Genomic DNA, 133,520 nt, shown 5'->3' with positions numbered 1-133,520 from the left:
CCAGATCTTGTTACATCGACGCCAGTTGCCACGCTGATCTTCCATTCACCCGGTTATCGTAGCGCAGATGCTTTGCAGATGCTTGATGCATTATACGCATTGTGCGTACAATGTCGTCATCGCCCGCACCAATCATGTTTATCACACACCACTGCATGTCCATCCAGGTGACAAAATCGACGCACGAGAGAACGGTCAACACCCGCGCAAAGCTAGCTTAGCTCTTCCCATTTCCGGACCAGGCTGCAAAGTTTGCAACGCAAAAAGCACGCTCCGGCAGGAAGAACATCAGAAGCGCCAGCCAACTTCTGGTCCTGGCTCATGTCCAGTAAGCATGAAATGGCCCTCGGAAACGTGAATGGTTGGTTTCTGAAAGAACGCATGGAAGACCTTTGTCGAACAGGGAATCGGCTTTCAATTCGTATTTGAAGTGTGCCTAACGATTTAAAGTCAATCGGCTACCTAGTCAATCGGCTAATCGGCTACCCCGCGCGTATTCAAAACTTCAAATATGCAAATTAGTTCCGACTTTATCGTGCAAAAGAAGAGAATGTGAATGTCAGGCTTTTTAAATATATCACTTATGTGATTTGTATGCTTGGAAAGTTCGAATAACGAACCTCAGGCCAAGTATTAAATTCTGAATGTTGGATCACATAATGAATGTTGAACATATTGTGAAGTTCCTGTGTCGACAAAATATGATACCTGAAACGCGAACGATATCGGAAAGGCCACCAAATGAACGGCGGACCACGTCAAACAAAATCAAATACCACGTTATTTGTATGATAAGTATCCTAACGATAACCGTGTTGAAATGCATTTTTCAGGTGAGGTCTTTTCCTCGCCGGAAAATACAACATATCATGACAACTAACCAACAAGTGTGCTTTTATACATTTTCCACTACCACCCACTGTAAAACAAATAAACCAAAACACTCTGCGTTTTGTTTGCACCAAAGTATAGCGTTTTGTTTGACTTGCTTCACAATGGCTTATGGCAGAAAATTTCCATCAATATCTTTTTTGGGGCATTTATAGCAACATTCTTAAGTTGTACACGAAAAAACGTCAAAAAAGGACGCAATATTCCATGCGCTTTTCTAACACCAATCAAACATTAAACAAAAAGTGACTTCCAGAAATGTCTCAAAGAAGGTCTGCAATGTATTCAGGAGGCAACAGGTTCGAGCGAGTGGGTACCAATCGCGTCTCATTCGTATTCATCGCACTCACGCGGACGCCAGTCTTATTGCCAGAAGCAGCGACCGCTCACAAAGCCACCACTGTGGCGCCGATTCACCGGTCGTTCTCCACGAGCGCAACCGGCGCAACCTGCGCATAATGCGCGCGTCATCGGCTGCCCATTGGCGGCCGATGGGCCGCCGATGACGTGCGCCCGGCGCGCGGCAGCAGTGACAACAGCTAGTAAACAGCGCGTCCGCTGAGGCAGTGCACTGGCCGCAGCCCCAGCGGACGGCCGGGAAGAGACGGCACCTGCAGCGGTGCAGCGGTGCAGGAGCACAGGAGCGCTGCCGACCGGGAGGAGACGGCACCTGCAGCGGTGCAGCGGTGCAGCGGTGCAGAGGTGCTGCCGACCGGGAGGGGACGGCACCTGCAGCGGTGCAAGGGTGCAGGGGCGCAGGGGTGCTGCCGACCGGGAGGAGACGGCACCTGCGGCGGTACAGGGGTGCAGGGGTGCTGCCGGCCGGGAGGAGACGGCACCTGCGGCGGTGAAGGGGTGCAGGGGTGCGGGGGTGCTGCCGACCGGGAGGAGACGGCACCTGCGGCGGTGCAGGGGTGCAGGGGTGCTGCCGACCGGGAGGAGACGGTACCTGCAGCGGTGCAGGGGTGCAGGGGTGCAGGGGTGCAGGGGCGCAGGGGTGCAGCGGTGCAGCGGTGCAGGGTGCAGGAGCGCTGCCGACCGGGAGGAGACGGCACCTGCAGCGGTGCAAGGGTGCAGGGGTGCAGGGGTGCTGCCGACCGGGACGAGACGGCACCTGCGGCGGCACAGGGGTGCAGGGGTGCAGGGGTGCTGCCGACCGGGAGGAGACGGCACCTGCAGCGTGGAGCGCTGCCGGCCCGGAAGCGGTACGCTGACTGACAGTGGCTCCAAACGCAGCTATACACGCGATCGGACATCAATTACGCCTTACGAAACCGAAAGCAGTGCAGCACCACGTGCCACGCGTCTTGGACTCCAGAAGCCGGCGAGTGGCATGATGCAACTGAGGTAAGAGTTGTTATCCCACCGACAGACCAAAACAAATGGATTTGGTATGTTATGGGTCTATTCGCGACACGCTCTGTCGTTCTCAGAAAAATGTTCTTAGCAAATGTTACAAAAAGCGTGGCGCTTTCGGGCGTGGGAATGTTTAATAGATCGGTGCGCACCATATATAGCATTCACGACGCGATTATTTGTACCATAGTCTTAAAAAGAACGCAGACGACCATCCTTTTAATCATCATTATTTCCCTGCACCAACACACGCTTGTCAAACATTCGCCGAAAATGGGCAGGTCCCGGCCGACCCAGCCCTCTCCTCGCTGCCGTGTCCCTACGTGCCTCCACGTCGATGGTGGCTAGACTCTGGGGCGTCAGGTCCGGGCCATCCAGAACTGAATGGCCTATCCCATTTATGGCGCGCAGTGTCATGTGGGGCTGACTCGTTCGCAGCCCGCCACGCCTGGCGCTAACCCATGACTGTCCCGTTGAATGTCTGCAGGATGGCTGTTCTGGCTGTACATATACTGCAAGATGAAAAGCCGCGCACATGGCGCACTGATTGGAAAACTTTGGCCATAGTCACGAGGCGAATCATATGACGTCACGGCGCTGCGAAGTAAATGCAGTTTGAAGTGGTGTGCCAAAGATCGAGCTACCGCTGATGAAATGAAGCTGGGAGACAAAGTTTAGAAATTGGCAACTAAGTCGCTTCGAATCCCGACTTTTGAATCCAGCTTCGCGCGTGTCTCGCAAGCCGCTGCTGAAATCTATGCAAAGGAATTCAACGGCCGCTCGAGCGGCACGAAAAGAAGGGCGGGGCGCCCATGCCCGCCACTCGAGATCGGACTCCTAGAACACGCCTGAAACTGGTCACAACGTAACCGGCCTAACACGCTTCGCGTGTGCCCTCTACTAAAAAGCAAGTCAATGCAACGGGGTGTGGCCGTGCTACCTCCCAACCGCCTTGAGACGTCACCGTCCCTCGGCCGGGTGCCGGGCGCCGCCGGTGCGCTGCTGGCCAGGACTCGGCGCGCGCGCGGTGACGGGCCGGCGCCCCTCGTTACAGGCCATCCCCGGCGAGCCTTCCGGCAAGCACGGCGGCGGTGGCGGCGGCGCATGAATACTGCACGCCAACTGCGGCCGGCTCGTCCGTCAGCGGCGACGGCGCGCCGACCCCGGACGCGCCGACGGATCGCCGCCGGCGGCGCTCGTCAGGCGCGCGCGCAGGGGCGCGTCCAGCGACGGCGCGCCGACCCCGGACGCGCCGACAGATCGCTGCCGGCGGCGTTCGTCAAGCGCGCGCAGGGGCGCGCCCAGCGACGGCGTCGGAGGGCGCGCGCGCGAGACTCCACTCCGTCTCTAGTCGGATGTCGTGAGGAAGCGAACGGGGCGGCAGGAGCGGTGATAGGGTGCAAGTGAATGGGCTCTCTCTGCTCTCGTAGGAGGTGATACAAGGAGAACGTGGCCCTGGCTGTGGCAAATGAACAATGAGGGCCGACGGGCGCTGTATCGCACACCCAACTCAATCTGTGAAAGACCAGCCACACGGAAGAGCTGAAAACGTGCCACAGACCTCACCCAAGAGCACTAAAGTTGCCCATTCAACACACCCCACAGAACCACGTTCCCTTTCAGTGCCGCAGCTGTGACCAAGAGCTGCGTTACAGCGCAGCATACAAGCGCGGCCGACAGCGGCGGCACTCAGCAGGATGGACGCTCTCCTCCTGCCTCTCCCACGTCACCGCGCAGGACGGCAGACCCCGCCGGCGCACCAGCTGGCCGGCGGTTGCGCAGCGAGCGGCCGGGGGTGAGGGGGTAAGGGGGAGGGGGTTCGCTTCGGCTCGGAGTTTCGCCGAACATCAGGCGGAAGTCAATCGCCTGTGGGTACTTGATCAGGACTGGGCGTGCGCCATGCTAATTGGGTCGGCATAGATGGGTTCGGCACCTGGTTTGGCCGGTGGCCAGTGCCGCCGATGGGCCGCCAGGAAGAGCGACCACCTGATCAGGCTGACAAAGGACCGGCAGCGGCCGCAGTTCTGCTAACACTGTTCGCGTTTTAATTGAATATGCGATTAACGTCATATTGGAGCACATCATTCTCACAATATATGAGTATCTCAGCTCTAAAATATCCGCGTATATCAGTTGAATTGATTTTAATTGCACCATCTCAGCCGTGTTTTAATTCATGGCTTATCCATCTGATTACAACCCGACTAAGAGCTACATAAGACTTGAACAGCTTGTTACCATAATATTACAAGACCTTGTGTATGTGAACATAACAGAGCAGAAATTGTCGGCTTCAAGATAGGCTCGTCGCCCGCATACAGCGTCTGTCAGCTTTTCTGGGCAGCTTACAGCTTTTGCCTGAGCGAGGAGTTTGAAAGACAAGCATGATGCGCTGGTGCGCTGAACAGCTCCTTCAGCAATAAGGAAAACTCATGCGAAGTGACGTGAATGGGGAGCTTCTGGCGCAACATACAGTAAGAATCCTCCGAATGAGCTGACCACGCCGAAAAAGTTTTGAATTACACACCCAGGGTAGCTTCTGGCAGCAGGTCGTCACTTAATTCTGCCAGAGGATGGCTTTAACAGGGCCCTGCTGACGACGAGTACAGCGTGCTGCAGCACGGAACAGGACGGCGTTTTAGCTGAGTACCGAAATGGCAAGGCCAGCTGAACCGGAGAGCTTGAAATACGATATGGCCCTTATTTAGTCTATTTGGATCGAATACTTTTTCACGCGCTGTCAGGCAGATGTATTTACGAGCAAGAAAGTGATCCCCTTTTTGCCTCCAAGTCGTCGAAAGGTATCCAGCCCCCATGTCTTTCCCCTCTAATAGTTGCGAATCGGATAGAGACAGCAACGCTTCACACAAAAATTGGTTTATAAAGAAACAGGATAGCTTTTAGATGCTCGTGTTCAGCTATGATCAGTATAACCTTGAAACTTTTTGAACTTTGACCTTTGTAACAACAGCGAGGCGCAGGGGGTCTACTTCACTGCCACTGAGGTGGGCACCAGCAACGTCACGCGCCGTAGCCCATCACTTGATATTCCACCACTCCCTGGCGCCCGGCACTCCACCACTCCCTGGCGTCCGGCACTCCACCACTCCCTGGCGCCCGGCAGAAGGTCCGTGCCGAGGGCAGCCCTCTCCAGTCCCTGCCGCGGTGTTCGGGGAGAGGCCCAGGCCGGCGGGTGACGAGAGCGGGCAGCCCTCTCCAGTCCCTCCCGCGGTGTTCGGGGAGAGGCCCAGGTCGGCGGGTGGCGAGAGCGGGCCACTGCCGCCGCTACCGCCGCTATTTATACGGCCGCTCCGGTGTCGCCCTGCCCCGCGCCTATTTTTAACGGCCGCCTTGGCGCCGCGGCCGAACAATGTCAGCCGGCAGGCCGGCGGCGCGACGCGGCCCGACGCCGGCAGCGACACCGGCCTGCCAGTCGGACTGGTGAGTCGCCGGACGCTGCCGTGACCGGGGGGGGGGGGGGGAGGGGGGCAGGCGCCGCCGGTCCGGGTCCGCGTCGGGCCGGGCCGGGCCGGCGCCGACACGCAGCGGCGGCGCCGGCGGCGGCGGCGCGCGCGGCCGCCGACGCCGCCGCTGCGTCGGTTTGGGCCGCCGACCGGAGACGCCGCCCGGAGTGACATCGCCTCGATCTGGGCAGGCTGCCGTCGGTAGGGTCGCTGCGGCCGCGTCGGGATGGGCCGGCTTCGAGCCACCCAGACGCGCCGGACAGGTAGGGGTGCTGTGGTCGGTCCGCTCTGGTGCGCTCAGGGGCCGAGGCACGGCTCACTCGGCTCTGATGCACGCGCCAGGCAGGGGATTGTGTTCAGTCAGGTCGTCCTAGCGTCAGTCAGTGCCAACTTCGCAGAGTCAATTGGTGTGTGCACTTCCGCCTACAGGCAGCATAAAGAGAAATCGATGCACACTAGTCGGCCAGCAATCAGGAGGTCGCGTGCGTTTAGGAGATGACAGATCTGACTTACGAGCCACTAATTGGGCCACATTATGTCGTCCGGCGACAGGGCAGCTGCCACGCGTGCCGGGAATTCGCTTTCAAAAGTTCGGACGCCCGTCGCCTGCCAAGCGAGGCAATAGTTCACGGAGGGATGGGGACGCTCCACGCCCGACCAATAAGATGCCCTGGCAAATGTGGCGTCATCTGGAGCCCCAAACCTCATTCAACAATTTGCAGAAAAATGTTTCCCAGTGTGTGGCGTGGCATGATTGAGTGCCAACACGATTAAGGACAGATGGCGTGCCTCAGCGCATGCCAAAATTGCGGGCGCTTCAACAGAAGGCGCACCAAGAGCGCCACTATGAACCAAAGACACAGCTCACCCCGTCAGCCAAAATCAGATCCCTCCAAAATTCGCGCGACTGCGAGCGTTTCCCGCCACTTTCTACTCCACGCTTTATTCGAGGGGAACTGACCGCCTGGCCCGCCGATGACATGATTTCGCCCCATTGAGCGAGCGACGGCTCTCGGAGCCAGCGAAGGGCGCCGCGGCCCGCCGCTCGAGGCGACACGGAAAACTACGGCCACTCCATCGTCAACACCTGATTGCGTTGTCGGGACGGTCGCGAGGCTCCAGCGACAAAAACGCCAGCCTGGAGGAGCGTCGGGAGGTCGCGGTCGGCGGCGCACGCACGCCTGCGCCAGCCGTAGCAGATGCGCCACAAATGGAAGCAATTTCCCCAATCCGGTCCACTGCACGGACGATCAGCTCCTATAATTCCACCGACAAATAATCTCGGAACGGGACTCTGTGGAGGTCGCCACGTGGCAGAAATATACAGGGCAGACTCTGGCCAGTGCCCGAGCCCTACCCGTCGTCCGTCGACCACGACGCGGCCCGGTCGTCGGCCATCCGAGCGAGGCCAACGCCGCCTGGCCGGACGCAGACGTCATCCCTGCCGACGGCTCGGCCGGCGGCCAAGCACGTGTTCTGGCCGGCCCGATGCCAGCCGGGAGGGGGAGGGGAGGGGGGACCGTCCCTGCTTCACGCATCCGACTCGCCGGCAAATGTTTGCAAAAACAGTGCGCCGAGTCCAAACAGCGCGGAGCGCGCCGCATGCCGGCCCATTACCTGCCCGTAAATGTGTTTTGGTTCGGTTGCAGGCGATCTGCGAGCGGCCACTTGTAACGGCGCCGAATTTGTAAACTGCGCCGCGACTGGCGCGAGTACACAAACAGCTGGCGGGGACAGTGGCGGCGCACAGCGCCGCTCCGACGCCGGCGGCACGCACAAACAGCAGCGCGCCGTTTCTGGCCGAAGCCGCACAGCGGTCCTCTGTGTGGCCGCCAGCGCGCGCGCCCCGGCGGCGGAGCGTTGACATTCGCCCGCCAGGGTCACCGGCCGGGCGGCGGCGCCCCGTCAGCAGCGGCCAATCGGGCGGCCGGAGGAGGTCAGCTGATGCACCGGCCGCGGGATCGCCGATCGCTCATTGGTTGTTGATGTAGGGGCGGAAGGTCCAGGCCGTTGGCTTGGTTAGAGTTTGAATGCGTGTTGTGCGTTTAGGTTCGTTGTTTAGCACAGGAAAGTGTATGTGGGCGGACCCGCGGATATATGATCCGGGTAGTTCACATCATCGGGTCCAAGGCATACCAGACTCAGCAAAATAATTCAAAACTAATGTGAATATACGCATGAACATTTTTGTTGGCGTCACAAACATTTTGACACTACTTGTCCGGAACTAAGTTTGACCATACTGGTGCTCCTTGGTACCAAACGAGAAGTCTTCTGCGGCAATCGCGATGTATGGAGCGCAATTTGTCTTCTTGTTTTGAAGGCCAGCTCCATGAAGCACTCATACATGTGGGATTTGTTTGGATTTTGTTTGATTGGTGCCAGGACAAGACTTGCTAGGCAGGGGACGACTCATGACTGCCGCCAATAACATCACCTTCGGTAAATATCTGAGGCAAAACAATACATATGATGCAATGAATCGATGACAGATGGGTCAGAGGGCCCTTCCTGCAATCCGTTAAATCAGCCATATAATAAATAGTCGACCATGTGTTGCTAGGCCGACTACGTCAATGTGAGGTCCCACCCTTGGGCCACATTCCAGAAACATACTCTTGTGAAACTTCAGGACTAGTTATGTCTTATGGCACCGAATAGTGCCACTCCAGCACCGCCAAGACATAATAAGGATATCACTTTCAATTACTTTCGAGTAAAACTTACGCAGTCAATGCTTTTTAACAGCACTGCGCTTTTTCTCCGCAGTCGCCACCACCGTTATGACAACCACCGTGCGCGCCTCTACTGGTGCAAATAGAACAATGTTTGTGATTGGCCCAGCAGGCGCGGGCCCGTCACTGAGAAGTTCGTTGGCTGAAGGCTGAGCCAATGCGTCACATGCATCATGTGATACTCCAATTCCCAAAGCCGAAGTGCGCCTCGAATAGAGTCACTGGTAAACGCCATAGGGGAGAAATCGAAGCCGTAGTACAACGTTTCGCTGAATTCGCGGGAAAAAATTCATGTTCACACATCTAATTGTTTTAGCAAAGCATTTATAAGTAGCATTCGCGTCATTTATTACACAAACATTTTGACACCTTAGTTTGCTGCAAACATAACAGAGCACACACGACGGAAAAAACAAGACAAATTAACTCTTTTACTTTCAAAGTGATGAGCAGGGTCCGAAGGGGTCGGCTAATTCGAATCGAAATTCTAGCTGTCTAGAGCAATTTACGAGGATTTCGAGAAAACAGTCATCACTGATCAAATCGTACGCGTCCGATGTAACAATAAATTAAAGGTACAAAAAGGTGGGATACTTTAAAACAACAAAATAACTGATGGTTACAAAACGCCGGCAAATGCGAGGAAGAAATACAGCTGCAGTAAATGCGCAACTGTTTACCGTAACCAATGGCTAAATATATTCCGCGCCTCAGAGATCGAGCGTTTGGTATTTGCGCTTGGAAGTAAAAACAAACCTAGCAAAAAAACCCAAGCCTGAGATATCAATGAAATCAAATAACAGACGAACGTGAGCTGTCAACCCGCTCCGGCGAGCGGTTCAACAGAGGCGCAAACAGTGACGTCAGTCAGTCCCCGCGTGTTTACGCCCTCACACAAACACACGCAGTGCGCATGCGCGCCGCCCGAGCCCGGGGCAGCCCGGTGACATTTATGCCGTCACTGCGCCGGGAGTGTCGACACCGGTTTCAATATTTCCCGGCGCGCTGAGCGGCTCACGGCTGCCGTCATCGCGCCGACGCGTTTACAGCCGCCGGTTAAACAAAGACGGCCGCCGGGGGGCGTAGATGACATGCGCGCCTCGTCTCGGGGGCGCGATCGTGGCGCACTCTGACGTATGGGGCAGGCGGCCGCGAGTCGCGCCGCCGCGATCACCAGCGGACCTTGCGCCACATGTGCGCGCGGGCGTTGCGTTGATGTACCTGAATGTCACGGATCGTTTGGATTGTCACGGAAGGAGACGGGGTGGCGGGCGGACGGAGCGAAGCAGACGCATAGCCGAATCCCACACCGGATCTCGCGCCACCCGATTAAATGCATTTTCGCGGTTACGCTTGACATTGGAAAACACGAAGAATAATATCAGCAGCAACGATAAAATGGTTGCTTTCGTTGCGCTACACCCTAATTCAGACACTCCTTTATTAAAGCCCACCGCTTGAGCAGCAACTTGCATAAAGTATCTACGTAAGGACAGCAAACACCATGCTTATATAGAACCTGGATTTCTGTCTAGAGCCAGGGTTTTGACCTGCTGACTATTGTGACCCATTCGCTTTCTGTGAGGAACAGGCTAAAAAGTCCACTTCTAACTAAAGTGCCGCATTTTGTTAATAAATTCCATCCGAGCCCTTTGAATGGATGGATTTCTGGGATCAGCGCTCACGTTAAGCAGAAGCTCACGCTCACCAAGCAAGTGCGTGGTGTGTGAGCCCTGATCCTCACAATCCGATCGCGCAATTCCAGGCAACGGCAGAATTCGGCGGCGAAAGCTCAACGTGCCGCAATGTTCGGCACGGTCCGTCGCGCCCTCTGACGTCGACTGACCTTTAGCGCCACCGCTGCCGCCGGCCGCAGGCCATACCTGTCAAGGGCGAATAGCGAGCGCCCTAAAGCGACTCGAACCCACCCTGCCACGGGTGGGTGGATCGGAAGGCAGGCGCTCTAACCAACTGAGCCACCTGGACGGACATAAAACGACTTTTATTTCTTAGGACTGTATCCCATTTGTGCTCGTGTACAGTGTGAGGAACTAATGGTTTTCCTATGGTTCGTAATATCCAGCATTTATTCACTCATTGACAATACAAAATATCACTTAATCCAGACGATTTTAGAAGGCCTTTAACCAATAGTACACAAAAATCACGCCACTATTTACTGTGATAAGTCTTTTTGGATGAGGATTTGGATGAGGAGAGGCTTTGTTTACTGTCATGAGATACGGAAGTGAAATTTCTGCCACAGTTTGGTGAAAGGTCTCATTTGAATTGCACCCTCTTCCTTCTCATATATAACAAAAATTGGCACCACAGTGTTAAAATGCAAGGTGGTACTGTACACATTACATAGTCTGGGGTCCTAATACCGTCTAAGCCCCACCACTGGTATAATAAAGCAAACGATATTCCAATGAGATGACAGTCAAGCATGTTTGATGCACATTACAAGTAAACGTCTAAAATAAGAAGAAAAACGTTACAAAAAAATTGCATTTGACTCAACGCTTGCGGGTTAACGCCGGGTCGGCACGGTAGCACATCGGGCTTTTGTGGGCTATATCGCCAGCCGGCGAGGGCGGACTGCGGCCCGACCTCCGGGAAAAGTTGCGCCTCTCGTCCAGCCACGCTCCCCTCCGCTGGAACGGAACGTCGGACTGCGCCGACGAGATAGAACGGCGAGCGTAACCGGCCCGGCGCCGGCCGTAAAGTCGCGGCAGAACCGAGCGGGCTTTTATACCTGGCCGGCTGGTGTAGCGAAGTGGCGCGCCAACGGGCTCCGACAGCGACCCTCACGATTTCACCGGGTCGGTGGAGTGAGCGGAGTGGGAGTCTAGTGTGGATATGCCATGCGTCCGGCCTACCGAGGCAAATGGAGCCTTCAGTCTGGCACTTAATAGGACAGCCATGTGAACAGTGCTTGCCGTCCATGAACAGGAACTTAACGAGACAGCCATGTCAACGGCACTTGCCGCCCATGAACTGGAACTTAACGGGACAGCCCTGTGAACAGCACTTGCCGCCCATGAAATGGAACGCGAACATCCCAACACAAGGACACGAACCAAAAGCTTATTCTGACACGCGTTAAATAAGCAAACGCATGGCGACGTGCACAGTACAAACAAAGGGCAATCATGGGCGAGCTGACGGACGCCGGCATGTCACGCGCATTCCGTCCTCGCCTCGCGACGGCCGGGGCCGGCGGTCCGTGACGTCGGGCGTCGAGTTGGGCCCGCCGCCGGACACGCGAGCGCACCACCGCCGCCAGACGGCGGGGCAGCACGCTCCTGATGTCGGCCGGGCCAGACATCGGCGGCACGACCGGTGCCACGCCACGCGAGGCCCGCAGCGCCACGACAGCAGGCGGGGCTCGCTGCCGTGGCACGAGGACGCGCACGAGAAGCTGCGGAATCGCACGGGCTCAGGTCCGCATCCATCAAGCAGGACGGGAACAACTTCTGGCGGGCAGAAGTGGTGACAGAAAAGCCCTGGTGGCTACAGACGACCGACTGAGCGATGCAATTCAATAGTCAAAGGCGAGAGTGTCCCATAACGTCCTCCCTTCCTGCCCTCACTGCCAGTCAGATCCCCTCCACGCCAGTGGAGCGATTGCGCCATCCCCGAGGCGGCGCCAGTCGTGTCTCGCCCCTCTCTGCCGATGCGCCGCGATTGCAGCCGCCGGACCGGACCGGCGCGACACCTGAGCCGGCCGGCACCGGCGATATTTCGGGCGGCCGTTTTTGCGGCAGCGCTGACGCCGCTGGCCGCCGCCGGCCGGTCGGCTAAACAAGGCGGTGGCGCAGCGCGCGGCAGTGTCGCCGCGTGGTCGTCGCGCGGTCGGGCGTCGGCGCCGATGCCAAGCCGGGCTTTGCGTCGCCGCCGACGCCTGAGGAATCCCGGCGGCCGGAACGCGGCAAAATCGGCGAGGGGACGCGACCAAGTGGAGAGACAAAGTGTCAGTCTGCGTGCTGTAGGGAATGCGACATTGAAGTAACACCGAACCTAACTGCCCGGAGCGACAATGGAGCAAGCATGTTTTAAGGTGCGCCCAAATTTTGCCGAAGGATTCAGGTAATTCATACATGACAAACACAACACGGCATGCATTGTTTTCGCGAATGAGAGCATCCCAAACATCGGCCATCTTGCATACTCCCTGTGTGGGGTGGCGGAAAGGAGTGAACAAAATCCCTCTGAAATACTGTCTCCCTCCTCGACGCTGGAGGATTCACGCCCTTACGTTTATGGACGGGGTTCTAAAACACAAGGAATATATTTCACTTGTAGAAATGTGTTTTTCGTAACAAGAACAAATGCCATGCACTTTTTGCAAACGATCGGAATCAAAGCACCAAACATACTTCTTTGCAAGGAATAAGACAATGTTAATGTCGCCGTCTGTCGGGTGAGGCCTCGTCTGATTTTCTTTCCTCCTCCCTTCTTCGGACAGATCCGTTATTGCGCACGTATCCGCGCATCGACTCTACCCCGCGACGCTCAGCTCTCCCTTCTGCTGTACCCCGTGACGTTCAGCTCTCCCTTCTGCTCTGCCCCGCGATGTTTAGCTCTCCCTGCTGCTCCTCCCTCGCGCGGCGGGGCTGCAGCCAAATTTCTGTTATCCGCACAAGGGCGCCACTGGCCGGTCCGCTCGAACATGGACGGCCATCCCCAGCCGGCTCGATTAGGCAGGCGTGCCACGTCGCGGCTGCCGGCCAGCCGTCCGCCGGCCCGCAGTAAACTCGCGCGCAGCCCTGGCCTGTCCACCGCCGGCGCGTGCAAAGGGCAGCGCGGGTGAGCGCGACCTTTGACCCGCGACGTCTGGCCGCCGGCGGACATACGACACCTCGTGCCGGCGCACCTGCGCCCCGCCCCGCGGTCGGATCAGATGCGCGGCCGCGGCAGGTGCGGGCGATCTCGGGACGACGCGCCGGGAGCTAATTGGTACGCGCGGTGGCGGCGGTGGAGGGCGGCATTGCTACTTCCTCCCCCCCCCCCCCCCTCCCCCCCCGTCAGGCTGAGGGCGGGCTGGGGGCTGCTCCCTCGGGCGCGGCGAACGATGGCGCGATATGCGATGTGCGGCGTTGCCGGGAAAATGATCGGGGTTGCCGGAAAATGATCGGGGTTGCCGGGGAAATGATCGGGGTTGCCGGGGAAATGATCGGGGTTGCCGGGAAAATGATCGGGGCCGTCGGGAACGTCGCGGCGAACAGCCATCAAAGCGGCGAGCTCGCTCGCCCACAACAACAGGAAGGTGATCGGGTGAACGACGCGGCGAAATTCCCTCATAAAGCATCGATGGCAGCTGCTACTGCCAGGAATGCTCCAGCAACTGTCACGGGTCTACCTTGCGGCGAGCGCAGATGGCCACTGCGCCTGGATCCGGCGACTGCAGTCCAGTCGGCACTCACTACGAAGATTTCTCATTCGACCATTTCATGCGTAGTGTTCCGGGTACTGCCACAGAGCCGCGCGGCTGTCCCGAGGCAAAACCCAAGGCCAGCTTGCTGCCAGAGGACCAGTTCGTATCTGCAGACCGAGTCGTTTTGCGCAGGGACGACCCATCCCTGTAGCATCAGACCAGGGACGGCCCATCCCTGTGGGACCAGACCAGGAACGGCCCATCCCCGTAGGATCAGACGAGGGACGGCCCATCCCTGTGGGATCACACCAGGGACGACCCACCCCTGTGAGATCAGACCAGGGACGGCCCATCCCTGTAGAATCGGACCAGGGACGACCCATCCCTGTGGGATCAGACCAGGGACAGCCCATCCCTGTGGGATCAGACCAGGGACGGCCCATCCCTGTGGGATCAGACGATCCCCGTGATGTCAGCCCGAGCCCGCAATTCCAGCCCGCCCCTGAAGAGCGCCCGTGCTGTAATATCACCCGAGCTCTGTGGGATCAGTCCGTTCCTGTGCGACTACCCTTCCTGAACGATCCACCCGTCGCCGTAATACCAGCGCGTCCTTTGGGGCATCCGCCTTCGTGTAGAGCCCTCCCGGCTCTGAGGCCAGTTCCTCCCTCAGGTTTGCCGGGCCGCCTGCCCTTCGGCAACCGGCGGGGGAGGACGGAGGAGGACGCCGCCGGCACCCACCCAGCCCTGCCGCAGCCGTAACTGGAGACCTCACACTTGTCGGCCGGCTATTCCGGTCGCCGGCGGCTCGTTAGTGGCGCACTGACTCGGCGGTGGCCGACGCAGCGCGGCGCTGGTCGCCCAGCAGTCCGGCGCCGCGGCGCCGCGGCGCCGCGCCGCCGCACGGCGACGGCCACGGCGCATCGGCGAATCATCCAGGGTAAAGTAGCCCGCATCGGCGAGCGGCGACGCTGCGGCAATCATGGCGTGGCGGCCGTCCCCGAGGACCGCGACGCGGCGAATCTCGGCGCCGTGCGCGGCGGCGATGCCGGCGCGCCGGCGGCGCTCGGTTCGATACGGGGCTGCGGCCGGCACGCGGCGCGCCGGCCGAGGGCAAGCCGGGCCCTGATTTGATCGCGGCCCGGGAGTGACAGCGGCCACGGTGCTGGCAGTTGGGCGGGCCGCGGGCGCGCCGCTCGATTCGTGCAGTGAACTTTTGACCTATGCCGCCGCAAAGGCGCGTGCCAACGCTCGGGATGCCGCCGCGGGCGTCCGCGTACTGATCCCGGAGAATGCCGCCAGTAACTGAGTTCAATCTGAACAGCCGTCCGACCTACGCGGGGAAGTGTTATTTCGAAATAAGAGTAGAAATCAGTACAATTTTGATTCGCAAGGATCCATTTGGCCCACAGTAGTCATATTTCAGCTCACAAAAGTCAGCGTGAATTGCACTAGCTTCACGAATGAATTTAGGCAAGATATTAGTATTAAGACGCTAGAAGCAGACAGCCACGTAAATACGAACAGACTAGACGGGGACAATGCGTACAATTATTTCATCCGTGATGAAGTGCACTGTTTGACCAATAAAAGCACGTGCATAATCTCACGTCTTTTCAGCAACGTCAGCTTGGTGGAAAACTGCATAACATCACGCATTCCAAAAGCCGAACCACACGCCATCCACCGTGCCAACTCACCGTGCACGTGCATCGCCAGGCGGCAGTGCATTCACCGCGCTGAATACCAGGAGTGGCGTGAGCCTCCGTTGCGCGGCCACCGCCGAGGTGCCGCCGCGAACCCACAAGGTGACCGATTGGTGGGAACGCGCCACGGAAAAGTGAGCTATGCTGACAAGCAAACGCGAGTGATATCTTTAATTGGCCGTGGGCGGGGGCGCAGCTGGCTGGCCCAGGCTGGGGAGCGAAATCGGTGCGGACGTTTGGTAATGGGAATTACAGAATCGTCGGCGTCGCAAGCTACCCCGGGGCGGCGAGTTCTTGTTGTTGGCCTCAGAGGCGTGTGGTACTTGGCACACTGCTCGGCCAGGCACGGTATGATCTCGACCTACCCCACCACCCAGATAGCCGGCCCGATCTCGCCCCTGACACCCATCGTTGGAGACACGGCAGAGGCAGATGACCTAGAGACACGGCAGGGGCAGATGACCTAGAAACGCGGCAGAGGTCAGATGGCCTAGTTACGGAAGAGGTAGATGACCTGGAGGCCCTAGAGCAGGCACTTTTTGCGATCACCTTAGCTCATCAAAAGGTTTATTTACAAACGCAAGTCGTGCACGGAATATGAACAAACTAGGATGTTGTGAATTTTACAAGTAGCATATGGGTGCTGTAGACGACGTATGCTTTAAGAAATAATTCATTTCATTGTGTGTCACTGTGTCCGAACCACTTTGAGAAGCTTTCATTCAGCCTTTTACAATTTTGTTTTCCATGCGTCAATGCACGCCGAATAGTCTAAACAGTGTCAATGGCCGTTAAAGGGAGCATGCCACATTGTTGTACTATTCACCTGTTGTTTCATCACACGCCTACGATTTGATAAGTAATACCAGCTTTCTCGAAATCCTTTCTGAATGGCTCAGAATTTCTATTGAAAGTGGCCGCTCCTGCGTGAGAAATCTCATTGCACTCCTTGCTCACTACTATGAGAGCAACACCTTTGATTCGCTTTTTTAAGACAAAAAGACAAGCGAACGTAAAGCTATTATTCCACGAATTCAACGAAACATCATACTATGGCTTTGATTTCTCCCTTATGGTGTTTCCCATAGTGGCTCCTTTCGAGGCATACTTTGGCTTTGGGAATGGGAGCATCATATGGTTAATAATGACGCAATGATTCAAGCTTCAACCAATGCGCTTCTTGATAACCGGCCCCTGCCGCCCACTGGGCCAATCAGAAACGTGCTGTCATTCGCACCAATAAGGGCGCCACGGCGGTTGCCATAACGACGGTGGTCGTGATTGCAGGGAGGAAGCGTAGTGCTGTTACAAAGCGTGCGCAGTATAATTTCGACTCATAAATGATGAAATTAGCATCCTCGTTATGTCTTGACGGTGCTGCAGAAACACTACCCATTGTTATTATCATACGTAACTGGTGCTGGTGTTTCAGTAGTGTATGTTCTTGAAATATGCCCCATAGGTAGGGCAATCCCTTTAACTGGTGATTACAGCTGGTACAAGGGGCAGTCGCGCGTAACAAGTCTAATCTTAATCACCGCAGATCTCCGAGAGAGTCTGACAGGAGAAAGAGGGATTAAGAACAAACAAAACAAAGATCCGGGCGTCACCAACAAGTTCGAGACTGCGCATGCAAGGAGAAAAACATCCGACTTAAATGTGGCCGCCATCCCTTTTCAGTAAACCACCTTGTGCACTGTGCTGTGTTCGCTGCTACCAGCACTACTGCCACGCTTGGAACGCACCCTGAAAGTCCCGTGTTTTATCATGTCGACCACAACTACGGTTGGCTCTGGATCTTCTCCACTGTGTCAAAACAGCGACCCTGCAACTTGCACTTACCCTTGGTGGGGATGAAGAAGTCGAAAATAGCCAACTCCGACGAGTAGGATGAATGGAGAACCGCAATGATACTGGCCTGGCCCGTAACCTCGCTCATGCGCAGAACGCTGGGAGCAGGCTCGTTTCCATGTCGGAACAATTCGCACCCAGTGTTCTCCCGTGCGACAGCCAGGCCAGGAGCGCTACCACGAGTATCTTATCGTTGTTTTCAACATTCGTGGGGCTGCGTGCCGTGCACACGTCCTTTCTACCGATTCATATTTTGATTCTACAAAACCAATGTCAGTTCGATTGTTCTGAATGATGGCTAGAGGCGACTCGCCTTTGGCTCTCAACCGAAGTCTGTACACTGATCCGAATCAAGCCTGACCAGCCAAAGTTGGCAACATTCTTGCTCCGGTTCCGATCCTCGCTCAAAGCCCCGTTGGATATCAGCACAAGTTCCGTGATGTGGTCTCGGTGAACTGCAGCTGCCTCCTGACCCCATCGTCCGTCCTCGCCACGGGCCCGACGGCCGGCCCGCTCGTCACCTGACCCGACGTGTGACCTCCGCCAGCGGTCTGGTGCCGCCACCCAGCTGACCGCTGCCAGCAGCTCCTCACCACGGCCCGACGGCGCGCCGGGCTTGAAATATGGCCCAAGCTGATGGCGGTCGGGCCTAATCCGAAGTTATCGGCGTCGGACCGTCGGGCCGGATGGGCAGATGAAGAGCGCCCGAGGGGAGCGATCGGAAGCACGTGCCGAAGGCACGAGTGATCAGTCCCCAAAAACTCGAGCAACAGCTGATGCCGTGTATCATTTTGTTCAAAACACGGACGCAAACAAAGCAGTAGGAGAAAATGAAAAGCACGGATATAAATATACAATGGAGGCGGCAAGACGGGGCTACTTAGATAGCATGCAGTTATACATTATATTGAATGAATATCTTAAATTTGCACTCAAACTTGCAGGTTTCAGTGGCTCATTTGTGAAAGAAACTGATGTGAATTGTTTAATGGCAAGCTACGGGACAATTGGAAAATACAGATACTCAGTGAGCAATGATGGTTTTCATTCGCCACGGCTATGAAAGCACCAAACAGATCAAGGTTGGCACAAGGTTTTCAGTTTAAGGGTGGCCATCCGGTTACATTTGTGCTTCAGCTGATTACTCGCGTCATCAACGAACGGAATGAGCCAACCAGCGCCTCTTCCCCAGAGGGCACTAGCACCAAGGACAAAAGAACGTCAAGTCCAAGCAGAATGAAGATTAAAACCCGGGTCTCAAGAAAAGAGGAACGGATGAGTCTGGCGGAATTAAGAAAAACGGTCACGCTACTGAAATGAACAAAAGTAAAATCCCCAGCACAAAGCCAACGGGAATGAGACGATGGAATGGCAAATGAGATACAACTGGGAAAGAAAAGATGAGCAGAAGCTGATTATCTGTTGAAAGCATACAGCCACGCGGCCGAGAACTTCAAATAGAAGTGGAGCGTTCGTCTCCAGAAATCCACTAAGGGTGCGAGCGGGTATTTCTGACGCATTTCGACCGCTTTGAGCTTCTAGTCACGGGAGGCGGGTCGAAAGCTTTCTTGCGAACGGGCCGTCCTCGCCCATTTTAACCAGCCACATGTTCTCAGCACATCCCAAAGACGCCTGAATGCCTGACGAGAGCGCCGACATAACGAGAGTTGTCGTATACCGGAGCCATGCTCACGGATGCAGCGCAGTAGGCCTGGTCGCAACCAAAGGAGAGTGGGAAGGAAACACGGAATGGCCCTTCAGAGCTGTCGCACACTCGAGCCATTCTGACGGTTCCCGCACAACGAGCGCAGCTGCGGCCATAGGGTAGTGTCAGAAGAGCTGGCATATGTACTGCCATTAAGGTTGCGGCCGTTTTTGTTATCGTCAGAGGCGATCCATCTTTGAGTGTTCTAGAAAACAAATGTCGCAAGCCCCACGGAGCCAATAGCTCTATTGGACCATTACGCTGTTTTCCAGAACAACATGTCAGGATCTGTATTTACAATGACCTGGGAGAAAAATAAACTTTCCTGGAGACGTAAAATACAGCCCTTTGTCGCATCGGCCGATATCGTAAAGCCTAAATGTCTCACCAACCAAATGAAGTTTACATAAAAATATTCGCACCCTCCAATACGGCCGTTATCAGCACCAAACCTCATCCGATTTAGGCACTAATTGGCATTAACGTGCTTTGATTGACTATTAAATCACACCTTCGATCCTAGGAAACACGCTGACGAGCGGAACAAGCTATTTTTTAAAACAGGCGAAACCCGACGGGTGCAAAATAAGCGAAACAGTTCACCGAACTAGGACGGAATACTTAGCTCGATGAACTTTGGTCGTTTAATTATGTATTTGTCAGAAGGCGCGTCCCAACATTTCGGTGCCTGGTGCCTACGTAAGCCCATCGAGTGACGTTCTGTTCTGTTGAGTGATGTGGAGAGGCGGGGGAAAAGGAGTGATGTGGTCCGTTAATAATATGGCATACAATGTATGGTTTAGAGGCGGAATCGCACCTCCGGTAACAATACAAATTATTGTATTTCAATGAATGTTCGCAACTTCTGATGACCGTACATAATGCGGCAGCGGTGTACAAGAACACCTACAACTCTAAGATCGACAATAATGACGCAAAGAACCACATAACAACGATTTGTGCTGAAACTTAGGAACGCTGACCAAGCCTTAAACATGCCTGCCACCATTAGGGCGCTGGGACGATAGTCAATCACAGACAGGATGTTTGACAGGCCAGAGGCTATTCGCCGCGATGCGTTGCGGAGAAACTGGCGCTGCCGACGGGGTGGCATTTATATGATGAACCCAAAACCTAGCGAAAACCGCATCCGTTGAAATTGAAAAGTTTGAGCACCGTACTTTGATCTACATAATCTATCACCTCTCATACGATTCGTTACGAAAACAATTCCGTAGTATTTGACATAAAAAATTTCGCACGCGGTTGTCAAAAGCAACGCAAATATGAAAACAAAGACGAACAATGTAAATAAGTTGTATCTGATTGTGAGGAGCAGGCGGGTCAATGGAAATATTCTCCGGAAAAATTGCTTCATACAGAAATATCTTCTCTTGACGGCAAACTCAAGAATGTTGACTTTCTAGGCTAGGTTAGGCACACACACGCACACGGACACAGCACAATTTCAACCTACCAGATTGACACTCTATCTTAAAGGGTACGATGGATATCAGCGACGCGAAGTCTGTTGACATCGCATCGCTTTCATCCAGTATGAACTGGCGATAAATGACACTTGTCAGCAAGGATGGGGCACAGCGCATAGCTTGCTTCTGGGAATCAGCCAACGACTGACTGCAAAGTTCGCACGCGCACATGCATTTGCGGCGGACAAGCAGCCATCAAGCCGTAACCAGCGACCGGGCTGCGCAGAAACAGTTCACTGCAGAGACCTGGGCATGACCGAACGCCTCAGGGCAAAAGCCTGCCAGCTGCACTGGTCTTGCCAAGGAGCGGTGCGTGCGTGGTTGAAAACGCTCACTACCACGCAAGCAAACCGCATGTGAGGCTCTCCTCATATCCATAAAATTGGATGCACTGCCACGAGCCGCCACAAAGTTTAGTAAAAGTTTCGCTGCATAGAAAACACGCGTTTAATGCAGTTTGCTGTTTACGGTCCCCGTCCACCGGACCGCGAGCGCCACGCCCTCCCCGTCCACCGGACTCGGCTCCGGCCGGCGCGGCCGCCGGCGTGACCCCCACTGACCTTGTGCACCTGGGGCATCAGCTGGAGCGGCCGGCCGAGCTGGGCGGCCGGAGGCAGCGCCATCAGACGTAGCCCGATGGCAGCCGGGTGCAGCAGCGGCAGCGCACCCGCCAGCTGCGGGTAGCCGGGCGAGGCGGCGGCGGCCGCCGCCGGGCCCCAGCCGGCCGCCGGCAGCGGCGGCAGCCCCGCCACCGGCGCCTGCTGCAGACCCGGGAACGGCACGAACGGGAACACCCAGCCGTTCTGCATGGCGCGGTGCGACGCGGTACGGCGCGGACGGCGGCGGCGGCGGCGGACGACGCGCAGCACTCGCGGCGGACGACTGCTGGCGCCAGGACGGCGGCCCGGCCACTGGCCGCGCCGCGCCGCGCCGCCCTCGTCGGAGTCGACGGACACGTGAGCGGCGGCGACGCGCGCCGACAGCTGACCGCCGCCGCCGAGGGCCGGCACCGGCCGGGTCGACCGCGGGCGACGGGGCGCGGCCACCGCACCGGTAGCGGTGGCAATGTCTCGGTCGGCGATCATCCGGGAGGTAACGGCGCAGAGGACACAGGCCGCGGTCGCGCTGTCGGCGACGCCGAGGGGTGTCCACCCTCAGGCGACAGCAGGGGTGAATGGCATGACGACGAGGGTGGCAGCAACGGGTTTGGCCGTCACACCGCTCGAATTCGGATGGCCTTCTGGCGCCCTCGGAGGTCCCATCACACCCCCGCGGGGCAGAATCAGACTAACTGGGAGCGGGCGAACAGCCGATGAGGGGCGCAGCAGCTCTCTGACACAGGCGCGGCCTAACCGCTGAGGGGCGCGGCAGCCCTCTGACACAGGTGCGGCCTAACCGCTGAGGGGCGCGGCAGCCCTCTGACACAGGTGCGGCCTAACCGCTGAGGGGCGCGGCAGCCCTCTGACACAGGTGCGGCCTAACCGCTGAGGGGCACAGCAGCCCTCTGACACAGGTGCGGCCTAACCGCTGAGGGGCGCAGCAGCCCTCTGACGTGGGTGCGGCCTAACCGCTGAGGGGCGCAGCAGCCCTCTGACGTGGGTGCGGCCTAACCGCTGAGGGGCGCAGCAGCCCTCTGACACAGGTGCGGCCTAACCGCTGAGGGGCGCAGCAGCCCTCTGACGTGGGTGCGGCCTAACCGCTGAGGGGCGCAGCAGCCCTCTGACACAGGTGCGGCCTAACCGCTGAGGGGCGCGGCAGCCCTCTGACACAGGCGCGGCCTAACAGCTGAGGGGCGCAGCAGCCCTCTGACACAGGCGCGGCCTAACCGCTGAGGAGCGCAGCAGCCCTCTGACACAAGCGCGGCCTAACCGCTGAGGGGCGCAGCAGCCCTCTGACACAGGCGCGGCCCGCTGAGGGGCGCAGCAGCCCTCTGACACAGGCGCTGAGGGGCGCGGCGGCCCTCTGACACAGGCGCGGCCCGCTGAGGGGCGCGGCGGCCCTCTGAGGCGCGGGCTCACGCTGTCTCGAGTCTGTTGGCGCTTCAGTACAGATAGCGGGGCTAGCCAGTACGTTCGAGCGGCGAAAACGGCGCACTCTCCATCCAGGGCCACGGCTCTGCCATGCCGTACTCCGGGCACGCTTGCGTAGCGGGCACAAATAGACCAGCCCAAGCAGCCAGGTGGCAGGTACTCTGAAGCCGCCGAAGCACCGTGTTTGTGTCGGATTGGCAGCGTCTGTGTCAGGTCGGCAGCCGAAGTACTGTACCTGTGTCAGATCGGCAGCTGAAACACCGTGTCTGTCAGATTGGCGGCGTCCGTATGGTTGGTCAAAATAATTATACTCAAAGCCTCACGCTTTTTTCGGGGGCCACATCTTTCCAATGAATGCTCCGAAAAACTACTTGAGCGTGACGGTCACGAAACGAAATAGATTACATACTTCCCACAAAGTAACATGCCAGGGAAGCGGCAGCAGTGCACGTGTGTTTGTGCTTGGATTGGAATGTGCCTCACACGCACACGAGCGCTGCGAGCTTTCCAAACACAAAACACTTGTCCTCGAGAACAATCTGTGAACGGAGGCAGCTGGTACACAATGCGACAAGCTGAGTCCAAAAGGATGGTTCAGACACGAGTGTCGATTTGTATTCTTTTGTGAGGGCCCCACCCCTAACCCTCCCCCCCCCCCAACTCCCACCCCCCGTGAGGGTGTTTCGCACCACTCTCATAGCAAAAATCCATGGTTGCTCTCACCGCAACATATATATCGTAACAGCTGAGCGGATAAACGATGCAATAAACTTCACATACTTGGCGCCATAAGACACGCAATGGTTTGTGAGGTTAAAGTGAAAAGCTCTGGAATATGGGGATGGCCTAAGTCCTTCATGGCTAAACCCGTCCCCGTGCTCCAAAACCAAAACGCGTGCCGCCTCCCATGACCGCTAAAAAAGAGAGCCATCGGCGCCGTAAAGGTGGCCTCTAAAGGGGCGCCTTCACGTGCCGATCGGAAGAGACGCGTGCGTCCGGTGCCTGCTCCCTGGGTCCAGCCCTGCATGACTTCTATATTGCCTAAATTAAAGACTTTTATAAATTATACAAAGATTAAAAGCATACCTTGCGTTAAATCAAAATAAAGTAGGCTAATCCGGTGAGAAAAATCGGGGGGTAGGCTGTCGAGCCTTCGGTTCGGCCCCCCTCCCCCAATAATTTGCAAAAATTGACACCCCTGGGTTAATGTGTGATCCACGACCAGCCGAATCCAAAATGATGGTTCGGTTGCGATCCACGAGACGTTTTTCAGCTGAATTACGAAGGGCTGATGAGCAAGCGCGCAGCATACGTCCAGCAGCTGACCTGAAATGGATCACAGGACAGGAATGACGCACAGGACCGAACGGGTGGAGTTGGGATTTTGAGACTAAGGAGCGTCATTAACGGAACCACCTATTTTGAAAGCACCTGTATCTGAAGTATGGCGCCGCGCTCACTTCAGCTTCTAACAGGTCTCCAAGCTCTCGTCACCGCCCCAGAACGAAATGGTCGCCCCGCCGGCCTCATCCACCACCGAAACGTGCCTCACTGTGCTCGCGGCCGCTGGCTCTGATATACTTTCCCGAGGTGAAAAACGGCCTTCAGTCGCTTAGCAAAAACAGCATACCACACATCGTCTTAAAGCAGATTAACGGCCGCGCTTGAACGGCTGGAACGTGGTTCTAGAACACCAAAATAACATAACGAATGAAGGCGAACGACGAGGAACGTGGCCCCATACAAGCCCTATGAGGTCAACCAGCCCTCAACCATAGGCCGACCGGACCCGAGCATATGGCGACATGACACCCGCGCGTGACGCGTGATAGCGCTCCGGGCCGCCGATCCGTCGCCCGGCGGCCTCCGCCCCCGTCAGTTTCGGCCCACGCCGCCACGCCAACGTGGCGCCACCTGTCGGGCGGCGGCGCGCGCCCGCCGCCCAGCGGGCCGCGCGCTGTTCCCGCGCGGTTTATTCGGGCGCGCCGCCAACCGCGCCCGCCATATATTGTTCGCGGCGTGAGGTACGGCCGCGGCTGCCACGGCGCGGCGACCGCGTGCGGCCCGGCCGCGTCGGTCTGCTGCCAAACGCACGGCCGCCCTGTTTGTTTCGAGTGAGATACCCACGACGGAAAAGAGATCACGGGCCTGGCGAAAGGCAGTTGATCGCTTCAGTTCGCGCCCAGGGCGAGGAGGATGTTGTGTGATCACGACGTGGAGCAGATGGTGGCGGACACAAATATAGCTGTATAGCACGAGTTCCATCAAACTACCGAAGTCACCTCCATATTTTGACCTTAGTGCACCGCGAAGTCGACTAACATCATCCAAGCTAGGCCTCCATGAGCAGTGATTCCCTCCGAATGAGATCGCGTTGAGCTCTGCGCAGCCACAGATATGATTAAAGGCACCTACCGGATGCATATGCCCGTAAATACTCCATTTTACAGCCAAAACATTTGGCAACATTTTACAGAATAGTAGCATCATCAATGATGCTTGCCCCCACTCTCCGCCAAGTCGGGGGCGGGCGCCGTGCCTGCCATGACACGCCCGGCGGTCCAGCGCCCGCCACCCCGCTCCTGACCAGACTGGCACCGGCCGGGCCTGCGCACCACCTCACACGCCGGGCCGCGTCGCCGGCGCACGTGCTGCCGAGCGGGCTGCGGCGGAGCAGCCGGCGCGCCGAGCTCCGCAACGGCTAATCGGCGCCGCCGGCGGCGGCTGGCACGACAGGCCTGCCGTCGCGGCGACGGCGGCCTGGCACGGCGCGGTGCGCCTGAATCATTGACGGCCGCGGCGGCAAGGTGCCCGTCACCGCCGGCTCCTCTTCAGCGGCAAGGCGCGCGGGCGGCGAGGTGCCCGTCACCGCCGGCTCCTCTTCAGCGGAAGGCGGCGCGCGGGCGGCCAGCAGTGTCTCCGTCACGCGGCATGCGTGAGCGGCGTAGAGCTTCTTTTCAGGCGTTTCTTTCCATCCTATGCTGCGGGCCTAATGTTTCATCCCGTAAAAGTTTCCCCTGTCCCTCCCTCCTCTTGCCGCGGATCCCATAGCTGGGAGGCGGGGGCGAATGCAAGGCACGTGCGATACGGTCCTCCCCTCTGCAGAGTCCTACGGTATTCAAAATTGAAATGTGGCGTGTGCAAGCGATGGTCCAATGAACTGACCCGCTCAGATGCAGGTAGCGGCATCGGGGTCGCGGGTTCGAATCCATGAGATACTGAAACTTTTCATCGACGGACGCACACCACCAACACGCGCGATATTCATTGATATTTCATACCTACAATGGTGGGATGGTTTAAGGCGGCCCTTTAGCTCATTCACCCAGCGTAGCACAGATTAAAGGCTACAGATGCAGATGGAAATACAGATAAACAAAATGTAAATCAGGCACCCAGGAACGTGGACGCGACGTATCACATGTCCTGACAAACGCGGCGCCACACAGCATTCTCCCCCCCCCCCCCCCCACGCCCTCTCCGTGACTTCAGCGACTTCTGCGTACGCGGTCCGCCCGTGCCCCTCCCAGTGTGGCCGCAAGCGGGGCGGGGTGGTGCGGGGTGAAGGGGGATACGGGTGAGGCAGCCAGCGACCTCCATTAAATGGCCCCGTAAGTCATAGCCGGCCGTCGAACGGCTGTCGGGAGCCTATAAAGTAGCCAGCGCCGCTTCACAAACAAGCGTGCCTGCGCGCCGCTAAAGCCGGCTCTCGCGCCGCGGGCGCCTGCCAGCGGCGCGGCAGAGGGGTGGCGCGCAGCGTCGGCCAGTCACGCGGCCCGGACCACGCCGAGGGACGGCGACGAACGCTTGTCCGAAAGCTCCTGAGACCCGACGGGCACTTTTTTATCGGGCTAAGCGTATTATTTGCTGCACATTGCGGAGCAGCAAGGGTCTCTCGGCCGACCAAGGATCCCCAGGCGCCTCTGAAAACCTCATAAAAGCTGATTCGCCACTCTTGCGTTTCAATTTTTAAAGAGCAGTACCTAAACGCGTAAATTCACTTCGGGCGCATATAAGAGACTCACGTGGTCCCGCAACTACTCAAGGGAGGCGGTAACCGCACTTCTCGTCCCACTCCCCTCCCCCTTCCTCCCACACTCTTTGGCTACGACCTGGACGTGTACTGAACTCTCGGGAAGGGCAGTGGTTGGTGGGATGCACGCTCACAAATGGACATCCCATGTTGTCTTTAACGTGAAAATGCATTTTAAAGGGATTCTCTTGCTTGCGTTCCGCGCGATAGTGAACACAACACAACAGTTGCTGTCCATCCACAGCTTAATCGGACTGAACATAGCTCCGTGCTTCAACTGCGTTGGTTGCAGCGAGTGCTCCCCGTGCCCCTTCCCCCCCCCCCCCCCCCCCATTTACCATCATCGGTGTCTACCGTGCGTTACGGCGCGGCCCAAGGCCTCACATACACACACAAACACACACAAAAAACGAATTCGGTCGCGATTTCCAAGCGCCTTAGCCGATAAATCGGCCACGGGCCATCAGGTCAGTCCAGCGGGAGTGCACCGCTCAGCGGGGCTAATGGCCGGTCCAGCGAGAACGCACCGCTCAGTCGGCCACGGGCCATCAAGCCGGTCCAGCGAGAGCGCACCGCCCGCTCAGCGGGGCTAATGGGCCATCAGGCCATTTCAGCGAGGGCGCACCGCTCAGCGGGACTAATGGGCCATCAGGCCAGTCCAGTGAGAGCGCACCGCTCAGCGGGGCTAATGGGCCATCAGGCCAATCCAGCGAGAGCGCACCGCTCAGCGGGGCTAATGGGCCATCACGCCAGTTCAGCGAGAGCGCACCGCTCAGCGGAGCTAATGGGCCATCAGGCCAGTCCAGCGAGAGCGCACCGCTCAGCGGGGCTAATGGGCCATCACGCCAGCTCAGCGAGAGCGCACCGCATCAGCGGGGCTAACGTGAGCGGCAGCGGGGCAGCGGGGCGGGCCAGTCAAGCGAGAACGCACCGCTCAGCGGGGCTAATGGGCCATCACGCCAGTTCAGCGAGAGCGCACCGCTCAGCGGGGCCAGTGGCCTTATAACGACGTTACCCATGCATAAGTCACGTAGGACAGTGCGTTAATGTACCCTGAAGGCACTCGGCCAGTGTGCAGACGTTACGCGACACGGTGCCAGCGGCACGCAGGCGATCTGCCGCCCGGTGTCGTTACCGCGCTCACAGCGGTGGGCACCGCCCAGTACGGAAGTCCAGTGATCACTAGCTCACTTGATCACTAGACCACTGGATTACCAGACCACTATATCACTAGCTCATTAGCTCACGCGTCCGGACGAGCCGCCGACAATGCGCAGCTCCAGGCTGTTCGGCAATGCACGCGGCCGCCACTGCTGCCAGCGCAGCGGCGTCTCGCCGGTCGCCACGGGGTCAAGGCCATTTGGAGAGGGACCCCAGCTGTCAGCTATTGAGCAGGCTCTCGATCTGCGGCCACCAGGCCGATGTCAGACGGGCCGGCGCCCGAAAATGCGGCGCGGCTTGTCCAGATCTGGTCTGGTGGCTCGCGTTGATTTCGTCGGGATACATCTCAAGTTTCTACAGCCAATGCAAACTTTGCAGCACAACCAGCCCTATTCACTGGAATAGTACAACAAAAATAGAAGTGTAGACAACATGCTAAAACGCAAACCGATTTTGGGGAACTGTCAATATCGACTAGTTGAAATTAAGTGGCGCGTGCCAAACTTAATGATCCTGGTAATCGGTCATATTACGCGGTTATCGCAAAGGAATCCTCTCAGCATGAGGTACGTGCAGGGGTGCAATATATGCAGGGGATGGCAGGGAAAATGATTAAACCTATACCCAAAATACACAAGAACGTGTTTTTCTCCGGATTTGACACACTCAAAGCTGGGCGCTGGAGCCCCCTCCCCCCCCCCATCCCAAGCTGAATAGCACATTACACGCTTGGGTGCATGCCTTAATGCGTCAAGAAAGCTGGTGAACCAGGGTATCCTAAAAAAAAAAAACATTTGCTGTGCTGATGAGAACAATTTCTCGCTGCAGAGCTATTGTTATACTGACTATTGACCGCTAACCGGGCAAGGCCTTTTTAAAGGAATTTCGAGTGGAGGGATATACCAACGACATGACAGATCTCAGATATGTATTCACTGACCCTATCCCAGAACGATTTTCTCCCGGCACTTAGGCCGATTCTGCCATCTCTTGCTTGAGATGAAAAATGAGAAACAGAGACAAAACGAATTGGTTACAACATGTGGCAGCACGTGGCTAGAACGGCGGGAACGGCTGTATGGGGAAGTACCCGGTCAGTGGGAGGGTGTAGTCAGCAGGTGCGAGGATTGTCCCCCGGCCCCACCCAACATATTAAAAAGCCCTGGACCGGGGGCACAGCATAGAAGCCTGCGCCATGCATGGCGCATATTCTGCGCGTCTGGGATTTGAGATTCACAAATATATTCATCGTGACAATAAATTTTGCCGACCGTATGACGCAAGCGTCCGGCGGTTTCGTGCACGTCAGTGTCAGTGGTTGAACAAATAGCAAAAACTTCTACAGGTACCGCCTAAAACTTCTGTTTGAAACGGCAAGAATAAATTGCTGCCATATGGATGCTAAAATGCTGTGAGCCTGCAGTAAGACATAATAAACAGCCACCAGCTTGGGTTAATAGAGACACAGGCTGCACACCTGACGGTGAGTCCTGGCTCCTTCACCGCACAGGTCGCAAGGTAATAGTGTCTCGGGTTAATTACGTGAGATGACGTCAAAGCCCTTTGATATTTCAACACGCATGACATTGCCGTTCCTTGAGAAACACGACACCTGCCCAGTCCTCCCCTCCGCCCCACCTAGGCTAAGAAATTACCAATCGAAATAAGCGGGGCAGATGAATGACCCCTTGTAGACAGGCCGCCTGTTGTTGTGCGCCATTGCTGCTGACGGTTGCGGGCCTCTGAATAAACAGTGCCGCTGGCGGTCTGGACGCGGTGATCGGGTACGGCTGCCAACGTCAGTACACCGCGTGACGTCACAAGACCGCGCGAGTTGTCGCCAGAGTTCCCGGCAGCGGCGATAAAACGCCAAACTGGCGACTTTCTGGCGACATTTCGCGAGGTTATGTTCGGTTTGTCGATCGACGATGACCTTGCATAAAATTGCCAATTTCTGAAGGGGTGCTGTGGGCTGATGGGTTATTCTGCGAATGCCAACAAAGTCCGGAGGTGAGAGTCCAGTCCACAAAGTCCAGCGTGAAAAGTTGTATATTCAATGTTGACAGTACCTAGTTTGTGCTCTGGCGGTTTTTTCCTTTTTCCTTTTTTCTTTTACTGCACTGTCTTGCGCTGGTGACTTTGGCATCATGTTACATGTTACATGTTAAGCAATGCCTGTTACCTGTATCCTAAGCCCGCTACCCAGTAGTGCAATTCCAGCTCAAGGGACAATTGTGTCTCCGATCTTTGCGCCACAGGGGACCGTGAAGAGGGTCCGTGGGACCTTTTTCATGTGCTACGCTTCAGCTCGGTCACCCCCTGTCCGCATGACCCTCTCTATCCACGTGCGAGCTGACCACTACGTAGCGGCCCGGCCAAACAGCTCCCTTCCTCAGGGACTACAACCTGATGACACGAAACAAAGGCCTCGATCACATACCCTAAGTCACGTGGTTAGCAATTTGCTTCTGAAGGGGTTTCTGCTGCATTTGTGTATTTTGCATCAATGCCGGCAAATAGGCGAGCACTGTCGGAGTTCGTGTCGTTTGCAATGTAAGTTTCCACATACACGACAATTTCGCCAAAAAGCTTGGGGCTGGAGAGGCGCGTGCACCTTCCGCTTGGCACCTCCAGCTTGGGGCTGGTGAAAGTGCCTCCACTCTGACCGCTTAGCACCGGCCTCCATACGTCATGCCGCAGCGACGGCGACGCTCGGCTGCAGAAGATCCCCACGTCTCCCCGGCCGCCGAGGCACAGGCGCGCCATACACGTCATCGGCCAGCGGACGGGAAAAATGGCGCCAAACAACTGCGGGGCGCCTGTTCGGGATTTACCACGGCACGACCCTCGCCGGCCGAGGTCGCGCAGAAAGCGCGCTGGCGCCGGCACGGCCGTTCGAACGCCAACTGCTTCCGGGCCGATTTCGGGTCAGGAATAACCCGGGCACGGCCGGCGTGCGGTGCGCCGGCCGCCGGGCTGGGCCGAGGTCGCCACCAGCCGTTGACGGCCCGCTAATGGCGCGCACAGCTCGCAGCACAGCCGCGCAGGACTGCCGCCAGCGCGCCACGACTGCCGCCAGCGCGCCACGACCGCCGCTCGCGCGGCCCACGATTACGCAGAGTGGCCGGCTCAGACGCCCAGAGCTTGCTCGCAAGCCTTATCTCGCGGCGTGCTAAGCATCAGCCGAGTGGCGAAACAAACAGAAGGCTTAGCTAGGTTTAGGAAAGGAGGCAATTAAGATGGGGCAAGCGGCGCCTGAGCCGTGCGGTACGCGGACGCGCAGGCCAGTCCGGCAGGCGGGCCCGGCTAAAGCTGGAAGCGTTTTAGGTTTGAGATGAGAGTGAGATCGGGCGATGCATCACAAAAGACTTCAAGGTTACATAAAAGGCTTTGAAAAGAAACACCTTAAAAAGAGGCATGGTTTCTGGTGGTGGCTGTTGCTTCGGCTCCAGTGAAAGAGCAAAATTACCGCTGGACAAAGCGACTGAAGGAATGCCAGATAAAATATGCATGTATATATATATATATATATATATATATATATATATATATATATATGCATAAATGACCCCATTATGACCTCATTCACCCCCCCCCCCCCACTGGAGATGCGGCGATCAAGGCCAAGAAAAATAATTGTCGAGTCATTCATATCAGGCGTTTGTGAGCACGATTTTCAAATGCAACGTCCTTCAATAGGCGCTCAATCGTTTTTGTTTTTTTTTAGAGATACGATGACGTAGTCAAACAATGACGAATGAGGAGCACATTTACTACACGCAAAAATTGTGATGATATATATATATATATATATATATATATATATATATATATATATATATATATGTATGTATATATATCGGCAGACAACTGCAGATCACGCCAAGCTAAGCCACCACCAAATCTCCCTCTAAGATACATGAGCACTACGAGGGCTCTGCAAGTGTAACGTATGGCGCACCGCGTAACCACCTCACACGTCGGCGTTCGGTGCCGGACGCATCGCGCCCACGCACGACGCTTGGAGGCGCTGCAGCCGACCCGAGGCAAGACCACAATGCCGAAAATGACGGCCGCGCGGGGGTCAGCTCTCCTCCGGCGGCATGCGCAGGGTGCTCCGGGCGCCTGGCTTGGCCGGGGCCTCGGCTCGGGCGGCTGGCAGTGGTGCCGCCTCCGCCAGGCCCATGGCGCCGGGTCGGGGCCGCCGCGCCCGCTGCCGACACGGCCCCCGCTTTGGCCGGCGGCGTTCGCCCGGCAGCCGGCTTTCGAGGCGCCGCCACGTGACGCGGCTGCCGCGTTCGTTAGCGCTGAGACGCGCCTGCGCCGTGTGTTAGCGGGCCGATCGAGGAGCGACTGTGGCGCTCACCCGCGTGTTAGCGGGCCGATCGAGGGGCGGCTGTGGCGCTCACCCGCGTGTTAGCGGGCCGATCGAGGGGCGACTGTGGCGCTCACCCGTGTGTTAGCGGGCCGTTCAAAGGGCGGCTGTGACGCTCACAACCGCTGGTGGAATGCGCAAACCATGTCAGCAGTTTCTTCCAATGTTCGTCCTTGGCTTGCTCGTTCAAACGCTGCAGCTAGATGGAACCAGGTGCGGGACTTGTGCGATAAGCCATTCCATTGGGATGGCAATCCACAGCGTGGCAGCAGAGCTTAAAGGGGGTATGCTACATTTGTGTGTGTGGGGGGGGGGGTTGAACTGCAATAGACATCTTGAAGACCGTTCATTGCAGTTCACAGCCCTGGCCTTCTTAAGATCTAAACCCCTCCAGTTTCTGAGCTTCACGCCCGCGGAGATGTGCAGACCTCTCGGGGGACTACTTCAAGGTATCCAGGCATAAATGACGTCATTATAACGCCATTCAAACCCTGCTATTCCATTGGCGATGCGGCAATCAAAGCCAAGAAAAATAATTGGGTCGTTCTTGTCTGGGGTTTATGGGCACGATTTTGAGATATAACGGTCGTCAATTGGCGCTCAACCGTTGTTTTGCAAGATGCAATAACGCAATCAACGAACGCAATCAAATAATGCAACGACAAATTGGAGAGCATATTTACTGAACGCAAGAAAAAAATGTGTCGTCTGGGGTAGTGTTTTCGACTAAAAAGTACTACTAGTTGCACGCGAGCTCATTTTATCATATCTGATGCTTGCTGCATTGTCTTCAAAAGGGGAACATTGCTTTTATATATAGAGTGATATAATTTGTGAGGTTACTTAGCCTTTAGTGTGTAGAGACCCTAAGAATGCGGTGCTAATGTTTTGAATGCACGTCAGACGGCAGAACAGCGTAGGTCATCGATATAAGCCCAGATGCGAATGGGCATTTTTTTTACTGAAGGGGTCATCCACGGTGTTACGTCACATGCTTCGACATGAGCATTGGCGCCACGGAAATCAAGAAAACAAGCCTGCCAGCCGGATACGACCACAGGCTGAAGGCGTCTGCAAGCATCGCAGTCTGAGGTCAGCCAACAAGCTCCGGGACTGAAGCTGTGCCCTCAAAGCCGAACAATTCACATCCAGCGCGGCGCTGCGCTCCGACACCACGCATGGCGTAATGCCACATGACTCAGCCTTAGTTAACATGGGCGGCTCACCTGGCTTTCACCCGGCTCACACGGGTGTTTCACCTGGCTTTCACCCAGCTCACACGGGCGTTTCACCTGGCCTTATTCCAGCAGCGAGTAGACGGCTTTGCACTTCGTCACATCCCCCGAGAGGGCGAAGACGTCTCTCCTGGGAGCCTACATTCATGATGTAGGCACACGGGGCCGCGGCAGGCTCGCGCTTAATCCAGATAACAGCGCCGTATGCAGACAAGCTCATGGAACTGACATGCCCCACGGGATTTACAGTGGCATTTCCAATGAAGGCATCCCATTGCAGACAGCTGCTGACGTCTACTAGCTTCGGCAGCGCCGCGGGCAGCTCCCGTCACCGATCTGGAGACGGACTTCTCACAGTGGTGACGTCTGCCAGCGTCGGCAGCGTCGCGGGCAGCTCCCGTCACCGATCTGGAGACGGGCTTCTCACAGTGGTGGCGTCTGCCAGCGTTGGCTGCGCCGCGGGCAGCTCCCGTCACCGACCAGGAGACGCCCGCAGAGCTTCTCACAATGGAAAGGGCGCAACATTTTGACATGGTACATGCACCAATGCAGATGAGCATGGAAATGAGATGCTTTGTTCGTGACGGCAGTAAGATCAAACAACCATACGAAAAAGCAACTAGCACCGAGCAGCGAACCGTGAGCAGAACGGTTGGGACGACATAAAAGGAGCCTTTGATGAGCCGACATACACTTCGGTGAGCTATGTTTTTGTTTAGTGCGGCCACAGTTCGTCTCTGAGCGGTAATGCAACTCATACATTTTCACAGCCAATCAGTTCAATCCGACAACAGTTTTGCGATAATCCTTGCCTGTGAAACTGTACGCACTGCGCAAGGGCTGCAGCATTGTGGTCCATGGCGGCACGAAAACTTCCCGAAATATTCCCAAATACCGGAGAGCAGAAACCAATCATCGCTCGCATCGATGTTTTGAAACATTTTCGAGTTGAAGGGAGTATTCTACGTTTGAAGATGTTGAAGCAAGCATCAGATACGATGAAAGAAGCTCCCTTTTAAATATTTGTATACCCTAACGTGGAAAAGGCCCAGTAAAGATGTGTATATGCATATTTACACGCGTATGTTACTAAATACGCTGCTCAGTAAGTAATTGTCTGATTGCATTATGGCAATGTGCGCAACATTGAAAGCCAATTGACTGCCTTTATATCTGGAACTCGTGCTCACGAACGCCAGATGTGAGCGACGAGTCAATTATATTTTTGTTGATCTTGATCGCCGCATAGCTATTGAAATGGCAGGATGTGAATGGTGTTATTAGGGCGTCACGGATGCCTGAGTGATCTCAAAATAGTCTGCACGAAATGGCCAGCATATCGTTGTGGGTGTATAGCTAAAAAAAACTGGAGGGATTTAGGTCTTATGGAGGGCGTGGCTGTGAACTGCACCGAATAATCTTCAAGATGGTTCTTTCAGTTCAACATGTCATACAGGTGTGGAGCACTCCCCTCGAGAGACCACTGCCGGAAAAGGAATGGAAGACAATATCTGAAGGAGAGACGAAGGGAGGACAGATGAAAACCTCATCGGACTGTATTCAAGAGTGCACAAAACATGGATTTCTGCGATATGAGCAGGGTTGAAGTGGAAACCTCCGTATGCGCCGTGAGTTGGAGGTGAAGAGAAGCGGGCCCGCTAGGGCACATTGCGAGAATTAAGGTCTACGAAGAGAGCCCAGTTCAGCTGTATTAAGTGCAAGAAAGAATCGTGACATTTGAACATGTGACGCGTGAAATGCACCAATCAGCGCGATGAACATCCTCGCACATCGTACACTTTGAGCAGACCGATGCTGTGGGACGGGCCTGTCTCATGTCGCAAAAAGGAGTGGATGGGCACAGAGAAGACAATGCGTTGGGACAAACTGACCAGCTTGGCTGAATCAGGTGTGCAAACCTTGCCGGCGTTATGATTTACTTGGTGGCCATAAGTAATGGTCCGACGCCAGCATCAACATTTCAAGCGACGACATCGCAAGTGGGTCAGTAAATTAAATGCGAGAAGCTACAGGGTCTGCCAAAGAGGAAGCTATCGATCGGTTCTGTCTCTGGCCCCACCTGCACGATAAAGCATAGCCTAACTCAGCCGCCCTCGCCAGTGATGCATGACGCAATAACTCGTGTCGGGTAAGCATGTTACACTGTGCGGTTCAAGATAAACTGAATGGTCGCCGCGATCCATAATGGAAGAGTCCACCATCACTACGTAAGTGCTTTACGTAAGCAGACTCTTGGTTTTTACTAGCAGCGCACTCGGGCCTTTCAGCTTGGTCTCAGTCTCCTTTACGTTAACAGCAGCACGCTTGCTATATTGCACTTCGGACTGAGGCGTGGCAAAGTTCAGCCATTTGGGTGTCAAGAAGACCGATATTTTTCGTGCTATTGCACACGTGCCTTGGGATCCACTGCCTGTTGCTCCTCCCCTCGCTCCAGATCGACCAATCAGAACCGGGCCGGACGGCGGCCGGTCCAGCATCTGCGCGTCTCGGGCAAGACAAATCGGGCGGGCAGGTCAGGCTGTGAGAGTTCCGGGTCTCTCACATTCACACCTCTCATATCACAAGGGCAACGCATTAGAATAGCGCCGTTTGCCATTAGCGGCGAAGAAAACATGGTGGAGGGGATGGGGAGACGGAGGTCTGTCTGATAGCATGACACTGACTTCTCTGGCGCCGAATCTGACAAATTTTGCCAGCCTGCATGGCGTTTACGACAAAACTAACCGGGTAATTCTAAACGATAAAACAATGGCATATGGGCATAAAAATAAAAACAGGAGCAGACCAAATCTTACTTTTTACATTTCATTCAGAATAATATGATGTGTACAAATGGTAATAATTGGAGCATGACATTCGCAAGGTCGTACTCGCCTCTTGTCAGATATGTATTCTTTTATCCGATATATTATTTGCAGCTGCACTATCCGCTGCAGCCACATGGGCTTTGTATCAATGCGTACGGTTCTGAGAACAATGCTGCGTCTTTCGGCACCAAACCGAATTCTCAAAATTCGACTGCATATGATGACCACTCCCGTAGAGCGACGGCGCCGCCCGCGCGCCAAGCCGACCACCGCCGCCTGATCAGGGCGCCAAGCTGACCACCGCCGCCTGATCGGGGCGTCAAGCTGGCCACCGCCGCCTGATCAGGGCGCCAAGCTGACCACCGCCGCCTGATCAGGGCGCCAAGCTGACCACCGCCGCCTGATCAGGGCGCCCTCACCTATACAAACCACCGCTCCCCGCCCCCGCCGACGCCGCCAGGCCGTCTGGGCGCGGCTCGCTGCGGTGTGCCAGCGGCGTCGATCCGTCGGCACCGACGGCCGCGTGGTCACGTGGTCTGAGCGGGGCGACGGGGAACGCAACTGGAGCGTGAGTACAACAGGCAATCACAGATGTTGCCATCAGGCAGGTGATCAGCATGGGTGGGCAGGCAATATTTTTGTTTGCGCTCTGCGATGGTGATTGTGGATCAAATAATGCGTGACGTGGTTGCATCTAAATGACATGAAGCTGATTGGTTTCTGCCGTACCAAAAGCAGAGTACGTGTGGCATAGCTCACCACGGTGTTCCTGTTTGGATACGTGGACGACGCCGAGACCACGAGCGACGGAAATGGGCAAATCCGCGGCTGCATCGCAGTGCCGCTGAGCGCGGCGACCCGCCCCTTACACCGCGACAGGGCCGCGACCCGCCCCTTTTACCGTGACAGGGCCGCAACCCGCCCCTTTTACCGTGACAGGGCCGCGACCCGCCCCTTTTGCCGCGACAGGGCCGCGACCCGCCCCTCTCATCGTGGCACGGCCGCGACCCGCCCCTCTCACCGCGACACGGCCGCGACCCGCCCCTCTCATCGTGGCACGTCCGCGACCCGCCCCTTTCACCGCGACAGGGCTGCGACCCTCCCCTCTCATCGCGACACAGCCGAGGTAGAGTCACCAGCGGCAGCGCAGGACGCCGGAGAGGCGAGGCAGGGAGGCCCCTGCCCTCCCCACGCTGAGGGGAGCGGCGGGACCCGGTCCCGGGCTCGGCAGCTCGGTCCCGCCTGGATGCGGCCCCGGTCCGGCCGCCTGCTGCGCTCGCGTCCCACCGCTGCGCGAGGCGCCTGCCGGCAGCGTGCCAGGCGTCCCAGCTGCCACTGGCCGAGCACAGGCTCGCTCACGACCTACGGCCATCGGTGTTGTTTTTGTGGAACGGGGCGACAGTTGTTTAAATAAGTGTTTACAATACTAGCAGATGCAGAATGGCAATATGATAGCCTCTACAACTGTCATCGCTTTGCAGATTCGCTTGCAGCAAAATGAATCTTGTACTTCCGAGCAGACGGTACCGTAACGCTGTATGATACAAGGAATGAAAACGCTGTTATGCCACTATGAGCCTGCGCTCGCAGCCACGGCTACGAGCCACAGCGCTCATGGAGTCCACGTTAAAGCTACAACTTTGGAGAACTTCTGCAGTGAGGTGGAATTGGCAATAGCAGAAACAGTTGAGATCCGTAAGAATCGGCAGTAAACGTGACGTGGCTCGACGGATGTAATTTTCACAGCATCCCTTTAAGGTAATAACGAATTCCACCGCGACATCCACTGGCATTTGGAAACGGATGTCTTGCTTCCCGCTGTTAAGTTATAGCTCTAAGACAATTCCCGCGCATATGGTCTCACGCTGCGCCCGGGCGCCGTCGCGACCAAAACGCCGGACCAGCACGCGCTCGACCAGCGCGCTGGTCGGCGTGGGAGGCCGGGTCAGCGAGGTCGCGCCCCTGCGGCGGCTTGACCCACCCGTGAGGCGAGGGAGGGGGCACCTACCTGCCGGCCGCTAGCTGCCGCGCGCTCCCGCGACCAACTTTGCAGTCGGCCGTATTGGATAAGTTCACGCACAACTTGGGTGGGGGACGGCCGGCGGCGCCCGCCGCTGAGTGATTGCCGCCGGCGCGGCGCGTTGACCCGCCTGGGGACCGGCCGAGCCTCCTGTCATGACCCGCCTGGGGACCGGCCGAGCCTCCTGCCATGACCCGCCTGGGGACCGGCCGAGCCTCCTGCCATGACCCGCCTGGGGACCGGCCGAGCCTCCTGCCAGCGGCCGGCTGGGGACCGGCCGAGCCTCCTGCCAGCGGCCGGCTGGGGACCGGCCGAGCCTCCTGCCATGACCCGCCTGGGGACCGCCCGAGCCTCCTGCCATGACCCGCCTGGGGACCGGCCGAGCCTCCTGCCATGACCCGCCTGGGGACCGGCCGAGCCTCCTGCCGTGACCCGCCTGGAGGCCGGCCGAGCCTCCTGCCATGACCCGCCTGGGGACCGGCCGAGCCTCCTGCCATGACCCGCCTGGGGACCGGCCGAGCCTCCTGCCGTGACCCGCCTGGAGGCCGGCCGAGCCTCCTGCCATGACCCGCCTGGGGACCGGCCGAGCCTCCTGCCGTGACCCGCCTGGAGGCCGGCCGAGCCTCCCGCCATGACCCGCCTGGACGCCGGCCGAGCCTCCTGCCAGCGGCCGGCTGGCTATCTATTAGGCAGCGACCAGCGGCGCTCGTGCTGCAGGCCGCAGGCCTTACGGATAATGTGTCGGTCTTTTCATAACGCCTGGATGACGGAAGCGGCACGGTTAAACGGAGCGCAGGACGCGCGTCCACGCGTCGACGCCGCTTGAGGCCGGCTGCATATCTAAACATATTCGTCTGTTATTTCAGGTCGGCACATGTGATGAGCCTGCGGTAATGTTCATTCCCATTCCATGTTTGGATGGCCTCGGCCGCACGGATGCGTGCAGCGGCGGCGGTACGGTAAATGGCATGGAACATAACGCTTGCTGTGTTATGTTAAGTGTTATGCAAGGAAAGCTGTAGTGATCGCCGTGCGGTCGCCGCTCCCCCTGACCAGCCTCAGTCCACCAGCCGACTCCACACTCGGAGGCGCTGTCGGGAAAGGAAGAATGTGTGCACCGCCGTCCAGAATGACTGTCATTCAACGATGTTCGATCATAAGGTTAGGGCGCAGAAGGGGCGCTGATCCAATCAGTACACATCCGATGATTGAGTGCCCACAATGCGAGAGGAGCTCCATTATTGTGTGATATTTTGTGACGGGTGGAGCATCTACGACTAGAGCGTTGCAATCCATTTCGCTGCTACAGCGGGGGACAACAGAAAATCAGCCCAGTAGCCGGGATGGTGCACGATCCTGGTCGCGCACCCTCAGGAACCCAGCCCGTCCGACTCCAACCACTCCAGAGCGGCAGTCCCTATATAGGCACGACTGTGGCTTCTGTGTAAAGGAAGGAATGCTACGTTCGTAAGCGGCGGCGCAGCCAAGGGGCGAGTCATGGGCTTTAGCCCTGCCCCGTCCCGTCAGGTTAAGTACAGCTTTTGACCACGCCATTACTGCGTGTAATTCTGGAACATGGTGAGCAGGAAAACTATTTTGGTTTTTTATCTATGGATACTTCTGTGGATAGCGACATGCAGGACCCAATACCCGTAATATAGTAACAAGACTAGCGGATAGCCAAGTGAACATGTTCGGTACGCAGCTGAACCGATGGTTTTAGACATCAGGGCAAACTCACGTCGATAGCTCCTTGGTGCGCTACGTGCTGCACCTTCCAGTGTTTGTGGGGTGTGTTCGTCTGCTCCAAACGTGTAGGTACTGCCCATGGGGGCTGCGACTTGTTCATGAAAAGTCAGCCCGGTCCCCGTCACAGATAATGGGAATCAACGTCGCAAATTCTGGCTGCACCCGTCTTGATAGGCGCTTGGTAAACGTGACATTGAATTTACGATTCAGCTTACTCACGTTTTGTAGTAATAATGATTTTGGTGAAGCTGAAATAATTCACCAAAACTGTTTCCTCGCTGTATATTCATGAACACAAACAGACAACCGCATTTGAAAAGTAATTTATGATTGCAACAGATCTGGAGCACCACAAATATTGCCACTGTACGCCTTGTCTTCGGCCCCAGCGCCACTGACTAAAAGTTCGGCATGAGGGTGTCGCTGGTGGTAAATACCTGCCATGGGCTCCGCGTTACGGCCAAAACTTTGCCGAATGACTACGGCACAAAGGCGAAACTCCAGGCTAAATATAGACGGAATATGAATCGGTAGAATATGCAGCAGCCTCCCACCTCTCAGCTTCCCATCGCAAACAGCCCTCCGGTGGGCCACGTCCCTTCAGAAAAGAACTAAAGGCACGATCCTTTCAAACTCTGGAAATTACTACGCTGGGCTAAGAAATATTTTGCCGGTTCAATGGACCAAATTTAGCCGCCTATTTTTCTTCATTGTCAAACAGCGCGCCACGATCAGCACCTTTGAACAGTGCTAATAAAATGTCTGAGCAGGTTTCGTTAAGGCACAAAGTGTGGTAACAGCCCGTCCTCTACAGGCATACATCTCATAAAAAACATGACACGTGAGTCGTTGCTTATAAGCGCTCCACTCAAGTCTTCATAAGCATATCCTACCGCAGTCCTCTTTGTTGAAGCTATTTAAAACTGAAGTCCTGCCATTAATGCTCAAAATATTTCAATTCTACTTCACTATTGAAGTAACAGCAGGGCTACCTGCAGCCGGTTTTCCGCGGAAGCCCGTGGGCGCGCGCTAAACTCGATCCCGAAGCGTTATCTCCCACAGGCGGCGCGCTCGACTGCGACGTAGGTCTGATGAGAATCCATTTGGAGGCCGCTGTCGGGTCCCCGGGCACCCTGGGGACCGATCGCGGCTGATGGCGACTGATTGGGACCGGGACGACTGAGAAAAGGGCCGCGATACCCCACTATAGTCAGGCTGAGTGAACTCCTCGGCGTTGGTGCCTGCATTAACGTCATTCCACGACAAACCCATCACGTTTATCTCCCGCCCTCGCCGGTTCTGATGGCGCTTGGTGAGACTGGAGATCCATGTGGACGATGACTGCCGGCATATTTGCAGGTAACGTCACGGGTCAGCGTCTGAGGTCACTGACCCAGCAGCTCCAAACGGCCGTAATGTTGAGACTGACTGACACAGCTCTCCGGTTTTACCAAACACTGATGCTCGAAGATATGTGGTTTTAATATTCTATTGACAATATATATATATATATATATATATATATATATATATATATATATATATATATATATATTGGAATATTTTGGCAGAATTCTTTCTTTGATACACGTTTGATTAAAAATAACTGCTGACTGCAGTATTGACGAGCTTTTTGATGCATCGTTCTAGTCTCCGGGCCTTTGACTTTGCGTCATCGCTTAGATTAAAGATGGTTCACACAAAATTACTCATATATTCATCACTCCTTCCATTCTAACGTTTCGAGATCTTATCCCATCTTCGGAGAAGACTAAATTGCACAAGAAATAAGTTTTGAGTTTTAAAGGATGAAAAATTGTGCACTTATGTTGGAAAACATCTTTTGGTACGGAGAACATAAATGAAGCATAACTAATTGAAGTAAGACGGATTGCTATTTTCATCTCCATACATGTAAGAAACACTCATAATGGGAACATCACAAAGACACAATGGGAACACTATTGTCACAATCACATCAGAAGTGCTCACCGCCCACCACCTAGTAGCTCAAGAGTTCTGCAAGAATTTGTCTGTCTGTTTAAGGCCGGAGAGAGTTCGTTAATGAATATGCTTTCCCAAATTTGAAGGCGTCTTCTGTCACTGCACGTCCGTAAAATGTCAGTGCTGTCTGTCAGTTGTTGTCGTGTCAATGTCATGTCGTGTTCCTGTCGCATGTGGTCCAGAGGTGCCTCGTCACGTAAGTGCATTGTCAGGCGTCGTGAGAGTGTCGTTGTGGTCACACCAATGTAGTGTATGGGACGAAGTTTGCAGCCTTCGATGTTGCATTGGAATTGATACACTACATTGGTGCATTTCAGTTTGTCGGTTTTGTCTGGGCTGTTTCTCATAAGAAAGTTCGATATTTTCTTATTACAACAGTAAATGACAATGTCTATTTTGTGGTCGTTTTTGCCTTTAACATGTTGAGAGATAATTTCCCGTAAAGCTTTTTCGTCCTGTTTGTGAGCAGATATCATTTGATTTTGATAATACAGTTTGACGGTCGGTTGGATGTCTTATATATATATATATATATATATATATATATATATATATATTCGGTGATACACAAATAATACAAGACGATACGCACCATGAATTGACTGTTTGGGACGGATGCCTACCCCTCCCCTCCCCCCAGTAAGTGCGAGGGTTAATCATTAAAAAATATGCGTGCATTTGAGTACCCACAGTCATGTCTAGGAAACCAACTTTGTGTGTATCATGAGCCATGCGAGGTCATCTTATGGGCAGTGCGACAAAATAATTTGTCACACCGATTTTTCATATGCAAGTCGATATAAGTGGCATATTGTCACACCAATGACATCGCCACGCCACTTGAAGCGAAAAACAGAAAAGTCCTGTTTTATCAAGTACCCTGACCTTGACATCACATGGCCTTAACGTAGCCTAACCTTCATCGTTCGTCTTTGCTGACGTCACGGTATGTTTCTAAAGCGCAAGAACAAGTCCTTCTGTTTTCAGGATTTTTTGTGTTCCCTGTGATGCTACCATTCACGTGACAAGTATGAATCCAACGGCTCCGGGTCCTACTCATAAGGGTAATCGAGTGATATTTGAACTTTCCTGATCTGGCAATGTAATCCTCAGAAACCATGGGGTTGCCCCCGCCCCCCCTCCATTCCCCGCGGGATATCGCGGGAGGTGAAATACTCCAAGCGGTGCCGCATTGAAGTAAAAGTCAAAACGAATAACCACTGGATCCAACGACGGACGTCATCTGGGAATAAAAAAAATGGCGTCGATTGTCTGCCATGGGCTCGACATCCCAAAATTACGTCACAGCAGAAACGGGACGATGTCAAACGTGCTATTTTGTCATCTGTCTGGCCAATGATGGCCATTTGCCGACTCTCCGTGCGAGCGGATATCCCGAACGCAATCAGCGAAGTTCCAGTGAATAACGAATGGTCTACGGCACTGATCGTAATGTATGACCACAAAACACGCACTAAACGCCCCTGTCTCTGGCTGCAACCGTCCGCCGTCGTCCGCCCTCAAAATGAGCCGTCCGACATTTGGCAGCGACGCACCGTGTGCGGTCCGTCGGCCCATATCTCAGCTGACACGTCTCGAAGACGACTGGCTGCTTTGAATTCCTGATGGTCGCTTCTTCTGGCGAGTCCCACCTCGGTATCTGCTGAGTCCCACGCAGAAATCGGCAAGTCGTTTGAAACGTCAATGTTTCCTGCATAACTCAGCAGAATACAATGGGGAAAATAAATAATAAGGACATCCGGCCTCTACAATGTCCAGTAATCAGCTATCAGAGTTGAGTTTGTGTTCTCCATTTCTTACAGGCATGCTGATCTCGCTTAGTCTTACGTGCTTGTGATTTCACTTCCCGCAATGATATCGCCTCAGAATAGCCAGTGTGAAGCAGCTTTCAAAAACATGTCGGGCACAAAGTCACCTTTCATGACGACAGCATTTTTGGTAACAGGGTTTCACAAAAAAACAAGCATCTCAATTTATTGGTCCTAAAACGAAAAAAAAGTTGTGATTGCAAAGCACGCTTTTTCGAGCACGGTAAATCCCAGACATATGAAACATGACAATTCTTCAGAATACTGAACAGGAAACTTATGGGGAAACAAAAGCATCATATGCATGATAATGACATTCTTCAGCATATTTAACTGAAACTTAGGATATCTAACTACCTAACATTCGTTTGGCAGGAGAACCGTTGAGCTTGAATATCATAACTAGCAGGACGGCGTCCCTACCTCAAAGACGCTTGTCTATGGCTACATAAAATGATAAAAGACGCAGTTGTAAAAATAGTCGCAGCACATGATATATCGCACCACAAATCTCTTTAAAAAGGAGCATTTCTTCTAAGGTCACTGGCCTATAACCTATACTGACCTACATTTATGCCGGCCAGCATGACGATTTGTATTACCATTGCATTTTGAGTGTATAAAAACGTTACATGGCCGGACAGGTATGGATGGATACGATATATGCATATAATAATAACCCCCATGCGAAGGGAGTACTCAGGAAAGGTCTAAGTAAGTGTCATACATTCAAGAGTGATCAGAAAATGCAATAAGTCCTTGCCCTTCTCTGAGTCAATTCATGCATGATCATATGTAAGGCACTTTAACTACAAGCCACATAAACCCACTCACAAAATAATAAATAGACCAAACAATATAACTATATTTCGGATGGCAATTTTTCACCGAATCACTAACCAATGGTAAGTATGGATAGTCACCCGACGAAGGTTTTTCATCAGAAATATAGTGATATTGTTTTGGCCTATCTAGCACTTTTTCTACGAGTCTGTAGTGAATGCGCCTTGGGTGTGCTCAAGAAAAGATAGCATGGTAAAAACATGTGCAAGAGAGTAACGGCACAACACATGCGTGAACAGAATAAGCCAGAAACAGAATGGTGACGTATTTTTGTCAAGAAGCACACCGCTTTAGAAGATAACGATGAAAACATTAGCCTTTTACGTCACACCACACGTGACGTCTCAGTCCAACTAACCACTTCCAAAAAAAAGCACGGGTCCCTCGACCGTTGCACGTAGCACTGATCGGCCAATCAGAACCTTTCTCGTCGCCTTGTGTCGTCACGATAATGTTATTCTTAAACCCACAAAACTACTCAAAACCAGATTTACCCCAAAAATAACGTGGGCGAGATCTGAAGCCAGTATTTTTAGGTACTGACGTTAAGGTTGTTAAAAACATCTCCCATAGTCTATGAGCTGGCTATCTCAGTTAAATCCCCACATCAAGGGGGACATTTGCTTTAATAACTTTTAGCACGCGAAAAAAGACTGCTAGTATACAATCACTTGAAGCCTCACGGTGCGTTATTAACTTCAGTATCCAATTCGAATGAAACACAATGAGCCGCAAAATGCACTATATTTCGCCCGACATGACTTCTTTCAGTGAGTTCAAGCTATAAATTTGGAAAACTTGGCCGAGAGATGCCATGCAGTTGAAAAATCAAACTCATCTGAAAAGGGCATTCCAATGAAATGTAGTGAATTTTGTGGCTTATTGTATTTCATTCGAATTTAAGGTTGAAGTTAACAGCGAACTGTATAGTATTTATTAAGATACACAGTCTCAGAGAGTGTCTGCTATCGACATCATCATATTGTTTGGCCTTGCATCCATTGTTGCCCTCTATGTCACCTTTAATTTCCATTTTACTATGAGCAACTGCCTCTAAAGATCACTCCTCGGCCAAAGTAAGCCGCCTTTTCCACTTTGCTTTCGCAAGCGTTAAGATTAATCTGAGGTGACTGCTAGCTGTTGGCATGATCTAGTCACTTAAGAATCGGGACATAACGACTTTTGCTCCGCTTTAATGCGGTGCCAAATGGTGATGGGGCTGTCTATCAGCTTTTTGCCTTGCAAAAACTGCCCAGTGAGAAAAACTTGTCCAACCCACCGAGGGCACATCATGGAAGTAACAAGTCCGTCACAGGAAAGCTGCCGGACTGGTAACGCAAGCGATTCAGCTTGAGCGTTTGGCATGGAACCTATTCCCCAATCGGCAAAGACTTATTCCCCAGATGATGAACACCCCAACTAAGAGCCCCGCGTACGTACAACGTACCGTTACGGCGGCGCAACTCCACTACGGGATACAAAACACTGATAATAGATGCCTAGAAGGAAGGCGGCGTGGCATATGACATCCGCCCCACGGTCGAGGCACACCCAGCACGAGCCTCAGCGCTACGATGATAACGTAAGTGCACGCTTACGCTGAGACAAGTGTCATTAGTAACTGTCAGCAAGGCGAAGCCCACGAATTATACCGGCAGCTGCCTGCGTCTGGCGGTGGAGTAAGACAAGGCAGCCGCTGCCCTCTAGCGGTTGCACAGGAGCGCCATCTGCTCGAAAGATTTATCATTTAGAGCTACTAAAAACAACGCGCAAAGGCAACAGGCGCACAGTGAGACCAAATTCGTGCAGTTGGGTGTCAACGATGCAACGATACATCACAGTCGCAGACTCCAGACCGCTCCCCCCTTCACTCTCACTTTTCTTTACCGGTCGATAAACCGTTGTCATTTGACACGAATCATCCACATATTCCGACCTTCCTTCACGCTGCCTTGCCCGGCGCGCCTTTATAATGGGTTGGCCGTTGAAGGTCTGATGCTTGGTCGATCACGAGTGGCGGAAGAAGAAACTGATAAAAAAAATCCCAGCACGGGAGTGTATGGTGTGAAAAACATGCACATTCGGGACACCAGTGTGGCTGAAGATTACTCGATTGAGCTTGTAGCACGGAACAATTTTGCATTTATGACATTCATTTATGCCACCTCTGAACACGACTTTGGACTGTCCCTTTCAATCAACCGTCTTAATGTTCATGATGGAGGTCGGCTGCGAAAGTTGAATACACAGCCGTTACTGAGTGGATACATGTCAGCTGCCAACTGTGCGCATAAAGCGCCAGCATAATTTACCGAGCTATTATTGTTCAATCACGAAAGACCACTTGTCTGACAACAAACCCACGCAGCACGAAAATGTCATTAGCCCCAAATGTACGGTATAAAGTTTGTACAATCCGCTCGTATCAAGGACGTATCGACAATGAAGTGGACCTATCAAGAATTAAGTGGACAAGCTACCAGGGGCGTGTCCCTGTTCGGCACAAGGTGCAAATAATTCATGTGCGACTCAGAAGCCAACTAAAACAGCCCCATGTGGTGAGGCCATCAGCACTTCACTCAAGAGGAACGCACGCTCAAGCGAAATTAAGCCGCGTTTTTCAAATATTTGAAGTATGCTTGTACCATAGAATAAATCAGACAGACGCGCACTCCACACATTGACAAGCCCCTCCGTCCCCCCCCCCCCCCAACCTAGCAGCTCGCAGGCGGTAGCGTTGACCACCATGTCAGGGGGAGAGCCTTACCTGGTCCGTGGACACTGGTGCTGAACAGGGCGTCAGACTGGCAGGAGCTCCTGACTGCTCGGCACCGCAGACCGTCTCTGGGGTGCATGACACGCCCGAGCCAGCGGTCTTCGCTGCGGCGCTTGCCGCTGCTGGGCCGGCCGGCCCGCGTCGATCACTGGCACCCATGCGGGCCTGATCGCCCCCGGACACGTTCGCAGACACGCCGTCACTAGGATCCACAGCCCCGTTCGGTCCGCCGGTCTCATACGGACCGCTGGTCTCGGACGGTCCGCTAGACTCGGGCGGTCCGCTGGTCTCGGACGGTCCGCCGGTCCCGCACGGACCGCTGGTCTCGGAAAGTCCGCTGGCCTCATACGGACCACTGGCCTCGGACGGTTCGCTGGACGCGGGCGGTCCGCCGGGCTCGGAAGGTCCGCCGGTCCCGCACGGACCGCTGGTCTCGGAAAGTCCGCTGGTCTCACACGGACCGCTGGTCTCGGACGGTCCGCTAGACTCGGGCGGTTCGGTGGTCTCGGAAGGTCCGCCGGTCCCGCCAGGACCGCTGGTCTCGGACGGTCCGCCGGTCTCACACGGATCACTGGCCTCGGACGGTCCGCCGGTCTCGGACGCTCCGCCGGTCTTGCCCGGGTCGCCGGTTCGCTCAACAGCTCGAGTCAAGACTCTTGGAGCGCCGCTCTCCGCGAACGTCGCGGACGTTGCGGCCATCGCGGGCGCCTCGGCATCGACGGCGAGCAGGGCCGAGGGCGGCGGGTCAGTCCGCGTCGTGTCACCACCAGCGGAAGAGGCTGGAGAGGACATGGCACTGCTGGGGAGCCAGGTGCCACTGGTTCGGCAGAGGAAGGAGCAGGCTACACACGCACGTCGATTCAAACTGATGTGTATGACTGCGAGCCTTGCAGGCAGGCACAGCTTGTGCATCCAGCTGAAATGAAATGACAACATAACCTTGTTATGAAAATGGGCAATGGACACTGAGCACACTAACCTACAACAGATTTTTGACCTGGAATTTCCATTATGTGGGAGACCCATTCCACATTGTTGGTTCTTGCATTTGTTGTGGATGTTTTTATATTATTTTCTGGGAAACAGGTTCAATAAAAATAAGGTTAGATCAATTCTGATAGACTAATCCAGATAACATACAGTTAATCTTCAGTGAAGTTAGGAATGTGCAACAAATTATCTTGAGGTAACAATTTTTCACACCATGATAGTATGACACCACACAACTAACAATTGACAGGCATATGAAGCTAACTGCTATGCAACATATTCAGATATCATCCAAGAGCTATTCAGAAGACTGAACTCTAATGAAGAAGGTGGCTGTCCTCCACTTGAGCTTTATTGGCCTACACTTGAGGCAGTAATTGTGCATATTTTGCAATGGGATTATCACCTGCATGAAATAAAGTTGAATGTCAATCAAACCAAACACAATACCCAATATGGTCAACATGTTTTAAAAGCTTCAAACAGCTCTCAACCGTAACTGTTTATTTGATTGCAGCTTGGTTACTATACCAATATATATTTTACAAATGCAACTTTTGAGCAGCACATGAATGAAGCCATTTATCATAATCCTAATCACAGTGACATATTGTCAGGGCAGCCATATGTCAGGGTACATAAATAATGTAAGGGTAGATAAATAAGCTACCTGTAAGTTTAGAACACCATCAACCTTGCCAGTTGCTGGTCTGCACAAATTTTATCCAAAGCACCACAGCCTTGGTGCTCTGAAAACTGCATTTGTGTGCATCAAATTGCATATAACTTATTTTATCATATCAAAATGTTTTGGAGGATTTTTGCCAGACATTACCTATGCAACATTGTGATTCCTTGTAGCATAAGGATGCAACAAAATTGGTATTGACTATGCAGCAAATTCTGAGAGCATAGATTTACCATGCACATGAGCTGAATATTTTACCTAATGCCCCAGCTACGCTGGATATGTTAAGCGTAACGCGTATATTTTGTAGCCTGGGCGGCGGATTGATGCCGCATCCATGGCTTTCAGCCGGCTACCCGACCAGCCCCACTTTGACAAACAACTGAGAAAAAATACCATACAGAATAGACACATCTGTTAATTTCTCAACGCTTTCGAGACGCCTTCCTGCATAGGCATTCTTACAAACAGCGTGGAAGCGGCCACTTCCTGAGAACCTGGTATATTTTCCAATACAAACGTAGACCACAACATACCGAGTCCTCTCGCTTTGAGCGCGTAATAATCGTGCTTGATGCGTCATCAAAGCTCCTGGTGCCCCTAACAAAACAGTGATACTAAATTAAAGATTGCTCGGCATCAGCCGGTAATTTGGTTGTATTTGAAAAACAAAAAGCACGTTTCGGTAACACCACGAATATACCTATCAAAACTATGCTCACCATCTGTATTGGCTTTACAGTTAGTGTTTAATAATCAGATGTGCGGGTAACATTAGCAATAGATAGGCATAGTTAATTGGTGAGATTGGGCGGTCGCGGCAGCACACATTGCTGCCGTTCATGCTGTCGCTGTCGTTTTATAAACCTTCTCATACGTGAGGGAACCTTTAAGACATTGGTGATTTTAAACAATTTGAAGTCAATTGTTTTCATCCCTCGCTTTAGGGCTAATGTTCAGTATTCTGGGAAGCATAAATGTTCAGCGTGGGGAGCTGGGGGGGGGGGGGGGGGGGGCAGCACGGCACCTACGGAACCATCGTCCTACGCCTGCCGCCCATAAAGACCTTTCAGTGTTCCAATGAGTCAAAGATTCACTGAATTCCATTGCCAGGTAACTAAAACCTTAAATAGGAATAATTTCATATTTGCGTCCGGAACAGAGCCCCTCTCACATTCGAACTGCTAAAATGTCCAGCGCTAGATCGGTGGGCTTGTTACGGCGAGAGGTTGTTACCAGACTTGTGCGTGGCTCAGAGCGGAGTGGCAATCGACTCCGCAGTCAGCTTGTTGAGCCGAGTTTGGATCGATTTATTTGAACTTCTATCGTGAGTCAGGATTGAATGTGAGCCAACCAACTGATCGACAGGTCGGCTGGTTTGGAGGAGAAATGTTGTTAGTAGGACACTGACACAAGCAGTCTTAAAGCTTATGCGCGCACCAACTGGATCCTGGCCTGAGACAATTTTCCAATCTTGATTTATGACCATCATTGATCCACCGTATGCACTGTTGTCATGAGATTCCGCTTTCCTTTTCTAGAAACCGTTTTCGGACTTAAAGCTTGTCTTTCAATCGAAGGCACCTCAAACCCATGCAGTATCGTTTTTGTTCAGAGCCAGCCCCACGAGCCGGGATCAGTATCTGTTGTTTTAATGCCCACAGTTTGATCGCGGTGAACTAACCACCACAGAGCTTCCCGCAGTGACTGCGTCGGCGCTACTACAGCCGAAATGGCTACTGCCGGGATATCACGGCTTATCATCTGCGCGTGGGCGCGGAGGAGCTTAGCGGGACCGCGCCCCAACTTATAAGAACATCATGTACTGGTCCTGACGTGATGTTTGGAAAGAATGGACCTGACAATGGGATTTCTTCCTTCAGCTTTTACAAGGCCCCCAGATTGCTTCCGGCACGGTTGAACAACTCACACCTTCACCGCGAAAAAACGTAGCCATGACTTTATATTTGAGTGCTTCGGCGACGATCAGCAAAGCACGACGTCTGCTTCCCCTCGGCCTCACCATATCACTCAAGTGGCGATGCAATGCAGCGAACAAGGACGAGGGACAGTATTGCCACTCCGATCGCCATGAAGTACGAACGCATTGTCTCCAGTCAGTAGCTTTGTCATCAACAAGGAATACTGTCAATCATTCCAGCCAATATGTACAGATATATCCGGGCATTCATCTGCCATCGAGGCCACCCAGTGATTTCATCTGCTTGCACCAGCACAAAAAGTATAATAAGCATGGGAGCATGTTAATTCACGAGAAATTATTGACTCAAGTAGGAAAAAGCGGACAGTCACCGCAATGCAGTGCTATCGCAGTCGCAATCGGTAGCTACATACGCAAAGCACAATAACAGACAATACACACATCACACTAACACCCCTCATTCTTGTGAACTCAGGTTCAGCACCAGTAAAGAAAGCAGACCTCAGCACACACGAGAACCAATCGTATCTAACCCCGTCCATCTGAGAGGGACCTTCGCTGGCGATCGCCTCGCGCACGCCACCCCTAACCAGCCTCGGGCTCCTCGAGGAAGCGGTTGGGGTAGAAGACGAGCCCCTGGATTGACTCGTCGCGGCAGGCACCGGCCTTGGTCTCCAGGAAAAGCAGGCGCTGCTTGGCCAGCAGCACGGACACGCCCTCGAGCGTGGCGAGCCGCTGCGCAGTCAGCGAGCCCTCCTCGGCGAGGCGGCGGCGCGTGGCCTCGGCCACGGCGTCCTGGTCCAGCTCCGCCAGCTGCAGCAGCCGCACGCCCGACGGCAGCTCGTGCAGGCGCAGCGGCAGCGCCAGCGGCGCCATCTGCTGGCCGGCCGCCAGCAGGTCGTCGGGCGAGATGAGCTCGAGACCGCGCGCGCGGTTGACGCGACAGTAGGCGTCGGTGAGCGTCATCATGCCGCCTGCGGCGCGCACGGGCGCTTCCAGCGTAGTGGCCAGCTGGCGCGCCAGCTCGACGTGGTAGCGGTCGCCGCTGCCGTGCGTGCCACGTGTCACCGGGTCATCGACGCCCAGGCTGAGCAGCTGAGACTGGAAGCGGACTGTCTCGTCCTCGCTGATGCCCCCCTGTCGCTCTGTGATCTTGGCGGAGATCTGGCGCGAAAGAGACACCATCTCGCGCGCCGCCTCCATCAGCTTCGTGAGGTCGCGGAAGGCGTCCGTAATGTTCTGGCTTTGCTGCTGCTGCTCCGCCACCAGCTTTTTCTCGATGCCGACGATGCCCGCTCGGTAGCCGCGCTTGTCACCGGATGTGGTGGCCGAGAAGCTGCCCGTCCGAACCCAGTCCTGTCGCCTCATCGCTTCATCCAGCCGCTGGAACGTCTCGTGCATACCGCCCGACCGGAACGACAACTTCACGTGGTTGTGGCTGCTCTTGTTCACCGGACCCCCGGGCTTGTCCGCAGCGGGCGCCGACAGATGCATCTGAATCTTGTCACTGTGGAAGAAGGTGTGGTCCTCCTTCTCCGCCAGCACAACGTACTTCAGTGGGAGCGCCAAACACGATCCATTGGACTGGCGCCAGAGGAGCCGATGGTTTGTCACACTCAGCAAGCCCCCGTCGAAATCTGTCTTGTTGTCACCGTCGTAAAGCTGCACGTTCTTTTGCTGATACAGTTCCGACTCAGCAAACTGAAGCGCCGAGTCACTCCATTCAAAACGGTCCATGATGACTGGACGATCCTCCAAAAGCGTCCCGTACCCTCAGACGACTTCACTGTAATAAAAAATTGTGCCATTGCGACATCTTGCAGGTAGTGTTGAGCTATCTCATTCGATTCCAGGATGGATGAGCATTTTTCACAGATGGCTGATAAACAATGGTAGATCTACCTGATACAACTTATTTATGAGTACCAGCCAACCTTTTCTGTTCCATATCCAATGAGCCACCAATTCAAAACCTGGACAATGGAAATCCAATTGTGACATGTTCATGGAATACTTATGACAAGCTGAATACATGCCTGGGTGAGAGTCAATTCGCCCTCCCCCCGCCCCTTTTGGTTACCGACCTAAAATAACAACAGTCAGTCTTATGCTTTAAGGAATACACTGCTTAGTGTAATCATTAATGCTTATTGAAACTTGAAAATAAGGGCAATGTAGTGGATCTTTGGTTACAATACCCTTCCAAAGGTCAAACAAGGTCACTGACCTTAAACAAACACTAATCAACTTTTGCTCAATACAGGTATCCAGTAAAACATGGATGTGTAAGATCTGAGGGAGCTTCAAACACTGATCCAAAGTTTTACCCTGTTTGACCTTATTTGACCCAAGAGGTCATGACCTGCAGTCTGGGAATATCAAAATTAGACACCAGTGAGTTAGTATAAAGGCTAACCTATCCTGTTAACTTTGTGCCTCTAGCTCTATTAGTTTTTAGATATCAGGGTTCAAATTGACTCCATGCCTACCCAAGCAGTATCATACTCAGCTAAGTACAGGTACATGTTAAAACAAGCTGAATGAAAGTACATGCTTGCTATTCCCACCAACAGAAAGATAACATGCAATGGACTTTTACATGAAGCATTACACAACCAGTACTCAGAAATCGTGTCTTGCCAGGAACCTGCCTTGTGTGGCATGTCAGGATGGATTTTTATTAACTTCGCTAAGGCATTTGACTGAGGAGCAGGTAGGTGTGGGTGAGCAGGTAGACATCATTTGCCTGGGTAATGATTTCTTCACTATACCCATATTAAGATACAACCAGGCAAAGTTTGCTCTCGAGTTCTGAGTTTGAGTGGAGGTTAGTAGCTCTTGTTTAGCAACAGAAGTTATCTCAAATGATGTTGGCACAAGAATCTTCATTAACCAACATTTTTCTTGGGCAACAGTTCTGCAACCAGTATAGTCTGGCATATGCTGGTCTATATTTCACAGTGGCAACTCAACTCATGTAGTTGTACATCTTGCCACAATGTATTTGTCACTGCCTTGTGTGACAAACATAGTCTTGGTCACACTTCTATGAGATATCGCAGCTTCCACAAACCTATCTAATTTGTTGAACATGTAATGGCATTACAAGCAACCAAAAATATTTAAGGTTTACAGTAAATTCACAAGGCATAGCAGATTTAATAATACCCTGATTACAGTTGAGAAAGAAATGGACAGATAACCATGCCTACCTTATCCTACATATGTCTGAACAGACTTGAGGTACCTTTAGACAGCCTGGATGGCAAAGGGCGCAATGTACCACAAAGATCACACCATTCAAAGAGATCTGGCAAAGAAACATAACAAACAAAAAGAAGAAGCATATTTATTCTTACATGTGTGGTGAGTGGAATTAAAACATACTCAGCTATGCAGCATCATCTTTGTCCACTGCAGTGGACAAATTCCAGTATAATGTGCTGGAACAGTCTGGACAATGAACACATTTATTTGTTAAGTGTACAGAAAGCTATAGCACACTGTCTGGATTTGCTCAGTCTTATTTTTACTAGGAGTTTTCTAATGCATGCTTCAATAATTGAGCAAAACTCTGACCCTAACATGGGTCTGATCAAAAATGTATGTGTATTGATAGTTTGCATTACTGCACTTCAGTTCCCAGCTACACATTCAAGGATAGTGGGCAGCAATGAAAAGATCTTATGTGTTATTGATTAGGTTAGAAAAGCTTCCTATGATAAATAAACACATTTTTTATTTCCTGGAAAATGAAAATAAGCAAATCTTTTTGGCAGCCCTATCTACTTAACTTCTTTTAAATGCTAACAAAATGCCACAGAAGATGCTAAATGCCACAGAAGCTTGGGAACCAGGAGGAATGAATCCTCTGGCTTCATGTGTGTTAATCAATGCAGGGACCTAATGTTATAAAAGATGAGCTATGCATGCAGACCATGGGAGTAGTTACTGATTCAGTTGAGGGGATCCAGCCTCTCCTCTACCCTACCCCCACTCCCTCCACCAACTTTGAGGAAGTGTCAAAATCTAGGGATCACCCCATTTGTTTACATATCCTGAGGATGTGTTACTCTGCTTTCCTCATTCCCATCACTCATTTCTTGAAAAAAGTTATCCCTGCAAAACACAAAACATGGCATTGCCATGCCCTACTTAACACTGGCCACAGAACACAGCTTAAGGGAGCCTGGAGTCTCCCTATTTGGTTATAAATTGTGCATGACAGCAAATAAGATGCAACATTTTCTGTGTTGCAGTGGGATTTATAGGCCGCAAAAGCAAGCCTCCAAAACACCATTCCAACTAGTTCATATCACAAAACGACAAATAAACGGCCACGCCTCCAATCCTGCCTCTCGCTCAGAAATATGCACCGGAACGTTATCTGTGCTCAGATCCGCTCTGTTCTCTCGAGACGAGCAGCATAGGAGCACGTGATTAAATGGCTTGAGAAACACAGCCCATGCCGATGTAACAAGACAGATAAATGACACAGGCCTCCTCAATTCACCAATACCATCCACACGGGTCCTTCCCGACGCACCCGCGATCCAAGCAACCACCATTGGTAAACGCCTTGCTAGGAACCGCGTACGAGTCACGTATATAAGTGCCGCATACGCGTCATATTTGAACATTCGAGTCAGTTGCTGCAGCGATGGGAGTGGGCAGCATTATTTTTTACATGGATAATTGTATTCCGTACCAGCTGCAAGGAGATTTCGTACAAATAGCTTCTTTTGTTCTATTTGATGTTGTGTACTAGTTTGTTCTACTTTGAGGCATTTGACTAAATTTGTACTAGCATCAGATTATTATTCATCCCGGTTGATTGACTCTAATAGCCAATGCTCTCGTATGGCCACCGTTTTAACAACGATGATCCCCCACGGCTTGGTAAAAGTGGATTTTACGACTTTGCTAGGTTTATTTCTACAACTGGACTTCACTGAAGACTTAATCTTAACGGAACCGTTTAACATGGAGCATGGTCGTAGGCGGGCTGAGTATTGGGGACAGCCTGTCTGTTTTATCTGGTGTAACTCATGTATACATATATATATATATATATATATATATATATATATATATATATATATATATATAGGAAAATTACAATATCATCCCAATTTCAACCCTTCCCCGTCAGATTGATAATCATAATCATATTAATGATAAAAAACCCACCTGTCACTTGCAGACGCGAAGAATGGTGCTGCTGGTTCAGCCGGCACAGCTGTCTGCTGTCGTATGTGGACATCGCTATGGCCGGTGCTAGTGTGACTGTCTGAGTCGGCACCTGGCGTTGCGACTGTGCCGACCGGCCGTGCGGCGCCGTGCCAGGCGCAGTTTGGTATGTTGGTATTGTCGACGGCGACTGTTGTTCTGCGCGTGTAGCTGGTGGAGGGGAAACTGCACTGGTCGCACGACAGTGGCGTCGCTGCACCACCGGAGCAGGTCACGCGGCGCGCTGTGCTGGCATGGTGCGGCCGGCTGCTGGCTCATCTGCCCGTCAGCGGCTGGCTTCGCCTTGCTATCGCTTGGCTGAAGCGCAGGGTGAATGCTGTCACGCACGGATGGGATGACGCCACCACGGACGTGGCACTCCTCTCCCAGATCTCTCAGACCTCAGATAGACTGAGGACGAACGACCCGGCCCGCGGCCCGTGGCGCCTGACAAGTGAAAAAGGTCATCGCTTGGACGGACGCCAGCACCATTGCTGCAGTTGTGGTTATCGAGAGCCCGGACGACGGCGTGGTAGAGGATGCCTGCTGGCTGCGCCCTGAGACCGCAATGTCAGCACACATCAACATGGCGGAGCGGAATGCGGCGGTGCGCGGGACCAACCAGGCCATCGCCTGGGGGATGAAGATCATCGACCTCCGTACTCACTCCGCTACGGTCCATCGGTGGATTGAGGACGCGCTGAGTGGCCGCGCGCGCCTCCGCATCAAGGCGCATGGCGAAATGGTGATTCGACGGCGCATTGATGTCATCCGGCAGTTGGTGGATGAGCTGAGCCTGACACTGACAGTCGCGCTGGTGTGGTCGGATGAAAACCTAGCTGAAACTCTGACCCGTGTCCCAAACGAATGGCTGCTCGCGACTCAGGTAGACGACGGTGTGCCAGCTAGGATCCTAGCACGCACCGGGGGTGCAGGCGCCGTGGGACGTGACAAGAGCATGCGCATCGGCTCCAGGGCGGCAGCTGCCGCCGTACATGATGGTGCTGACGCGGCGTACGGCAGCAATAGCATGGACATTGAGGCGCGGATCATGGCTGCACACGAGAGTGCCGACCATCCAGGAATCCGCCGGACACTGTACTTCGTGAGGCGCGAGATAACGCTGGAGGCGTCGCGGGCCGCCGTGCGATCGGTTGTGGGTCGGTGCTATGTGGGCCGATCCATCGACCCAACACCAACGCGGTGGCGGCATGGCTGGCTTCACATCCCCGACACATGGACACGTCTCGCGATAAACGTGACCCACTACCAAGGTGGATCGTACCTGTTCCTGAATGACTACGGCCCGTCCCGGTACAGCCTGTGGCGGCAGCTGCGCCGTGCCGATGCGAACGGAAGTTGTGCAGCATCTAGAGGCGATCTTCTACGAGCGCGGCGCGCGGGCAGAAATTCTGGCGGACAACAACACGGTCTTTCGTGGCCGTCAGATGGCTGCTTTGGCGTCAAAGTGGGGCACAGCTCTTCGCTTCCGGGCCGTCCACGAGCCAGGCAGCAACGGCATCGTGGAGCGCAGTCATCCCACGATAAAAGTGATCGCTGTGCGACGACGTTGCGCCATTGCAGAGGCCGTGCACCTGTACATCACCCCGCGTTCTGGCCACTCTGCCGCGGACGCACCGGCCGCTGACATTTACATGTACCGGATGCGAGACTGCGTGCAGCCCAGCCAGCGTGACACGGCCGATGACTCGCAGTGGTCACCACCGGCGCCAGATGAGGCGCGGCAACGGCTCGGTAATCCCACGTTCCAAGTTGGCGACCTCGTCTGGATGCGCCGCCCTGGTACGCGATGTACGGCAACATCCCGTCAGGGCGTCGTCACGCGGATCGTGTCATCGCAAGTGGCCGAGGTGGATGGCGTACCGTGGCACGTGCGGAACCTGCGGCATCGGTACAGCGATGCATCGCGATGTGACGCCAGTGACAAGGAGGACGACGGACCCCTATACTTGGCCGCGGGCCCGTCACACCAGGAAGCCTCTGGTGCAGTCGCTGACAACCCGGACAACGCGGAGCACGCACCGACGGCGACTGGGACGGAACCGGTGGGCATCCTGGCCTGTCCTGAGCAGCCGGCGAAAGAAGTCGCGACAATGCCGCTGCGACGCAGCCAGTGTGTGCGCCGGCAACCGAGCCAACTTTATGGTGTGTCGAGTGATTGGATAGTATGAAACGTTGGTGTGAGTGTATGATCTTTGAAGATCAGGGGTGGGTGTAGCGGTGGACCATGCCCCGGGACCGTGTGCCAGTGTGTAAGGCGAGTGGGGCGGTGACTCATGTTTGGGTGGGGGGAACAATCACGGCTCGGGGCGGTGCGTCACGGTGGCGCCGGCCAGCCGCTCGCAGATCGTGGTGCGGGATGAGCCTTGGAAGGATTACAAGAGGTGCTGCTCGGGCGCGTGGGGTGGGTCTCTCCCTTTCGGCGTCGTGTGCGGCAGGTCACTGCTGCGCGTGAAGGTAGTCCGACCGAGAATTCTTTTCATCATCGATACACTAGACCATTAAAGGATTGTGCCACAATAAGTACCAAGTGTGCATTCCAGAGCAAAAAGTGAGCTAGGTCTAGCAGGGATGCAGATAAGAATAGCCAGGATCGGAGATGAAATAGTTACAATTTTCAGATAACATAAAAGTACCACAAACTGGCACGTATGCCCATGAAGTTAGCCAATAATGAGCAATCTGACACAAAGAGAGCCTTATTTAGTACACAGGAAATTACTACCGTTGTCCTTCCATCGTTTGAGGCGAAGCTCGGATCCCAAAAAGCATATGGTTAATGCATATAATTTACTTTTGAACAAATATCTTACTGGCAGTTGTATATCTGCTGACACCGGTAGTCGAAGTAATCCTCAAACATGCGGACAAAACTGTAACTGCTCTCTAATCACATGGGCCACGGAAAAACAGGCTTGTTTTCATATGCCTACCGAGAGCTTCTCGGCCGCAGAAATGACGCAACCTAGCTGCATGATATGACTGAAACCGATGATCAATTCACCCACAACTTGTCTTTGATCATCCTCATCGTCGTTGTGAACGCTATGTGCGCAGTTCAACAATTTAATTTCTTACGGAATAGATGGTACTGAGTGGCAGGGAACCCTCTGTGGATATAGAACAAGGGAGGAACGTGATTCGTACTCAGCCTCTATCCATGAACTTTCATAAGCCTAGTCTCAATATATTCTGGAGATAGAGGCAGCTGCCCCCTCCCCTTACCCCTCCCAAATTCGCCGGCCCTGGTTGTGCCTTGAGACGTAGCCATTCAAAATGTCAAAATGTTTTGCTGCCGGAGACACGCTTCTCGTCGTTAACGGAGATCGCGTTTTTCTCGCAAACTTCCATTTTAAGCCAACCTGATGAGTGTTATGCTGCCAAAAACGACAGAAAAATTGAAATGGATATACATTTTTGCCAGCAGGCTAGCCAAGCAAAATGTAACTTCACACGTCAAGCTATTTCGACATCTGCTGTGCTCTTTCTAAGAACACTCGCCTCGTGCTGACAGCTATTCCCCGTCGCGAACGTTCCGGATTGCGAACTGCACGCGCGTGGTGTGTTTGCCGCGGGTGGAGTGTGAGCGGCGCCATTTTCCGTGAATTTTGGTGCTTTGTGCAGTCATACGTGGTGTGAGCTATCGTCCTGGTGTGCCAGTGTGAAGCACCAACTACCTAGTAAGAAAGTGGGCTTGACTTTGTGTGGTAACGGACGAAACGTGCAGCTAGAGGTACTGTCATGGCAGACAATACCTTGTACCAGTTGCTCGGTGTAGCAAGGAATGCATCGGATGGCGATATAAAAAAGGTAAGTCAAGATTACACTAACGTCATCATCGTCATTTACTGCTTGCTGCTTCGATTGTTTTGCTGTGAGAAAGTTGCCTGTTGGTTTGCAAAGGCTGTGTCGTGTGTTGGCTATTGGTACAGTTTCAGCTGTATTATGCTAAGATGTGAGTGGGTTAATGGTTACTTCCCTTAAATTAGCTAAAATTCCAAACCATGTCTCTTTCATGCCAGCTGCACTGTCAAGGATAATTGTTTACCATGCCAGTCTTCCATACTATGCTGCATTTTCCAGCATGCAGCATGTTAAGAGGAGGCAGGCAAGAAATGGTTTCTCAAACTGAGTTGATGGCTGAGCAGTGAAGTGACCCAATCTGCCCCCAGAATATGCTATCAGAGAGTTTTTCCCTAGGTTTGGTCCACTTCTGGCTTAAAGTTTGGAGGGGTATCTGGAGCCCAAGCTTCAGGGTGTCTGACCCCCCTCCCCCCCAACCGAACAAGACACTACAGCCGTGAAAACAATGCTGGCTCAGCGTCAAACACAGCCATGATAGCCTCTGAGTGTTTTGTATTGTTTGCAACAAAAATGAATGGTCTTTGCTATGGAGGCTTGAGTGAGGCTGGCTGTTCCAGTGTGCTGAAATTCATGCGTGTTTCTGTAATAGCTTGAAAATATAAAATGGTTTTAGATCATAAGCATGATAACATATAATGCAAGATTATGACATGAATCAGTTAGAATGCAATAGCTTTAGAAAGGTGTTGCTGTTAAAATTAAACCGTAATGTCCTCTGGGCAGTCACTGTTGATCAGCACTCTCCAATCAGTACCTAACCTTACCTTGAGTTGGCTAATCCAACCATCCTTCCCTCCATCCATAGCACTCCTTTTAACTACTACTAATTTTATTCCTGCTCCTGAACCTTAAACTAAAAGCCCTGTGCTTACCATTATCCCCGACCCAATGTAAAAAGTAACTGGTTCAAACCCTAGTCACCATCATTAGCCTGCAAAGCATGTCATTGATCTGTTTGAGGTAGAGGGAATGGTGTCCCAAATAGGTGGTAAGCTGCTCCATCTTTGGCAAATTTTGTGAGCCTTGCCTCAAAATCACGCATTATCATCATACGTGGTAATTTTCTGTGATCTCTAATTTGGTGCATCATTCAACTTATTGTATACCACCAATGCTCTAACTCCATAATTTCTACCTATGAACTTGATAAGTAGACTTAAATTTGAATTTGTGTTCCATCTCAGTCCTTACTAGATCTTGTCATCCATGGTTTTTAGACAAGGACACTTACATGACATTGGGGAGCTGAACTTCCAGTATGCATGCATTTTGCTCACACAGCCAGAAAAGTTAGATGGAATGTTTCAGTTTTTTGTTGGAAAGAACACTTTGAGGGTGTTTTTTCTTGAGGCTTCCTTGGCATCACAGTTCCCTGAAATATTTTCTCTCTATGTGCTGATATTGTTGGTAACCATGTGGCAAACTTGTGGCTGTCAGATTTATGGTGTGTTTGTGTGCTGGAATTGTTGCTGGGATGTCACTGCCATGCCGAACATGTTCGATGTGATTTAATGTTTGCAGTCTGGTCCCTACCCCAACCATATCCTTATGAAGGTAAGGTGTCCCAATTTTGAATTAATAACACACATGAGAAAGCAGTGTACTGACAGTACGTGCTTGTTAACAGGTAGCCAGCGGGTTAGACACTCATACTAACACAAACAGTGATTTGTGAACCATCCATGAACCAGTTTCTTCCGTGGCTGGGGGAACCCCAAGCCCGCTCACACTTTCGTGTGCCTCAGAGACCTTAGCCATCATACGTGTACTCGTGCAAACTTCTCTGTATTGTACAGCAGTGTGAACAATCTGCTTGCAAACAGAGCATGTTTGTGAAGTGCAGGTCACCTGGCAGTAATATCACAAGCAAACAAAGAAGCGGTGGTTTGTGATCTGTTCACAAGGAGTTGGTGTATGGCTATCCTTGCCAGTCACTTGCATCCCATGCCTAGTGACCATAATGTAACAATGCCCCAGTCAAATGTGTACATTCAAGGTCCTTCCTCCACTTGATCCCCTATCTGACACTGACTCTTTGCCACCCTATCACCCATGACCCATGATTTTCCATTGGTATATATATATATATATATATATATATATATATATATATATATATATATATATATATATATATATATATATATATATATATATATATATATATATGTATATATATTCATGTATTCATAATCTGCCTTCCAATTCCACCACAACTCATTATTGTCCAGCTTTTGTATTAAAAAATATCAACCATTGCATCTTCTGGACAATGGTAAATGAAAAGTCAGATTCCCCTGTTGCCTCTAACTGGCAGATACTTTGATATTGTGCCATGAACATGTAAGATATGTTGGATGATATAGGACTGCAACTGTTTGTTCGAGCATGCTATGCTGCCTTCCTGTTATCTCCTGTCTATTGGGGGCATTCTGTGGACCTTAATAGTCATCATCATCATCATCATAGATAACAAACAGGGTGGAGTGTTGGCAGGATACTTGGGGAAGTCTTGGTGCCACCACTTTTGCAAGACCATTGCAATGTGACATTCCTTACCCAATGATCATGGAAAACACACAATTTTCAACATGTAAAAAGATGGAGAACACAGCTTGAAACCAGGTCCAGATGGCAATCCAGGGATGCAGTGGCACAAGACAGCATGCAGTTGTATTGGCAACATGGTGTTGAAAGTTGAAATAACAACAATGTTGACAAAAGCATGTGTCACTGTGGGTTGCTTATTTGCTCTCATGTGCAATTGGTGGATCTGCCCATTTGTGGGGTGTTGTTGGTAGACCTGAGGTCATATATCATCATCCACAGTGCAGACAACATGGAATCAGCTGCACAATGAAGGCAAACATACCAGCCTGCTGCATATCACCAACCAAAATAGAACTCTGACCCATAAGTGTGCCAGGAATCAACCAGCAAGCTGCAAATGTTACCTTTTCCCAAGCTGCTCTCGAATATGAGTCCTTTGGTGGGATGCGTGCAGTGGTGTAGCGCTCTACCCTGTGTAATGGCTGGGCATGATTCAGTGTAATGGCCGAGTGGTTAGCGCCTCAGACTGCCACCTGGAAAGTCCGGGTTTGAATCCCAGTTGCACCATGACCCCTGAGCACTATTATAGCCGATGCAGTCACGGGGCGTGACAGGGTGCGTTGGATGGCCTTAAAACAGTGAGGCAGTGGCGTATCCAGCGGGGCTTGAAGGGGGGGGGGGAGAGTCGTGCCCTCCCCTGCCCATCCCCACCTCCAGCCCTGCAGGTGTCGGGCCCCCTCTTTGTCAGTTGTAGGCGACTGTAGGGCTTGCACATTATTTTTATCTAAAAAAAAAAAACGGGTCCACGGGTCTTTGAATGGGAGTCCGCAAAAGACTCGACATATGTCGAGTCCTTACTTACACATACTTTACTTACACGACTTTACACATATAAGAGAGGGCCCCTATAGCGGCGAAATGGGCCCCTTGACCGAAAGCACTCCTCGTTAGTCTTAATATTGGCCACACCATTGTCCTGAGTGGCAGTTCTTTCCTACGGACATTTTGGTCTTCTGTGGTTATTCTAGTCGTTTTTTTCGTTTTTTTTTTTTTTTTTTTTGCTAACTGGCTGGTGCCCCGCGCAATAAGCGCTCTTGCCGCATTGAACCCACTTGCCTGGTTGTGCCTGCACGAGCGCCGCCCCGGATGGCGCGGCGACCCCTGTAGTGCGGCCTGTGTTATGCGCGCGTCCGCTGACACTAGCTGGCGCCGCAGGCGTATCGGCGGCTGGCCAAGGAGTTCCACCCGGACAAGAACCCTGAGGCCGGCGACAAGTTCAAGGAGATCTCGTTCGCGTACGAGGTGCTGACCGACCCGCAGAAGCGGCGCATCTACGATGCGCAGGGCATCCGTGGCCTGCAGGAGGGCGGCGGCGGCGGCGCCGACATGGCCGGCTTCGGCGAGGACATCTTCTCCCACTTCTTCGGCGGCGGGCTGGGCGGCATGTTCGGCATGGGCGGTGGCCGGCAGCGCGGCCCACGCCGCGGCGAGGACACTGTTTACCCCCTCAAGTGAGTGTGGCGCGGCCGGCGGCGGCGGCGGCGGCGGGGGTTGATCCGGCGGCGTTAGGGGGGGGGGGGGGGACGGCGACATTTGTATGGTGGGTGGTGCGGTCGGGAGGGAGCCCTGCTGGCGGATCGCGTGTCGCGCTAGCGCTATGCGTATCGTGGTGTCGTCGATGGACCTCGTGTCTTGTAGCGGTGATGTATTTAGTCCCTTGCCAGCTCAGAAACCGGCAGGATTGGTGACCATAAAACCCAGGGAAAGTGGCAGGTTCATGATAAGTGGTGGGCTTTCTATAAGATCGGCGGCAGTGTGAGGCAGCCTGCGGTTCTATGTGCCCACAACAGAGTCCGTTCTAGGTAAAGGTCGTCGTCTTGCTGTATGCGTGCAGCGGCCGAGCTCTGGCGATGCCGTCCCTCGGTCGTAGTGTCGCCATGCGGCCAGCGATTCGCCGCACATGCCGCGTGTTTGGCGTCGGGGCCGGGCGAGTCGAAGCTCAGCGTGTCGCCGCGCCGCTGACGCGCCGCTCCGTCCGCCGCAGGGTGACGTTGGAGGACCTCTACAACGGTAAGACGTCGAAGCTGCAGCTGAGCAAGAGCGTGGTGTGTGCCAGCTGCGGCGGCACCGGCGGCCGCATGGGCACGGCTCCGGCGCCCTGCCGCGGCTGCCAGGGGCGCGGCATCAAGATCCACATCCGCCAGATCGGACCGGGCATGGTGCAGCAGAAGCAGACCATGTGTCCCGACTGTCACGGCGAGGGCGAGCTGATGAGTGAGCGCGACCGCTGCCGCACCTGCGCCGGCCAGAAGACCACCAGCGAGGTCAAGATACTGGAGGTGAGGGCGCCGGGCCGCGCCGGCGGTGCGGACGGATCCACCCGCGCCGTCTGGCCGTGTTGGAGATGGGTTGCACGCACGTGCAGTGGGCCTGTTCGAAATGGTGCTCTTGGGATGCACATCGTCGGACGTGCCGTCAACACCCGTCAGCACCTTTTCGGTCATGTTGAAATGGCACGGCACAGCCACTGTAACGCACGTGTATTGCGCGTTGTGTGGTGGCCTGGTGTCCCGTGTTACTGTCTACACGTGCGATCCCTCGGGTTAACCGCATTGTCGCTCATCCTCTCCGATTTTCTCGGCGTCGGCTATCGCACCGCTGATAACTGCTAGGCTTTTTATATGGTAGTTCTATAAAAAAAAAACAGCACCGGCCAGTATTTGGTGTCGCATTGATTGCCGATTTTAAAGTTATTCTAGGGGACCTTTCAATGGCCCGTGTGTGTAAGACCGCATGTTTGAGGCACCCTTGAGCCCCCAACACGCTGCCAACACCGCCGGGAGCAGCCCCCGAGCCCCGCTCACCGTCCTCCAGCGCGTGATCACTGAGAGGCACGCGCCGTGCGCCCGGCAGGTACACGTGGACAAGGGCATGCGTGACAGCCAGAAGATCACGTTCCGCGGCGAGGGGAACCAGAAGCCGGGCATCGAGCCGGGCGACGTGATCGTGGTGCTGCAGCAGGTGCCGCACGAGGTCTTCCAGCGCGACGGACACGTGAGTGGCGCGCGCCGCGCCGCCGGCGCCGACCGCGCACGGCCGGTGGAGGGCGTCCAACTGCGTGTGGGACGGGTGGCTGCTCCAGGTCTGGATCGGTGGCAGAAATTGTTTTGAGGGGTTTGGCACGACTATGTGCAAGAGTCGTGTGGTGGGCACTGTTGCGGAATGTCAGGCATCGCATTTTTTACTCTTAGTTATGTAACTCTTTGCATGACAGGCTTGTTAATTAAGCTTGGTTAGGTTTCTCACGTGGGTACTACGCTACAAGTTATTGATTCTAGTGCTATGCACTTTATATATATATATATATATATATATATATATATATATATATATATATATATATAATGCATCATATATGCTTTTCACATAAATATGTGGGGGATAAGAGTCCTGATTATTAAAATAGAAATAACTTAGAAGAAGATCTCAAACCGAGTCGACCGGTCGCACCCAAGCGTGCACCCACTCCGCCCTCGGCCAGGCCACGGACTGGGCAGACGCGGCGCCACGGCGAACAGCGGCGCGCTGGGGTTTCGGTAGAGCGGGATCAGGCCTCGGTCATCACTGTATGGGCCCACGAAACAGCGCCGCCTCGGGCGTCTCGGTCCGCGGGAAGCTCGATGGCAAGTTAGACTCCCGTGTTTGGGAGTGGCAGCGCGCGCAGGCACACGTTTGGCTCCAGGTCTCTCTATGTAGATTGCAGTATTGTACACCTAGGTGGGTGCCCAGTGCGTGGCCTGGCCGAGAGCGGAGTGGGCGCACGCTGGGGTGCCGCCGGTCGGCTCGGTTTGACCTCGGGCCTGGCAGATGCGGAGCCCCTGAGCTGGCCGCGGGTGCGCAGGCGCACGTCGTCGATCGCAGCTGGGGCTCTTAAGCGCCGCTGCATGCGCTGACGTGGATGGGGTGGGTGGGGGGGGGGGGGGGGGGGGAGATCTAGCCGAGAACAACTCTCGTGGTTGGTTTGATTTGCGACGAACGGTTTGTGTACTGCGGGTGTGTCGCCATACCTGACCTCGGACATGGCGTGTTCAGGTGGACTCAGCCTAAGCAGACAATGTCGAAGACAGTGGGATGAAACTACGTACCCGGGCCAAATCAACAATCCATATGTTCAATTCAGAGTTGAAAGGTGAAGTCATCAAACCAGAAAATTGCTTTGACGCCGGTCGAATCGGCGTGGTGGGTCGATGTTGTCATCCTTGTTGTCATCAAACTATAGATCAAAGTCAGTATTTTATAGAGCCTGACTTGAAAAAGGCCTTCCTGAGGGAGGCAATACAGACGGCGAAGATCTATTTGCTCAATTTACAACAATGTAAATTGATATTTACCACCATGTTTCACGTGTCAGCACGTGGAGAACATCACTTAGTTTTATCTTCTAAGAAAACATCACTAAGTCCGGTACTGACCAAGATGGGTAGAAGCGTTCCAGCAAATCGTGAGATGTTAGCAATGGATGTTAACGTGTGTGAAAGGGCCATAATTGTAGAAAAGTCGGCGGAGATCGCAAGTGGTCGGTGTAGTTTAGCTTCTCATACCCCGGCCGAGCCGTTGCCCTCCTTCTATGGTTGGTGTTTATGGTGCTTCACGCAGCTGCGAGCACCTGATGAAAAATAAGTTATTTGCATTTGTTCGTTGTTTTTTTTTTAGAGCATAAGGAATCCACAGACAAAGGCCCAATTGTGGAGGCAGTCTAGTTGAACAAAAACAGATGCACGATACACACAAACTAAAAACATAATCACGCTTACACACGCTCACATACGCATCGCACAGTCACACATACACTTTATACACTGGGGCACAACGGCCATCAAAAGAACGCTCCACGGCTACCGGCGGACTTAACAAATGATACCCGAATGGCCAATAGCTCTTGGAGAAGGCTGGTGTGCCGAAAGCGCCAGGCGCGTGTAGCCACACCGAACAGTGACGTCACGTGAGCGAAGTCAAGGCTGGTGATATTCGCTGACAAAAATAAAAATGAGGAGTCGATGCTGAAACTGAATTGAGCCGTAGAAAATGCCTTAGAAAGCCGTAGCCTTAGAAAATGAAAAGCCAAAGCCGAATCCGAAGTTTTTAGAGGAAAATCGTGGCTCCGCGACTGAACGAGTCGCTGCGAGCTCCGGCTGCCTCTATCAAACGCCGGCTATCTCCACCTGGCAAGGTCAGTTGGGGGCACATCACTCCCGTTCGCACGTAAAAAGTTTAACAAAATGTAAAAAAGGCCAGCCAAAGTTTGTATCGCTACCTAAGTGTTTTGGCAGGAAAGATTATATAATGTCGTAGGCTGTATTTCCCTCCGACTTTGCTGGCGTACAAGGGACCCCCAACCTTCGCAACTTTGAGAACAAAATATGTCAGGCTTGGGGAGAGGCCCGTTTTTGTGTTTTGGGGGAATAGTTAAGAAATTTGTGGTGCTAGCCTTCACATCTGAACTATGTTGCGAAACAACACGTGCTCGGATGTGGCGGAGCTTCCTCATTTTAGTAGGAGGGCGAGCGCATTGTTCATTGTTCACGTCTCATTGTTCCACAAAGTTCTTTGCAGTACCGTGAATTCTGTGTTGAAAATTAACATCGTGAAGCTGCGTAGCAAGTTGTGATAGCAGTTGCATTCATCTCTCAATACCCACGCCTTCATCACTGAAATAACCATAGCTATGTCTAACGTCGGGCTCGCCTCACATGTCCCGTGCCAGGGAGGTGTCTTATGTAGGTGTCTTGGCAGTGCCGGCCATGCCGGAGCCGGGGCCGGGGGCGAGGTCGAGGCCGTATTTAAAACACAACGTCACGTCCTGAGTTTTCGTGTGGTTGGCTGCTGCTGGCACTGTGCGGCCAGTCCGGTGAAGCTCCAGTCTTCGCTGACGTCCGCCATCGCCGTTCTGGTGCCGACGTACTGCCTCCGCGGCCATCGTTGTCGAATTTCTTTGCTCCGGAGCATGCTGTCGAGGGTTTTGGGCGGGCGGTGGATGGCAAAGCTGTCACGGAAGTGGGATGCCTTTCCGCGTCTATTGTTGGCGGTTAGAGCATCATTTGCGGTCATCCCGCCGGATGCTGTCACAATTTGTCACGGCGGGAATGTGGCGAGTCGTCTTCTTTCTGGGCCGTGCTCTCCGGAAGCGTGGTGGCCAAGAGGGGCCTCGAGCGGCTGCGCCCATCCGGCGGTGGCGGCCGGCAGAGCCGTGACGTCAGAGGCGCGGGCCGGACGCCGGCGCCGATACGGGCCGGGCCAGGCCTGGCCTCGCCCGCCGGCGGCAGCCGTCAGTCCGTTGTCTGGCCCGCGCCTGCACCGTAGGCGCCACTCTGTGCTCCTCCGCTGCCGGCTGCCGGCGCGGACCTTCGCTCCGATGGCAGGCACCGAGCGCAGTGACGCGCCCAGGAGGCGCCAGCCGCCGCCGCCGCCGCACGCCGATCGGTCGGCGGCGCGACTGCCGCAGCCGCCGATGCGGCCGCCAGCGGACGCCTGGACCGGACAGCGGGTGCGCGCCCGCTCCGGCGCTGAGAAGCGCGGCCGCGCAGCGTGGCAGGGGCGCGGCGATAACGGCCATGCAGAGCGCGGCAAGGGCTGCGACAGAGCGCGCGGCGACGGCTGCGACAGAGCGCGCGGCGACTGGTCGGCGCGCTCCGGCGCGCCAGGCCTGGCGGAAGCCGGCGGCGGACACTGCGACCGACTGCAAACACTGCGATCATGCCACTCGGACGACAGCGACAGACGGCCACACCTGGACCGCCCGAAGCCGCCGCTGCCGCCACGGCCGGCGCCGCCAGCGGCCACCGACGAGGAGCGCTACACCAACTCGGACTTGGCGCGTCTAGGTGCCGCGTGTACGGTGGAGTACCTGGAGATGAACGCCGGCCCACGCGGCCCGGCGGCCGGCCACCCGCCGGCCTCAGGCGGCGGCGACGAAGAGTATTGTGAGATCCGGGATATGGCGGCGCACGACCAACGGCATGCGCGCCCTCTGCCCGCTCCGTCCGCTCCGCTCGCTCCGGTCGCTCCATCCGCTCCGGTCGCTCCGGTCGCTCCGTCCGCTCCGGTCGCTCCGGTCGCTCCGGTCGCTCCGGTCGCTCCCTCCGCTCCGGTCGCTCCCTCCTCTCCGGTCGCTCCTCCGGCTTGGCCCGCCCCGGCCGCCGCCCACTCGTCGGACTCCGACTCGGGCTACGAGCGGCTGGCCGTGCGGAACGAGTCGCGGCTGCGCTCGCGCTCCGACGCAGCGCGGCGCCCGCCGCTGGCCAGCGGCCTGCTGGGCTCGACGTCCTCCCTGCCTACGACCGGCTGCGCGGGCTCGATGGAGGACGACGTGGCCAGCGTCGGCTCGGACCCGGGCGAGTGGGCGGCGTGGCCGGCGCCGACCGGCGGGCGCTGGTACCGCGAGGTCTCGCGCGACATGGCCGAGCTTGTGCTGAGCGGCCGGCCGAACGGCGCCTTCCTGCTGCGGCCGTCGAGCCGCGCGGCCGGCGCGCACATGGCGCTCTCGCTCTCGCTGGACGGCTGCTGCTACCACCTGCCCGTGCGGACGCGCGACGACGGCCGCCTGGCGCTCGGCTTCCAGAAGTGGAGCGAGCGCCACTTTGGCTCGGCAGCCGAGCTGGTCAGGTTTCACCGGCGCGAACCAGTGGTTGTGCGTGACATTGGTGCCACGCGGCTGACCTGGAGCCCCGACTAGGGAGCCCGGAGGGGGGGGGGGACGCAATGTCGGCTCGGCCGCTCAGGTTGGCTCGAGTGTGGTACACCGTGGGTATGGCGCACCGCGCTGGACGGATGTTGGACATCGTACATGGGAGCGGTTTTCCGACATTCGTTGTACGCTGTCGTACAGAAGCGGTTAGTGTATTGCTAGTTTGTTGTGTTATGAATGGAATGCGAGCCAGTTGTAGGCTTGTGACCCGGAGAAATACACTACTTGACAATTCGATTGCGATCGTGTCTCGGTCGTGAATCAGTCCATCTTAGATGCAGGTTTTCCTCGCGTTTGTGCAAGTGTACGTACGTTGATGGCTAACGTTTCCATGAACCGACTCAACAACGCCAGTGCAAAACCTACCCAAATGACGACGACGCTGCTGGCCTAGAATGTACACGCATGCATGGAGAAGCAGCCCTGATAAGTACAGCACACAAAAAGAACTGAGAACAAAACTGATATAAAAAGGACAACGACATGTAGATTAAGTGTCCTTGAGAGATTGAATGCGCGAGCCGGGCCCGGGACCGCTCCCCGCTATTACTAAGACGTTCCGTTGTTGGCCGGTAAAAGACCTCTGCGCCTCAAAGTGTGTTGTGCTAATGAGATCTGAGAATGACCCTGGTTGACCTTCAAGGGAGCGATTGTACATGTGAGAAGTAAATCAAAGCCGCTTATGCGATCTGTAACTTTTCATGGCATGCGACCGTTGTCGCCTGAAAATGAGTGGCAAGGTTCCCGTTTTAGCCCCCTTGATACAGTTCGGATTGACAATGCATTCGGTACGTTGCGCTGGAAGCAAAGTAGACTGCATTCATATTGATACTAGACGGGTGGAATCTCCGGGATTTTGGCGGGAAAGGGTGCCGAAAATACCCACTCAAACACGTTTTTCCATGTTTTCCCCACCCAAAGGCTGCTTTTGGCAAATAAGCTTGAGATGCGGATGTGCGGATGAGTAAAATAGTGTCATACGTATGTTATTCAGTCTGAAATACATCATCGACCAGCCATTTTTGGGATGTTGGTAATGACCTTCTAAGCGTGAACTAGTCATATACTTTGCACCGGCAGCATATATTCCTATTAGGGGATGTGAACTACCCACATACTTTGCACCGGCGGTATAGATACCTATTCGGTGACGTTTGCAGGCTGTAAAACAGGACAAGCAGAAATTTGTTTGTGTTTTATAGCATTACGAGAATTAAAAAATGGTGACAAGTATTAAGTTTTTGACGTTGCTTCGCACCGTCGCAGCGGGACGTTGCTTACAGCGAGCGCCCACAGCCTCCTCTGGGTCTGTATCGCCGTCCACTGACTTGCTGGCCCTTGTCTCCCCACGTGGCTTCTCCTGAAGCTAGAAGTTGTTATCACCAGGAGAGAAGTTTACGGTATCAGGATGGCCCGCTCCCTGAGCCAGGTGGGGTCTTGGTAGCGCGCTTCCAGGCCGGGCAGACCTTGGCCAGGAGGCTGTCGGCAAATTATACGTTTTCGACACGTGAACGCTGATTTGTCTTGGCTGTGGACTTGATAATTGCCAAGTTGTAGGCAAACTGTTCGGCATTATTGTCGCCATTTAAGTGCGCACACGGTGCTGAGATGTCTTCTGATACTCCGGCTATCAGTTATTACTCGTCACGCTGTAATTTGTGTAATGTCGCGGATTAACCGTCGTGTGGGAAATTCTTTTTGTAGCCATTACTCAGTTTGTGTTTGTGGCCTTTACTGGTCGGTGGGCGCTGCATGATCTACAGCAGTCGATGCGCCCTAAAACCACAAATCATCATCATTTTACTGGTCGTTGTATTGTGGTTTTCGCTCTGCCCACGCTTTCGCAGCTGGCGGATATGCAGTCGATTAGCTCGCGGTAGCTGGTATTCTTAGCCGCTCTGCTAGGTCTCAAATGGCGCGCAACCCACCGTCGCTGCTCCTAACCGTATACGGCCGGCGGTCTCCCCGGGGGGGGGGGGGGCGGGGGGGGGGGGGCAGGGTTACTTGTGCAGTGGCGCAGATCTCGATCAAAGTGTTACACAAACCTTCCTCTCGGCGCGCTGACGCCGAACATTTACATGTTTGGGTATCTGCTGTCTGCTATCGACGGTTCTCGAGTTCTGAAGGGCCAAATGGCAGAGTCTTTCATTTATTAGTAAGGTAGGATGTTTGCCATGCTTCAGCTCTCGTAGAGCGTGGTGGATGATGATGCACGATATTTTTGAATGTCCCAATAATTCTTCGCCTGTGCTACGCATCTGTGCTAGCTGACTGTAATAAGAGCAGGAGATGAACTGCCCTTCCGGCCATAAACCTTCTTCAGTGCTGACAGTCATGCCGGGGAGGCCTGGCCGTGGGCCTAGCAATCATGCCGGGGAGGCCTGGCCGAAGGCCTAGCAATCGCGCCGGGCAGGCCTGGCCGCGGGCCTAGCAATCGTGCCGGGGAGGCCTGGCTGTGGGCCTAGCAATCGTGCCGGGGAGGCCTGGCCATGGGCCTAGCAATCGTGCCGGGGAGGCCTGGCCGTGGGCCTAGCAATCGTGCCGGGGAGGCCTGGCCGTGGCCCCAGCAATCATGCCGGGGAGGCCTGGCCGTGGGCCTAGCTCCGTCTCGCTGTGAAAGTCTCTGGTATCAAGTACACAGGCAGTGGTATTCGAAGCGCCCGTGTGCGCGTCCAAAGCACTGGGACATTTCACTGACGTATTCGCGTCAAGTGGCGTGACATTCTGTGGTGCATGCCACCGAAAGATTAGGGAGCGTCGGCGAAGAAGCTGGCCAGATCGGTATACTTCCATTGCATATGTAAAAATACGGCAGGCAGAGTGATTTCCGCGTAGGTTAACGGGCACCCATTTGCACGTGCTGACGAATCCAGTCATGTTTCATCTGGACAGGGTGGTGTAGCGTTCTTGGCATGGTCTTCCGAGACGGTTGGGCGTGAAATCGAAACAGGTGACTTGTTTAGCGGTTCGGCAGGGCGGGGGCCTGCCAGAGCAGGCTAGGGTAAACACGAAGAAGTTGAACGCGGCGCAGCACTTACGGCGGAGGCCTCGGTCCCAGCACGGTCGGCAGTGACCAAATTTAGGAAAGCGCAGAGCTTAAGCGGCCTTCTGCTTGTGAGTCGAAGGCGCGTGGTCTGTCTGGTTCGCGGGTGTTGACCGCGCTGTTCGCGGATGTTACTCAGTCGCACCGCAGGACTGATGTAGTGGTGATGTCCGCCTGGCGAGACCGCGCTGTTCGCGGGTGTTGCGCAGTCGCGCCGCAGGACTGATGTAGTGGTGATGCCTGTCTGGCGAGACCGCGCTGTTCGCGGGTGTTGCGCAGTCGCGCCGCAGTACTGATGTAGTAGTGATGCCTGTCTGGCGAGACCGCGCTGTTCGCGGGTGTTGCGCAGTCGCGCCGCAGGACTGATGTAGTGGTGATGCCTGCCGCGTACGCCGCGTGCCGGGAGCTGTGCCGGAGTCCATTTCCATACGAGTTGGTGTCTCTCTGCCTCAGGACCTGCACATGACGAAGAAAATTTCGCTGACCGAGTCGCTGTGTGGCTTCCGGATCCCGATCAAGCACCTGGACGACCGGACAGTGGTGATCATGTCTGAGCCGGGCACCGTCCTCCAGCCAGGTGAGGGAACGGGCCAGCCGGTCGGGCTCTCTTCAGTCGAGCTCTGTTGTAAAGTGTTGTTGTTGCATTCTCCCTTAAGCGAGGCGTTATTTCAGTACCGTCTTTTTATGTTGGCTCACTTGCCGGGCTATGTTCTACCTCGTTTGTGACTGCAGAACTTCATGAAATTAGGCCAACCAGAGTGAGGTCCTGCAAAATAATTCTGCCGGATTTTATTCTACTCTTCATCTCGAAACGTAAAATTTTTACTTTGCTGAGCGGATCCCGTTCATTTGATGCCAGGAACGGAACGTGACTGAAGTGCCTGGCTAATCGATAATTTGTGACATGGAAACGGAACGAATCACGGTAATTTACTTTTGGTTGCGAGTATCATTATCATCAGCGAAAAGGCTGCCATGTATGGAGTCGTACTTGGGATTATTAGAGCGACAACCGCGTGAATAGCGCAGCACAGCACAGCACAGCACAGCACAGCAGGGCAGAGAAGAGATGTGGAAAAGAAAAAGGATGAATAGAGAATAGAAGGGAAGGGAGAACTCCCAACCTTTGTCTATATCACCAGTGTGCTCATGAAGTACCGCAGCCGCAGCCCGTCTCCCTCGGGATAGCAGTCAATGTCACTGCTCAAAGCTGTACGCAAGCGGGCCAGGCGAACCGCGATACTTTGTGGAGATGGTGGTGTTGTCCGGGCCGGCCGGCCGGCGCCGGGGCTTCCGGTCTGGACGGGTGGTCGGCCACTATCGGCTGGTGGGCGGGGAGCCGGCCCGGCCCGGCCCGTCCCAGGCGACGGCCTCTGCCCGCTCGGCACCGAGCCCTGCTGACCGCGCGTCCGCCGCCGGCCGAGGTCGCCGCCGCCGCCGCAGTGCCCGCTGCGGTGGGATTGCATGCCGGTTCTGGGTGCCCCTGTCCCGCGACCGACGTGTGGGCTCGCCGCTCCGTCCGCACGGCCGCCCCGCCGCCCCCGCCGCCAGCACCGTCGGCGCTGACGCTGGTGCTCAGCGATGCCGCAGCCGGAGTGTGACACTCCCCGCCGCGCACTCCCACGACGCGCTCTCTCCCCTTCCCTCCTCGCTTTCTTCTTCACAGCTCCGTCTGCCGGCCTGTCCCTGGCTCGGGACTTCTGCAGTTGGCGAGTTCGTACGGTGTCTCCACGTGTGCCGAGCGGCGGCCACCGGTCGACCCCGCCCGCCCCCTGACGGCCGCCCCCCTCCCCTCCCCCCGTTTGCAGGCGCGCGCAAGGGCGTCCGCGGTGAGGGCTTCCCCATCCACCGGATGCCGTTCGAGAAGGGCAACCTGTACTTGCGCTTCGAGGTGGACTTCCCGGCCAACCACTGGGCGCCGGAGCCGGTGTACCCGCAGCTGGAGGGCCTGCTGCCGCCGCGGCGCGCCTACCAGCGGCCGCCCGGCGAGCACGTGGAGGACGTGCACCTGGAGGACTTCGATCCCAGCACGCAGTCACGGTGAGGGCCGGCCGCCGGACGCCGCCGGCGTGGGTGGCGCTGCGGTGTGATTGTGCGGCAGGTGCGGGCTCGCGCGCGCTTGGCCGGTGTGGCGTCCGGCGCGTGCCGTGGCCGCGGCTCGGGCCGCGTCATATCCCTCACGCGGGTTGTTGCTGGGACGTGTTGGTGACGTATTGCCCTCTTGTGAAGAGGATTGGCTCTGGCCGTCGTGGCTGTCCGGTCGCGTGCCGTCCGCCAGCAACTTCGCTGCGGGGACTGCTGGTACACCGCCCGCTTTCGCATGAAAACGTCTGCTGAATGACGACATGTGCAGTGAGCCGGCACTTAGCGGCAGTCGCATGTCACAGATGCGCAGTTTATCAGCCGCATTACTATGTACGTTGCTCTGCGTGATTGGATGGGACCAATGAGGCTCTGAATTTGTTTTTTTAGGGGGGAAATAAGGCACTGCCTCTGGGCTTCGTGTGGTCGCACATTTGATGCACCCTTTCAGCCGCATCACCATCATCGCTGTCACGTGCTTGACGAGTAGTTTTTGTGGTTGGTCTGTGGAATGAGCGGATTGTTTAGACATACCAATTATCAGGCGGTAGATGAGTGGAGGAGCCTGGATGGCGGTGCCATGCTGCTTTGAGGGGGAGGGGGTGATTTTGTTCCGGGTGGGGTGTGGGAGACCTCAGGACATGCGGTAGGAGTACCGCGTGTTCCAGCCGTCGGTGCCTCAAGCATAGCTCGCTATCTGTCCGGCCGGACGTCGCGGCGGCGCGCGCCCGCCGGCTTGGGGTGTCCGCCGGTCGGAAGTGGGGAATCCTGGCACCGTGCGTCACCGCCGGACGTGTGCCCCCTCCCCCTCCCCCTCCCGTCTGGTACGGCCGCTGTCCGAATGTGGGGCATTCCACTGGAGTCCCTGGAGTCCCCACCACTGGTGCCGGTCTGTCCCGGGGGACACCGGGGACAAACCGGCGGTGTGGGCGAGATGGCCAAAAGCTTCGCTTTTGGTGAGGAGGTGGTCATGCCCGTCACATTCAAAACGTTTGGATAACGCGTAATTCGTCTTCAAAGCAATTTCGTCTTGCATAGCTAGGCGTATTAGCGTCTAATTCCTCGGTCTGTCATAACTATCGCTTGCGAAACTAAACCGTTAATATCATAACAGTGAAACGGCTGTGCGGTGGTTTGGCATGCGCGCGCATACGCTGACTGGCTGTCTGGCTGCTGTCACTGGCTACCGCCGCGGTCAACACTGGCGTACCGCTGATGTCTGGGCAGCGCTGGCAGCGTCAGCTTGCCATTCGTGTGCCATCGACTTCGAATCGCCCAGAATGCTATGAGTGCCGTCGCAACACTCGAGATAGGCTTGTATTCCAACACCGGCGAACGCGCACATTTTGGCCCTGTGTGCCGGTCGACGGAAATCTCGAGAGTCCCGACGTGGCGTTGGACATTGGCTTGCCCTCAAACGTTGTGCACGGTGTTGTCGCATGTCAAGGTAACTCCACAGTCAGGTTGCGAAGCTCGACAAAACCCGGCAGATGTTCCCACTTGATTCATCGCCGGCCAGGTGACGGTGAATTGTTTCGCCAGCGTGTGTTTGAAACGTGTCGATAACGGACGGTCCGTAGCAACTGCGTGCAGTCGTTCTTCATGTTCTAAGCGTTGTTCGGCAATGTATCACAGCATACTCAAACTGCTCAAGTGAGACTGACGGGCCAGCGTCGCCGCCCGCCGCTCACACTCGCCTTCCCCACCGGCAGGTCGGGCCGCGCCGAGGCGTACGACGAGGACGAGGAGGAGCACGGCGGCCCGGGCGTGCAGTGCGCCCACCAATAACGCACGCACCGCGCTAGATCGTAATGCGTCGACGCCGCGCCGCCGAGACGGTGGCGCGGCGGGCCCCGCCGCCGCCGCGACGGGTGCCTGTCAGCGTCCCGGCCGGCGGAGGCTCGGAGAGCGGCGCGCCCGAGTCCGGCGCCGCAAGAGGCGAATGAATCCGCGCGCGCGGCGGTGCGCCGTCCGGTGTCGTGGGCGGCGCGGGGCCGGTGGCGGCGAAGTCCCGCTGCTATGTGGCCCGGTGTCGCCGAGGCCCGAGGGTCCTGTGGTCTGGTGTCACCGAGGCCCGAGGGACGTGGTCTGGTGTCACCGAGAGGCGTGTGGTCCGGTGTCACTGAGGCCTGAGAGCCGTGCGGTCTGGCGTCACCGAGGCCCGAGGGATGTGTGCTCTGCTGTCGCCGAGAAACGTGCGGTCCGGTGTCGCCGAGAGATGCATGGTCCGGTGTCACCGAGACCCGAAGGGACGTGTGGTCTTGTGTCATCGAGGCCTGAGAGGTGTGTGGTCCGGTGTCACCGAGGCCCGAGGGACGTGTGGTCCGGTGTCACCGAAGCCTGAGAGACATGTGGCGCGGTGACACCGAGGCCCGAGGGACGTGTGGTTCGGTGACACCGAGCCCCGAGGGATGCGTGGTCCGGTGTCGCCGAGGCCCGGCAAATATAGAACGGTCCGTCGTCACCATTACCGCAGTGAAGCGGGATTCAAATTTGCTGGGACCCAATCCCACAAGGTTGAGGCCTGTCTCGGCCCCGGGAGAAGTCGTGCTCTGGTGTCGTCGGACCCCGCTGAAGAGCGGCGCCGGTGTGATGTGGCGCCGGCCGGCATCCGGCGGCCCCAACGAACTGAGGTCGTGCGAGGGGAGCGACGACTCCGTAGCACCTGTCTCGAGCGGGCCCGGTGCCCCGGCGGCGGCTGTGCGCAGGGGAGCGAGACGGGGTCGGGTAGCGGGCTGACTCAGGGCCGTCATCCGTGAACCCGGGCTGCCGCACGGCGCCCCGCGCGGTGCGACTGCTGTAGTGAGTGACTTGTGGGTCGGGAACTGCACCCGGGTGACTGTGCGTGTGTGTGTGTGTGTGTGTGAAATCGTGGGCCGACCACGTGCGTTCGATGGGGGGGGGCTCTGCGGCGCCGGACGGTGCGGGAGCCGACGATCTGCGGGTCGGGTGGCTCTGCCGCCCACCACTGGACGATCGCCTAAGGAAACGTGTTGGCAGTGGGCGAGGGGGACAGCCCCGTCGAACATATGTGGAAATTCAGGTTGTAAGTATCGTGAAGTAACGCAAATTGTGCAAAGTTGGATTTGTGCTATTCGAGAGTCTCCAGGTTATGATTGTTGTTTATGATCGTGCTCGTGTTCTGCACATAGCTCTTCTGCTCTGCCTGCCGTGGGATGCTCGGGAACGAGCTACGAGGCGGTGGCTTTTAGATCCGGCAACTACCGCGGCGCTGTGTAGGGCTCGGTTGTCACGTTATCTAATGAGTGGTCGTTTCGTTTGGTGCGTATGTCTGTCTGCGTGAGCTTGTCTGGCCCCACGGAGAGGCACTTCTATACAATAAATCAGCCGTACTTCGCCGCGTGACGTGGAGGTTGTGAGCGTCATCGCCGACCACAGCCGGCGTCACTTTAGCCTGGTCCGCAAATAGCCGTGACGTGACCACGGCCCCTGACCTCTGCGGGGCGGGGGGGGGGGCCTCCGCAGCCGCCCTCGCGGGCCGCGTCGAGCATCACCGTCTGGGCGGACGGATGGCCTCCCCCTCACGGCGATGGTGACGCAAGGCTGCCGTTAGTCAACACTTGCGGTTAGCCGTGGTCTCCTGCGCTAAACAAGCAGCTGGTCATGGGCGACGCGGGAGGCCTTATCAGTAAGCCGGAGTGGCCAAACATGGCTCCGTCGTTGCGCGAGTCGCGCGGCTTCAGGTCTGTGGGTCCCCGTGGTGCACGACCGCACTATGGTCCGGTAGAAACTGATCGGTGGAGGACAGCGCCCTGGGTGCGAACGCCTGCTTGAGATACGGGCCTCGCCGAATCGTAGACAGAGGCCTCGTCGAATCCTGCGAAGAGACGGACTGCGTTGGTTGCACGAGACGGCCGCACGGACTTCCCCAAGCTGGTTTATTGGGCCGGCCGATTTGAAGGCGGCCTCCGAGTGGCCTGGTGCCTGCCGGGCCGCGGGCAGCCGCGTCGGTCCGCGTGTTTGACGTTGGCGTCGAGCGCGCCCCAGCGTGACGGCGTCCTCACCGCGAAATGCAAATGTCGAATCAACGGCAGGAGCTGTAGGATTTCCCTTGACCACAAGTCACTCGTTGCGGGACAGACTCCTCGGCATAACGGAGGGCGTAGTACGCGATGGCATGAACCGCGCCGCCCCTGACTCACTGACGTCATTGACTGATTCAATGACGTCAGTGACCAATTCACCGACTGACGGGCGTGCGTCATGAACGGGATGGCGTATATTTTGCACAAACAAACCACAAATTGGCCTCAAACGCCAGACGCTCACCAACGAACGCCAACGTGAGGCACGGAAAGAAACCAGCTCCCTGCAAGAAACACGCTTCTTTGGTCTTGAATGTAGAAATAAGACTGGATAACTTCACCCACCATTGGTCGGAGCAGTACGCGAACACTGACGACGCGGGTCAGTCAGTGACCCCAACACTTGACGGTCGGGCGCGTATCACAGTCACTGCCGCATCAGCCGAGCTCGTGGCCGGAAAGTGTCAGTGCCTTAACATACTTGTCCTTGATGGGACCATCCCGTGGTGGGCTGCGCGCTCTCCACATGCCATGGGGGATTCAAACCACGAACAGGACAGTCCATGGTCCACACATCGCGAAATAACAAACGCATATCACACGCCAGCGATTGCCGAATCCTCCCCCCCCCCCCCCCCCCCCGTTAACCACCGCATTAAGTGTCTGGTCAGCGGCAAGGCCGTCGCCAGTGGCACTTTACGACGCGCACAACAGGCATGTGCGCCACGTTTTGCACCCAGACTTCCTGCATTAATCCAGGCTGTCCTGGAGTTCTCACAGGCCTCCCGTAGCTCTACTTAGCTCAGCAGGGCACGAGCTACGCGCCGGTTTAGCCGCGTCCGTCACTCCGTCGCCGGGTTTTGGCGGGCGTGTCAGCAGGAGCAGCTGCGGCAGCTGAGGCCGAGCCTGGAGGCGGACCGTGGGCGTCGGCTTCTGCCGGGACCAGGCGCTGGGGGCGTGACCGGGGCGGCAGGCGGCGGCGGTGCGCCGCCCTCCCGCCGCTAGTCCGCCCCGGCCGCGTCCTCGTCCTCGTCCTCTGGCATCTCCTCGTCCTCGGCCGCAATCTCCTCGTCCTCCTCTGCCATCTCCTCGTCCGGCTCTTCTCCGTGCCGCTCCCCCTCGTCGTCCTCCGCCTTCACCGGCAGCGTCGGGGCTTCACCTCCACCATCCAGCGAATCTTCACGGTCGGCGCCGAAGGCGTCTTCCTCGCCAGCGCGTTCGCCAGCGTTGTCCTCGTCCTCGGCTTTCACCACGGGATCGCGGTGCTTCTCCGCGTTTGTGTGTTGCTCGATCTCCGTCTCCCCGCCCCCGCCTCCACCGCCGCCCGCCGCCTCGGCGCCCGGCTCGGCACCCTCGCCTCTCGCGCCGCCCGCCAGCTCGGCCTCGACGTCTTCGGCGTCGCTGGCCGCCGCCTCGCCGTCGCGCCGGTCGCTGACGAACTCGCCCGTCTTGACGTTGACGAGCACGGGCGGCTCGGCGCCGGCCGGCTCGTCGCGCTCCTCGTCCTCGTCCCAGTCGCACGCGGTAAACAGCACGTCGTGCGTGGAGACGTCCACGTCCTCGAACGTCTCCTCCAGGGCCTCCTGAGGACCGAGCGTCGTGTCACCCGGCATAGACGGATCGAATAACAGTACTGGGAACGTGCACGGCTAATAACTGACATATCCTCCTGACGCATGAGCCCATGAAGGACTTGACAAAGAATTAATCACGACTAGCTGATGATCACAGGCGAAGAACGGACGCCTACACGCGTTACGAAATCCGCACTTTCTGAGAGTACTATCAACTACAAGGCGATGCATAAACAGAATCTACTCTAGAATTGGTTTGGCCACCTAGCCTATCTGAGGCGTTCCTGCGCCTGTGCTGACTATTTACGACGCTTTGGTGTGCTGGCATGGTCTTTCGGCTCGATGAATATGACCCGGTGGTGTCTCATAACAACATTCACATCGCAGTGTTGGAAGGCTGACACTTTTCCAGCTACTGCAGCCAAGGTGTACGCACCATGACATTTGAAAAGCCAGTAGTATTACTGTGAGAAACGTCCCTTTTGCTCACCTTGTCATCCTCCACGCTGACCTCCTTCATGAAGACCTCCAGCTTGACAAGTTCCGTGAATGAGTCGACCCTGATGTACTTGCACGGCCTGAAGTGGATCTTGTGGTGCTCGCGCAGCAAGTGCGACTGGTGCGCCGCGTAGTCGCAGTACTTGCAACTAAAGCCTCCGCGGCTGCCGTAGAACTGGTGGCGCCACCGGTGGTTCTCGGTGGTGTCCCTTCGGATGTTGGCGTAGGGGCACAGCTCGCACCAGTGTACCCTACGGGGCGGCTCAGAATCTTCTGCGGGGAGACATGGCAACAGCTGGTGAGCGGTGAGACATGTCAACAGCTCGTGAGCGGGCAGGCGAGGGATGAATGAAGCAGCGGTTTGGCCCCACTTCCAACAAAAAGGCGGACATGTCACACCGCACGCCACCCAGTACGGTTCCTACCCCACCCGACACTGCGAGCTGTTCGGAAAGACACACCGTCGTTCTTGCGTCGACTTATGACAATGACATGACTGCTAAGTGCAATACATTGTCATGAGTGTACTAGGTTTGAAAAGTGTGTTGTACGAGCAACAAACGGTAAGAATGACCAGAAACAAGCCGAACGCTCATATCCACCACGCTAGACGGCTTCTTAACCTGCCGTTTGACGATGCCACGAACGCTCCATCCGCTGTGTCACGTCCCGCCCGGTGGACTGGACTGGACTGGACTGGACTGGACTGGACCGGACCGGACCGGACCGGACCGGACCGGCTGTGCGCCATCTGCCCACCTTTCAGCGCGTCCTGCTCCTCCCGAACGCGCTGCAGCACCAGCTGCTGCTTCTCGACGGTGGTGAGCTCGGGCGGGCCGGTGTAGACGGCGCGGCCGGCGCCGGCCGCCCGCGGCGAGTCGCCCCCGCCGCCGGCCGCACCGCTCGGCGACACCGAGCCCGACTCCAGCCCCGACACGAGCGCGCTGGCCGCCTCCTCGGCCGGCGGCGGCCGGATGCCGTGCCGCTTCATGTGGTTGCAGAAGTTGGGGTAGTACTTGACCGAGTAGTCGCAGATGGTGCACGTGTACTTGTTCTGCACGCTGTGCAGGCTGGTGTGCTTGACGTACTGCTCGCGCTTCTCGAAGGCGGACGGGCAGCGGCGGCACTTGTACCGCTTCTCGCGCTCGCGACCGTAGCGATCCAGCACTGTCGGGTACGCAAAGTCCGGGTTGCCGGCGCGCTCGGCGTAGTAAGGGCTCGACGGGTCCATGCTGGGCGGCGCGAAGCGCATCACCTTGCGCGACGGCATGTTGCTCTCGTTCAGCGCGCCCATGTGCTCCTTCTCGAAGTCCAGCTTGCGCTTCAGCAGGTCAACGCCCGACATGGGGAAGTCATCGGCAGCCGGCGCGCGCAGTCGCGCCAGGTCTGCCTCCGGCGAGGATCGGTGACTGCTGCCGTTGCCTGGAAACGGCCCAAACGCGGTCAGCCGTCAATGCCACGACAATCGCCATGGCAACGCAAGCTTCGCCACGATATGCAGCGGCTCTGGCTTCGACGTTCGACGTCAGCATCATGACATGCGGTCGCACGCGACACGTCGACCAACGTTCGAGTGTTGGAGCACAAATCGCCTCGAATGGAGCCCAATCGCTTTGAATGAAGCAAAACCGCTTTGAATGGAGCACCAATCGCCTCAAAAATCGAAGACAATCACACCGACAGACCGGCCACACGCTAACAGGGAGGGTGTTGACCACAGCGCGCGCCAGCGCCGGACGGCGGGCTCCATCTACTCCGGATGGAACCCCGCGGGGCGGTACCTACCTGCCACGTCCGACTCGCTGTGCAGGTTGAGGTGCTGCACCAGGTTGCCGTACGTCTTGACGGCGTAGTTGCACTTGTCGCAGCGGAACGGGCCGGCGCTGCCGTGCAGCGACAGGTGGTACTTGAGCGTGGCGTCCTTGACGAAGCGCGCCGGGCACTTGCTGCAGGCGAACCGCTTCACCTTCCAGGCCGGCTTGGAGGTGGGCGCGGGCGGGACGGACGGCACCGGCCGCGCGGCCGGCGATGGCGACGGCGACGGCGTCGGTCGCTTGTCCGGCGGCGACGGGACGGGCGCCGGGACGGCGGGGGCGGCGGCGGTGCCGGGCGCGGCGGGCGCGGTGCCTCGCGGCGGGTGGTCGGGCGAGCTGGTGTAGATGACTAGCAGCGAGCGCGTGCGCTCCCTGTACTCGTCCGAGTGCACCTTGAGGTGAGCCAGCAGATGCGGATGCTGGCGGGCCGTGTAGCTACACTTCTGGCACGTGAACGGCAGGTTCATACCGTGGAAGCGCGAGTGGATCTTGATCTCGTTGTCGTGGAAGAAGCGCGCCGGACAGTGCTGGCAGAAGTAGAGGATGCGCTCTGGGTCGCCGCCGCCCTCGGTCACCGCCGCCGCCGGCGCCGGGGCAGCAGGCGACGGCGCCGGCAGCGCCAGCGTCTTGTCGACCAGCACCTCGACGTCGCTCACCGAGTCCTCGCCCAGGATCTCGCGTAGCTGCTCCTCGTCCGTCTTCTTCATGTCAACCACGGCGTGGATCTTGCCCAGCCAGTAGGTGTGCACCTTGAGGTGGCCCGAGAGGACGCCGGCGTTGATGCAGACGTAGTTGCATTTGGTGCAGCGGTGCGCATAGCCGGCCAGGTCCCGGTCCGTGTGCATCCGCTCGTGGTCCTGGATGTTGCTCTTGCGCAGGTTCACGTGCGGACACTGGCGGCACTTGAACATCTTGAAGAACTTGCCGCCGCGCGACACCCACACCAGCGGCACCTCGTCCAGCAGGCGCGTCTCGGAGTCGCGCAGCACGGGGCCGGACACGGTGCTACGCTCAGGCTTCAGCAGAGAGCGGCGCGGTCGGTCGCCGGCGCCGGTGCCCGCGCCCGTGACGGTGCCGGCGCCGGTGGCGGTGCCGGTGCCGGTGCCGGTGCCGGCGCCGGTGCCCGTGCCGGTGCCGCCGGCGCGCGGCTGCAGGCCGTGTAAGCGCGCGTGCTGGATCAAGTGCGAGCGCTGCGCCACGCCGTATGAGCAGGCCGGGCAGCGGTAAGGCATGCCACGCGGCATGTGGAACTGTCGGTGGTGCAGGAACTGGCTCTTGGAGTCGGTCGAGAACGGGCAGTGGGTGCAGCGGAACGGCTTGTTAGCGCTCTGCGGCTCGGCCGGGCCCACCTGCACCAGCTCAACCGGCTCGAACGGCTGCGGAAACGGCGGAGATGGTGTCAGAACGCACCGCGACGTTAGCGCTGAGGCTGAAGAACAGGATCAGCTGCTTAGAGTGCAGCACGAAATACAAATGACACCATTTGACGTGTCTTCCGCATGATGCGGACAGAGGTCGGGAGGACGACTACGTTGGCTTAGGCCGGCGGTAAGCGAGGAGCAGCGACCGGAGGGCCGCCGCTCGCGGCTGCACCACGACAGGCGGCCGTACCTCTGCCGGCGGCGGAGCGACCTGTACCGCGCCGGCCGACTCCCGGGTCTTCTGCGCTAGGAAGTGCTGCGGTGACGTCACGCCGTGCAGGATCATGTGGTCGCACAGCGCCCTGTGAGCAGGAGATGTGCGCCGTTAGAGGTTCAGTGCGGATTGGGGCCCCGATCGGGAACAGGTGAAGCGCTGGACGGTGACGGACCGTGTTGGAGACGAAATTGGAAATCGTTCCTCGTGGACAACGGGACCCATCGACTGTTGGTGGCGAAACTAACACATCATCCAGAATTTACGGGTTTCTGCACATTCAAGTTTGTCCTAAGCACGCCCCGCCCTTCCGTTCCGGAATCCGTCAATTTTGGAGGATCTCTCCGTCCCCAGCTCTGACTATGACCGTTTTGACACCCGGCGCAGGTGGCACACATTCGTCTACAGACACCCGCACTCGTAAACTCCGATGCCACGTCCCTGTAACGCCAAGTGCCAGTGGCTGATCCAGAGGAAGGACGCAAGGGGTCACGCCCCCCCCCCCCCGGGCCCGCGGGGGCCCCATAGGCTCTGAATGAGCCCATAACTGGCTGAACAAAAGTTTTTTAAACACAAAACGTAGCAAAACGAGACGTCTGGGCTCAAGGCGGCCGAGAACAGTCGTAAGCGGAAGAAAAGAAACCATGAACAGGCAAAAACAATTCTTCGCTGATTGATACCGTGGGCATTGGTGAGGTTTTGAGGCTCATTAAGCTGTCTAGAGGTCCTATGCTGTTGCTGGGGCCCCGCATGCTAACCTGCCGAGGTACTCTCGGTTGCTAAGGAGCCCTTCACAATGGTCTCGGGTTCATTCCACTGGTTTGGAGGGCCGTCTGCTATTACTGGGCCCATATAAGTTAACGCACCGCGGCACTCGATGCTCAGAGGCCTTCTGCCTTGGTCTAGAACACTTTTCGTTGGATCCCATTTGCGGAGGGCCCTACACTCTTGTGCCTTTTCTGTTAACAAACCTGGGCACTCTTGATCGCACCAGGACTCATCCCATTAGCCTTGGACACTCCATATTCGCTCGCGTGATACTATGCTGTTGTTGGGAGGTTTATGTGTTCATCCGCCCCGGCACTTTCGATCACTCAAGGGCATTAATTCATTTGCACTGCTCTCGGGTTTTCCCCGTTCCCTCGGAGGGCCTACGGCTCTGGCCGGCGCCCTATGAGTTAACCTGCCAGGACACTCCTGATTTTCTAAGGCACCGCGTTGGTTTAGGGTTCTGCCCGTTTGCTCTGAGAACCTAGAGTTGACGGGAGGTTCTTCGTTGACCCTTCGCGGCACCCCCGATCGCTCGATTGCTCAGGTGCCTATCCGATAGGCCTCAGGTTTTCCAACTTTATTGGAGGGCCTACGCTGTTGACGGGGATCTAAATGTTAACCGACCGGGCAGCCTTGATCGTTCCGGAGCACTCCGCATTGGTTGTGAGCTCTTCAATGAACGCGCTCTATCTATCTACAAATGCGCACGCCTAGTTTTCCACGGCTGCGCACAGGAAAATGGTTTTCCGTACAAAAAAACAACATTATCATTATCTTACATTTTAGTGGCGAAAACCAATGATTTTGGGGGGCCCAAACTCCAAGGGGCCTACAATGTTGCGCGCCCCCCCCCCCCCCTTGACATAATACTGCATCCGCCCCTGCCAAGTGCTCCAGAAAAGCGGATGTAACAGACAGGCGCTGATGCACCCCATCACATTCGTACCCGCGCAGGGTCATGCTCCATTTTATGAGAACTTGAACATTGCTCAGTTACTGCTAAGACAAAGTAATAAACGTTTAGCTTTGGGACAGCCGCGGTCGAAAACCCAGAATCATCGATCAGCACCACCGCAGAGAAATTGTACATAGTTGCGGAGTCACTTCGCGCGAGAACGACTAAATTGCACGGCATGGTTTGGGGGCGCAGGGGGGGGGGATTCCGTAGGGGGGAGAGCGCTCCAGCCCCTTCCATCCTCCAAGTGCGGAAGGAACTGGGTTCAATTCGGAAAGAACCCATTTCAGTGTATTCTGAGAGGCAGGTTTAGCCCCTTTCCCCACTTAGTCCTCACCTTCCCCCTACCCCAAACTTATTTTGCTGAACTACACCTTTGCCACTGTCGGCAAAATCACCCGACAAAATTTAAAGAAAAACCCCTATTCTTGATTTGCTACTCAGCAGCCATCTCGAGGAAACATCAGAAAGCTTAACGGGCACTTCCTGGTAACGTACTTTTTGGTGCCCACGTAGTATGGACAGAACATGCACTTGAAGGTGGCGCCCGGCTGCGGCGTGTGGTGCTGCATGTGTGCCGATATCGTCTCGTCCGTGTTGGCGCAGGTGTATGAGCAGATGTCGCACCGGAACGAGACGCCGCCCGTGGCTGCCAACGGCACCGACACAAGTCACTTACGAACGGGCAGCCTAACACCGCCGCGCTCGCAACATGACAACAAATGTATGCAAGCGGAGAACCGTACTGGTGTATCGGTTAGACGTGATGAGAAGCATGAAGGTGGTACAGACACGAACAGCTTGGTGCACGTGTCGCAGTGCGAGCAGAAAATGCTACAATGAATCATGACAGTCAATGCAATCAATGAATGTGTAAATATCAATGGAATCACCAAAACACTAAGCGGGTAGATGACTGAATGCAAAGGAAAGATGTGAATTAAACAGAGTGGGTGCCTCTCCTGTCTCGAGCGCCTTTGGTCCGAAAATAAAAATCACCAGAACAATACAAATAGGACACAATATTAGTGTCAAACAATGCTGTAACCGAGTATATTTCGGCTGGCACTTAAATACCGGAGAACACAAACTAGGCTGAGAAGCGACGCCACCACGCCGCGTCACAAGGACCGCCTCGCCGCGGAGATCAGAATTGCTGAGTTATTTACCGCTGTCGCCCTGTTTATTAACGACGGAGATGGTGACATCAGAGCCGGGTTTCTGCGATGCCGCTTTCTGTGGCGGCTGGTCCTCCGTCTCCAGCTTGTTCTCCACCACCGAGACGTCGCCGTTGTGCTTCATCCGGCAGTGCCGCTGCGGACCACGAATGAATGAAATGAATGGGGGGGGGGGGATGCTTCGCCATGGCGTATACTGCCTTCGCATCTGAGGACGTGTGATGGCTGCAGCTGTCCAGCGTCCCATCACCTTTCATTGGACCTAAATCGCGACGATTGGGACACAGCGCAGAACTCCGAGGCAAAACGGAGCATATCACCATGTACCCCCCCCCCCCCCCTCCTCCCCCAACTGGTTGGTGCAACAAACAGGGGTTGTTTTTATGCTGGTCAAGGGAGTCAGCTGAGTCTCCATCTGTTTCGATCCACTGTGAGAGACCATCATTGGTCAGTGTTCTCATTACGATACAATCAGGATATTTGAGATTAGCGGTCCGGAAATTGACGGTCAAAACTCCCTGAAGTAGCCGCGTGCGAACGGGGATTGGACTAGTGGGCGCAAAATGGCCCCGATGCCGACACAACCTTAAGCACCAAATCACCACCATGAATTTGAACTTAACATCATGAAAGAAATTCACCAATATCCCAATTCCACCCCTTTTCATCGGTGGCATTCACTGCTCACCTCATGTAGAGCAAAGCAACCAAAGGGACCAGACCCAGCACGCGCGTGAGCGTCCCCACTACACACCTGCAGCTACGTGCTTCCACTTGGAGGACTGGCCGCAGTGGCCGCAGGAGTAGGGCGCGCTGTGCGAGCGGTAGTGGGCCCGCACCACCTCTCGGTCGGCATGCCTACGGAGACAGAGAGAGAATGGCCGCTACAGCACCTCCACCGTGGTCAGTCACAAGCATGCCAAACGAGGCAGGAAGACGGAGAGAGAGAGAGAGAAAGAGAGGGGGGAGCGAAAGAGAGCCCGCACCACCGCCAGGCCGGTCAGTCCGCTCCGCCGTCCCAGCTCCTCTGTGGGGGAGGGGTTAGGGCTGGAACGGTAAGCACAGCCGCCACCGGGAGCGCGAGCCTGGCGACGCGGGCGCGCTAGTTACCCGGATGACACTCTGCCAGTTGGAGGGCTTGCCGCAGTGGCCGCAGTTGTACTTCTCTCGGTTGGTGTGCTTGGCCACGTGGGCCAGCATCATGCGGCGGTCCTTGTGTCTGCAACACACCGCTTGGCGCGTGACGCGGCTGCCGCGAGCCTCCACAGCGCGCGGCGTCTCCACGGTGGAGGCTCACACCCGAGAGACGGCTCCAAGGGTGTAATCAGTGTTGTTTGTGAAACGCTGCCAGATGCATCAATATTACTAGTGGGAAGACGCTTACCAAAGTGATCCTCCAGTTCTCGTATAAGCCACATTCTAAAAACGCTAAGAATACCGCGCGCGACTGACGTCTTGCACGGCTTGTGGATTATCAAACAACAAATGATAAATGTGTATATATATATATATATATATATATATATATGCATATTAGGCTTCTCTCTATATATAATATACACGCACATTATATATATATATATATATATATATATATATATATATATATATATATATATATATATGCGTGCGTGCGTGCGTGCGTGTGCGTGTGTATACATGTATGTACGTGCGTATACGGATGTGATGTCGTATTTACCTTACAGCCGAATGTTGTGACATAAAATGGAGGGAGACCACGGGAACACTAACATCTATCACAGAGACTACGCAAACTCACCTTTTGTCGTGATGACAACGTACATGTATTAATTAATTTTGCGCAAACAGCGCGTGGCCAAACTCGCGCCGATCTGTCAGCTGGCAGAGCAGGACGAGCTCGCACTCACTTGAAGTTGCACTTCTTGCAGCGCCAGACGGTGGCCTTCTTGCCGGTCGGGTCAGCAGCGGCGGCGGCAGCGGCGGTGGCGTCCGGCGGCGGCTCTGGCATCACGATGGCCGTGTTCTCGTCCGTGATGCCCATGGCGGCCAGCGCCGGGTCCATGCGCTTCAGCGACTCCAGACTGGGCGCCGGCGCCGCGGGCTTCTCGGGACGAGCGCGCGGCGGCTCGGCCAGCGGCCGCACCAGCGGCACGCCCGGCAGGCGCACGCCCTGCAGCAGCATGCCGCGCACCGGGTAGCGCAGGTCCAGCAGCGGCTGCTTGAAGCCCACGTGGCGGAAGGCTGGCGGCGGGCCGCCGCGCAGCGGGCCGATGGGCGCGCGCGTCAGGCGCGGCGGCATCGGCATCCGCGCCAGCGGAGGGTTGCCGATCAGCGGCGGCTCGTACACGGGCTGCGGCAGGCCGCCGTAGCGGGACGTGATGGTGACGTTGGGCGGCACCGGCAGGCCGGGCCGCACCGGCAGCGGCGGCCGCGGCGGCCGCGGCAGCCCGGCCGCCGACTGCGACGCCGGAGAGACGGAGTAGGAGCGCTTGCGCGGCGCGGAGCTCACCTGCGGCTTGCACTGCAGGCCCTCCTCTACCTCCATGTACTCGAGGTACACGTCATACTTGTCGTAGTCGCGCGTGCTGCCGCCGTCGTTGATGAAGAGCTTCGCCCGCAGGTGGCTGCGGTCCTTGGCCGACTTCAGTTTGATATGCTTGGTGATATCCCAGCGCCAGTTGGAGCGGTAGCCACATTCGGAGCATTCGTAAGGCTTCATGTTCATGTGGCCCACCAGGTGCACGTGGAAGCGTGACGCCGTGGTCGCCCAGAAGGTGCAGCTGGGGCACTTGAAAACTCTCCGCGTCACCATCTTAGCGTTGGCATCTGAGTCGTTCGCCGGTCCGTGGGAGCGCGTCTTCGGCGAGCCGTTGGCCTCCGGTGAAGCGCCACCGTCTTCATCGGCGACCACTTCCCCCACCACCTTCAACTCCTTCTCCAACACCGTCTTCTCCTCGCCCACCTGTTCAGCGTCGGCCGTCCCTGAGTTCCACACGAACACCTTCCTCTCGGCGTCAGGTTCGTCGGCCGCCGTCGCCGCCTTGTCCTTGGTCGCCTCAGGGCAGGTCTTTTGGTGCGTGCGCAGGTCGTCGGTGGTCTTGCAACGGTGCCGGCAGTACTGGCAGCGGGTGGACGTCCCACGCGACAACTGCTTGCCACCGGGCGGCGCGCCGGACGCCGGCTTCGTCTCATCCGACTTGGGCGCGTCGGCGCCGGCCGCCGCCATCTTCTTGCAGAAGAGCCGATCCAGCACTGAGCGTGGCCCCGCCTCGGTCGGCTTGGCCGAGAGGAACTCCTCGGCGGCGCGCTCGGCCCGCTCGTTCATGGCCACCGCCTCTGGCGAGTCGCCGTCGACGCTCTCGGCGTCGGCGCGCTCGGCCGCGTCCGCGTCCGCGTCCGGCTCCGAGCCCTCGCCGTCCGGCTGTGACGCCAAGCTGGGGATCGGGATCAGGCTGGGCGGCGGCCGCTTCGGCTTGGGCTTCTCGACGGCGACCGGTGCGGCCACGAGCAGCGCGGCGGGCGCGCGCGCCTGCGCACTGACGATGGTCGCCACGGGTGGCGCTGGCTTCGGCGCGCTGAACACCGGCGGGATGACGCCGTTGCGCACGACGCCGTGCTGTGAGTACTCGTGTCGCAGCAGGTCCTTCTCGTACAGTGTCTTGTAGCTGCACACTGAACACTTCAAGTCCTTGATGTAGATCTTGCCGTTGCGCTCGACGACGTCATCCGGGTGGACGAAGTCGTTATCGAAGTCGTGCCGCTCGCTGTTCTCGGCGCTCGCGCGAGCTGATGGCATCGTCTTGCGCGCGGTCAGCTTGACCCTCGGCCGCGACGCCTCCTTCGTCGCCTTCACGTCCTCCTGCTCCACGTCGTCCTCGTCCATGTCCTCCTCGCGCTCCAGGCGCAGCATCTCCTCCTCGTCGACCTCGACCACTTCGGCGGACGGGTCCGTCGGGTCCATGACATCCGAGCCGCCCACGTTACACTTGGCACGCAGCTTCTCCAGAACCTGACTGGCCGGCAGGTGGTGGTTCTGGATGTGCACCGTCAGGCTCTGCTTGATGTGTGCCGTGAAGTTGCACTGGTTGCACTGGAACTCGCCGCTGCCACTGTGATTCTTCATGTGGCGGTCCAGGTTCCACTTGTAAGGCGTGCGAAATTCGCAAAGCTCGCACTTGATCATCGGCATGGAGTGGTATTTGACATGCTTGGTGAAGCGAGACTTGATGTGGGTCATGTACTGACACTTCGAACAGCGATAAAACTTCTTTTTTAGGTCACTGCGAGACCTCGAAGACTTATGCGAGAGGGCCGTTGTCATTTCTTCTTCAATATCTTCTTCCCTGAGAATCTCAGCCCCCCTGTCCTCCAATTCCTTTAACGAGAGCATGCTCTCTTCCTCGATTTCTTCTTCCTCAATTCCCTCTTCGTCGTCCTCGTCTTCTTTTAGTGGAGGAGAACAGGCAATAGTCAATGACTTCTCAGGTGATTCCTCCTGCTTGAACGACTTGTCCTCATGCACCATGCGGACGTGGCGATTCAACTTCACTTTACACCGAGACGCGTATATGCAGTGCGGGCATTTGTTGATTTGCAGCTTCGCACGATGCACCTCCTTCTGATGATACAGAAACTCGCGAGGATTCGTCGTACTGAACGAGCACACTTTGCAATAGTAGTTGCGCTTTAGCTTGCACGCCGGCAACGGCTTCTTGCTATCGCCGTCTTCCGAGTCGGCTGAGTCGAGCTGCGCCTCGTCAAACTCCTGCTCGCTGGGCGCGCCCTCCTGCTCTGACGCGTCCGACGCGCTCGCTCCGGCGTCGGCCTGTGCCGGCCGATCATCGACCGCCGGATCGGCTGGCGTCGGCCCCATCCCGTCGAGCGCCTCGTCGTCGGCGCCGACGACGGTCGGCGGCTCGGCGTCGTCGCTGCTGTCCGCCATGTCGGCGCGCCTGCGAACAAAGGGGCCGGTCAGCGTGCCGCCCGAGCCCGATAAAGGTTTATCTCGGCCAGACGGCACCAACGCTGCTGTCCCTCAAGCAGCCGATAACACGAAGCGTTTGAAGATTGTGAGAGCAGGTCCAGTGTAGGCTTCTTCGGCGCAAGCCAAACCAAGAGCGAGACGCGGCCAGACGTCTGCAAGTCTGTAAATAATTATTCGCGCCCTGCGCATGCTGCATAAACGAAGGGAGCCTCGAGTAAAATTGCTTCTAAAACCAGTCTGTCCAGAGCGCATTTGCAGGGCGGTTGTTTGCGCAAACCACGTTATCCAGCAAAGCTCGGCAAAAAGCGTAGCGTATCATTGATACTCGTGCGACATCCACTGTTGACGAGTCTCCACGACAACACGAATGCGCTACTGGTCATTCGCTACGCAAAGGCAACGCCTCACCAACCCAAAATGATGACTAATGGTGCACCACACGCGGGTCTCACAGATGTACGACGACTGCGCTATACCCATTAGGCCAAAATGTCGCTATGGCGTCATTTTCAAAAGTGAAGAAAGTTGTGCAGTTAGAAAGAAGTGGCAAAAAGAAGAGGACCGCTGAAAAAAGAGAATCTCACTTAGGCATATTGTCAATCGCCGATATGGCGGTGTAGGAGCACAAAAACAAAGGTAGCCCTTAAACGGAAAATCAAAATAAATATGAAGCCTTGGTGAATGACTAACCTCTAATGATGTATTTGGGAAAAAAGAATTTCACCTTGGAAGCAGGTATGTTAGAGTGCGAAATAGCAATTATGATGATGATGGCTCGGGCGGCCACCGAGTACTCTGGCCATATAGCGCCCATTCCGAAATTACAATATGTTATAACCTAACAGTCTGTAAACGTTGCACTCCACGCGGAAAAGTCTTCCGACGCCGGACGGATATAAACTTGGAACTAGTTACTTGCCTGAAACAATGTCGTGACCCAATGCTCCCAAACCATATCAAATTAACAGCTGCAATTTTTACCGCCGCAATTTCTGGCTGCCCACAGACCAGCCGGTGCTCTGGGCTCCATCCCCCCCCCCCCACGCCAGCTATTGTGCCCATTTCGGAGTCGACCGGCGCGGTCGACTCTGGGAACGGACCGCCTCCGGTGCCGGCCGGAGTCGGGCCGCAGGCGGTCCGGTCGGTTGAAGAGGTCCGCACATCCCCGACGAGGCCCCGCCTGTCGGCAGTAAATCCGAGCCCTGGGATCGATACGACCCGGAGCACCAAACAGGTGCTCAGGTGCAGGCGCAGGGGTACCTGGCGCTGGCGCCACCGCCGCCGCCGCCGCCACCGGCAGACATCCGCGGCCTCGCTGCCGGACATCGGCACGACCGACGCCCACCTGCGGCACCGGTCCAGCCATTTTTCAGGACCATTCCCGGCATGCCACGTCCTTTTCGTCATGCATGACGAGGTTCTGCTCTCCTAGGAGTGCGACGACGGCGTGAGTCGGACGCACGGATGAGCCCCGCCCCCAGACAGGACCAACGCCCTTCGGAAATGGCACTGGTTTCGGTGGCTAGGCGAGCTCCGCGAACAGTGTACAAAATGCAAGCATCGTAAGGAGTACGGAAGCTTGCAAGTATTTTGCGGACCGCTAGGCCTTTGGGTTTAACCGCCCAAAAAGACAGACAAGTCGCTGACAGTCGAAATGAACATTACTATGCCGATATGTACCAAGCTGCTACTATGGGGTTGCCCAGTGCTGGACAAAATGACTTGAAGACTCAAGTGGAAAAATCGTGTTCATGGAGGTGCCACGACAAGTATCGTCGGTATCGGCAACGAGTAAAATGCTTTCCAACGTACTTTTGGGATATGCTTTGCGTCAACCGCCAGGGGTCACAGCATCCTAATCATCATGCCTCGCATCGGCCCAAACAAGCCCCCGCCCCCACCCATCGCCCTCAGCCTCTCCCACGTGGCGGCGGCGATCGCGCTGCGAGGTCAAGTCAGTGACCCGCCGCGGGCTCAGACTGGTGACCCTGCTGCGGGGGCGGGTCAGTGACCTTGCTGCGCGGTCAGACTAGCAGATCCCGCCGCGAGGTCAAGCCAGTGACCCCGCCGCCGCGAGGTCAGGCCGGTGGCCCCGCCGCCCCGAGGTCAGGCCGGTGACGCCGCTGCCGCGGGGTCAGGTCAGTGACCCTACTTCGAGACCAGATCGGTGGCAACGCCGCGTGCTCAGGCCGGTGACCCCGCTCCGAGGTCACGCCGACAACCGGGTCAGGCAGGTCACGCGGGGCCGCGGGGCCGCCGCTCCACCTGACTCACAAGAGACGCGTGGCGGAGAGCGCCGCCGGGCCCGATCGATACAAAAGCCGCCGCCGGCACTCGGCCCTCCTCCGGCTTCGAGAGGTCCGGCAGGTGGCGGCGGCCGCCGCCCTCGAGACTCGCTGCTGGTGCGGCGCCGGGCGGCGCGCCCTCCACGGGCGGCGCCGAGCGCTTTGGCCCGCTGGTGGTGAACCTCACTGTCTCCGGTGGCGGCCGACGTCCGATGCCAGGGGCGTTGTCGAGGCCAATGGGATCTATTGCGCCAGCGAACACTCAGACGGCGCGGACGTGGACATGCGGACGCAGACGTGAACGTTCGGACGTGGACATGCGAAGGCGGACGTGCACGCGAATGCGCGGACGACTGGACAACGCTCCGTATGTAGGCAGAGGCGAGCCGGCAGCGTCTCTCCTCTGGCTCACGGAGATCGAAAGCCACGTACCGATGTTGCGGCCTCCTCAAACAGTGCATGGTCAAGTGGCATGTGCCTGCTATTCCTGCGCACCAGCAACGCGTAGCAAATCGCTTAGATAATCTTACAATGAGCTAACAGCAATAACAATTAGATATCGCCATGAGCCAAAAGAAGTTGCTTTCTTGCCGCCCCCATACTTTTCGTGTAAATTTTGTTAAAAGTTCGAAAACAGCAGCCAAAGAAACCCTTGTATTAATGCTCGACCCATGGGGCATACGCCATTCAAAGTAAGACAGCCGATGGATCACCATATAGGAAAACAGCATGCATTATTGGCCACATCAATGACCTGTGGCCCATGGGCGGTAACCATGTCGTTATGCGACACATTGCCTAGAGGTACGGTGCTGGGTCCGCCGGCTGTTCACCTCGCCATAAGAAGCCGCTCATGAGAGATAACTTTCAGGGCGCTTTCGTTAGCGCACTCCAGATCAGAGCACCAACAATGTGATCTATGGAATGAATGAGACACACCAAAGTTTACTTGCCTTGGGACAAATGGCCAACACACTAGGCTCTCCACTGTCACATTTCTACGAGAGGGGAGGCGAGCATACAAGCAGAGAGTGTCTGTAAGTCTAGCTACCACCTACCATCCACCACCTATACGACACGAGCGCCCCAACAACCAGCATGCATCGGGACCACGGGAGATCCAGCACAGCGCAGCGCAGCTGTTGAGGCTTCTCCATCGCTCTAATGGACGAGCAGCCTGTTTTGTCCGGGTCAGAAGAGAACATCAAGTATCTCTTACATACAAGAATAAGAAGGAAATATAAAGTAATCACTCCCCCAGACGTCTATTGCCCATGCCAAGCCCATCCATGTCAAGCCGCCTGTCATCTATGTCAAGCCATCTGTCAAATCCCCCCCCCCCCCCCACCCAGTGAGCCGATTCTGCCATCCGCCACAAAGAAGACGCGTTCACCGGCCCGATGAGCATCCTTGCAGGAGCGCACAGACGCGTCCGTGTTGACTTCAGCAACACTGTGGCGCTGGGTCAGGAGATGGCCTAACGTGGGTGAAGTGCGCAATCATCACAACCTCTGGCGGCCAGCCGCGCTGCCGCTGAGGTCGTGAGGTCAGCTCGGCTGACCCGCCCGCTGTGGTGACTTCCAATGCATCGTTCGTGGACGTCACATGATCTTTATCGGTGGTTTTGTTGGGGTTCACTGTATAGATAGCTGCGACAAGCTTCAGTGGCCCGCGTAGCTGATGAATTATAGTTTGAAGCGACTTGATTCGAAATTTCAAACCCTGAGTCAAAATTCATGTGAAAGTATCGAAATGAGAAAAAGAGCTTGCCTGTAAGGCCACCTTTCTGAAATGCGCAAATAACACCATACATTTGACACGGTGACAGGCACGACCACATGGCCGCATCGTGCATATTCCGTTTCATCTCTTGTCACGCTCACCACGGCCTTTCTACCTCCGGAGCGAACAAGCGGCCCACCGTCGCCGCGTGCCGCTCCAGTGGGCCAGCCTCCGCCGTCCCGTGCGCGGAGGCGAGGCGGCGAGGCGAGGCGCGCCGGCGCGCCCGCCCGCAGCCGCCGCCGCCGCCGCCGCCGCCGGGGAGGGGAGGGAGGGGTAGCCCCTGGCGCCAGCTGCCGGTCTGTCGGGCGCGGCCGCCAGCCGTCGCAGCGTCACACGCCAGGGGGACCTGCGCCGGCACGGCACGCCTCGGCTCCGGCTCCGGCTCCGGCTCCGGCTATGGGCTGCCGAGGGGGGGCAGGGACCGCGAAGGCGGACAAGGCCGGTGCCAGCCAGCCGTGGCCGTGGCGCGGCGCTGGTCGATGTCGCCAAAATAGGATCGCCGTGCACAACAGCGCTGTTGGCGGGGCCGCCCGAAGCAGCTTCGACCGCAGCGGACAATGCACCCACGGCTTCGGCCGGATTTAGAGCACTGCGCTGTTCGTCTTCAAATCAGCGAGTCTCGAGTGGGTCACGATTCGCCCAGCTCCTGGCGCGCCCGGCCGCCGCAGCCCACCGTCCCGCAGCCAGCGAAAGGGCGACGCGCCGCGGCGGCGGCGGCGGCGAAGGTCACCTTCACCCGCAGCCAGCCACCGGCGGCGACAGGGCAGAGCCAGCTGCCCCGCGCGTCAGCTCGCTCGGGGCCGTGGAAGAGCCGCCCGCGCCAGCCAGCGCGCTGGCGCCAGCGTGGTTTCCTGCCGCGTCCGGGCGCCGGGCAGCGGGCCGCCAGCCGGCGCCTCGCCGTTCCTCCAGCTCGGCGTATCGGCCGGCCCGGCCGACCAGAGTCCGCTCGATCCGTGACGTCAACAGCGCGGCCGGCCGCCGCTGGTGGCCGCCATGTTGGACGGTGCGGCGGCGTGGGCTGGCGGTCGGCCCGGTCCGGCGGGTGCGGCGAGCCAGCCGCGGCCCGACGGCCTGCCGCCCGCCGTCCCGCCGCCGCCGGCCGGACGAGAGCGGCCGCGACACCAAGGCGACGCTTATGGCCTTCCGCTGCTGCTACAGCGTGACACCCAACTTCAGCGGGGTTCCCCATGGGTGATTTAGGCGAACTGGACAATGACTGGGTGAAGTGCCGAATTAGTGCCTTCGTAAGACGCAGTGTGCTTCGAGTTGCAAGCACAAAGGATGACGCCACATGTTTGACGGTTCCTGAAAATACAGCTGCTCCTGCCACCCCGGTCTTCAGTTATTTAATCATAAAAACGTAAGAGTCCGATGCCTTTTCGCAGACCGCACGACCATCATATCAATGCGGCCGAGAATCCCATTTTGGAAGCGTGTCAACCACTTCGTAGAAACGGGCGATCGGAAGCCATAGCTCCTGAATCAGGGGTAAACATGCAGTGTCAGTATACAATCGTGTAAGCACTGACGGATTTAACATCTGTATGCCGTCTTTCGCATTGGAATCAACGCTGCCGCGGTGTCTGCTTGTGAACTCTGTAGTGTCCCATCCCTCCCAATGGGAGGGCTGGGATACTACCAACCTCCCAACCTCCCAACCCTCCAACCCTATCGAAAACAGGATTCTGAAACTGCCACGAGTCGTGAACTGTTTACAGCGGGCGGCAGATGGAGCCTCTGGGAATCCACACACCCAGCGGGCCAGCACCCGCCGCACGGAGCCATCGGGTCCCACTGGATCCACCGCCCTCCCGCACACGAACACCGCTGAGTCCATCACATGAGTCCACCTCGCAATGGCGCCCGCCGGGGTCCGCCGCGACACGCCGCTCAGGCTCTATCGAAGCCGGCCCGGCCTGGCGCGTTGTGACGTCACGCAAAACCTGACCGACGTCAGACGGTTGGCAGCGGCGGCTGCAGCGGCTCGATACGCGCCAAGGGACGCCGCACGCGGAGACTGCCGGCGCCCGCCCGGTCGTCGCCTCCACGCCGCCAGCGCGCAGCGCCGCTTTGGTTGTCGCTGCGGCGCTTTGGCGGTCGCTGCTGGGTGACGGCAGGTCGCGACGGTGGCAGGGCCTGCGGACGCTACTGCGCCGAAGCGGCCGCCGCCGGGGGGCAGAGGTCACCCAAGGGCGTCGGTCCGCGCGGTGTTTGGGCTGGAGCACGAGGCGAGCTGGTCGGACGCCCAGCAGAAGAGCCGGACCGATTCCCTATCGACCCACTGCTGCTCCGCCACGCGTAGAGAGGAGGAGAGGCCAAGACGCGTCAAAGGGCGGTAGAATGGCCCGGGGATGAGCACGCTCCCGACAGCTGCAGCAAACACGCGGAACATGCGGTACCAGCTGCATGGATCCAGATTATTGGTGGGATCTGGACCCCGGTGCGCAGACAGGACCAGTATCTGCCTGGTTACAGGCAGTCCCTGCGGAAGCGCGTCGCGGAAGAAGATGGCGACACGGAAACGGCGATCTGCAGTCGGCAACTGCAGCTGCAGTCGGATCTGCAGTCGTGCAAAGCCCTAGCGGCAGAGGAGCGTGGCTTCATGGGGTCAGACCGGGATGGCGAAGGACCCACACTGCAAGTCTAGCGAAGACACCAGGCTATGGAAAGCCGGAGTGACTGGGAGCAGAGGGGACTGACTGAAGTCCCGCTATGTTTCACCGCTGCTAGCCTGGATGCCGAGTCCCAGGCAATAAATGAGCAATCGATGTCACTAGCACCGGTCGCTCAAGGTCTCGCGTCAAGTGCAGCCGACTGCGGAGCAATGAGCGCGAACGGCAAAAAGCTAGTCGGTATTGGCAACCATGTCACTTAGGAGCTCACTTCGGGTCCGGTCGGATATCACGCCGCGTCATGGTATTCAGCGCGATGCTGAACACAGCCACGCCCCCGCGTGATATCAGCTGGTGCCACAGCATGAGTGTACACAGCGACACAGTGGACACGTGTGCACGGGCGGAGCTTGCCAGCGTTCCTCCTGCCAGGCGGGACAAGCTAGCGCCGGCTGAGACAGACCGCACCTGCCGCCGCGCGGCGGCGGTCCGCCTTATCACGTGACATCACGACGGTCACCGCAGGCGACATTCCTGGTGACCTCAAGCGTTTCGGTCAACACCGCTGCCATCTGCTGGCCGCTGCCGGTCAGGGCACGTTACGGCCAGCACGGGACCTTCCACCGTCGACATACCAGGAGGGACCCGGGTATGGGGACAGGGGTCCGTCCGTTAGGTCGAGGGGCCGTGTTTGGGCAGGGCGTCCGGTGCACGGGAAGGAGCCTGTACATGAGGCCAGGGGCCTCTGTACGCGTACGTGTACGTGTACGTGTTCGTGTGCGTGTGCGTGCGTTTACGTGTGCGTGTGCGTGTGCGTATGCGTATTCGTGTGCGTGTACGTGCGTGCGTGCGTGCGTGCGTGCGTGCGTGCGTGCGTGCGTGCGTGCGTGCGTGCGCGCGCGCGCGCGAGAAAGGGAGAGAGCGAGAGAGTGTGTGAGTGTGGGGACAGTAGCCCGTGTATGTACCGAAGGTCCGCGCGTGCGAAGAGGGACCCTCCTGTAATGTTAGGTGCTGCTTGGGCCCGTACCTACGGACAGAGTCCCGTCCCTGCGGGCAGGGGCCCGTCCCTACGTCCTTGCGCCCGCGCCTGCGTTTGCGGTCACTGGGGTCAGCGTTTGTCGACACTGGACACAGGCCCGTGTTCTGGACACGGGTACGTGCATACGGACAGCGTCCCCATGTATGTATCTGGGGCACAGGTGTCCGTGTCTGGGTACATGGGCCATCTTCAGAAGCCCGTGGGTTGGATTCTGCTACCAATCCGATTCTGGCTGCGCGCGCCGAGAAGGCTGTCTCCGCGCCCCGTCCGGGACTTGCTATGCGCTGGCGGGCCGCCCGGTGAGCCGCGTCGCTCAGCAGCGGACCAGAACGAGCGTCGACGGAAGCCGCCCCGGCCAGCCTGGACGCAGACAGCCGGCCTCGGCGCAGACAGCCGACCAGCCTGAGCGCAGACAGCCGACCAGCCTGGGCGCAGACAGCCGGGCAGCCTGGGCGCAGACAGCCGGGCAGCCTGAGCGTAGATAGCCGGGCAGTCTGAGCAAAGACAGTCGGGCAGCTTGACCGCAGACAGCCAAGCAGCCTGAGCGCAGACAGCCGGGTAGCCTGGGTGCAGACAGCCGGGCAGCCTGGGCGCGGACAGCCGGGCAGCCTGGGAGCAGACAGCCGAGCAGTCTGAGCGCAGGCAGCCGAGCGGCCTGAGCGTAGACAGCCGGGCAGCCTGAGCGCAGACAGCCAGCCGGCCAGCTGGACGGGCAGGAAGGCAGGCGCACACACATCGACCAGCCTGCACGACCGGCCAATGTCACGTGGGAAGAGGACTTCACTGGTTGGGTAAAACCATGGGTACCCTTAACGCATGGGTAAAGGGTTGGGCTAGGTACGAATTTGGGAAATTATAGTTATGGGGAAGCCAATGGAAAATGTTGGGCAAATACTTTAAAAAAACACATACATCGTTACTGCGTTCGCTTTTTTGGTCGTTCTTAGCTCTATTCACACTGCTTCTGTAATTACCCACGCAAATGGTAAGTTCGACTACAAACGTTCGTTAACGTTTTCATAATTGAAAACCTGGAAACACGCAAACGTGTCGGCAACGAGTGGGTACAAGTAAATAAAGAATGGGTAGCGTGTTGGCATGGGCGCTACCCCATTGGTAGCGGCTGGACAGAGTAAAGCCAGTCTGATCCGTAAACGCCTTGCTCTGCGGGGCCCGGACGGCCGTCGGTTACCACTGAGCCACCACGACCAGGCGCAAATGATCTCACATTGGAGCGTGTTCTCCCGGGCAGCCCCGGGACGTTAATGAGAACGGCTTCCCAGGGCAGTCCGACTGATGTCACAACTTGTGGTTACTTACTGGTGTGCAACTGAGGCCGAGAGGAGGTAACTGAGCGAGCCTTCGCCGGGGATGGGCTGATCGGCGCGCTGGAGATGCGGGAAATGGATCAGCCTCGACTCCTGACATCCCGTCCCAGCCTCGCCCGGCGACCGGCCGTTCCTCACCAACGCTACGGTCCGCCCGGCGACCGGCAGTTCCTCACCAACGACGGCGCAATGACGCGCCGACTGCGCCACTCCCTGCCCGGCATGGGCAGCGCACAGTGGGCCGCCTTGTTCGATGTCAGTGCTGACCGGTGGCCTGGGGACCGGCCGGCGGCCGGAGCCGTCCAGCGTGGTCAGCTGGCCCTGCTGCCTGCCCGGCGCCACGAGCTGCACCGCCCGCCAGTGAACTCCAGTTGGTGCAGCGCCTGCCGGGTCTCTTGGAACGTTTATCGCTGGATGTGTCGGGGTGGGAGGGGCTCCAGGGGTGCGTCTGATGACGTGCACGCTGATGAAAACCATGCCACTGCTCCAAGTAGCGCGGAAACTTCCTTCGCGTGTTTTGATACAGAGGGCCAGTATATGAGGATGCTGGATGCATTGGACGTTTGTTTATGCTCTCCCAGTGCGAACGCCGGGAAAATGTTCTCATAGCGGAGACACAGCTCCCACAAATGTTCTCATAGCGGAGACACAGCTCCAACAAATGTTCGGCGGGCCTGCCCTGCACGGCTGTTCTGATCAACTCGATCTGTTCCGTTAACCACGACTTCCAAGCGCAACTGCCTAAAGGCCTAACGTATTCATCCATGTTGGTCCACAGCGAAATCTGCTGGTCCACTGCGGAGTCTGCTGGTCCACACGGAACCTGCTGGTCCAGAGGGGAGTCTGCTGGTCCACAGCGGAGCCTGCTGGTCCACAGCGGAAGCCGCTGGCCCACAGCGGGGCCTGCTGGTCCACAGCGTCATCGGCCTTTAGTTCGCTGTGGAATGAGCTGGTGCGTTGTGTAGTGGAATGTCCGCTGAGGAATGTGGTGCTGATCCGCTGTGGTGTGAGCTCATCGGCTGCGAAGCGTGCCGGCCCGCTGCGGCCGGCGGGCTGGCGGCGGCCGGGTGCCGCTGCCGGTCAGACGGGTGGCGGCAGCGGGCAGAGGGCCGGCCGGCGGCCCCGCGCGCCACCGGCTTCGATCGCGGCCGCAGCGCCGTCCCGCAGCTGAGGCGCGTCACGTGCCGGCGCCGAGCCAGAGCCGCGCCGGCCCGGAGCCAGAGCCGGGCCGGCGGCGCCGCGCGGCCGCAGGGCCGGCCACACGGCCAGCTCCCCACCTGGGGCTTCACGTGAGAGCGGCGAGCGCCGCGGGGACTCCTCAAGGCACGTGCAGCGAGCGCTCCAGCCGCGGCTCTTCCGTGCTCCCACGCGCGCCGCTCAGTCCTGTGCTGACGGGCGCTCCTTGATTCTAACGGAAAGGCTCTGCTGAACGGTTCAGTTCAAGGTGAGCCACGTCCCGGCCTACGAGAGCCAGCCTGCTGCTGTTCAGGTGAGCAGCGCTTCCTCCCAGGGCTGCTTCTGCTGACTGCTGCTGGCTGACTGACGGCTGATCTGACAGTCCATCTGACAGCCGCCGACTGCTGGCCAGGCCCGCCGACCCAGCTGGAGACTTCGGCCGGCCGGCGCGAGCGGCGCCGGCGGCTTCGATCGCGCCGGCCCGATCGGGCCCGGCCGCGAGCCGGCGAGGTCACGCGCCGCCGCCGTGCCAGAGCCGGGGCCAGAGCCGGAGCCGGAGCCGGCGGCGCCACGTCGGCGCTCCTGCGCCAGCTCACGGGCCGTTCGGGACGGGCCGGACTTCGGCAACCGAACAGGCGGGGCCGGGGCCGGGTCTGGAACCGGGGCCGGGGCTGGGGCTGGAGGCGGCTCCAGCACCCAGCCAGACTGGCGAGGCGGGACCCCGCGCACAGCCCGCCGGCCGAGCTGCCCTCACAACCAGCAAACCGTCCGCGGTGGACGGGGAGGGCGGGGCTGACACTGGCGTCGGCAGGGCGAAGTCGGCAGCAGGCAGGCGCGGGATGGCGGGCGGTGCCGGAGCAGACCTTCGCATGACGGGTGGCGGGCGGTGCCGGCACCTGTCGACCAGACGGGCGGCGGCCCGGCTCAGGCCCAGCGACAGCCACGGTAACGGACCGACAGCCGGCACGGGACCGGAGGCCTCCCGCGAGCGCGCCGAAGAAGGCCGCCCGACCGGGCATCCCAGCATCCTGGCTTAGGTCTGTCGTTACGGGCGAAAGCCTAGGAGTGTGGACAGTCAAAGGACCTCCTTTACGAAGGCCGCAAGTACGGGGAACGGAACCAACCTGTTGAAGACAGGACATCCAGACAAAAGCAGAAATCCTGAGGTGTCCCCTTCGGCGATCCACACCCTGTCGAGCGGGTCAGAGACCATTAAAACGTCCTTCAGACCCTGCATAACAAAAAATCACCTCTGAACCCTTCCGAATCATGAAACCGTACTTAGCCCGGCAGAACGTTCCACATCCCCCGAACCCCACAGTCCAGCAGGCCTTTACCACGACTGAACCTCACGCAGCCCCAGCGCCATCAGTCCGGCGCCGCAACTCCGCATGGCGTGGCGACGCTCGGCGCCTGGCCTGCACGCTGGCAGCCGGCAGCGGCCGCGCGCTCGTCGCCGGCCCCTGATGACGCCGCGGCCGGCGCGTCATGCCGTCAGTCGTCATGCCGTCAGACAGGACGTCATGCCGCTAGTCGTCAGACAGGACGTGACCCAGCCGACCTGGGCTGCAGGCGCGGCTGGCACCAGCCGACGCCTCCGCGCCGGCCGCCGGCCCGTCGCCCGGCCGGCAGGGGCGGCCTCAGCTGCCGACAGGGTGGGGCGCGGCAGGGCGCCGGCCCAGCGCCTGGCAGCCGCCGGCGCCGCCGTCCGTCAGGCGGCGACGGTCCCGTCAGGGTGAGCGCTGGAACACGCTGCCTCGTCAGGCGTGCACACAGGGTGGTCCGGAGTCCGGGCTGGCGGCAGCGCTGTCGCTGGGTGAGGATCGTGGACAAAAATAGCATGCTCAGCGTCGCGCGTAGATTCTACAAGACAAAAATGCTCGTGACGGCGAAGACCACATCGGCACACCAACCATCCGCCTGGAACTGCTCGCACGGGCCTCCGGCTCCGCGAGAATCGGGTCAAGGGCGCCGTGGCAGGCCTGGCGACGACATCGGCGGACCGGCGAGCGAGGGCCCGGGCCGTCCCGACGCCGCTTGCTCTCTCTCGCTCGGCGGCGGCACCGCGCCGCGCCGCGCCGCGGCGGCGGCCGTGACGGCCAGGCGCTCGCCGCCACGTCAGCGGCCGGGGGCGGCGACGGCGGCGCCTGACCTTCCGTCGCCGGCCGACACGGCGCTACGGTCAATGTGGAGCTCGACGACGGCGACGAGCGCTGGGCGCTGCGGCGACGTTGGCTCGCTCAGAGCAGCGGCGAGGGCGGGTATCGAAGGTGGCGGGGCTTGAGTGCCGCAGGAAAAGCAGAGCTTCACGGCGGCGGACGCAGCGGGGCGTTGTCGTGGGCTACGGTAAATGCGCAGCTCAACGACGGCGGTGTCGTCACGGAGGCCGGCCGTGTCGCAAGCGGCGCAGAACGGGCGCGCCGGGCCGCGCGTCTGCGGCGGATGCGGCGCGGCGCGGCGCGGCGCTTCCGGCGCTGGCGACGTCCCGCAGGTGCTCGGCCTGCTGCTGACGTCGGCGGCAGACCTATCGAGCGCAGGCGGGCGGGCAGAGCGGGCAGAGCGGCCGGCGGCGGCGGCGGCGGCGGCGGCGCGTGCCGGCGGCGCGGCGGCCGCCGTCCTGCTCAGGCGGCAGCTGGCAGTGGGCGCCGGCTGGCTGGCCAGACAGACGGATCACCGGCGGCCGGCGGTCGGCGGTGCCACCGCGCCGCGCCGCCGCAGGTGGGCTGGGCCACGGCGTGTCGAGCCCGCCCCACCGGAAGAGCCACGCCCGCCGCGCTCAGCGGACATGGCTCCCAGAGGAACTGACGGCAGACTCAGCAGCTGTCGTCGTGCTTTCATCGGTCTGAACGGAACGACGGAGCATGGCGAAATTCGTCGGTGGTGGGTAGTGGTGGTGGTTGTGGTTGGAGGGTTGCCCACGAATCAGTCTTCTTTCACTTTTTCACATCCGCATGAGTTTGAGGGCGGTGTCAGGCTCACACGGGGGGGGGGGGGGGTCGAGGCAAACTTTTGGGGCCAGGACCTTCTGACATACAAGCCCCCTCCCCTCCTAGACATTCGATCAAGACAAACACCTGAAACTTGCAGAGGGGCCCGACCGCAGTCAGCCAGCGGCTGTCGAGACCCGTCACGAGGCTGCGTACATCCCCAGCGATGAAACCTCAGCGGAACCCCTCACACCACTGCTGAACGTCAGGGTGACCTGCACGACGGGCGGGAGTCGCCTTAGTGGGCTGAACGACGTAGCGATAAACAACCGAACAATGGTTATTGGTGTCCATTGGCACACCCGACACGACAAGGCCGCCCAGCCGACAACGTGACCCACGGTATCACGTGACACCCCGGCAGACAAATCCATGAGCGCCGACGTCCCGCCATGGGACAATCACGGTCCGGGAGGGGGGGGGAGGGGGGGATAGGGTACCACGCTTCTCAATATTACCTGCAATTTAGCGCAAGGTTTGTGACGATGCATGAAGCAAATGGTTGACAATGTCTCTGAGCCGCCTCAGGTGCTGCACAATCAGTCGAGCTGCTTGTCACGAGCCTTCGACAGTCCACCGGTCACCGCAGCCCGGTCGGGCTCGGCGACCGACTGAAGTCAAGTGAACCGGCGAATGATCGAGAGGCTGAAACCGGTATGGAGAATTATGACTTATGTTTCACCGCAGGCTTCTCTAGGCCTGTAGCAGTCTGGTTTCCACTATTTAACCGCACGCTTCTTTAGGCCTGTAGCAGTCTCAAGTTTCCATTGGATCCTGCTGGAGCAGTCTCTGGTTTCCACTATTTAACCGTAGGCTTTTCTAGGCCTGTAGCCGTCTCTGGTTTCCACTACTTAACCGCAGACTTCTCTAGGGCCGTAGCAGTCTCAGGTTTCCATTGGATCCTGCTGTAACGGTCTCTGGTTTCCACTATTAAACCGCAGGCTTCTCTAGGACCGTAGCAGTCTCTGGTTTCCATTGGAGTCTGCTGGAGCAGTCTCTGGTTTCCACTGGAGCCCTGGAGCAGTCTGTTGTTCATCGTAAACCACTGACCTCATCGACCGGGTCCTGTAACGACGTGACGCGCTCGTACAGCCGCGTACCGCCAGCAATAGCAAAACGTGTTCGACGAGCCAAACTCTTCGGAGAGCCCTCCTCAGTCACACCGGTAGCTAGCCACGGACCAGCCAGCCAGGGGTTCGCGGCAGCCATCTGATTCGTGAGGGTAGTCTGAACCAGCCGACCCGTCTGCCGGTCTTCTCAGTACCAGTTCTTCAGGGGCATTCGGCAGCCAGCCAAGCTCATTGAGAAAGCCGAGTTGCAGCACCACATACCAGTGAAGAACGGCTGCATCCAGTCCGAAAACTGCGGAACTTCTTGAAGCGACGGAGTGGCGAAAGAACAGCAGCCACGTTTTCAAGAGAATAAGGAGATAGACGTCACACTTCCTAGAGAATAAGGAGAAATGACGTCAAGCCACCAGGCGCGCGGGCCAGACCTACTTTCAAGTCATCTTGTACGGTCAAATTACGAAAATCGCTCGACTTACCCAACCGTTATCAGCGCTCGTGCCCAGCGACCCCAGTGGTGGTTACGCCCGTGATTATGGGGTTTACGGGAAAAACTAATGTGTCTTAAGTGTGAGCATGGCTGTGGCTTTCTTCCCTGATTTACTTGGCATGCTTCTTTTCTTCGCGCTGCGAAAATATTGCAAGCTGTTAGCGAGGTTACCTCCATTATGGCAGCGTTTTAGTCCATAGCGCTACGGCGGAAAACGGACAGCATAAATAATATTTCAAGTGTCTGTGACTTTTTGAAATTGAAAATCTGCTTCAGCTGTCAAAACGTTGTTCTTTGTGAAAATCTCATCCCACGTGAAGTAAAGGTATGCAACTTTTCAGTAGCCATAATCCCTTTACTTTTGCAGCCAGAGACATCGTTCTGCCGACACGAAAAAAAATTAATTGCGTCGCAGCCACGTCATTTAGCAACTATTCATGATAATTGCCACGGCTTAACTCGTCGAATGCAAAGCAGGGAATGGCTTCGGGAGGTAACATGGTACGCCGGGATCACGTAGCCAACGAATGAGCTTATCCCCACTGAGGAAAGAGCATTCGGTCGCCAGTGCAAAAGAGACCAGGGGGGGGGGGGGCATCCCAGGATGCGAAAGACCCCACACCCCGTGGCACCGAGAGACAGCGTCGCGCCGACGGGCAATGGGCCACGGAGCGCCCCGCGCCCAGCCACGGGTCACACGCGCAGCGTCGAGCCGGGCCGACCGGCTCCCGCCTCCCTGACCAACACAGCCATGTCAGTCGAGCCGGGCCGACCGGCTCCCGGCTCTCTGACCAACACAGCCATGTCAGTCGAGCCGGGCCGACCGGCTCCCTGAACCAGCACAGCCATGTCAGTCGAGCCGGGCCGACCGGGTCCCGGCTCCCTGACCAACACGCCATGTCAGTCGAGCGGGCCACCGGCTCATCTGACCAGCACAGCCATGCAGTCGAGCCGGGCCGACCGGCTCCCGCCTCCTGACCAACACAGCCATGTCAGTCGAGCCGGGCCGACCGGCTCCCGGCTCTCTGACCAACACAGCCATGTCAGTCGAGCCGGGCCGACCGGCTCCTGGCTCCCTGACCAACACAGCCATGTCAGTCGAGCCGGGCCAACCGGCTCCCTGACCAGCACAGCCATGTCAGTCGAGCCGGGCCGACCGGTTCCCGGCTCCCGGCTCCGTGATCAACACAGCCACGTGAGCGGTGGGCGTGTCCTCGCCGAGGGGACGTGTCGGGCCGACCGGCTTCTGGCTCCCGGCTCCCTGATCAACACAGCCACGTGAGCGGTGGGCGTGTCCTCGCTGAAGGGACGTGTCGGGCCGACCGGCTCCCGGCTCCCGGCTCCCTGATCAACACAGCCACGTGAGCGGTGGGCGTGTCCTCGCCGAGGGGACGTGTCGGGCCTACCGGCTCCCGGCTCCCGGCTCCCTGATCAACACAGCCACGTGAGCGGTGGGCGTGTCCTCGCCGAGGGGACGTGTCGGGCCTCCCGGCTCCCGCCTCCCGGCTCCCTGGTCAACACAGCCACGTGAGCGGTGGGCGTGTCCTCGCCGAAGGGACGTGCCGGGCAGATGACGACGGTCCGATGTGCGTGCTTTATGCGCGACAGCGGCGCTTGGAGACACCGGACGGGCCGAGACGGACGCGCCGTTGATGAGGTGGGACAACTGAAGTCATCATCAGTTGGCTATGTCCTCAAGGGAAGCAGGTAACGGCAGCTGTTTCAGCAGAACTCGAATCGTTTTCAAGCTGGACGAATTTAATGAACGCCGTGAGCCCGAAGACCATCAAGCTACAACTGCTGCGCAACCACTACGTTGAGGTTCTATAGAACGTCATGAGCTCGAGGAAACTACGGATTGGCTGTTGAGTTTATCAGATAGCCTGAGAACATGGACATCATCAAGCGCTACGCTGTGTCGTATGTCGCATTACTACGACACAACCGAAAGCCGCGAACGATAAAGGGTGTCCAATCGGCGACGAAACCAAACCGTTCATACCAGTACCTGTGTTGCAGAGCACAATGGTGGTAGCTTGGGATGAGCGATGTGTATCGCCGCGGCCCCGCATGGTGAAGCCCGCCCTCCGGTACATTTTCTGGGTGACAACCTCGGCGCGTGCAATTCCAGCGGCGTCGGACGTAACATACCCAGGAACAGGTCTTGACTTTGCACATTTCCACAGCCAGATCGCGGCGAAAGCGATGATGTGCGAGCAGGCTCATCGCGTCAGTTCCGCGAAGGAGGCATGTGATCGACCCCGTCACGTGTCAGAAGTCAGAAATTGGAGGGAGGAAATAGGGATTTCTTGGGTTTTTCCCACCGTGCAATGAGATAGGCGTGGCGTAAGAACCTAGGAAAGTAAAGGAAACTAGCTGCCTCGCCTTGTTCTGCCTGTGGCGGATCCATGAGAAGACGTCACAAGCAGCACAGCCTGCACCATCACGGTCCTACGGCCGCTGCCGCACGCTATCGCCTATCAATGCAGGATTAAAGACGGGCTTATGACACCATTGCTGGGGATGCACGACGCCTGTGGTAGCACCCGTGTTGTGGAATACCTCTCCATCGCAACACGGGCCATTGGATCTTCAACAATGAATGAAGTGTCGAACAAGTTCATGACGCGGCACGATCCACAACTAATGAACTTTGCGAAGAAGCCGACAGCTGCGTCGATAGCGGTGACCGCAAACCACCGTGCGGTTCATTACGAGGCAGCCAAACTCGCAACAAGTCACTTACCGGACTGAGGAACAGAAAGGGCGTATAGGGCGGCTCTGCAGTTGAGTCCTGAGACATACCAACTGGAAAATCAGCAGTGTGGTCGATGCAGGGCTGCGAAGGCTGCAGCCGACTCAACGGAGGTCTGGCGCCGGCGACCAGGCGGGCAGGCTCATGAACGGACGGAGGACGGCACCAGCGACCAGGCGGGCAGGCCCATGAACGGACGGAGGCTGGCGCCGGCGACCAGGCGTGCAGGCTCATGCACGGATGGAGGTGGTCCGATCCGAACAGTGTCGATGGGTCAGCAGCGCTGGGGCGTCGTGGAGACGCAGACCCCGCACGGCGTACGACGCATCGGTCAAAAGGGCGGGAGGCCCACCCGGACACTGCGTGTCGCCACGGGCTGCCGCAGTCTCATATAGTCAACAGCTTCTGTCTCCCGAAGACCGACCCAGCGTCCGTCGCGGGAAGACAGCGTGAGTGTCTCATGGCCACCCCAGTCTTATCGGTATAGTCAATTATGACGCGTCGGATAGCGCACGCCGCGTCAGGTATGCCGCAAAGCGTTTAGCAAAGTGTGCCGCTTGAGTTTGCCGTACAGCTTAGCTCAGTATGCCAGCAACGGACGCACGCGCACGCACACACACACACACGCACGTACGCACACATACACACACACACGCATGCACGCACGCACGCAAGCATATATATATATATATATATATATATATATATATATATATACATATTCGCTGTCATTTTTCCATTTCATTACTTGTTTTTTATCATTTTATCTTTATTTTTTCGATTCGCTATATTATCCACATTGTTTGGTGAGAACAACGATAAAATCAAGAGTGATAACTGACAACAAATCAAATATAGCTTCCTCCTACCCATTTTCAGCTTCACCCAGACACCCCGGGTCTCTGGGTGCGCTCGTGTCTCTTTTGCCAGTCTTCGCCAGCGTAGGTGGTCGAAGTGACGTGCTCCGAGGTCACCCCGCAATTTTCAACGCATCATGATTCAATTTGGGTTCAAGACCATTTTAAAGCTGATCTGTTGTAAGTGAAATTTCTCACCATGTCAGGCCTCTCATATCACCGCATTCACAATGGTCTCCATCGCGCGAATATCAAGTTCCGCGAAATATTCGGGCATGTCGTTGCATTAAATCGCTTAGTCGTCCGGAAAGCGTGTAATGGTTGCATCACAGATATCGTTAATGGCCATGATGTCTATGGTCCACCAAGCTAAATATTTCCTTCGTTATTTCGTGTGTAGTTTCAAAAGAACACCTATAATTATATATATAGTTTGCTACAGCTTAGGGTAGTCTTTAGAGCTTAGTTAAGTCTTATGTGCATAGTTTTCCTTGGCGTATAATTTTGCTAGGTTTACAAACAAGCAAACTGTCACAGCCTCATTCGTCCAATCTCCTGGAAACTATTTACAGCCAAGCGTTTTGGCAGCCTGCTAGAGTTTTGGGTCTGAGAAAGCACTCAAATATACATCACACGTGACTGTGCGCTTAAATTAAACTCGATGCTGTCGATCTGTGTTGTTTAGCCGTTCCACCGCCGTTTGAATTACTACTTGAAGTACTTGGAGGTCCATCTGGCCAACTATGTCCGAGCAGAGCGCGTCCTCGGGCACGTGGCGCCGACGGGACGCGGTCCCCTCCCCCTCGACGCACCTCCCCAGCGTGCGCACCCTCCTCTGGGCTCCCCTCGGCTGCCGCGGCGTCACGTGGTGCGCGCCGGCGCCGCTCCGGGCGGTCACGTGGTACGCGGCGGTGCCGGCGGCGGCGGCGGCGGCGGCTGCTATCCATTGGCCGCGACAGAGCCGTCCCCCGTCCCCCAGTCTCGCCGATGCCCCCTCCGCCCAGACAGCCCTCAAAACACCGGCGGCACAGTGCGAGAGGCCGCCGCTGGCCGCAGTGCGGGCGCTGTGGCCGGTAGCGAGCCCAATGTGGCCAGTAGCGACCCCGCCGCGACCAGCACAGCTTGCACACAACCCACGGCGGCTGATGTTGCTGGTTCAAAAGCTCAGCAGCCTAGAGTTTCACTGCACCTGATCTCCAGCTGTGCATGGAAGCGCAGCACCAGCACGGCTGGCGTCGGTGTTCCGTCGGGGCCGCGACCACCACAGGCCGCGGCGCGGCGCAGTCCGTAGCGACGAGCGCCAGCTGCGACACCAGCGCTGGACGGCGAGGTGCAAGGCCCCGCGAACTCGGCCCAGACGTCTTCGGCGTCCGTTTACAATGTACGTATGCGCCAGACTGCTGACCAGGCGAATCGCGTCGACCCGACGGCCCGCTAGCCTTGGATCGAAACGCATGGGCACCTCCAACGCCAACACGTGCAAACCACATTCAAACCGCCCGCGACATAGTTGGCAGCCCGCCAGAGCCCCGTCTGAAAGAAGCGCCGAGCACCAGCGAAACACGGCGCCAGACCGCGTCACAGGACGCGGCGGTACGATACGCCTGTCACGCCGCAACATCTCAGTTCATCAACCTGGTGGCGCTGCACTCGGCGGGGGCGGCCCACTCGGCAGCCGAGCCGGCCGCCCCGGCGCTGGCCGGCCGCCGTCGCGCGGCGAGGCCACGCCACGCGGCAGCTGGCCAGCGCGGCGACGCCGCCGCCTCCCACCCGGCGCACACAGACACACATACACGGCACGCGTTCACAGACGGCCGGACACGCATCGCCAGGTGACGCCACGACCGCTCCGGCCGCCGGCACACGTGCGGTACTCACCGGCAGCGCTCGTGCGGTGCGGCTGGGCTGGGCTGGGGGTTCTCGTCCGGTGCTCCGCGGCGCCCGGTCCGGCCGCCGCTCCAACGGCTCTGAAGGTCTGCTGCCAGCGCCGCCAGCCACAGCCGCGTGCCTCGCGCCGGGCGATCCCAAACGGCCGGCCGGGGGAGGCCGCTGGCAATCGGGCTCAGGCGGTTGGCGCGTAAACAAAGGCGCTTCGCCGCCGGAGAGGCAGGCGCTGGCGGCTGGCTATCGGCAGGGAGGTGGGCGGGAGGACTGGCGCCAGACGCTTGGAGACGGCGGAAGACTTTACCCAGCTGGCTGATGTGCAGTGGCAGGTCTCCTCCAGCGCATATAAGTCCAATCGCCTCTTCGGCTCGCCGTCTTGGCGCGGGGAAATCGATATAAAGGGTATACAGGCTCTGTGGACGTGCGGACGCCGAGGAGCGCCGGCCGACCGCCGGCCGCTGCCCGCAGTACCTGTGTTGGCGACTGTACGGAGTGCGGCCGCACCGGCCGGCTGCGGCGGTGGAGCGCAGGCCTGCCGCTGTCCGCAGCAGGAGGCGCCGCCTCGCCGCTCCCCTCCCCACGGGACGCCGGCGCCGTGGAAACGGCCCGTCAGGCCGTTGGATCGGCACCTGGCCCGAGTGCTGCAGCGCCGGTTCGCCGCGAGTCATCGAGCCTGCGCAGCTCCCGGCATAACTGTAGCCAGCCGGGCGCGCGCTCCCCGGCAGCAGCCTCCGATGCAGATTCACGGCGCGGCGTTCGCGTGGCGGTCGGCGACAGTCGGCTCAGGCCGCTCCCGGGGCACGTCCGGCGGTCGGTTGGAGGAAAGCGGCCGGCGCCGGGGTCCGCCCACGCGGCGCCACGCCCGCGACCCCAACCCCGGCGCTCGCTCCCGCCGGAAGCGGCCTGAGCCTGCCCGTCCCGCCCGGCCGCCTCCGACGACCCGAAGAGATCACGCTCCAGTCGTGACGTCACACGACTGTCGGTGACGTCACGGCCGGTGCTCGCCGGGCGAGGTGAGCTCGCTGGGAGACGAGGAGGCCTCGCGAGCGGCGCCGGCAGGCGGCGTGCAGGGGCGTGGGACGGGCGTGGGCAGGCCCCTCAGGCGCGGGAGCGGTGGGGCCCGGGGCGTGGGAGGGTCCGGTTGGGATGCACAGCGGCTCTAGACGACTCGGACTTGACTCACAGAGCTGTCAGCGATGTCTGCAGCTGCAGCTCTGCAGATGGGATACGTTGCCTGCTGCAGCGGCTGCAGCAATGCCGCAAAAGTAAACCTCTTTACGCCTGTAGCTCAAGTCGCCGTAAAATTCTTTGTATCTGCATCATTGATGTCCAACAGCAAATGGAAAAATAATTTCAAGGTAGTCGACACGGTACCGATAATTTATTCCGCATAACCAAAAGACCATCAACGGTTGTCACGGGCTTAACTTGATGGAAAATACAAACCCTATATTTAGTTAAGTTGTCCGGCCGACTAATAGGCAGTGAAATACAAGCTGAGCACTCACTTTGCTTCCTGGCATGACCAACACCTGACAATGGACGCCGTAGCACTTGTTTGTGACACCAAGCCTCATCTTGCTTAGAGTTCAACTCTTGGCCTCCTTGTGCCTAGCGTGGGCCCTAGGCAGTCGAGCTGGGCCATGTTGGCTATCGAGACGGTAGGAATGCTCGCAATCTTGCACTCCCTGCGCTTCGTTTTAGTGCGCCTGGCGCGGTGTGCTGAGCTCGCTCCCTTCCAATGGACTTTGGCCGCTACCAAGATACCATGTTGGAGCTGCCCCTGCCTGTACAGCTGAGGCCGACGAGACGACGCTGTTCTTTGAAAGCGACGACGCGTGCTGTTGTTTGGCCCCAACGCCGCCCTCCGCTGGGGAGGAGCGAGTGGTGGAGTCCAGTACAGTCTGTGGATGGAACGGACACTGGCCACTTGGGGCGCCGCGCCATCGTGGACCGGCACAGAACGGTCACGGTCATCGTGGACCGGCACAGAATGGTCACGGCCATCGTGGACCGGCACAGAACGGCCACGGCCGTCGTGGACCGGCACAGAACGGTCACGGCCATCATGGACCGGCACAGAACGGTCGCGGCCATCGTGGACCGGCACAGAACGGTCACGGCCATCGTGGACCGGCACAGAACGGTCGCGACCGTCGTGGACCGGCACAGAACGGTCACGGCCATCGTGGACCGGCACAGAACGGTCACGGTCATCGTGGACCGGCACAGAACGGTCGCAGCCATCGTGGAATAGCACAGAATAGCCACGGCCATTGTGGACCAGCACAGAACGGTCACGGCCATCGTGGACCAGCACAGAACGGTCACGGCCATCGTCTATGCCGTGCTCCAGACAGCACTCTCAGACAACATGTAGACCCCGGCGTGTTGCTGGCGGCTGGGTTGCTCTGACCTACTCCGTTTACATCAGCTGATGCTCGCTCAGTCTGCCTGGGTAACGGTAACGGTTGTCCGGCCATGTTAGCAGCAGAGGCTTCATGTTTGCCCTGGTAATGGCTGTGCAATGCCGCGCTCCGTGTTTGAAGCTCGCGGCGCTCACGCGCATCACTGACCTCGCGTGAGCTTGCCTCGTCACCGTCCAGAGCACAGATGAGCCTGATGCTCATCGGGCCAGACAAGTCCTGTCGGGTGCCGGCCGCCTGCAGAGCGTAGAACCTGGTGTTGGCGGCCGCCGCTCTACACCGTGGGCTTGGCAGATGGCGTTCATGGACGCGATACCTTAGCTGTTTGTATGTATGAGCGTCAGCGGGACGGTCTCCCGTTTGGACAATCGGAGTCGCCGCGACAGCCAGCTTTGGTCTGATGCCGGCTCTCCGCCTCGGTCGTGTCGCAGGAACGCCCCGGGAGACGCCGTCTTATCCGCCACACGGTCTCTCCGTGAGGAGTCCTTGTTCGAGTTCCGCCGTCGCTGACACCCCAGTCAGGAGCTCACGACCGGACTCCGCGCGGCGGCGTCATCCGCCCGCCAGGGACGGCAGTGACGGCCGCATCGGGAGCTAATGAGCGGTCAGAGTAGGTGATCGCGTCACCGTCCCCCCCCCCGCTCCCCCCCCCCCCCGGCCTCCTCTGATCGAGCCACGCCGGCTGTGCTGTAGCTGCGGTCGTCGTCGGTCCGCTGGCTTGAGGGAGTGCTTCTTCTGTTTGAAGGTTCGATCAAGCTCGTCCTGGGGCCAGGGGCCGGCAAACGCCGTCTGGGGCCGCCTATGCCGCCATGGACGGGGGCCCGGCCTATGCCGCCTGGTGGGGCCGCGTCATGCCGTCTGGTGTGGGGCCGCCTATGCCGCCTGGTGGGGGCCGGCGTCTGCTGCCTGGTGGGGGCCGCCTATGCCGCCATGCCCCTGGTGGGGGCCGCTATGCCGCCTGGTGGGGGCCGCGGTCTGCTGCCTGGTGGGGGCCGCCTATGCCGCCTGGTGGGGGCCGTGTCTGCCCGCCTGGTGGGGGCCCCGTGTCTGCCGTCTGGTGGGGGCCGTTGTCTGCCGTCTGGTGGGGGCCCGACCCTGATGCCGCCTGGTGGGGGCCGTGTCTGCTGCCTGGTGGGGCCGCGTCTGCTGCCTGGGGGGGGGCCGCCTATGCCGCCTGGTGGGGGCCGTGTCTGCTGCCTGGTGGGGGCCGTGTCTGCCTGCCTGGTGGGGGCCGCGTCTGCTGCCTGGTGGGGGCCGTGTCTGCCGCCTGGTGGGGGCCGGTGTCTGCCGTCTGGTGGGGCCGCCTATGCCGCCTGGTGGGGGCCGCCTATGCCGCCTGGTGGGGGCCGGGTCTGCTGCCTGGTGGGGGGCCGTGTCTGCTGCCTGGTGGGGGCCGTGTCTGCTGCCTGGTGGGGGCCGCGTCTGCCGTCTGGGGTTGCGTTTGTACCCTGTGCCAGGCGCCGCCCGGCACGCGGCCGCCCCGCTCCGCCTCGCACTGCGAGGTCGTGCCGGCACGCGGCCGCTGCCCCTGGCTCTCGGCTGTTCTGCGCCGGTGGTATTGAGCTCAGCCAGGCGGCCGCTGCCCCTGGCTCTCGGCTGCTCTGCGCCGGTGGTAATGAGCTCAGCCAGGCGGCCGCTGCCCCTGGCTCTCGGCTGTTCTGCGCCGGTGGTATCGAGCTCAGCCAGGCGGCCGCTGCCTCTGGCTCTCGGCTGTTCCGCGCCGGTGGTATCGAGCTCACTCAGACGTGCTCGTCCGCTCTGTGGCCTAGCATTCCGCTCATCAAACGAAGTCCGTGTTTGGCAACAGCCCAAGTAGCCCGTGCTCTAGCTGTACCGCGGCTTCCCTCTGTCTGTTCATACGTCTCTGCATTCTGACCCCTTTGCTTCTTCCTGATTCGCAACCGTCATACTTGAGCATTGCGTGTCGTAAAAGGGCTGTTGCCCGAATCTGGAACGCGGAATAATCCACTGGTTGCTGCCCCAGGCGATTATGTGTATTATGGCCAGCTACTTTCGCCTTCTAGACTCCGTGTCATGCCTGCCTGATCCAAGATGAGTCACAGTCTCTGCCCACTAAACTGCTGCCGGCCTTCCCAACTGCCAGATACGGAGGTCGTTTCGGGAAAGCACACTTCTTTTCGCTTTCTGAGAACACACTTCTTTGCTACGGGAAATGCTAAGATTTGCCAATTTGGTTATTTCACGGGAGCGTTTCAGTGCCACGCTATGTTGTCGAGACTTTCTACGGTTCACATTTGCTTAGGTTGACATTCCGAGTATGCTGCTCATACCCTATCGCAGTTGCTTCATACAGTCGCTACACGCTCTCGTGCTCGTGAAGAGTGACGTCATTAGCTCACAGGGAGCGACACCATCAGCTGACGCGGCGTGGAAGCCCGCCTCCAAGCCGGGGGGCCCTCGCTTCCACGTGCTGCAAGAGACGATACCTCCGCCCCATGACGGCCCTGCCACACAGCTGGCCAGGGCACGCCCAACCGTCGCGGTGCGCTCCGGCGCAGGCGGGCAGAGTTGATCAGACTTCCGGGCGCCCGGTTCAGAGTCCCGCCGCTGGTGGCGGGTTCATGGGGAGGACGTCCCGTCGCTGGGCGCCGGGTCCAGGAGGGGGGGGGGGGGACGTCCCGCCGCTGGCCGCGGGTCCAGAGGGAGGACGTCCCGCTGCTGGCACCGGGTCCAGAGAGAGGACGTCCCGCCGCTGGTGGCGGGTTCAGAGGGAGGACGTCCCGCCGCTGGCAGCGGGTCCAGAGGGAGGACGTCCCGCCGCTGGCGCCGGGTCCAGAGGGAGGACGTCCCGCTGCTGGCGCCGGGTCCAGAGGGAGGACGTCCCACCGCTGGTGGCGGGTTCAGAGGGAGGACGTCCCGCTGCTGGCGCCGGGTCCAGAGGGAGGACGTCCCGCCACTGGCAGCGGGCTCAGAGGGAGGACGTCCCGCCACTGTGCGGTGAGGCCGGGTCACTCGGACAGGGCCCCGGAAGGCGAAGAAAAATCGAGGACGCCGTGAAGCCGGCAGCTATGCCAGGTGACGGTCCTACCACCGACTGACCGCTGGCACGCATTCGAACCCTTCCACGTCATGCAGCATGCGTCATCCGACGGATGTGCTGGGTGACTCGGCTGCGGCTGACGCTCCGCACCAGCCGCGTGTCCGTCGCGTGTCCGCAACCGGAAGTCGCCGTGCACTGAGCGCAGGTGCGGTTTGCACACCATACTTGAGAAAAATCGGTCGGTTCTCAAACTCGCCTCACGCCGCGCGAGCAACGCGATGTCGCCCGCGTTTCATCACGGGCCTGATCAGTGAACTTGAGAACCCCAGCCGCACGGCATCGTCATCCATATCGGTACCCAGCCTTAGACCGGAGATCCGCCCTGTGATGGAGCCCCGGCGGGTTGAGTCGTCACGTGACGGAGCCCAGCGGCTGGTGAGTCGTCACGTGACGGAGCCCAGCGGCTGCGAGCCGTCACGTGACGGAGCCCAGCGGCTGGCGAGCCGTCACGTGACGGAGCCCAGCGGCTGGCGAGTCGTCACGTGACGGAGCCCAGCGGCTGGCGAGTCGTCACGTGACAGAGCCCAGCGGCCGGCGAGTCGTCACGTGACGCTTCCGGCCGCGGAGCGCGTTCGCTCGGTGCACGCTGGGTCTGCGGGGTGCAGACAGACGCGGCCGGCAGCGGCGTCCTGTCAAGGAGCCAAGGTGAGCGACCCTCGAGCTGGCCGGTGCTAGCGGCTCTGCTGCAGCCGGGAGCTGGCCGCTGCCAACTCGGAGCATGGGAACCTCCGCCGCACGCCCTGGGGGCAGGCGAAACAGGGAGCGGCTGGCACCAGGCTGTCAGTGAGTTGGCATGCATTGGAGCGGTCAGCCCGTGGAAATACACGCACATGCACGCGCAGATGCACACGCACACGCACACGCACACGCAGATATGCATGCATATATGTGTATACACACGCACACACACACACACATCTATATATATATATATATATATATATATATATATATATATATATATATGCACTCAGAAGCAGGTTTTCTCGTGTGTATTATCGGTTTGTACGCGACATCAAGCCTGGGATGATGCACTAGTCACTTTTGGTGTGGCGATACACATAATTCCAAATTTCATCTTTCTGTTGACGTTATAATCAAATCGATGACCTTCTTCCAAACAGAGTATTACCCGGTACTCGTATTTCCGCGAAACACGCGCTTAAAGACTTTGAAAAAGTAACATGCATATGCCGCATGACTTATTTCCAGGCATGCTTCTGTACCGTTAGAAGCATTTTCCACTTTTGTCACATCGAGTTCATTCACGAACGGTCCGGGCGTTTTGCACTACGGAAAGAAGAGCTGCTTTTTTTAGGCCGCATGTCGCACAGTGGTACTCAGGTGACGTGTTTGTCTTGTCTGTTGATGATGGATGTTACGTCTCTGATGTACAACGTTCGAAGTGTTTGTCCGTTTGCGTTTGTCCGTCCCGGTGGCTCAGTTGGTTAGATCTGCATTCTGATCCATCTAGGTCAGCGCCTGCATTCTGATCCATCCACCCATGGCAGGGGGTTCGAGTCGCTCTAGGGCGCTCGCTATTTGCCCTTGGCGGGTATGGCCTGCGGCCGGTGGCAGCGGTCGCGCTAAGAGTCAGATGACGCCAGAGGGCAGGACGGGCCGTGCCGAGCATTGCGGCAGGCTAAGCTTTCGCAAATAAATTCTGCCGTTGCTTGGAATTGTGCGATCGGATGGTGGGGGTCGGGCACACAGGGCTGCAGCCAACAAGCACTGCTTAGCGTGAGCGCTGATACCAGAAATCCATCCATTCAAAGGGTTCGGATCAAATTTAAAAAGTGTGGTAAGACGACTATAGTTTGGAGTCTGTGGTAGTGTTCATGACTGATGTATTTTTGGTGTGTGTTGCTGTGGTGTGTGCGCATGTGTGTTTTTAGTGCCCCCCCCCCCCCCCCCCCCGGTAAGTGTCAAGTTAAACTTCGGCTGTCACATGCAGTCAGACTTATGGGGTTTATTTTACTGGTTTCGTGTCGCCGGCTGTATAACCCCACCCACCTAAGATAGCACCATTTATAGCATAACTAGCGCATCACGTATAGATTGATTCCGTGTAGGGAAGGACCAAGATCTAGCAAACAAGCTTTCTGCGCGGATAGACCTACCTAAACGCTAAGGCTGGTTAATTTCCGGACATTGGAAATTGCGTGCGATGCCGCATATTGGACTCAACAAATTTCCGAATTACAATCGATTGGCAGCATTTAAGTAGTCTATCCTTATAAGCGAAAAAGAATCTAGAGTTCAAGCCAAAGTACATCAAAGTCGAAGCCACAATAAATCAAAATTTCTGAACATCACAGGACCTGGGCGAGGAGTATTTTAAGTCTATGAGCCTACGAACCAAGAAACGGACAACCTTCAAGGGAAACCGTTGCCTCAGAAATACCTTTTCAGGTATTCGAGCTCATTATCCCAGAACTTGTAAATGGAGCTGTGGTGAAATGCTCTAAAATACCTATACAAATTATTTTTGATTACTTATACACTTCTATATGCGGTACCTTCCATGTCTTTTGCTAGGGACATGTGATCAAGTAAATGTGTTAAGGTGCTGAGAGTTAGCGATACTCAATTTGCATATATATATATATATATATATATATATATATATATATATGTGTGGTGGCTGCTGATGTGAGCAAGGCTGTAACCTGCCGTCCATGCCATCCGCGCCGGCTAATGACCGACGGTCGGACGCGCGCCGCCCCCCACAGCAGCCTTATCCCTGTGGTCTGGGCATCCAGGACGCGCGCGGCCCCCCACAGCAGCCTTATCCCTGTAGTCTGAGCATCTAGGACGCGCGCGGACCCCGACAGCGGCCTTATCCCTGTGGTCTGAGCATCCAGGACGCCGATCGGCTTGGGAAATTCCATGTCTCACAGCAGCGAGCCGACAACAGATTGATTTTTACGTTCGTCCTCATGTGGACGCTGGCAGCGTGGTCATGACGGATTAGACGTCGTTCTCGTTGTACAAGTGTTCCTCGGTATCTGTTCTAGAAGATGACTAGGTCTGTTTGCAACAGCAGCCGACACAGAAGCAGAGTACCCTGAGCTATTGAGGAGATGAGCCAGGCGTTATACTGGTTATCGCATGAGCATCACTTTAGATAAAAGTGGTGTTAATATTTCTTGGAAAGACGAGGCATATCGACCTTAGATACTTCAGTGATTTGCGCTACCTGAGCCGTGCTTGCTGTCAGCATCAATTCCGCGGGATCTATAAAGCATTCCATAGACTTTCGAGACTTTCTGATGTTTCAGGCGTTGCACTTTTTCTTTCTCTCACCACCCTTCCGCCTGGTATTTTCCGACGGGGATGGTGGTTTCCTTCTTTGGCAGGATGATCACGGTCTTCATGTAGGCTACGTTACGAAGAAATCAACACAAATCTTGCTACTGTTGCAGCTTGTCACCTTTGCAGCTTGCTCTGTACGAGCTTGATTTATCGGGCATAAAAGCCAAGGACCCAACTCACAATCTTGATGGCCAAGCTAGCATGGGCACACCACAACGTTTTTTCCGAAAACCCAGCTTTAAGAGGGTCAAGGTCGGCTGTTTTGCGCAACACTACACAATTGCATTAAAATTGTACTTCAAGTATTTGTAGACGACGGCTACTTCATGAATGCATTTTCTGAAATATCTATACATCATTTGAATTATTGTCGGAACATAGGTCCAAACACCGAACTGAGCCGACCAAACCTTCAGGATAAACCACGTTATATATCATGCGTTAACTAAAGGGACAACAGGCCCCCCGAGAAAATGCAACGTATGCAATGTTTGCGCGTCTTTAAAGCAATTCAAAAGATGAAAACATCGTATGAAACTCGGTACTGGGCTCGTTGTAAATGAGATAGCTTAACAAATGTATATCAGTATCATGAATTCCATGCAGTTCAGCTGCAGGGGTTAGCCGAGAACTCGCTTACGAAGGGGTCAAATCGGGTCGCAGCGGCTTTTCCAGCCCGGGGGAGGGCCTCGTCGTCACTTATGGGCCCTGCTTGTTATTCGAGAACCTTTTTAGGCTCAGTTTTTTATTGTGATTCCCCGGGGACCTGCTTACATGCTCGAGACATCTTACAGGCGCTTTAATCTGCCAAAAGTACCAGAGGCTTCTTCCCCATGGTGGACTACCACCTCCAGGAGGCCGTTTCCCACCCTTCCTCGGATGCGCCACTGTTGGTTGTAGGCTTTCGGAAAACGCATAACGGAAACGCAAGGCTGTAGAGCCTCGTTTCCATTCATTCATGTCGCCATCCTTTTTCACAGTCCTCCATTCCACTCCGCACTGGCGTTGGCTTGCGCCCTCCAATCAGCCTCGACGTGTCGGGTGTTCGAGCGATTAATCTGGTTATTAAGCGATGTGTCACTCTGCAGCGTGTGGCGACGGCAAGGAGGTCTCCTGTATGCATGACGGCCTAATTTGCTTCGTCTTAGCACAGCTGATGATGGACGGCCTGGGGCGCAGGGCCGCGGCTGTCGTGGCGCTCAGTGATGATGGACGGCCTGGGGACACAGGACCGCGGCTGCAGTGGCGCTCAGTGATGATGGACGGCCTGGGGACACAGGACCGCGGCTGCAGTGGCGCTCAGTGATGATGAACGGCCTGGGGACACAGGACCGCGGCTGCAGTGGCGCTCAGTGATGATGGACGGCCTGGGGACACAGGACCGCGGCTGCAGTGGCGCTCAGTGATGATGGACGGCCTGGGGACACAGGACCGCAGCTGTCGTGGCGCTCAGTGATGATGGACGGCCTGGGGACACAGGACCGCGGCTGTCGTGGCGCTCAGTGATGATGGACGGCCTGGGGACACCAGGACCGCGGCTTGTCGTGGCGCTCAGTGATGATGGACGGCCTGGGGACACAGGACCGCGGCTGTCGTGGCGCTCAGTGATGATGGACGGCCTAGGGACACAGGACCGCGGCTGTCGTGGCGCTCAGTGATGATGGACGGCCTAGGGACACAGGACCGCGGCTGTCGTGGCGCTCAGTGATGATGGACGGCCTGGAGACACAGGACCGCGGCTGTCGTGGCGCTCAGTGATGATGGACGGCCTGGGGACACAGGACCGCGGCTGTCGTGGCGCTCAGTGATGATGGACGGCCTAGGGACACAGGACCGCGGCTGTCGTGGCGCTCAGTGATGATGGACGGCCTGGGGACACAGGACCGCGGCTGTCGTGGCGCTCAGTGATGATGGACGGCCTGGGGACACAGGACCGCGGCTGTCGTGGCGCTCAGTGATGATGGACGGCCTGGGGACACAGGACCCCGGCTGTCGTGGCGCTCAGTAATGATGGACGGCCTAGGGACACAGGACCGCGGCTGTCGTGGCGCTCAGTCATGCGCCGAAGCCAAGCTGGCGCCGGTGAGCGGTAGCTCCAAGCCAGCAAGGTGGTCACCGTCGGTGATGTCGTTGTCGGTGAAGTCGCGAGGGCGAGAAGTTGGAAGCAAGTGGAGGCAGGGACGCTGGCCAATGTCAGCCATTTGACGAAAACTGTGACCCACGCCAGAACCATATTCGATTGCTTTCTGTGCACTGATCAGCAAGATCAACAACATATGCCTTGTTTAGCTCAGGTGGAATATATTTCGACTCCAAATCTCATCGCACATTTCGGCCTTTGACTTCGAGATGCGTAGCAAAGCTGTCACCTCAACACGGCACACAGCTAAAATCGAAAGTGAAAATCATATTGAAAACCAATATTTCAGGGCTAGGCAGTCTTAACACCAGTATGACGGATTATGTCAAGCCGCAACAAGTCACGTGGCTTTACCCAATTAGCTATATTAAGAACAATCGAAATGTGGCGCCATCACAAAAAAAGAAATAAGAAATAAGAACAAACTTATTTAATGCGCAAATCCCTCTGGTGTTTGTTCAAAGTGCCCGGCAGGATATCTCTCAGCCCTGGTAAAAAGAACCGAAAATCGTGCTTGTCTGATGTGTTTGAAGTTGGTAGGACATGCTGAGTGTTGTCCACGCCTTACAGTGATACCGCCTTAACATGGCAGATTCGAGTCAGCTGCGTATTGGGACGACGTATGCAACTATGAAATACATTCAAACATAATGGCGCCATTCAAAACCACATTCACGCATCATGGCCCGATTTAAAACCACAGTCACACATCATGGCGCCGTTTAAAGTCACATTCACACATCATGGCGCCATTTAAAACCACATTCACACATAATGGGACCATTTAAAAACCACATTCACACATCATGGCACCATTTAAAACCACATTCACACATCATGGCACCATTTAAAACCACGATCACACATCATGGCGCCATTTAAAAACCACATTCACACATCATGGCGCCATTTAAAAACCACATTCACACATCATGGCGCCACAAAAACTACGTCCACATACAATGTCGCCAGTTAAAACCACAGTCCACATTAAGAACCGCATTTACGCCACCATAACACTGAATACGAGGCCGGCATTGTCTGAAAACATGAAGAAGACGTCTTAAATGGGACGTCTTTTTATTCCGGAGAAGGTATTGACATCTCGTTCTCATCCCTTTCATCGCGTCTTCTTATCCCTTCTCATCCGTTCTCATCCGGCCTTCCATTCCGGGGGAAGCCGATCCCGCACTGGTGCAGCATCGCACGGCGCGGTCTGGAGCGAAAGATGCAGTTCTCTGCCGCGCCCAACATGCCGTGGAAGTCAGATTCCTGGGCAGGCGGGCCCCAGCGTGCCTCGCGAGCCAGAAAGTCAGCAGACAGGCGCGATCTGCCATTTCATTTGCTTGAGACACATCTTAAAGGCTGTGCGGAGAACGAGCATCAAAGCGGTGTGCGCGTCAAACAAGATCGGCTTCCCTCGGTTGATTCTTATTTTATCGTATCCGGTACAAGTATATTCAGTGGAGGGCGTAGTTTCCTATTCATTTGGGGGGGGGGGGGGGAGGGCTTCAGCCCACTCCCTCAACTTGGCTTGAGCCCCCCCCCCCCCCCCTCCAGCTTTGTAAGGAAAGTGGGCAAAATCCGGTGAGAAACCTGTTCGTTGGCGTATTTTGGGGACAGGCTCGGTCAATTCTCACTGTTCAGCCCTAAGCTCATTGTGCGAAACTGCGCCCCTGCTTTCATCCATTGATCATAAAATAAGTCGGTTTGTCTTAAGAATCCATCCACTTGCTTGTCTTGACAATCCACAGCTAGGTTTGCACGAGTTGTAACCGACGCTTTTTTTCTTTGGAGCGACAAAACTGCATTAGAGCTTGTCTGCACTACGTCGCAGGCATCCAACAGGCAGGCATAGTGACATACGGACATACGAACAGGAACAGATGGGTACAAGAACACACGGAAAGACAAATCATAAGGCAGACAAACGATCAGACGAAGGGACGACAGGCAGACTGACAGACAGACGGATAAACGGACAGCCGGACAGACAGTATGTCTTGTACATCTTCTTAACCTGGCAGATGAAAACATTTTGCTTGGACAATGAAATGATGCGATCATATCTGTGGTTAGGTTAGGTCAATGTTAAGTACTATTTCTAAGCACCGATTGCGCTGGACATGGGAGTCAGCGCCTGAAAATTACGATGAAAAAGTAGTTCGAAGATCGGACCAATTCTTCCTCATCCCCAGCTCATTCTGTTTTGTTCTCATCCTAAGTACTAAACGCGCGTGTTCAAAATGCTCGGACTCTGAACATTTTGATTGGATGGATTTATGGGATGAAAGCTCAACACTAAGCGTCACATATGTAAACGCTGACCCTCCCATTCGATCGCGACATTTTAATCCAACGACATAATTTTTGTGACAAAATAACAAATTTGCGCTACAATTTTTATCGCAAAGCTCGGCACGGGCCACCTTTTTCTTCTGAACTCATCTGACCTTGAGCGGTCGCTGCCACCTACCACAGGCCATCTCAGACAGGGGCAGACAGCAGGCGCTGGAGCGACTCGAGCCCACCCACAACCCCCACGGACAGGTCTGGACAGGGGCAGACAGCAGGCGCTGGAGCGACTCGAACCCACCGACAACCCCCACGGACAGGTCAGGACCACAGCTCCTACGGACAGGTCGGGACAGGAGCAGACAGCGGGCGCTGGAGCAACTTGAATCCACCCACAGCACCAACGGACAGGTCAGGACCAGGTGCTCTAACCGAATAAGCTACGAGGGCGGATGCCCGGCCTTCTACCTCAGATGAATTAAAGTTTACTTCAGGCGTCATCCCCTTACCTCCATGCTACTTCAGGTGTCAACCCCGTCAACCCCATGCTACTTCAGGTGTCAACCCCTCATCCCCATGCTACCTCCGCTTGTGTTTCAGGTCCCCCGTTTCAACTTTCCGCGGTATTCGTCTCCGCGCAACGGCTCCGCCGAGTTAGTACCGCCTTCTCCATCGAGGATCGTGGGTCTCCTCTGCATTGACGGAGTACTTACTCCTAGCTTACTGACTCTCCGTACTTTGCTTCCTGTTCTTTGCTTTTCTCCTCTCTCCTCCTCTCCTCTCTGTATTCTCATTCATCGTCTGTTTACTCCGTACAACTTCTTGAGATATCTTTGCCTAGTGCTTGTGAGAGGCTCTTTAGGTACCGTGAAATTCCCGGAGGGTTATCATCGTACATTTGTGGATGTAACTATCTGCTATGTAAGATGCTGCTGAGATAGCCAAATATTCGGAGCCTAGGGCGCCATTCAACAAGGTCTGGGAAGCGCCCTACTGTTTTGATCTGGAATGCCTCTCTAACTCGGCTAGCGGTGCCCTCTTGTGATTGCCTTTGCAACCATTTGTGGATTACCATCTGCCCAGACCTGGGACCCTCCCCCCCTCAGAAGTTGTGAAGCGCAGCTGTTTCTATTGCTGCCGAATCTGGTCTCAAATTCGACCTCAGCGCTCACTTCGAAGCGCATCTGCCCTTCGGATTGGGGAGACGGTGTTCTTGGTTCAGGTGGCTCTTACCCACGTGGGGAGGAGGTAGTTGTAGTTGGGCTCAGGTATTGCCCAAGGTAGTTGTAGTTGGGCTCAGGTATTGCCCAAGGTAGTTGTAGTTGGGCTCAGGTATTGCCCAAGGTAGTTGTAGTTGGGCTCAGGTATTGCCCAAGGTAGTTGTAGTTGGGCTCAGGTATTGCCCAAGGTAGTTGTAGTTGGGCTCAGGTATTGCCCAACTGGTGTGTCCATCGGGTCGATCCTTTGAATGCCCTTTTGCCAGCGTTTTGGGGCCATCTGAGCTGGACATGCGCCTGGGGTGCCGTTCAGTCTACGTTTGTTGGCTGTTGTCCGCCCCGGTAGACACGCGACTTCTTACGCTACGCCAGGAAGGCACCTGCTTGGCGCCTTTCTGGATTTAGAGGCACCTCTTTACTTCGGAACTGGAACACCTTTACCTGGTCTGAGTGGTCCTTTCTGCCCATAGGCTTGGGACTGCTCCTTTACTTCGGCTTGGGGCGCCCTTCTATGAGGGCATTGCGGCGCTCCTTCACGAAAGCGGGGCGAGGGGGAGGGGGAGAACGTGACGTCCTCTTCTTGGAATGTGGGGCGCCCCTCTACCGCCCCTCTGTGCGCTTTGGACATCTCTGTCCGAGCTTTTGACACAGCTTTACCTAAGATTGGGGAAATCCACTCCACATGGGATTGGAATGGACATGCGCCTGTCTGTTTTGGTTTAGACAGAAGCTTTATCAGACGAGAGGACGCCAAAGTTTCCAGATGACGAGGGGCCCGGGCCCTCGCCCCCCCCCCCCCCCACGTCACACTTACCGCACAACCTGGCGTCAGCATGGCAGCCTCAGCAATGAACAGTACAGTCTGAGCATTTGAAACAGCTTGAACATTGAACAATGGAATGCCATCCAAGCGCATCAGTGCACCCAAGAGTTTAGAGGTAAGGCCTTTACGTTCAGATCTGACAAATTGGACTCGTCGAACCATGTACCACGACTCCAGATGAGTCAGATGGTGAACATCATGCTTTGACTTGTCCCATGGTGCCCTTTTCAACAGGGTACATTTTCATTTTGGCCTTTTTAGGGGACTGAAGGACGATAAAAGACATGCGTTTTTGCGAGAAAGCATGACACCGCGAACCGAACATGCAAGGTTTAAATCACTCGAATGCGCTCACGCACCGCAGCCCGGTCTCGTCTGTCGTTCGAAGAGATCTAGCCGCGCACTCTGTGGCCGCGCGGTCGGCAAATCATCTGTCAACGCCCCAACTGCTTTCGTCATTTTGTGTTGCAGCCTCTGACGTCATCTGTCGCGGCAGATGACGTCACATACAGGCACGTAATGCGCGAAATTCGAACTCGAATATCGGAAACAACAGCCTGCTGCCCTGTCGCCGGCGTCTCCCGCTGTACTGTCGCCGGCGTCTCCCGCTGTACTGTCGCCGGCGTCTCCCGCTGCCTTGTCGTCGGCGTCTCCCGCTGCCTTGTCGTCAGCGTCTCCCGCTGTACTGTCGCCGGCGTCTCCCGCTGCCCTGTCGCCGGCGTCTCCTGCTGCACTGTCGTCGGCGTCTCCCGCTGTACTGTCGCCGGCGTCTCCCGCTGTACTGTCGCCGGCGTCTCCCGCTGCCCTGTCGCCGGCGTCTCCCGCTGCCCTGTCGCCGGCGTCTCCTGCTGCACTGTCGTCGGCGTCTCCCGCTGTACTGTCGCCGGCGTCTCCCGCTGTACTGTCGTCGGCGTTTCCCGCTGCACTGTCGCCGGCGTCTCCCGTTGCCCTGTCGCCGACGTCTCCCGCTGCCCTGTTTGTCGGGCGTCTCCCGCTGCACTGTCGTCGGGCCGTCTCCCGACTGCACTGTCGCCGGCGTCTCCAGCTGCCCTGTCGCCGACGGTCTCCCGCTGCCCTGTCTCCGGCGTGTCTCCCGCTGTACTGTCTCCGGCGTTCTCCCGCTGTACTGTCGCCGGCGTCTCCCCGCTGCCCTGTCGCTGGCGTCTCCCGCTGCTCTGTCACCGGCGTCTCCCGCTGTACTGTCGCCGGCGTCTCCCGCTGCGCTGTCGCCGGCGTCTCCCGCTGCGCTGTCGCCGGCGTCTCCCGCTGCCCTGTCGCCGACGTCTCCAGCTGCCCTGTCGCCGGCGTCTCCCACTGTACTGTCGCCGGCGTCTCCCGCTGCTCTGTCGCCGGCGTCTCCCGCTGTACTGTCGCCGGCGTCTCCCACGCTTCAGTCGTCGGACTGCGTCGGTCATGGCCTCGGCTTAAGTGCGGCGACTTTTGGCAGCTATTGCTGAGCAGCACCACTCGGCGCCTGCTGACAGCTGTAGCTAAGCAGCGCCACTCGGCGCCTGCTGACAGCTGTAGCTGAGCAGCACCACTCGGCGCCTGCTGACAGCTGTAGCTGAGCAGCACCACTCGGCGCCTGCTGACGCCTGTAGCTGGGCAGCACCACCCGGCGCCCACTGACAGCTGTAGCTAAGCAGCACCACTCCGCGCCTGTTGATGGCTGAAGCTAAGCAGCACCAGCCGGCACCTGCTGATAGTTGTGGCCAAGCAGCACCACCCGGCGCCTGCTGACAGTTGTGCATGAACAGCACCACTCGGCGCCTGTTGACGTCTGAATCTAAGCAGCACCAGTCGGCACCTGCTGACGGCTGTAGTTCAGCAGCATCAGTCGGCGCCCACTCAGCACCCATGGACTGATCCGCTCGACTTCCTCGGCAACGTGTGGGGAGCCTGCCATGCGCCCAGACAGAGATGCGTCAGCTGTTTGGACAGCGTCGCTCGTCACGGTTCAACACGTCCGGGCTGAGTGCCGACAGTCTCCCTATCGCGGGGGACTGCGGGCCGGGCGGGACTGAGGCACGCGTTGTGAGCTGGACCGCTCCTCATGGACACGACCCGGCTCGGTCGGCATGGGCTGCACCCTGTGCTGAGAGTCCAGCCTGTGCAGCCCGTTCCAGCTGGCGGTCTCTGGCTGAGGTCAGCCGGCCGGACCTCAGCCGGACAAGCCCAGCTGCGTGGCCAGAGCCGAGCGTCGCCTCCCTCCCGACGGCAGCCGGTTCGGTTTCTCTGTGCTGCTCCAGCCTGCGGAGAACTCGACTTCGCCTGTCCGGCGACCGTGTCCACTGGCCCGGCCGGGCACATTTCAGCGTGTGGAGGCAGGCGGCCGGGGCGCCGGCGAGGGTGCCGCCGGCGCGGCGGCCCGCTCCTCCGCCGCGCGGGACAGCGGTTGTCTGGCGCCGGACCAACCGCCGGCCGCCACCGCTGCTCCTATTTCGGTCGTGCGCCGCGGACGACAGCGGCTGCTGGACCGCCAACGCCGGCCACCGGGGGCCGGTCCGCACCGGCAGCGGCCGGGCCGCGCGACTCCGGCCGCTGCCGCCGTGAGGGCGGGGCTCCGGCAGAGCGCACGGTCAGCTGGCGACATTTGAGCCGTTGCCACGCGCCAGGCCGCGCTGGTCCCCGCCCGCTGCCCGCTCCGCGACGGTCTAACGCAGCGGGTGAGACACGTACACGATGTGTCTTCTCAGAGACGGAGATCCCAGTCCATTCAGTTTGTTTGATCCGGGAGTTTGTGCTTTGTGCGCTTGTCACTATGCCGTGTGGAATGGAGAATGCTTTAAACGTTTATTATAAACTTATGGAACAGAGGATGCCTTAAGCGTATGTATAACGGATAATATTAGATTCATAACTGGCTGGTTCTCCGTGCCCATCGTCATTCACCGGCATTCCGTGGTATTTAAAACATAGCGCGTGTTCTACCATGGTATTGGCATGCCTGGCGCGGTCAAATGAGGCAGCACTGAGCCTCCACAAGCAGCTGGGTCGTCAACAGCCGGGGCTCTCCTCCTCAGCTTGCCGCTCAGCTCATCCTGCTGACCTAGCAGTGGGCCGCGGCTGGGCGCGCCTGCCCTGCCCCAGGGCCGCGTCAGCCGCAGGGCGGACGTCTGCTGGCCGGCTGCGGCGGCGGGCCATCGATCCCGGTTGTGTCGGCCGCGCTGGAGGCGGCCGCAGCCGCCGCGTCAGAGCCGCGCACGGACCGCCGCCGCACCCGCCCACGAGGGCGACCGGCGCACCGCGGAGGACGCCGCGCCGCCGGCCGGATGGAGAGCGATGGCACCCGCCCGCGGCGCTGGATAAAGGTCAGATTGACTCACCCCGAGCCGGCGGATTGGTAGGGCGTGCCGTGAACGTGACGCACGCCGGTGCAGCGACGAGGCCGACCGGGCGCGACCTCCCCGACGCGACGCCGCTCGCCAGGCCATCTGCCGCTCGGAGCAGCTGAGAGGCCAGCCGGCGCGAGCGGGCGGCCGCGGCGACCGGTCAGCGCGGCACTCACCGTCGCCGCGAGAGGCGGGTTGCCCTCGAGGGCGCCAAGCGCCACTGGTCAGGCCGAGCGATGGTGATCAGGTCAGCATCGCACACGGCGCCGCGCTGAGATGGCGGAAAACATACGTCGTTGAGCCCCGCTGGCGGGTCAGACAAGCACTCGTCAGTCTCACCCGAGCAAGCCGTCATGAGCTAGTCGGGCAGACTGTCACCAGCTGGCCGGACAGACCGTCACCGGCTAACCGGACAGACCGTCACCGGCTGACCGGACAGAGCGGCACCGGCTGACCGGACAGACCGGCACCATCTGGCTGGACAGACCGGCACCAGCTGGCCGGACAGACCGACACCGACTGGCCGGACAGAGCGGCACCAGCTGGCCGGACAGAGTGTCACCAGCTGGCCGGACAGACCGACACCGACTGGCCGGACAGAGCGGCACCAGCTGGCCGGACAGACCGACACCAGCTGGCCAGACAGAGCGTCACCGACTGGCCGGACAGAGCGTCACCAGCTGGCCGGACAGACCGACACCGACTGGCCGGACAGAGCGGCACCAGCTAGCCGGACAGAGCGTCACCGACTGGCCGGACAGAGCGTCACCGACTGGCCGGACAGAGTGTCACCAGCTGGCCGGACAGACCGACACCAGCCGGCCGGCCTGCCGTGCCCCCTCCGGCCGACGGCGCGGGCGGTCAGCTGGCGGCTCTGGGCCGCCGGTCCGGTCGAGTCAGCAGCGGTACGCAGGGGCCGGAGGAGCCGGTTCTGGCCACGTGGCGTGGTGCAGGCCGCTCTGGTGACGGAATGTCGAGCCACGCCGCTCGGCGGAGCGCTCGGCGGGGCTGGCCGCGTGGCGTGGTGCAGGCCGCTCTGGTGACGGAAGGTCGAGCCACGTCGCTCGGCGGTGCGCTCGGCGGGGCTGGCCGCGTGGCGTTGGTGCAGGCCGCTCTGGTGACGGAAGGTCGAGCCACGCCGCTCGGCGGAGCGCTCGGCGGGGCTGGCCGCGTGGCGTGGTGCAGGCCGCTCTGGTGACGGAAGGTCGAGCCACGCCGCTCGGCGGAGCGCTCGGCGGGGCTGGCCGCGTGGCGTGGTGCAGGCCGCTCTGGTGACGGAAGGTCGAGCCGCGTCGCTCGGCGGTGCTCTCGGTGGGGCTGGCCGCGTGGCGTGGTGCAGGCCGCTCTGGTGACGGAAGGTCGAGCCACGTCGCTCGGCGGTGCGCTCGGTGGGGCTGGTCGGGTGGTCTGGCCGGCCGCCTCAGCAGGCCACACGCGGGGCCCAGCTGTGCTGCCTGCCCCGTGTCAGAGCGACGGCAGGGCGAGGGCGAGGAGGTGCGGTTTTTGACGGAGCGGAACACAGACTGGCTGTCCGTCTCAGCAGGGAGAAGACGGTCTAGCTGTCAGTTGCAGCAGGCAGGATGGCCTGAGTCTAGGATCTA

The 133,520-nt window shown here is 57.2% G+C and overlaps 4 protein-coding genes across 7 annotated transcripts; 1 reads left to right on the top strand and 3 right to left on the bottom strand.

Annotated features, from left to right (window-relative positions):
* Nucleotides 1-28,018: 28,018 nt before the first annotated feature.
* Nucleotides 28,019-49,639, bottom strand: LOC119098877 (S-antigen protein). Its single transcript, XM_037221921.1, has 3 exons — nt 49,602-49,639; nt 47,450-48,374; nt 28,019-28,042 (listed from the first exon to the last, which is right to left on the bottom strand). Exons 2-3 carry the CDS (start codon nt 48,368-48,370, stop codon nt 28,019-28,021), a joined length of 945 nt encoding a protein of 314 aa, XP_037077816.1. The 5' UTR covers nt 48,371-48,374; nt 49,602-49,639.
* Nucleotides 49,640-51,093: 1,454 nt separating this feature from the next.
* Vps36 (vacuolar protein sorting 36) lies at nt 51,094-55,659 on the bottom strand. 4 transcript variants are annotated; one of them, XM_037221782.1, is made up of 2 exons: nt 55,598-55,659; nt 51,094-52,864 (listed from the first exon to the last, which is right to left on the bottom strand). In XM_037221782.1, exon 2 carries the CDS (start codon nt 52,813-52,815, stop codon nt 51,664-51,666), a length of 1,152 nt encoding a protein of 383 aa, XP_037077677.1. In that variant the 5' UTR covers nt 52,816-52,864; nt 55,598-55,659; the 3' UTR covers nt 51,094-51,663. The 4 variants fall into 4 exon arrangements, with proteins under 4 accessions (XP_037077677.1, XP_037077678.1, XP_037077679.1 ...); XM_037221783.1 differs by having other exon boundaries at nt 55,625-55,656; XM_037221784.1 differs by having other exon boundaries at nt 55,592-55,636.
* Nucleotides 55,660-59,875: 4,216 nt separating this feature from the next.
* Nucleotides 59,876-78,977, top strand: LOC119098756 (dnaJ homolog subfamily A member 2). Its single transcript, XM_037221781.1, has 7 exons — nt 59,876-60,138; nt 63,958-64,253; nt 64,787-65,081; nt 65,656-65,796; nt 73,983-74,106; nt 75,338-75,569; nt 77,324-78,977. The coding sequence occupies exons 1-7, from the start codon at nt 60,070-60,072 to the stop codon at nt 77,397-77,399; spliced, it is 1,233 nt and encodes a 410-aa protein (XP_037077676.1). The 5' UTR covers nt 59,876-60,069; the 3' UTR covers nt 77,400-78,977.
* Nucleotides 78,978-80,303: 1,326 nt separating this feature from the next.
* LOC119098876 (uncharacterized) lies at nt 80,304-113,374 on the bottom strand. Its single transcript, XM_037221920.1, has 12 exons — nt 113,305-113,374; nt 90,390-93,016; nt 90,208-90,305; nt 89,972-90,168; nt 89,193-89,301; nt 88,074-88,218; nt 87,403-87,553; nt 85,155-85,266; nt 83,515-84,919; nt 82,489-83,151; nt 81,722-82,002; nt 80,304-81,240 (listed from the first exon to the last, which is right to left on the bottom strand). The coding sequence occupies exons 2-12, from the start codon at nt 93,004-93,006 to the stop codon at nt 80,659-80,661; spliced, it is 6,360 nt and encodes a 2,119-aa protein (XP_037077815.1). The 5' UTR covers nt 93,007-93,016; nt 113,305-113,374; the 3' UTR covers nt 80,304-80,658.
* Between the last annotated feature and the right edge of the window lie 20,146 nt (nt 113,375-133,520).

Source organism: Pollicipes pollicipes, unplaced genomic scaffold (genome assembly GCF_011947565.3).
Source record: "Pollicipes pollicipes isolate AB1234 unplaced genomic scaffold, Ppol_2.1 Scaffold_4740;HRSCAF=5597_pilon_pilon_pilon, whole genome shotgun sequence".
Taxonomy (NCBI): domain Eukaryota; kingdom Metazoa; phylum Arthropoda; class Thecostraca; order Pollicipedomorpha; family Pollicipedidae; genus Pollicipes; species Pollicipes pollicipes.
The sequence above is the reverse complement of the archived record's forward strand: the minus strand, read 5'-3'. Positions and strand labels throughout refer to the sequence as shown.

Bases quoted from the DNA above. Each gene is read 5' to 3' on its own strand.
- LOC119098876 (XM_037221920.1), bottom strand. From the start codon at position 93,006: ATGGCGGACAGCAGCGACGACGCCGAGCCGCCGACCGTCGTCGGCGCC. The intron at 90,306-90,389 runs GCAACCCTCCGC...GCCCGCCGCCAG, and splicing joins GTACGAGCCGCCGCTGATCG to CCTTCCGCCACGTGGGCTTC. The intron at 82,003-82,488 runs GTGGGCAGATGG...GTCTCCCCGCAG, and splicing joins GGAGCAGGACGCGCTGAAAG to AAGATTCTGAGCCGCCCCGT.
- LOC119098756 (XM_037221781.1), top strand. From the start codon at position 60,070: ATGGCAGACAATACCTTGTACCAGTTGCTCGGTGTAGCAAGGAATGCA. The intron at 65,082-65,655 runs GTGAGGGCGCCG...TGCGCCCGGCAG, and splicing joins GCGAGGTCAAGATACTGGAG to GTACACGTGGACAAGGGCAT. The intron at 75,570-77,323 runs GTGAGGGCCGGC...CCCCACCGGCAG, and splicing joins GATCCCAGCACGCAGTCACG to GTCGGGCCGCGCCGAGGCGT.
- LOC119098877 (XM_037221921.1), bottom strand. From the start codon at position 48,370: ATGCACAAGCTGTGCCTGCCTGCAAGGCTCGCAGTCATACACATCAGT. The intron at 28,043-47,449 runs GTAAGGCTCTCC...TGGTGGCCGCAG, and splicing joins CACCAGTGTCCACGGACCAG to ATCGAGAGCCTGCTCAATAG.
- Vps36 (XM_037221782.1), bottom strand. From the start codon at position 52,815: ATGGACCGTTTTGAATGGAGTGACTCGGCGCTTCAGTTTGCTGAGTCG.